At 51.8% G+C, this 136,193-nt stretch overlaps 9 protein-coding genes across 19 annotated transcripts in view; 6 read left to right on the top strand and 3 right to left on the bottom strand.

Moving 5' to 3' along the window:
- The first annotated feature begins 8,175 nt into the window (after positions 1–8,175).
- Positions 8,176–19,894, top strand: Phyhip (phytanoyl-CoA 2-hydroxylase interacting protein). Of its 4 annotated transcripts, none has more exons than XM_055609698.1 (5): positions 8,176–8,286; positions 12,902–13,086; positions 14,328–14,502; positions 16,535–16,652; positions 17,887–19,894. In XM_055609698.1, exons 2-5 carry the CDS (start codon positions 12,922–12,924, stop codon positions 18,419–18,421), a joined length of 993 nt encoding a protein of 330 aa, XP_055465673.1. In that variant the 5' UTR covers positions 8,176–8,286; positions 12,902–12,921; the 3' UTR covers positions 18,422–19,894. The 4 variants fall into 4 exon arrangements, with proteins under 4 accessions (XP_055465673.1, XP_055465672.1, XP_055465674.1 ...); XM_055609697.1 differs by lacking the exon at positions 8,176–8,286 and adding an exon at positions 8,801–8,974; XM_055609699.1 differs by lacking the exon at positions 8,176–8,286 and adding an exon at positions 10,003–10,042.
- A 5,906-nt stretch (positions 19,895–25,800) lies between these two features.
- Positions 25,801–69,788, bottom strand: Bmp1 (bone morphogenetic protein 1). Of its 3 annotated transcripts, XM_055609636.1 has the most exons (20): positions 69,045–69,465; positions 60,559–60,672; positions 57,615–57,779; positions 57,310–57,427; positions 56,838–57,016; positions 56,275–56,380; positions 54,080–54,204; positions 53,428–53,543; positions 45,122–45,224; positions 43,374–43,490; positions 42,992–43,137; positions 42,659–42,854; positions 41,758–41,883; positions 40,946–41,106; positions 40,437–40,617; positions 36,567–36,692; positions 30,938–31,065; positions 30,383–30,596; positions 28,798–29,048; positions 25,801–26,499 (listed from the first exon to the last, which is right to left on the bottom strand). In XM_055609636.1, exons 1-20 carry the CDS (start codon positions 69,214–69,216, stop codon positions 26,365–26,367), a joined length of 2,979 nt encoding a protein of 992 aa, XP_055465611.1. In that variant the 5' UTR covers positions 69,217–69,465; the 3' UTR covers positions 25,801–26,364. The 3 variants fall into 3 exon arrangements, with proteins under 3 accessions (XP_055465611.1, XP_055465612.1, XP_055465613.1); XM_055609637.1 differs by lacking the exons at positions 57,615–57,779; positions 60,559–60,672; positions 69,045–69,465 and having other exon boundaries at positions 56,838–57,053; positions 57,310–57,421; XM_055609638.1 differs by lacking the exons at positions 25,801–26,499; positions 28,798–29,048; positions 30,383–30,596; positions 30,938–31,065; positions 36,567–36,692 and adding an exon at positions 37,026–37,379 and having other exon boundaries at positions 69,045–69,788.
- A 401-nt stretch (positions 69,789–70,189) lies between these two features.
- Sftpc (surfactant protein C) lies at positions 70,190–73,906 on the bottom strand. Its single transcript, XM_055609862.1, has 7 exons — positions 73,868–73,906; positions 73,402–73,572; positions 71,865–72,023; positions 71,400–71,522; positions 71,067–71,177; positions 70,617–70,761; positions 70,190–70,307 (listed from the first exon to the last, which is right to left on the bottom strand). The coding sequence occupies exons 1-6, from the start codon at positions 73,904–73,906 to the stop codon at positions 70,627–70,629; spliced, it is 738 nt and encodes a 245-aa protein (XP_055465837.1). The 3' UTR covers positions 70,190–70,307; positions 70,617–70,626.
- A 5,666-nt stretch (positions 73,907–79,572) lies between these two features.
- Lgi3 (leucine rich repeat LGI family member 3) lies at positions 79,573–86,267 on the top strand. 2 transcript variants are annotated; one of them, XM_055609881.1, is made up of 8 exons: positions 79,573–80,006; positions 80,788–80,859; positions 81,459–81,530; positions 81,853–81,924; positions 82,020–82,091; positions 82,934–83,103; positions 83,243–83,407; positions 84,144–86,267. In XM_055609881.1, the coding sequence occupies exons 1-8, from the start codon at positions 79,801–79,803 to the stop codon at positions 84,959–84,961; spliced, it is 1,647 nt and encodes a 548-aa protein (XP_055465856.1). In that variant the 5' UTR covers positions 79,573–79,800; the 3' UTR covers positions 84,962–86,267. The 2 variants fall into 2 exon arrangements, with proteins under 2 accessions (XP_055465856.1, XP_055465857.1); XM_055609882.1 differs by lacking the exon at positions 79,573–80,006 and adding an exon at positions 80,411–80,589.
- Positions 86,268–92,985: 6,718 nt separating this feature from the next.
- Positions 92,986–96,718, top strand: Reep4 (receptor accessory protein 4). The gene is made up of 8 exons (XM_055609531.1): positions 92,986–93,479; positions 94,220–94,292; positions 94,700–94,776; positions 94,874–94,994; positions 95,399–95,512; positions 95,677–95,812; positions 95,943–96,097; positions 96,190–96,718. The coding sequence occupies exons 1-8, from the start codon at positions 93,448–93,450 to the stop codon at positions 96,253–96,255; spliced, it is 774 nt and encodes a 257-aa protein (XP_055465506.1). The 5' UTR covers positions 92,986–93,447; the 3' UTR covers positions 96,256–96,718.
- A 3,487-nt stretch (positions 96,719–100,205) lies between these two features.
- Hrurf (HR upstream open reading frame) lies at positions 100,206–102,854 on the top strand. The gene is made up of 2 exons (XM_055609919.1): positions 100,206–100,242; positions 102,374–102,854. Exon 2 carries the CDS (start codon positions 102,718–102,720, stop codon positions 102,820–102,822), a length of 105 nt encoding a protein of 34 aa, XP_055465894.1. The 5' UTR covers positions 100,206–100,242; positions 102,374–102,717; the 3' UTR covers positions 102,823–102,854.
- A 53-nt stretch (positions 102,855–102,907) lies between these two features.
- Positions 102,908–121,010, top strand: Hr (HR lysine demethylase and nuclear receptor corepressor). 2 transcript variants are annotated; one of them, XM_055609917.1, is made up of 19 exons: positions 102,908–102,969; positions 104,210–104,859; positions 105,627–106,416; positions 107,630–107,777; positions 107,871–108,058; positions 110,100–110,264; positions 111,567–111,656; positions 111,804–111,919; positions 113,750–113,834; positions 114,575–114,738; positions 114,857–115,093; positions 115,306–115,471; positions 115,676–115,745; positions 116,025–116,155; positions 116,299–116,418; positions 116,516–116,631; positions 118,905–119,069; positions 119,482–119,610; positions 119,810–121,010. In XM_055609917.1, the coding sequence occupies exons 2-19, from the start codon at positions 104,248–104,250 to the stop codon at positions 119,870–119,872; spliced, it is 3,555 nt and encodes a 1,184-aa protein (XP_055465892.1). In that variant the 5' UTR covers positions 102,908–102,969; positions 104,210–104,247; the 3' UTR covers positions 119,873–121,010. The 2 variants fall into 2 exon arrangements, with proteins under 2 accessions (XP_055465892.1, XP_055465893.1); XM_055609918.1 differs by having other exon boundaries at positions 113,753–113,834.
- Positions 121,011–125,442: 4,432 nt separating this feature from the next.
- On the top strand, positions 125,443–127,852 carry Nudt18 (nudix hydrolase 18). Its single transcript, XM_055609720.1, has 3 exons — positions 125,443–125,675; positions 126,471–126,684; positions 126,896–127,852. Exons 1-3 carry the CDS (start codon positions 125,514–125,516, stop codon positions 127,489–127,491), a joined length of 972 nt encoding a protein of 323 aa, XP_055465695.1. The 5' UTR covers positions 125,443–125,513; the 3' UTR covers positions 127,492–127,852.
- Positions 127,853–130,859: 3,007 nt separating this feature from the next.
- The window catches only part of Fhip2b (FHF complex subunit HOOK interacting protein 2B), a 15,052-nt gene continuing 9,718 nt past the window's right edge, over positions 130,860–136,193 (bottom strand). For 2 of the 4 annotated variants that reach the window (XM_055609841.1, XM_055609840.1), the window contains 11 exons: positions 135,962–136,158; positions 135,605–135,713; positions 135,308–135,384; positions 134,841–135,030; positions 134,078–134,223; positions 133,864–133,992; positions 133,652–133,742; positions 133,363–133,506; positions 132,892–133,032; positions 132,603–132,703; positions 130,860–132,443 (listed from right to left, as the gene is read on the bottom strand). In XM_055609841.1, coding sequence (XP_055465816.1) covers positions 132,305–132,443; positions 132,603–132,703; positions 132,892–133,032; positions 133,363–133,506; positions 133,652–133,742; positions 133,864–133,992; positions 134,078–134,223; positions 134,841–135,030; positions 135,308–135,384; positions 135,605–135,713; positions 135,962–136,158 — 1,464 coding nt within the window. In that variant the 3' untranslated portion in view covers positions 130,860–132,304. The remainder of the gene's footprint in view (positions 132,444–132,602; positions 132,704–132,891; positions 133,033–133,362; positions 133,507–133,651; positions 133,743–133,863; positions 133,993–134,077; positions 134,224–134,840; positions 135,031–135,307; positions 135,385–135,604; positions 135,714–135,961; positions 136,159–136,193) is intronic. The other 2 variants (XM_055609838.1, XM_055609839.1) reach the window with 2 other exon arrangements.

Here is a 136,193-nt window from a genome sequence, read left to right on the forward strand (position 1 = left end):
CTACATCTAGATTTCAGATTTTCCTGACATGGTTACAAAAGTGGCTCCATTCCCCCAGCCCCGTAGTGGGGATCAAAACCAGGTTTTGAGGGGTGCTAGGCAGAGTGTATCTCCAGCTCAATGTAAATCCCCTTGCAGTTCCTCTTCTCTCACAGACTCCCTTTTCACACCAGCATTTCTAGATTTTCCAGACTCTCACCACACATCCCCCACCCTTCTGGTGCAGCCCACCGTCACTTTTGGTGGCTCTTGTTTATTATAATCAGTTCCCGCCTGGATTCCCTTCCAGGTGAGTCTCCGAGATGTTGTCTCAACCGCACAAGTGACAGGTCCACATCAGGTCACGTGTGTGCTTACGCTTCCCAGCGGATGCCTATTTCAGAAGAACAGCTTTAGGGCTGCCTCCTTTGCCTCCTTTGCCTACCTTCTGGCTATCCAGTCACACATTCTTCGGCCTCTACTCCCACGAGTCCCTCACAGATTGTCCCAGCTACTCCAGGCCCACTCCTGCTTCAGGCTCCTTCCTGCATCTGCTGCTTTGAGTGTTCTTTTCCCTTAGAATGCTACACAGGTTCTTTTCTCCCTGGAGGTGGGCTCCTTATCCCCTAGTCACCTTCCCACAGAGGCCTTCTCTGCTGGCCTTTTTTAAATTTAATTTTTTTTTTTTTTTTTTTTTTTTTTTTTTTTGAGACAGGGATACTCTGTGTAGCCCTGGCTGTCCTGGAACTCACTCTCAGGCTGGCCTCTGTCTCCCTCCCCTGGCTTCTTCTACTTCCTGAGTAGAAGACACTATAGTGTCTGCTTGTTTGCGTGTCTGTCTTCTTCCTACCAGGAAACAAATCCTATGAGAAAGGGAATTTCTTGGCAGTGGGGTAGATGCTCACCTATTCCTCCTGCCTGAAACAGTGCCTGATATATAATGAGCACCCTTTTAAATGACCTTTTAAAATGAATGGACAAATTTCAGTCTGTGCTGAGACCAAAGAGCAAGTCTGGCTGTGGATTGAAATATAAAGGTGGGTTGTTGTTGTTTTTTTAAGATTTATTTATTATTTATAAATAAATTCTGCCTGCATTTATGCCTACACACCAGAACTCAGTATAGATGGTTATGCCACCATGTGGTTGCTGGGAATTGAACTCAGGATCTTTGGAAGAACTGCCAGTGTTCTTAACCATCTCTCCAGCCCCAAGGTGGGTTGTTTTAGAAGGCAAATTTAATCCCAAGGTCATTCATGTAAAAGCCTGAGGCGAGTGCAAGTGAGAAGCAGTTATTTTTATATTTTTTTCTCTCTGGCTTGCAATACTAGGATCAAACCTAAGACTTCATACATAATGCTAGGCAGGTGCTCTGCATTTAATTGGTGGTGGTAGAGTAAATTCCTAAATATATAGATACAATTTGCTTAGTCTGTATAATGTTACTTGTGCATATGTGTTTTCAAGGCTGACCATTTGTTTTGTTGTAGTTGTTAATTTGTTTGTTTTAAGACAGGGTCTTTTTTGTAACTCTGGCTGCCCTGGAACTCTCTATGTAGACCCGGCTAACCTCAAATTCAGAGATCCATCTGCCTCTGCTTCCCAAGTGTTGGGACGAAAGGTGTGCACCACCATGCCTGACCTTGATCATTTGGCATTAAATAAACAATTGGTGTGTTCTTCTGGGAGAGACAATTTCTTCCTCTCTCACCATTCCTTGGTTGCCTGAAGTCCTTTGCCTGGGGTTGAGGCATCATGGACTTTCCCCCTTCCATGTTAGAGTGTCTGTTGCTATCATTCTTGTTCGGGTCATGCTTAAACAGCCATATTGGTGAGACTTCATGGATGTAGCTCTCTGACTTTCCTAGGAAATACAATCCCACAGTAACCTCTCTGCAACACTGGCTCTTCCAGTCTTTCTGCCTCCTCTTCTGCAATGAATCCTGAGGCTAAGGTACAGGAATTGTGTTGTGAATATATCAACTGATATTGGGCTCCACAACTGTATTTTGGCCAGCTGTGGGTTTCTGAATGGTCCCCATCTATTAGAAAAAGAAATTATCTTGTTGAAGAGTCAGAACTACACTTATCTGTAGGCATTAAGATAAATAATAAGAATGTGGTTAGGGATTATGATGGCTTAGTAAATTGGTGGTTATAGGTTTTTCTCCGAGATCCATGACTTCACTAGCTCCAAATAACTGGCTGGGCATGATTTCCCTCTTGTTGAGCGGGCCTTAGGTCTAATTAGAGAGCTGTAGCTACCACCCAGGAATGGATGGCAACTGCCACACCCTTAGGGTTACTATTGTGCCATGCTGATCATTGTGTTTTATAGGTGTCAAAGCAGAGTAGGAGTGTTGGCTGCTCCCCTCCTTTGGAAGCTTGTATGGCCTTTGGGTACTGTGAAGGCTAGTCCTCAAAGAGGAGGCTTTCAGGACATATCCAGGTCCTCTGGGTCCTGTGTCCCAAGTGCATGGTGGCATCAGCAATAGGGACTTAGCTTTCCAGAGCATCTTAGTCAATGTTCTATTGCTGTGAAGAGACACCATGACCATGACAATTCTTAATAAAGGAGAGTGTTAATTGTGGCTGGCTTACAGTTCAGAGGTTTACACCATTACAGTCGTGTTAGGAAGCATGGCAGCAGACATGGTGTTGAAGAAGGAGCTGAGAGTTCTACATCCGGATCAGCAGACAGCAGGGAGAGAGATAACCACTAGGCCTGGCTTGAACTTTTGAAAACCTCAAAGCCCATCTCAGTGACAAACTTCCTCCAACAAGGCCACACCTACAGAAGCAGTGCCACTCTCTGGTGACAAAGCATTCAAATATAGGAGCCTGGGGGGGGGGTGTCATTCTTATTTAAACAATCATACAGAGGCAAGATTTGTTTTCAAGTTGCCCAGGTTAGCATCACACCTGTGATCTTCCAGCCTCATCCTCCTGAGTAGCTGTGTTACTAGGCTCAGCTCATTAATTTTCCTCATTAATTAGGAAAAGAGTGGCCATTGAGAGTTGCAGGATATCTAAATGCAGCTTCAGACGGTAGAGGTAAATAAGCAGTGGGGACTCGTGCACTGCTCATAAAGAGCCCTTGCCTCTCACGGTAAGCACAATTGAAGGAACACAGGGTTTTGTGGATGTGTATCCTTGGTTGGCTCACGGGCTCTCCGAATTCAGCTGACATAGAAAGGAAATACACGTGTACACGTTGATTTTATAAAGTGCATGAGCAGGCCTAAGACCGGAGTTGGTTATGTGTCTCGGCAGTTAAGACCACTTGCTGTTCTTGCAGAGGACCCAGGTTCAGTTCCCAGCACACACATGGTGGCTCCCGAACACCTGTAGGTATACATGTGGTGCACATACATGCATGCAGGCAAAACATCCATAAAATAAACATTTTTTAAAAGATGGGCTCTTTCTATAGTGTATCCAACTCTGTGTTTGCTATCCATCTCTCTTGTTTTATCTCAATCGCCAACCACCAAGACCATTTTGAAAAAGTCATATGTGTTAGTTATAATTTATAAATATTACAACATATATTTCTAACAAATAAGGACTTTAGCCAGGCAGTGGCAGTACATGCCTGTAATCCCAGTGCCCAGGCAGGAGGATCTCTGAGTTTGAGGCCAGCCTGGGCTACAGAGTGAATTCTAGGACAGCTAGGGCTGCACAAAGAAACCCTGTCTCCAACCATGTTGAATATAGTCTTTGCATTCAGATTTGAAATTGAATACTAGTTTTATAACTTTGGGGCTGGGCCTGCTTTCCATTAGCCTTTCAGTTGTGAGGTTGATGAATCAGCCTCTCAAGTCTTCTGCCTTCCGAATCACGTGTCTGGCACCGTAGTGGTGCTTAATAAGTGCCTTTGTTATTGTTGCAGTCTTGGCTTGGGTGTAACATTTAATGTGGAAACTTCCAACAATGTACACAGTAGAAAAAAAATAGCTCATTTGATCTCCAAGGACCCAGGCTTAATAGTAATTATTCACTCTTGTTTTATCTCGGTCGCCACCCACCAAGACCATTTTAAAACAAATCATATATATTATGTTATTAATTTATAAACATTACAATACATGTTTCTAAAGAATAAGGGCTTTAGCCAGGCAGTGGTGGCATATGCCTTTGATCCCAGGGAAGCAGAGGCAGGCAGATCAAGTTTGAGGTGAGCCTGGGCTACAGAATGAGTTCCAGGACAGCCAGGGCTACACAGAGAAACCCTTTCTCAAAAGAAAGAAAGAGAGAGAGAAAGAGAGAAAGAAAGAAAGAAAGAAAGAAAGAAAGAAAGAAAGAAAGAAAGAAAGAAAGAAAGAAAGAAAGAAAGAAAGGGTCCAGAGAGATTTCTCAGAGGTTGAGAGCACTAGCTGTTCTTCCAAAGGTCCGGAGTTCAATTCCCAGCATCCACAAGGTGGTTCATGACCATCTATAGTGAGATCTGGTGCCCTCTTCTGGTGCACAGGCACATGCAGGCTGTATAAACAATAAATAACTCTTCAATTTATAAATAATAAATAAATCCTTCAATTATCAAATAATTGGGTTGTTTTGTTTGGGTGCTATTTTTGTTTTGTTTGCTTTGGTTTGGTTCTGACTTTTTTTTTTTTTTTTAAGGGACCTCAGTCTGTAACCCAGGCTGGTCTGGAACTCAAGGTAATTCTTCTGTCTCAGTCTCCTAAGTGCTGGCGATGTGAGCCATCACAGCTGGCTGATCTTTTTTACAAAAAAAAAAAAAAAAAGTTTGTTAAAATCTGTATTTTGATAGTATACTTAAGCTTTCGTATTTCTTAAAAGTGCAATTAAGGCATGAGAAGAAATTTTGCTGTAAGCATGTTTACTGCAGTGTTGTTTAGAATGAGACGGAGAAAGAGAAATATCAAGTGAGGAGAGGACTGGTTCCAAAAGGGACCTGACAACTGGGTATAAAATAGAAACTTAGATATCATTTATCATAAATAAATGGGTATTGCTACTTCAGAAAAGCAGGTTATAATCCTTCTACTTTTGGTAATAAACCATGTGCACATATCACATACTTCATCTGAAAGGTGGGGAAACTAGCGATTTTCATTTCCTCTTAAGTTTTACAATAAAGTGCCCACATCTTTCTAAAGCGACCACATGTGGTTTCTGTAAGAAAAAAAAATTACTAAACTAACATTAGCTGGCTAGGCATGGTGACACATGTCTTAAATCCCAACACCCTGGAAGCAGAGGCAGGCCGATCTCTGTGAGGTCAAGGTCTATATAATGAGTTCTGGGCTCAGCCATGGCTTCATATTTAAATCCTGTCTAAAATAAGAAGAAGCCAAGCAAAACCAACATAACAATGCATCCATTTGGTTGTTTGATAGGTTTCCTATATTAGCTAGTTACACTTGGCTTGGCTTTGTTCTGACCATGAGTTTCCCTCCTGTTTTTGAGAGGAGTCCTTTGAGGCAAGAAGAGGCATGAGCCACAGAGGGCTGCGTCCTCACCTGCTCCTCTGGCTCACGGGCACACAGCTGCACAAAGGGTCATTCATTCGTGAGCCTACTACTCACCACCACCAAGGCTCATGATCTCAGGTAGACTTCAAGTGCCATCTTGAAAGGGTGAGAGGCCCTGATGGTTCAGGACTCTCTTCCTTTTACAGGAAGAGAAACAGAGCCATAGAGGCTCTTTCTTTTCCCCCTTGCCACCCTTCAGGTTGGCCTTAAGGGTTTTAGGCTAGACGGGTGAAACTGTCCCTCACTGGGCGGTGATGTCTCAGACCTCTTCTGAATTTCAACACCTCGATGTGGGTGTGCGAGGGGCAGGGCCTTGTGTTTGGCCAAAGGGATGCTTAATCCTGCCCGTGTGACACACCACTCCACTTTCTGTGGTACGAGATCTGACCAGACTCGCTCAGCTTCTCACGCCCATTTAGGGCAGGCCTGACTTCTTCTTGGTTTTGAGTCCTGTGGACTCTTCATTCTATCACTGTCACCTTCGCTGACGCTTCCTGACAATATCCACAGACACCCCCAAACCCTTGATGCTCAGTACATGCCTTCTGTGGTCCTCACGCCGGTGTCAAGTGGTATCTGCTGTTCCCCATCATCCCCTTTCCACCCCACCACCCCATTTGCCATCTCCTCTGCGGGTGCTGGCCTCTCTTCTTGCTCTGAATCTCTCTCTCTCTGTGTCCAGAACTTAGCTGGACACCATCTCTAAGCATTGACAGGATTGGTTCCGACATCTCCACAGATACCAAAACCAGAGGATGTTCAAGTACTTTACATTAAAAAAAAAAAAGCAAGGAATTTATATGCAACTTGTGTGCTTCCTCTGTAATTTACTTCTAACTAATGCAATCTAAATACTATGTGAGGTTTAAGAAGTAAAAATAAAGGTCTGTGTATGTTCAATACAAACACAATTAAATTAAATTTTATGTAGCTCAGGCTGGCCTCAAAGTCACAATGTAATTAAGGAAGATCTTGAATTTCTTGATCCCCCTCTGCATCTGCCTCACAAGGCATGGATTTCAAGGATGAATTGCCACTCCTGGAGTGAGCTTTGTGCATTCTGGGCAAATCCTCTACCAACTGATCAAAATCCCCATTGCCACAAATTCAATACAGAAAAAAAAAATAAATAAATAAAGGGTTTGTGGTTGTTGTTTGTTTGTTTTCAAGACAGTGTTTCTCTTTTTATCCCTGGCTGTCCAGGAACTCACCCTGTAGACTAGGCTGGCCTTGAACTCAGAGATCTGCCTGCCTCTTGCCTCCCAAGGGCTGGGATTACAGATGGGTACCACCACCAATCCATTGGAGGAAAAAAAAAAAAGTTTTAAATTTTATTTTAGTGTGTGTGTGTCTGTGTATGGGTGTTTTGCCTGCATGTATGTCAATGCACGTGTTGTGTGACAAAACTTTTCCTGGGAAGATAAAACACACACATCCACTTACCCCAGACAGGAAGCCCATGACAGACCAAAGTACGGAACCAATGAGTTTTATTGGGGTTACTTACAGCAACATGGGTGAGGGGTTCCTTAGAGTAGCAAAGATGCCTCAAAGACAGCTGCATCACAAAAGCCCACCACAACAGAAAGCACAGGTTGGAGAGTGCCCTTCACAGGTTCTTCTGTTGGTCTAAACCTCTAGGCAGGAGCTCATTTGGTTTCTGCTTTTTCCAGGTTTCAGAGTGCTTCGGGTTTGTCTGAGAATCTTTTTGGCAGCTCGGCCTCATTTCTCTGAGAGAGAATCTAAACTTGTATTATTTACTCTGGCAAAGCCGGCACCTAGTGAATCTGGTCAGTTTCAGGGACTTCCTGAATATGATTTGAGTTGTTTACCTTCCTGCTTAAGTAGCTTCTCTATAGGACGGAATGCTTTAGTCTTGGACGATACAGACCTAACAACCGCATGTAAACAGTGTCAGAAGAGGCCAGAAGAGAGCCGTGGGAGGCTCCTGGAACTGGAGTTACAGATGGTTGTGAGCTGGGACTAGAACTTGGATTCTTTGCAAATGCTCTTAACTTCTGAACCATCTCTCCAGTCCCTAAAAACATATTTTTGATCATTGGTTGTACCAGAAGATGCAGAAGGGCGGAGAGGCTCCTTACTCTCTAAATGTCTCTCCTACCCCTAGAAAACTGTAGGCTCTTTGCAGGGCAGATACTTCCATGGACAATGAGAAAGATAGCAACTCTGACTGGTTGACTGACATTTCTCAGGTGCCAAGCCCAGAGCTAAGTGACTTACATAATGATCTCATTCCATGATAACAATAAACCTGTATTATCACACTTCACAAGTGAGATAGAGTCGCTAGTCCCGGGTCAGGCAGCTAGAAAATCATGCAGCCGACATCGTTCCTATTCCCTTCGGACTACAAAACCTATGCTTTTCATCATCGTAGCAACTCTGGGTCACTGTTGCTTTGATCACATTTCCTTGAGTGTTCTTTTGGGGAGTCCCAGCCACCCTCAGTTTCTTGGTGATTAGACAAGCCTCCTGCTGATAGTCAACTCTGACTGCAGTCTCAGGGCTTTGATGGCCTCAAGCCTGGAAGGTGGTTAGGATGAGAACACTCAACGCTCTGTGTAGCCTTCCACCCCCCCACCCCCCACATTCTTGCCTTTGTACATCCCTCCCTATTTTACACCGCCTCTCTCCCACTCCCTTTCCTGGGGACACTTAAGCGCTAGAAGATTCTCCCCGGACACTCCAGACTATCCAAGGCTGCGGGGCTGGTTTCTCTTGGAAGAGTTGGTAAGAAAATGGAGCTGTGCGTCAGTGAAGGTCCCCTAGGAGACCACCTAGACTGAGGGTAAGGTCCCTCCGACCCCAGCTCAGCCGCTTCTTTGAGACCCTTCCCTTACCCAGCCTCCAGAACCCTTAAGCTCCACCCCTCTCCCCGCACCTTAAAGTTTGGGGGCTGAATTCAAGCCCGAGATTTCCAAGCAGGGGGTGTGTTGGACCGGCTTCCAGACGCATCTTGTCCTGGAAGGATGGGGGAAAGGTGGCAGAAGCCACAGCTGCTGCCTCCAAGGACATCTGTCTAGCTCCCCGGGGACCCTCTGCCCTTTCCCCCTCCCACAAGCCTGGACGAGCAGGGACCAAGCTTGCTTGTTATCACCTGACGCTGAGCAGCCACTGATCCCATTGGTGGAGCCAGATTCGGTCTGGCTCTCCCGTTCCTTCTCGATTTCTCTGTCTCTCTCCTCCACGCTGCTTTGATTTCGCTCCTGCCTCTCTTCTTGTGCGCTCACTCGCTGGGTTGCGAGAAACGTTGTTTTCTCGCCGGGGGCAGTAGCGTTAGCTGCAGAGCTAGACAAGCGCTGCCTGTGGGGCATGGAAGCAGCCTTCTCGGTAGCCCAGAGAGGAGCGAGCGAGCCCCGCTGCCTGTGACCCAGGCGACAGGCTGCTGTCCCCTGCCTGGGGAGCTCATTATCCACATAGAGGTCTCGCCCTTCCTGCTCTTCCAAGTATCCCTCTGCAGGGCCGGCTGAAGCCAGGTAAGTGCCCTTCTCCCCCCAAACCATCCTGCCTATCCTGGGAGGTTAAGAGCTGTGGCCACCAGGGTTCCTCAACTGTCCTGGCTGTCCACTTGGGTTGCCAGGCCTGGCGACCTTGTCCCCTTTCCCCTAAGTCCTTGGCGACGAGCTTAACAGCTGTATCTGGTCTCCCTGGTCTCCGGGGCGACATAGTTAGTTACCCCGTGACCATTCTGCGCAGTCTGCGATGCCAAAAAGGTTCAGCTGGGTGGGGGAGCTTTCCCTCTGGTTTGTCAGTAGCTTTTCAAATCGGGCTTTGGGGAAGGGGCCGGAGTGTGTAGAACGTGTCTGCACGGTTGGGAGGAGGCTGGAGGCTAGCTTGCGTAGATGGGTCTGTCTCCACGCAGTTAGGTTCCTTTGGGGCTTGTGACCGGGTTGTGGCATGTTTCAGAACATTTTTTCTCCGGGAGGTACATGTGTGCGGGGGCAGCAGCGTTCATCTGAGTAGCCCGTGGGTATATGTGGCAGGGGCCCCAAGAGGCAGTATTTTTAGGGGGTGGACATGTCACTTGTCCTGTGGGTGGGAGTACATGTTGAGGGTGTACTGTAGCAACCAGGCTGTTTCTAGGCGGGGAGGGGCAACTTCAGGGCAGGAGGAGGTGGGTAAGTGTAGGCGCAGACCTGCGTGTGGGCAGACTTGAGGAGATGTGCAGACCTGTTGACCAGTAAAGAATCGGGCTGACCCCGTGTTTTCAAAGTCTCTCTCTTGGAACCTACAAAGGCTCCATGGGGACTACCAGAATCCAGGCAACGATTGACGTGTGCTCAAATGTTCATGCGTGCACAGGCAGCCATGGGGGCTGCTTGCCTTCTTGGGAAAGGCAGCGTGCATATGCGTTGGTGCCCGTGGCTTCCTCTCTTCCCCCAAATATGGTCTGTGATGATGAGGAGGGGCACGTGTATGCGGGTATGTGTGAGCCTGTGGACATGAACATGTGTGGGTTGGCATGAAGGCAACAGCTTTCGAAGGGGAAATACCGGGGCATTCTTAGAACGTGCACGGCGGAGGGGAGTTAGATCTATGCGTGGGTGAGTATGGATGAGGATGTCTATGGAGGCTCATGCAGAGAGGTATGTGGGCACCCCTTGCGCATGTGTGTGTGGGTGCACGCCTGTCTGCGTGGGGGGGGGTGCATGCTTGCTTAGGGTGGATTCACATGGGAGTGTGGGTGTTCCTAGAGTGTTGCCTCAACCTGTCCCTCACAGACTGCCCTTCCCTAGGCATCTGGGTGGCTGACACCCACCCTTCGTCCGTGCTGGCTGGCTGCCCTTGCGGTGTCGGTTGCTCCCACTCTCCCAGACCTTAGGCTAGGGTGGGGAGCAGCTCTCCCAGAAAGGGAGACAAGAGGGGGGGTGAGCAAGCACCTGGCCTGGAGTCTCCGCCCACCACCGGGAGCTGCCCTGGCCTCTAGGAAGATTCAGGAGTGAGGAGGGAATGAAGGCAGGGACAGGTGTCTGGTAGGGGCAGGTATAGGCTGGGTCACGTGTGGGTGGAACCCGCTCAAGTCCTGCTCAAGTGGGAGTGTGTGTTCGTGTTCGTGGGTGCAAAAAGCTCCCTCAGAAGCTTCTTGTCAGTATCCAGGGTGTTGCTAAGTCTTGCTGCTCCACAGCTCTTCCCCGTATTATGGATGTTAATATTAGGATACCCTCTCCCGTTTGTCTCTTTTTAGAAAGCACCTGGTAGCATTCCCATGATTACTGACCATAGATTTCCTTTGGCCGGAGGGTGGGAAACCAAATACTGGACTTTGAGGAACACCTGGGCAGATAAGGCCGTCAGCCAAACCCTCACCCCTTCCCACACCTGCCACCCAGGCAGTCCACGGTTTTAATTTAGTGGTGCTAGGCACTGGAGCTGGCTTAATTGACAGAAAAATGTGGGTTGGATTTTCTGGGAGCTATAAATAAAAGTACCTGATTTTGCAGGCACAAGGTGCCCTCACCCTAGCTCCTAGGCAAGGGGAGGAAAGGAAAAGGAAAGAAGAGAGCAGAGAAGCGGGTGCCAGGAGATCTGCTGGGTGATGAGTCGGAAAGGAGAAGCCAAAATGACCCCCCCCCCGAGCCAGTCCACTCCCAGCTGTGTGTCTCCCCTAAGCTCCCAATTCCTGGGAGAACCGGGCTCTAGAGAAGACCAGCTAACCCTAGCCCAGTTACGCACCGTCAAGAGAAATAATGGCGTAGTCCTTTCAAGCCCAAAGGGCACCAAGTCAGGGTAGAGCTGAAGGAATGGGAGTAGGAGGCAGGGGGAAATTCAGTCTCTTGAAAAATCACTGATAGAAAGAAGAGAAAAATAAACAAGGGGAACATAGTCGGATATCATGTACACACTGCGCATGCACTCACATACAACCTTAGCGCATAATAGGAGCTCTGCCTCCAGAGAGTAAGTAATTTGCTGGCATGTGGCCTTGGACATGGCAGCATCCCCAACTTTGGTTTCCTGTCTGTAAAACAAAATAAGGAGAATAACAGTACCTATACACCGCCAGACTTGTGTGAGATGGCATTAGTTTGTGGTGGAGCCCAACAGATGTTGGTGCTGAAAGTAATTCTTTAAGCCAAGTGTGGTGGTGCACGCCTTTAATCCCAGCACGGGAGGCAGAGGCTGATCTCTGAGTTGGAGGCCAGCCTCGTCTACAGAGTTCCAGGACAGCTACACAGAGGAAACTTGCCTTAAAAAAAACCAAAAACAAACAAACAAACAAAAACCCCAAAAACCAAAAATGGTCAGGCAGTGGCACCCAGAGGCAGAAGTCTACAGATTGAATTTCAGGACAACCAGGGCTACACAGAGAAACCTTGTCTCAAACCTGATACCACACACCTCCTCAAAAAATATATATACCAAAAGCAATTGTTTTGTTTTGGTTTTTGTTGTTGTTTGTTTTGTTTTGTTTTCTTTTCAGGACAGGGTTTTTTGTTTTTTTTTTTTTTTTTTTTTTTTTTTTATAGCCTTGGCTGTCCTGGACTCGCTTTGTAGACCTGGCTGGTCTCAAACTCACAGAGAGACCCACCTGCCTCTGCCTCTGCCTCCGAGAGTGCTGAGATTACAGGCGTGTACCACTGAGCCCTGCCCGAAAACCCAATTCTTTTCTCGAAATGGGCACACATCTGTAATCTCAGCACTTGGGAGGCGGAGGCAAGAGGATAGTGAGTTTGAAGCCTGGGCTGCAAGCATTTTAGAAAAGAAGAGAAGAAAGACATAAAGGAAAGGAAAAAAGAAAAGTCGAATGAAATCCGTGAAAACAGAAACTGCATGTCAAAGTAATAGGCAGAAAGAGCTTAAAGCAGGCTGTGGCTCACCCCCCCCACCCCTCCCACAAACACAGCCATAGCATTTGTCCCTCTAGGCCTGCACAGCAGGGTCCCTCACTGCTTCAATCACTTCCAGGGAGGAGAGAGGCCTGAGACCCAGGGCTTTGGCACCTGTGGACTCTTGGCTGCCCCGACCTGCCACCTGCCTAAATCCTCAGGCACCATCCCCTCAGCAGGTGCTTCCGTCATTCCTCCTGCTCCCCATCCTCTCCACTCCCACCCTTTCTCTTTTCACGCCTGCTGGCTGAGGGCCCCTCCCTCCTCAGCTCCATCTGCTGCAAATCTGTCCCTCTGCCCAGTGTTTGCAGCATTCCCACTGCTTCTGCCACCTGTCAGGGACCGGCTGCTCTGTGGACCCTCTTAAGGAGAGCCAAGAGCTCCCTCCATCTCAACTTGGGTCCCTTCTATCCAGTCTAGTCCCCTTATGATCTTTTATGCCACATTTATGAGGCAGGGGCATTTGATGGGTATGTAAGACTCCACCCCACAAAGCATGATGGGAGCAGCACATTCCAGAAAGTTCTGTGATGGGAGGGAGGTGCTAATCTTTCCTCTGGCCCTCACTCCCCACAGGAGGCAAACCAGAGGGGAACATGGAGCTGCTGTCCACCCCCCACAGCATTGAGATCAACAATATCACCTGTGACTCTTTCCGTATCTCCTGGGCCATGGAAGACAGTGACCTGGAGAGGGTCACCCATTATTTCATTGACCTCAACAAGAAGGAAAACAAGAATTCCAACAAGTTCAAGCACCGGGTGAGTAAAAGATGTCCTGGTTCCGCTCTTCAACCCCTATTCTACAAGGAAGCAAATTGATGGACTCGCTAGACAGACAGGGAAGAGCCAGATACCTGGCCAAAATCCAGATTCTTCTCACGGGGTCATTCTGCCAAAGTGATCTGACCTTTCTGAGCCTCAGTGTCTTCCTTGATAAACATAGAATGATCACACCACCGTTTGTAGAGATGTTGAAAAGATTCCATGAGAGATGTTTTCATGCTGTTTGGTCCAATGCCTAGCTCAGTTCCAGTGCAGTTATTCCCTCCAAGGCTAGAACTTCAGACAAGAGCAGAGCACCTGGGTGGGTGAGTGGGGCAGAGCCCAAAACTTCACATGTCCAGATAATGTTCCAAAATCCCAATAAGGTCCAGGAGTAGTGGTTGGGCAGGCAACATAAACCCCCTTTAGTTGGGTATATGGTGCTATACACAATCCTAGATATTCTCTGCTCCCTCCCTGTCCACTAGTCTGTTTCCTTGGTGTAGAAAAGACACATAGGAAGGCTGTCTTCAGCGTGTCCTTTCCCCAGTTTAAAAGCCAAAAGCCAGCATAGGAGCAGGTAGGAGGAGACCTCTCATCTTCTCCAGCTGCATGCAGAGGCAGGAGAGAGTTCAGTGCGAAGGAGCTGGCTCAGTGACACCAGGGTGACAGCCTTGGTGTGGGCTCTCTCTCTCTCTCTCTCTCTCTCTCTCTCTCTCTCTGTGTGTGTGTGTGTGTCTCTCTCTCTGTATCTGGCTCCCCAGATCTGGGTGTCTTTTGGCAGGCCAGTTGCCACGGTGACGTGAATGTTCAACACCACCCCCTTGGCCCTCCCTCCAAAGAATAAGGCATATTTTTCTCTTCCTCCCTGGCTTCCCAGCATTTGCTGTTGCCGTGGAGACGGCACTGCAGTGTGCAGATTTCTCGAAGTCTCCCTCAAAAACGACGGTCTTGCCACCTTCAACTTTGGGGCTCTCCTCCCAAGTGGCCTTTCCCATTAGTTCTCAAGAAAAAGGGACATCGGGGAGGGGGGGTTTGAAGGAGGTTGCCCCACGGCACCGCTTGCTTCTCAGGGAAATGGTGGCTGGGACACGGAGCTGTTGAATCTCTGGAACTCTGACCCTCCTTGAGAGGAAGAGGAGAGGCGCTGGCGGGGAGTGGGAATTCTGGAATAATGCCAGGATTGGGTGTGACTCCAAGACTGATGCTTGGTTCTTCGTCTGTAACCCACTTCTCAGGATGTCCCCACCAAGCTCGTGGCCAAGGCAGTGCCTCTGCCCATGACAGTGAGAGGCCACTGGTTCCTGAGTCCCCGGACAGAATACAGTGTGGCTGTGCAGACAGCGGTGAAGCAGAGCGACGGGGAATACCTGGTGTCTGGCTGGAGTGAGACAGTGGAGTTCTGCACTGGGGGTGAGGCCCTGACGTTGTATTAATACCCTACAGGGACTCTTCATCCTAGCCCAGCATACTCAGAAACACCTGCTGCAATTGAGGTGCTATGTTTAGGCCAGATGGATGACACAGAGCGTGCCTAGACAGATATACTACCCATTGGCAATACCACCTGCATGAAGGGTTGGAACTACTTTTCTGGCTTGGGTCAAGGGAAAAATTATATACGTATATACTTTAAGAGATAATTTATTTTTGTTTATGGATACATGTGTCTCTGTGTGTGCACGCACACACACACACACATACGTTTGAGCGTCCTCGGATGCCAGAAGAGAGTGTTGGATTCCCTGGAGCTAGAGTTACAGGTGGTTGGGAGCTATCCCACACTGTGGTGGGAATTGGGCTCCAGTCCTCTGTAAGAACAGCAAGTGCTCCTAACTGCTAAGCTACCTCTTGAGCCTCGAGAATATAAATTTGTAATTACGGTAAATAGATGTAACATAAAACTGACCATCCGAACCATTTCTGTGAACAGAAGTCTTAAGGAGTTTTATGTTGTTATTGTGTGGCCAGAATGTCTACCCTTGGAGCCACCGCTTCTCATGTTCTCTCCTCTGGGCCGTGCCTACCTCTGTCCTTTCTGTCTTTATGTTCTTTGACTGTGTAAGATTGCTCATATGAGTGAAATCAAGTATTTGCCCTATGGCGGACAGGCTTATTTCTTTTACTAGACTATCGGTAATATACACAGAGGCTGTATCATTTGCCTGAATTTTCTTCCCACTTACAGTTAGGCAGTATTCCATTGTGTTGGATAGACTGTGTTTTGTTCATTATAGTCTACCGGTGGTCATTTGGTCAGACAACAATATTTGTTTGTCCTAAGTCTCCCCTCTCCCTGGAAAATGGCCCCCGTCTGACGATCTTGTAAGGCCTCTTAGGCAGAGCCTAACTCACAAATTCTAGCAAGAACAAATGCCACTTTGCGTATGCTTGTCACCAATAGCCAAGGAGCTGCCCCAAAATATTCTATCCCTTTGGTGTCCATGAGAGATCTGCTCCAGATTGCTCTCTGTCACAAGCAAGGGGCAGAGGACATTTCATGCCCTGGGGCCTCCAAGGCTGCTGACTCCATCTTCTGCCAAAATCTGTGCCCCTAGTCTCCTTGAGTTGCCACAGTTCTGCTAGAGAGGCTCTTTGCTCCTTGTAGGAGAGGTATCTGAGCCTGCCCCACCCTGCCTTACCCCACCCCATAGCACTGCATATGCAGTGGGTGTTTAATTAAAATTGGGGGATCTGAAAATGCTGTAGCTGGGTCTACCTTCTCTTTCCAGATACGAAGCACACGCAAATACAGTGGCTGCAATAAGCAAAGGGCACTGTCCTCCGATTTGTTCCAAGGCATTGTCTGAATCTGCCTCAACCCCTAAGACCCCAGGCCCAGCCTTGGGGGGCTAGGGGGAACAGTTTTCATGCCCTAGTATCAGCCTTTATTTCTCCCAGAGAGGCTCAAGTAGACAGCTAGTGCCTCAGCCCCTCTTCTACCTGGATAGTCACCGGAGGTCCAGGCTCTGTTCTTTGATTCATCATTAGCCCCCACTTATAATCACAGGTAGCCACCACACCACCAGTTGTGGGGCAGGCTCTCACCTCCTGGATTTGAAGGGCCCTCCCCAAAGTCCCTTGTATCCTCCCTCTCAAGTCATTATTTTTCCTACCAGCCCTTTTTTCACCTAAGGGTGTCCTGGGATGACAGTCTTGGAGCCCCTAGCATAACAGGAAGTCCTCCATCCTTTCTGGACTCAAAGGGCCCTGAGCCTCTTGGCAATGCTGACACAGAGTGAGGAGACCAGAAACCAAGCAGTTCTTTACGTTCTCAGCCAAGGCCAGCTGGCCTGTCCCCATCTGAGTCTAGGCTTTTTCAGAAGCTCCCCTGTAAATCCAGAGGAGGAGGCTGCTTGCGGGTGTGGGTGGGTGGTGCAGAGAGAAGGAAGTTCTGGTCTGCATCTGATCCCTCATTCACCTCACTCTGCCTGGACCCTTACAGACTATGCCAAGGAACACCTGGCTCAGCTTCAGGAGAAGGCTGAGCAGATCGCTGGCCGCATGCTCCGCTTCTCTGTGTTCTACCGCAACCATCACAAGGAGTACTTCCAGCATGCCAGGTAGGGCAAGACAGACTCGCTAGGACTTCTCCCTTCCCGGCTCTTCCTCCATTCCAGAATGCTGAGGCAAATGTATAGTTATAAGTTTGGGGCCAGCATGAGCTGGGTAACAAGGCCCTGTCTCAAAAGAAAAAAAAAAAAAAAGTACTGCTACTTTGAGATTGGGAATAAGGAAGGACCAAGGACATTGAAGTAGGGCTTCCTGGCAGAGGGCCCTGCTGGTAAGGCAAGCTTGGGTAATAAGTTTTGGGCATGACCCTGCCTTCTGGGACAGTTCCTTTATGGGGTCTATTATACACTATCAGTTATTTCTCTGTTTTTAGGACCCCCCAAGCACAGGGGAGGTGGCAAGAAGAAGGCAAAGTACAAGACTCCTGAGCACGGAAGGCTCTGGGGAATCTCAGTTTGCTAGCTTTTAAGTTGAGTGCTAAGGAATCTGAGGCTCCAGAGCGTTTTTGGGCAAATCTCTTAAGATACTGATGAGAATTGGGTACGAAGAAGCCAAAGGATGGAGCTTGGAGAGTCCATGGTCCAACCAGAGTAGCCCCAAACTTATTTGCCCATATGTACAATGTTTTCTTTTGAGAAGAGACAGGGTGGGGGTGGGGAGCGGGGCAGAGACAGACAGACAGACAGACCAGATCTAGTACTTCAGCCTCTTGGTGCCAAGGCACCAAGGCAAGTTACTTGTCTCTCAGGACAGCCAGGACCAGTCAAGAGTGAGGCTCCTGGACCAGGGCTTGTCCACCCTCCCCCATGCCTGCTGACACTGCTTTAAGCCCATGTCCTTCTAAGCTAGGTCAGGGCAATCTGCCACGGTTACTGTCTTTATCATTACTGGCAGCTAGGGTAGGGCGTTCCCCCCCTTTCCCCGAGAAAGCAGTAAAGAACTGGAGTCTTTGGTATTTGCAATCAAGAAGAGGCAACAGTCCTGTTTAGGCTCCTGTTTTATTTTTTAAGAATGAAAGAGCGATAAGGGACACCTACCTTGCCAGGCTCCTTATTAGGGGCTGGGACACATAGACTAAGTCAGTGGCTACTCTTATCTTCAGAGTCTGGTCAGGGAGACAGTGGGAAAGGACTTAATGCGTGCGACCAGTGGAGGCTGCAAGCTAATCGGAATGCCGGGAGTTGGGCTGGCTCACTCTTTTCTCAACTATATATTGCAGCCGAGCCCCAGTGAGCTAACCCGTGGCATTTTCCCTTCTCTTTGGCCTTCCTCCCTGGTGGGCAGGACCCACTGTGGGAATGTGCTGCAGCCTTACCTGAAGGACAACAGCGGTAGCCACGGCTCCCCGACCAGTGGCATGCTGCATGGTGTCTTCTTCAGCTGCAACACGGAGTTCAACACCGGCCAGCCTCCCCAGGACTCCCCTTACGGCCGCTGGCGCTTCCAGATCCCTGCCCAGCGCCTCTTCAACCCCAGCACCAACCTCTACTTTGCGGACTTTTACTGTATGTACACAGCCTACCACTATGCCATCCTGGTCCTGGCACCTAAAGGCTCCCTGGGGGACCGCTTCTGCCGTGACCGTCTGCCCCTCCTGGACATTGCCTGCAACAAGTTCCTGACCTGCAGTGTGGAGGATGGGGAGCTGATCTTCCGCCATGCTCAGGACCTCATCCTGGAGATCATCTACACGGAGCCCGTCGACCTGTCCCTAGGCACCCTGGGAGAGATCAGTGGGCACCAGCTCATGAGCCTGTCCACTGCTGATGCCAAGAAAGACCCCAGCTGCAAGACCTGCAACATCAGTGTGGGCCGCTAGGGACTCCTGGGGAGCCGGAGGGCTGGGGAGAGATGACAGAAGGATGGGGGAGACGTGTGGCTTAGGTTTGGGGAGCTGGCTTTCTCTCCCCTTCCCCTGCTCCCTCCACTCTGTCCATCTACGCCCTATGCCCCCATGTTGGAGATAACAGAAGGTGGTCCTCTTAAGTTAGCATGGTCCATTCCAGGTCCGGTGGACTCGGGGAGGGGAGTTCTCAGCAGGTGATAACTTCCTTTTCTGTTTCCCTCTTCTGTTTTTTGGCCTCAAACAGGCCTCCAGCTCCCAGAGTCCTCCCTGCCTCCTGGGCCAAAGCCCATGTGTAGCCTGGCCTCCGTGTAGATGCAGAAAGCTGTGGGGTACATCCTTCCTAGCCCCACCCACCCCACTCAGGGTCACCCCAGACAGCCCCCACCCTACTCAGCTAGGCCTGAGGGCCTTGACTCCTCCAGGCCAGGACCCTTCCTCTATAAATAACCCCCTGCATTGCTGTCTCACCCTGGCTGCTCCTTCCCTCCCAGAGCCCACTTCCCGCATGGGAGAACTGTCCATCCTTTCTGTCACTGTCACTGGCCCACTCGAGATGCCTTCCCACTCTCTCATTTTCTAGTTCGAAGGGCTCTGGTCTCTTGAGATTTTATTTTCTTCTCTCTGGGGATGATATACTCCTCAGCAAACCTTCTCCCTTGCTCAGAGAGCACCAGGGTCTGTAAAAGACAAAAAAACAACTGCTGGGGTCGAGGAGGGGGAAGGCGACCCCTGAGACCTGTTTCTCAGCCGGAAGTGGGCCACCTCATGTCTTGATGGGCCTGACAGAGCTAGAAAACTGAGTGTGACCCACAGAACCCTGGCATCCTGCCCGGCTGTGCACTTTGCTCGCTCACTCGCCCGCTCTACCTTGGAGTCATGACTGTTCTGTGCCGTGTGAGCCAAACAGTGGGCTCGCCATCACGCCACATCTTGCTCCAAATACCAGCCCTGTCTGTTCTCTGGGCTGATCCCTTGGGAAGTTCCCGATGAACTCCCCCACAGCTTCTCGTGTTTTCACCTTGTTCTCACCATTGTCTGGGTCAGGAGGGTGGTGAAGGTGGACTCCCTGCAACACGACAAGCAGGTAGAGAGAGAGAAATTCACAGTAACGTTCTCATAGCTGACAGATGACTCATGGGCAGCTGGATTTCTGTGAAGGACAGAGGAGCTGGCAGACCCACGGAGCCATAACCCCCGAGGGATGGGAAAATGGCTGGTTACCAGAGACAGGGCTTGTAGACAGTCAAGTACCTCGCTTGGGATGGACGAGGAGGTCTGGGATCCCGGGGAAATGTGTAGAGAAGAGGATTTGACCCTCCAAGGCCCTTCCCCTGTGCTGCTGGCATTGCTATTGGGCGTGGCCTACTGCCTACTCCTCTGTCCCTGGGTGGGGCACAATCCTCCTGTGCTGTGCTTGCCCTGTGCATCAATAAACCACCATGGCCCAAAGGCTCTGTCTGTCTTGGTCCATCTAAGCAGCTACAGTGAAATGCACAAACTTACAAATGCTCACGGCTCTCACCATTGAGAACTATTAACACTGAAGTATCTTAGGTTGTCTAGGGAGATGCTGCTTTCTGACACATAGATAAAACCTCCTCTGACTTCTTTCTGTGTGTGCCACACCTCCGCCAGGATGGATGGGGTGAATAAGTTTCCTGAGCCTTAATTTTTTTTTTTAATTTTATGTCAGTACATCATGTGCATGCCTGGTACTTAGCCAGAAGAAGTCACTGTGAGCCACCATGTAGGTGCTGAGATTTGAACCTGGGTCCTCTGGAAGAGTAGCCAGTGCCGTGAACCGCTGAGCCATCTCTCTATCTTCTTAAAAGCTAGGGTTTCTAGTCAGGTCTAGCCTCCAACTCCCTATGTGAGATGAACTACTGGGATTACAGACATGGACTGCCACACCTGGTTTACATGAAGCTGGGGATCGAACCCAGGGCTTTTTGCCTGCTAGACAAGCACTCTACTGAGCTGTATCTCAGCCCACCCCCCACCCTCTTTCATAAGGCTCCACCCCCTGTGAAAGGCAATGATTCCTAAGCCTATCATTGTGGGAGTTGAGTTTTGGCGTGGACTTTGGGTTTGGGGCATAGGCAGAAGTAGTGTCTCTGATTGAGGAGAGATGGATGGAGTGGCTGAGTTGCTCTGTCCGTCAGAGAGCTCACACGGAGATACCGCATGAAGCCACCTGGACATGCCCCTGTGGACGGCAGGGCTCAGAATACAAAAGCACAGCTTTACCTGTGCAAGAGACTTTGGAGAACATCTGGTCCCACCCTGTGCTTCAGAGATGTGGCACCGAGGTGTCTTGGGAAGCCTCTTTGGGATGTGTGCCTAAGATCCCTGGGCCCCTCGAGTCCTCCCTGCAGCCACAGCCTGCCATGGCACAGACCCAGATGCCACTGGATTTTCCTCTCCAAGAGCCCTGTGTCCCCTCCTCCCTGGCAGGACTCCTCACTTGCAGATCTGAGTCACCTCTGAGCCTATTATTATAGGCTTATTAAAATGGTTCTCAGCTGCAGTGAAAAATGTTCCAGAACTGTCAGAGGCACCTTACCAACACTGCCTGAGTCAGGGCCAGGTTTACATGTGTCACGGGGCATGGTCGCTTGGGATAAAGGGAAACTGAAGGGCAGTTCACCACCCCCGCTGAGAGCCTGCACAGGTAGCCCCTTCCACACAGGAGCTACGTCAGTCTGCATGGTCTGGTATTATGCCTGCCTCACGTGCCAGAAACCGAGGCACAACGTTTCAAGGCTGCGCGTGTCTATGCCAATTCAGAAACAGGAATCTTCCATTCAGCGCGCCCCGAGGCTGCCTCCTCTAGAGGGTGTCAGTCTATGTATGGGACAGCTAGACAGAGGCAGGACCGACCCATCTCCCACACAGTGGCTCTACCAAGCTAACAGACCAATTGCCTAGTTTCCGAATGACGCCAGGGGGGGCTGTAGAGTCACAAATTTCCCAGAGGCTTATTTTTAAAGGAGTGGGTAGCAATGAGCACAGAATTAAAGGGTGGGAAGTGACTGACTGGCTCTCAGTCCTCATTCTAGGGGACAAGGGTGGAGAACGGAAGTAAGCCTGCCTCTTTCTCCATCTGGATGGGCCTTCCCAGCACATGACCATCCTTGGACTGGAAGTACCTGTCAGAGAGACAAGTGTCACAGGTCTCATTACAGGCTGTGCTGCTGCTCTTTCATGCTTAGGGTCTAATCTGACCCAGAAGAGGAGATGTATACTACATACACATCATCCATAGAGGAGCACACAAACCTTCCCTTGGGCTGGCCTTGGAGGAAGCAGAGGAGGCCCACGGTGAGGTCCAAGGCAGACTGTAGCTGAAGGACCTGGGTTTGTTTGCAGTGCTGACTATAAAGGGAACTGAAGGCTAGGCTTGGGTTCCCACTGTACAGGCACAAATATGGAGACCTAGCCATTTCCCCCAAAAGCACACATGACCCCCACATTCTCCTCTGCACTGCTGTCCACCCAACCTCTCTACTTCCTTTCCCCCCTGGCTAGTATCTATACTCTCAGTCCTTGGTGGAAAAGAGTTTTGCCAGCTAGAGTGGAGATGGCAGAAGGTCAGTTCCAAGGGCTTCAGAATTTCCTCTGCCTTCTGTTTGTGGTCTCTGTCATGTTAGGAAAAGAGGTAGCTGAGGTCCCAAGGAAAGGGACAAAGAGGGACTGTACCCTGAAATGGAGAGAAGCCTGATTTAGGAAGCCGAGCTGAGGTGATTACCCATAAAAGTGTGGCCGCAGCATCTGGAGAAGATTAGAACCAGATGTTCCAGGATGGGGGCAGGGAGGGCGTCAGGCAGGAACCAGTTCTGGTTAGGAGGAGGCTGGGTTGGGGGGTACAGTGGGATAACTTGTGGAACTCTGGGGAGAACACCTGGCTGCCCTCTTCCCGCCAACTCCAAGGCAGGCGCTACTATTTTCACAAACAGGAGCAGCCAAACTTTTCACAGATTCCAAAATTCGCCTTGTGTGTAGAGACACTCAAGCACAGGGTGGGACTTGGTAAGCGCCCAGAAAGGCCACCAGCTGGCCAGAAATATGTCCTTGCTGCCCCACAGGCACCTCCTTGCTGGCAGAAACCAGTGTGTACCCTAAGGTGTGTTTTCAGACCAGGGATAGAGAGCAGGACAGGATGAGGAGCTATTTGGCAGAGAAAGCCTGATAATTAAGAACCTATTATTTGCCAGACACAGTGACAGGTTGCCTTCAGAGGTCATTTCCTTCCTTCTCCATAACCATGTCAGGTGTTCCCATCATTAGCGTGACAGTATGACACAACTGAGTCTCAGAGAGGTTAAGTGAGTCATTCAGGGTCACACAGACACCCGATGATAGAACCAGGGCTTGAAAATGTGTTGTTGGTTTTGGAGCTTGGGACCTCTCTGCTTCTGTGAAAAGGAAAGGAAAAGGAGGGGAGAAATGATAGTGAGAGGAAGAATTGGGGGCTCAACTTTTCTGGTTTGACAGCTGAGGCCATAGTGGGCTCTGGGTTCCTTATAAAGAATCTCAGGAGTTTCCAAAGCTGGGGCTATGTTCTGGTGGCGTTAGAGCCTGGATGTTGGGGTTTCTTGACTCTCTCTGACTGTAACAGGGGGGATCTGAAGGTCGGTGGTGGGTTTAGAGAGCAGACAGCCAGAGGTAGATGTCCTGGTCAGGGTCACTGACATAACCGCCCCTAGGTTGTGCTGACCTCTCTGCCAAGGTTTGAGATGTACTCCCAGACAGCACAGTAGGGAGGCTTTGTAGCTTGCTTCTCTCCTCCTGACTCTAGAACTGGAGATGAAGCAGAACTTCTCCTTCACCTTTCTGAGTATCAGGGATACTCAGCAAGATATGTTGTGTACTGTACTGGAGTTGACCTAGATTGGATTGCTAGGTGTTTAGGGGTGAGGGTAAGCTGGTCCTGGGGAGCACTGTGGTTTACTCAACTCTTAGGTCTTCTTTTTCTTTTCTTTCTTTTCAAAATAGGATTTTTCTGCATAGTCCAGGCTGTCCTAGAACTTGCTTTTTAAGACCAGGCTAATCTCGAACTCACAGAAATCCACCTACCTCTGCCTCCGGAGTGTTGGGATTACAGGCATGTGCCACCACTGCCTGGAGACTTACTCAACTCTTAAAAAAAAAAAAGTTTCTACATCCTTCAGTCAGCTTGGAGTAGCTCCCAACACCCTACGGAGAAGAGCCCTGCTCTACATCCTCCTGCTACTCTCCCACCATCTTCCTTTGCACCTACTTCACACACTTGTTTGGGAGCCCAAACTGTAGCTGTGGTTGGTCCTACACAAAAGCTAGATAGGTCTCCATGATGCTCTGCACCTTCTGTGGTTGACACAATGTCCCCTGTTCGTCACTCCCTGGAATTAAGATGCTATAGCTCCACTGGCAGTCTCTGATGGGTCCAGAAAAGGTCTGGAGGCTCACTGTGGAGTCCTCCAAGGAACACAAGTCTTCTTGGGTGATGGAATCTTAGGACAAGTGCTTGGGGAGGCTGCCTGGGTAGGTTATCTGCCTCTAGCTATGCTATTGTTGTTGTTCATGAGACCCACCCCCACCAGAATGGAAGAACAGGTGTGTATCAGCGGCTGGAAGCCTCTGGGTTGTGATCTTCTTGGCTCCTATGGACATATGCCTTGAGATCTGGGATCTTTTTCTTTCTTTTTTTATTTACTAATAATTATTATTATTAGTTACATTTTATTAACTCCGTATCCCAGCTGTATCCCGCTCCCTCATTCCCTCCCAATCCCACCCTCCTTTCCTCATCTCCTCCCTGCCCCTTTCCAAGTCCACTGATTGGGGAGGACCTCCTCCCCTTCCATCTGACCCTGTTTTATCAGGTATCTTCAGGACCGGCTACAAAGTCCTCTTCTGTGGCTTAGCAGGACTGCTCCTCTCTTGGGGGGGGGGGGGAGGTCAAAGAGCCTGCCATTGAGTTCCTGTCAGAAATAGTCCCTGTTCTCCTTACTATGGGAAACCAATTGGTTACTGAGTTACCACAGGCTTCATCCGAGCAGAGGTTCTAGGTTATATCTATACATGGTGAGATCTGGGATCTTATTCCTTTGGATTTCCCAAGAAGCTGTAAGGCTGGCAGGGAGAACTGCGACCACTGACTACATATTCTGCCACAGAAGAGTCAATGCCAAGTTGGTAGGTAACCAGAGGATACGGGGGATGGCAGGTGACTCCCATCATTCAGGAGCCCTTGAATTCTGGTGGTGGTCCTACAGGCTGTGAACACCCCTACCCCAGGAGGGGGTTAAGGATAAGTGATAGCACCTCTGGGTACCTCCTGTATGCATGCAGATCTCCAAAGCTTCATCTACAGTCATGTCTAGCAGGGATGGCTGCAGGCTGGCAGGGGAGCATTTGATGTTCCAGAAGGCCCTGGGTGCATTGCCTACTTTCTTTCCATCACAGCTTTCTGCATATAAGGCCTATCTGAGGTCTACCATGCTATATTGCTCCCTAGGGGAGGGTCCAGATGGCCTTGTAGAGTGCCTACATCTGCCACAGGGGGAATCTTGGGATTTTCAGGGAGACTCCTAGTTTCTCAGGGAGCCCTGCCTCAGGGCAAGCCACTGGCTTGCTCCAGCATCAGGGTCTAGATGGAACGGAGAGAGAAGCCTTACCCTACTTCCTTTCTCTGTGAGATGTAGGCAAAAATCCTAGGGGGAGCCTCTCAGAAAGGAGGGGGCAGGGCTCTCTTCTGGCTCCTCGAGGGCTCCACTCTGGGCCTCACTGCAACAGTGGGGGAGGAGGAGACTGGACAAGACAGCAGCCTTTGTCGCCTGGGGAGAGGGGCCCAAGCTGGAATGTTTACTCAGTAACTGCTGAACCATCCTGGCTTCCCTCTCCAAAAAGGGTAGAGGATCCCTGGCACTGGCATCTGTGGGCGGGTCAGCGATGGACCTGTCCTAGCTGATGAAGGTCTTCCACTTCTAGTGGGCTTGCCAGCCAGACAACTCTCACACCCCCTTTCCTCCCTCCCTGGACCAAGAGACAGAAAAGCCAGATGGACAAACATATCCTAAACCTCTTTTATATGCCTCCTCCCTCCCCCAGACAGCCTCTTTATAGAATGTTCTACTCCTGTTGTGTGGGAGGGCTATAAGCAGTGTGTGTGTGTATGTGTGTGTGTGTGTGTGTGTCCATCCACCCTAGTGCGAAATCACACCCTTAGGAGTCCTGGAACTTTGAGAGGGAGCGGCAGCCAGCAAAGCCAGGTGTTTTGGCTCCATACTGGCTTCAGACACCCAGCAAGCTGGCACATCTGGAAGAAACCGCCATGCCCCCGCATCGCAGACAGCATCTGGCACAGGATATTGGCTGTAACACTTTCTGTTTATTGGCTGGGGTGCCCTGGTGTGGCTGGTGAGCCATCGGGCCTGAGAAGCCCTGTCTTATTTATCCACTCCCTCCTCTTCAACTCCCCACCATGGCTCCAAGGGGATACCCAGGAAACATGGGAGTGGGGGGGCAAAACAAAACCAAATTGAGGCTGGAGAAGGGGCAGGGAATGTACGTTACAATGAAGATTAGGGCCACCGGCTATACACAATACAGTGTGTAGAGACGGCCGGGAAGGCGGTAGGGTCCTGCACAGAGACTGCCTTGCCTCAGGCAGGGCCCCAAAGAGGAATGGTCACTTCAAGTGTCTTGGTGAAAGCTCCGGTTCCCTGGCCCCTCTGATGGGAGGCTGTGGGGAACTGGCTTACAGGGAGTCCAGTTCCCCTACCTCCCGATGACACCTGGCCCACTGGCCCTGTAGGTCCTGGTGCCTGAGGGTGAGGGACAGTGTACCACCACCTGACTGTCACCCCCATTGTCCAGTCTGGGTGACCGAGGGAAGCAGGACTCCAGTTCCCGCTACCGTGCAGGGGCAGCGGTCACTTCCTGCTGTGGAGTGTGTCCTGGAACTTGGTGCTTGTGTACCGCAGGTGGAAGCCTTTCTTGGAGATGGTGTCATCAGAGTGGAACTTCACCAGGACAGAATCTCCGGCTGAGTACACTTCCTCAGGAGGCTGCCAAGGAGAAGGATGGGCATGAGGAGTTGGGATGGGGCTGGGGTTGCTGTCCTCCCTCCCTGAGGTCCTCTGTGTCTCAAGACTCCCTATGGAACAGGGTGGGGTGCCTCTAATCCCAGAACTCAAGAAGCAGAGCCAGAAGGAGAGCATTCTGGGCTCTCTAGTGAGAATGAGACCAGGTTGGGGGATATATATATATAATATATATATATATATATATATATATATATATATATATATATATATTTTTTTTTTTTTTTTTAAGAAAGAAAGATGGATGTAGGGCTGGAGGGATAATTCAGCAGTTAAGAGCACTTCCACTCTCTAGAGGACTTGAGTTCAGTTCCCACAATGAGTGGCTCACAACCACCTATAACTCCAGTTCCAGAGAATCTGATGCCCATGTCTAGTCTATTCAGGTACTGCACAAGCCCCCATTCCCCCCCCCCCACATACCCACAATTAAAAATAAAATATTTTTAAAATGAAGTAGAGCTTTATGCTACCAGGAACTTAAGGTAAAATCTGGGAGAGGGCAGCTTGTTTTAACGTCAGAGTCACAGCTGGGCAGGTGTAGTGACCTTTCCTGTTAGCACTTGAGAGGCAGAGGCTGAGGCAGATCTCTGCAAGTTCAAGATTAACCTGGTCTACATGGTAAGTAGACCAGGTTAATCTTGAACTCTCTCTCTCTCTCTGTGTTTGTGTGTGTGTGTGCAGAGGGTCAGAGGACAGCCTTGGGTATCATTCCTAAGATGCCATTTATTATTAATTCATTAGTGAGACAGGATCCCACTGGCCTGGAAATCGCCAAGTTGTGATTGGCCAGTGAGCCCCAGGAGTCTGTCTGTCTGTCTCTTTGGTGCTGGGATTACAAGTACATGCCACTCAGAGAGGAGGGAACAGCACTTCTCTGTCTACCAGGCTAGGCAGGGAGCCCAGATGTGGGCTCTGCAGTCCTCCATGTATTTCCGCTCTTCCCCTGGTTCTGGTTCTAGACCTAACTTTTGCTTGTATTTCAGACCCTGAAGAGCTGCCTCAAGCCAGGGGCCAGGGACTGAGGAAGCTAGGCAATGTGCCTTCTGAGGTGACTTTATGCCCTGGTCCTCCAATCATACGTAGAAGGAATCATTCCCGACAGACTTGAAGGCGTTTCCAACAACTGTGCCAAGATGGAGAAGCCCTGCCTGGGTTCCTCTCCCACATGCCCTCTGCCGGCCCCAGCCTGGGAATGTCCCTGGAAAAGCCCCTCCTGGAAACATTTCGTCTGTTGTATGACTTCAAGGAAGGGGCTGTGCAGGGAGAAAGCACTAGTCTGACGGCCAGGGATGCCAGAGAGGCTGGGAGGCAGGCTAGGGGCCTTTTCATAGCCTCTCCCCACTGGGCCCAGCCCCTGCTTCTCATGCTAGCTCAAGCCCCTGAAAGGAGGTTAGGCCAATTCTGGGGCTGGCAGCTGAGACTGCTCCAGGGAAGTTTAGCCTTTCCTGAGGTAGAGAGAGGAGAGAGAGGGGCGGGAGGCAGGGACTGCATTAGAAGTGGCAAGCCAGTGTGGCTGTATGTGAGGGAAAGCAGGACAGGAAAAAGACAGGGAGAAGAGGGCGAGGGGAAGGGAGGGAGGGAGGGAAAGAGAGAGAAATAATTGTATCTATGGGTTAGGCCCAGCCTTTCTTACAAGCCAGCCAAAGTGATTGTGCCAGTAGCTTGGGCAGGTCCTCTCTACGTCAGAAGCAACCCCTAGGGCCTACTTGGATAGCAGCAGCAAAGGCTTTAAGACACCGTGGCCTCTCACCAGGGGAAAGACAGAGGAAGAGATTAATAGTGTACATGGCCAGACCATTCTGGTGAGTGCAACAGCTGAGAGCCCCTATTTCTGGTTCTGGCCTTAACCCCTGACCCCTCAAGAAGTTCATCCCTGGGAAGTGGGGGTGGTGAGGTCAAGGGTTGAGTAGTTCAGGGAGAACTCTATCACCGCTACTTCCAGATATATGCAGTTCAGCAAGCCAGATCAAACTAGTCCCAAGGGGGCCTACGTCTGGGTGGAGCCCAGGCCAGGTTGTAGAAACTTTTACACTGCCTGGAAAGGAGCCTGGGTTCCTGGGGTAAGGATAACCCAAGGTATGACGGCCTCTGTGAGTGCCCCAGGTTTAGCAAATTAGCTTTTGAAGAGGGCCAGGCACATCCTTCCAGCTAACCTAGTACCCTAGGCCTCCAGGGATTCTAGCGACATCAGCTCTGTGTCTGGAGATCAGGGTGAGGGTTGGAAGGCAATGTGAGGTATGATGCGAGAAGGGTGCTCACCCCAGAGCCACAGTAGCGCCCCAGTCTGGGAGCTGTGCTGTCATAGCCATCAAAGAGTTCCATGTAGTCATAGCCACAGTCGGTCTCCTCCTCCACCTCGAAGGTCTGGAACACCAGCTCCACGCCGTAGCCCTCCTCAGCCACGATGACCCACTCGCAGTCCACCCCGCCGGGGTAGTTGTTATCACCAAATTGGGCGTGGGAATAAAGGTCTTTGGTCTTCACGTCTGCCCGCACTTGGCCCCCACACTCTGCAGGGGGACGGATGACAAGACTGACCTCCACTGATGAGAACGCCACATTAACTGTCCTGTGCAGCACTACCCAGAACCGCACAGACAGATTCCGGGTGCAGAGGCCAGGCGGCCAGTGATAGGTGGGATCTGGCCTAGCCTCAAGCAAATGTCCCGGCTGTGCCACCTCAGGAGGAGGCTACGGGGCGCTCAGGGGTGAAATCCTGAGTAAGAGGTAGCATGGAGCAGTGGTGTTGGGAAAGGTAAGGTTTCCCTGAGGAGGAACTGCTCCTGTGTTCTAGTTGAAGGCTGCCATGGGAGAGCATGGCCCAGCACCCCTCAGACTTTATAAACTTAGACAGAAAAGCTATACATTGGGTGTTTTCGTGTGTGAACTGATTTTTAAGGGTTGGCTCACGTTTAAACGAACAAACAAAAAAATCAACCAAACAAGAACAGATACACCTCACTTCTCCACTATGGATCAAACACTGACGTTTCCAGCCTCTGGTTGGAAATGGCATTCGAAGCACGGACATAGCAATTGCTCTACTCTGCGTGTCCCTGGCCTTCCTCCTAGACCCTAGGCTCAGTTTCTGTGAGAGAGGTGGGAAGGGAGCTTTGATGGAGGCAAAGGGAAGGGCGAGAGGCTGTGGACCTACCAGATCTGGGATGCCCAGGGCCCACCAGCAGACAAAAAATTCGATACTGATATCCTTGGCCTGGTTTCTGGCCTCCCAGGACCAGTCTCCAGCTTCCCTCTGCAGCTGGATGGTTCCCGCTGCTCTCTTCACACCAGTATCCCTGCTCTACTCAGATCAGATGACTTGTTGTCCACCTGTGTGGACCCTGAGCCCTGCCCCCCACCACCCAGAACGACTCCAACAACTCCCCAAAGTCAGCTTTTTTCTCCTCTCTTTTTTTCCCTAGTCATGTTTTGTCTTAGGCTGTAATCACCAATGCCTGGCTTATCTCTCTGCCTGACTATGAGTTCCTGGGGCAGGCAGGGTAAGGGCTGATTCACTGCCACTTGGTCAAATAAACAAATGCAGAGCAAGCTCTTTGGCGGCTGGGCGCTCCCTCGAAGCTCATTTTCTGAGCTGTACTTAGAACGATGCTCTCCTCGTTCCTAGGTTCCTTAACCATTTCTGACCTTCGAAATCCCTATGGTTTCTTCCACACCCTTCAGTGCTCACTCCAATACTCTGGTCCTCAGAACACAGCATTGGCCTTGGGGTTACTGGGCTCTGTTCTATGGACTTTCAAAGGCCCTTTGTAAACTCAAGGCTAGGGTTGGCATCCAGAGTCAGCAATGTACCCTGGGGCATCGCCTGGCCTATGGTCGGCCTCACCTGTGGAGTGGGATGCCTGGAAGCCTTTCCTCTGTACGGAGTTGTCTGAGTAGAAGCGCAAGAACATGCGGTTGCCTGTAGCCAGGATGGGCTCCGGCTTCTTGCTGCCACAGAAGCGGCCAAGGACTGGCGCCTTGGCATCACGCCCATCGAACACCTCCAGGTGGTCATAAGCGCACTCAGGCTGAGACTCTATATCCATCTCCATGAAGGTCTGAAGGATACAGGAAGGGAGTCCAGATTAGAAAGCTCTCTACACCTCTGAACCCCAGCTCATACACAATCCTCACCCTATCCCCACCCTGTGGTAGCAATCAGGGCTGTGGGATGATTGATGGTGAAGGAGGACTCAGGCATGGGCAGGGGCAGAGACATCTTCAAAATACATTCAGAAAGAGGGCTCCTTCTCAGGAAGACTTATTTCCGTATGGATGGGTAGGTCCTGAGGCTCAGCCAGGCCACCCCGTCTACAGACAACACCGTGGACTCACACAGGTCTTTGCAGATGGCATGGAGGAGCGGAGTGTCCGTACAGGGTGCCAGGTGGTATCTTACCAGCTTTACCCGATGCCCAGGGGTGCTGGAGATAGCCCACGTACACTCCTTCTTGCTGGGGTACTTGTCAGGCCAGTTGGGGCTGGTGATGGTGCCACTGGTGGATGTCACCTTGTGTTCACAGCCGGCTGTGGGATAGGAGCAATGAAGGGGGTCACCAGGGACCTACCACCCCAATGCCCCCTGTGAAGAAGGAGCTTCCCCTCCTGCCCACTCCTTTGCTCTCCCTCTTGCCCTCCATTTACAAAATGGACTGAAGACACACATCATTTCTTCTCCATTATCTATTTTAGGAGAAAATTTAATGACTTGGTTTCTAAAGAAGCCTTGGTTGGGACCCTAAGGGCAGAAGATGAGGCCCACTACTCTGTTGTGACTGTCTGTCTACACCTACCACTTCTGTACAGCTGTCACATTCTTTCTCCACTCTGCAACCTGGGGACCTTTGTGCACTGTGACTACGGACTCTTCCAGCAGCCTCCGTAGTCACCAGAGACTTTGGCACCTGACTACTCATCCCCAAACTCTACTCCCGCTGCCGCTACAGGTGACAGAAACAAACAAGTGAACGATCCCCCCACCCCCATCAAGGCCTCTGATTTCTGACCTTCTCAGTTCTTCTGGTTCTTCTCTCTCCTTACAACCTCCCTCTGGGTTTTCCAAGCATGTATTTTTTTTTTCCCCAGCATGCTTAGAGGTTCCCTAAGTATCCACAAGGGATTTGATCGAGAATCATAACTACCAAAATCCACAATGCTCAAGCCTCTTACATAAAATGGTGTAATATTTGTAGAGACCCTACACAAACGTTCTCATATTTGTGTTCTCTCTCCCTTAGCCCACCCCAGTGGTTTCATATAGTCCAGGATGTTTTTCAACTTCCAATCCCCCTGCCTCTATTTCCTAAATGCTGGGATTATTGGCATGTGCCTATCATGCCCAGTTTATATGGTTCTGGGAACTAAGCCTAGGGCATTGTATATGCCAGGCAAGAACTTTGAGCTATTTTTGTAGCCCACCCTGTAAGCTTTAAATCTTGGGGGTTTTTATATCATATTTAACAAAATGAAAGTAAACTTTTCCATTTGTTTGTTTATGTAGGGTCAGTCAGGGCTTGAACTCATAATCCTTTTGCCTCCTGAGCACTGGGATTACAGGTGTATACCCCCACATTCACACTACACTGTTTGAGAAATGATGACAAGAAAAACAAATCTGCTCAACATGAATACAGATGGACCCATTACGGGACTAACTGTATTTTCTGATGGAGGTTGGCTCAATTCAGATAATGAACTGACCAACTAGAGGTCTGTCTTTCTTCACAGTAGATCAGTTGGCTGCCCTCTGCAGCTGGGTTACATGGCTGATCACCAGAATGCTGATATACTACCTTAGACACCCCATTCAGCTGGGCCTGGTAAGTATATGCTGTAATTCCAGCTACAAGGGAGGCCAAGGCAGAAAAAAAAAAAAAAAAATCACAAAGTCAGCTAGCTATGGAGTCAGTCAAAGGCCAGACTGGGCAGTTTAGCAAGACTTTCCCTAAAATAAAAAGTGAAAAGAGATCTGGGAATGTGGCTCAGTGGCACACCACTCGCCCGGGATGTGTGAGGTCCTAAGTTCAACCCCCAATACAAACAAGAGGAGGACTCTAGAGAGATGGCTCCATCAATAAAGGGTTTGCCAGCCAGGTGGTGGTGGTGCACACCTTTAACCCCAACACTCGAGAGGCAGAGGCAGGCACAGGAGTTCAGGGCCAGCCTGATCTACAGAGTGAGTTTCAGGAGAGTCAGAGCTACATAGAGAAATCTTGTCTCAAAAAACAATAAATAAACAAACAAACAAATAAATAAATAAGCGTTTGCCATACAATGATGAATATAGAGTTCAATCACTAGTGCCCACATAAAAGCCAAGTGTGGTACCACACATTTAAAATCCCAGCACTGGTGAAACAGGAACAGGAGAATCCTTGGAACTTTCTGGCCTTCTAGTATAGCCCAATCACTGGGCCCCAGGCTCAGTGATAGACCCTTTCTCAAAAAAATATACTGGAGAATGATTGAGGGAGACTCCTGATGTCAACCTAGAGTTTCCACATGCAATCCTGCCCCCCCAACTTGAACACATATACAAACTAAATAAAAAAAAAAAAGGAAGCAGAACGTCATTTGTGGTATCCTGCCTCACCAGGGCCCCCACATCATTAGACCCTCATTACGCCTGTCCATCACCACCTCCAGATACCAGCGACTGCTCCAAACCTCCAGCCTTCTCCATCTATCAGTTACCTTCCCTCCCAGCAGCAGACCAGTCTGCCTCCCGAGTCCTGAAGAAACGAGGCCCTCAGATGTGAACCCTCCTTGTCTCTCCTTCTCTCCCATCCTGGGGCCTCTGAGAAAACGTAATGCCTCCCTGTGAAAACGGACTGTCCTTCTGGAGGCTGGTGTTCAACTTCAGCCAGTAGCAGGGAACACTTACACAAAGAGGATCAACCCATGGCCACTGTCTCCCAGTTCTGGAGCCCATGAGCTCCTGAAGTCACCCTCCCATGTCTCTGGAGGCCCTCCAGCCTTAGTTATCCCTCTTGCTTTTTCTTCCAAGCTGACCTCCCGAACATCTGGCTAGTGCCGCTTTCTCTCTACCTGAGTCTCCTCTTTCTATAGCAACCTGACTTCCACACAAGGCATAGCCTCCCAAGCAAAGCACACATTTAAAATTTATGCCCTTCCGCCGCCACAAGGCCAGGGGAAGGCTGGCCTGGACTCTGGTGTGAGAGCCTGTCCCAAAACAAAACAAAAGCCACTGCTCACTGGTCATGACCACACAGTAGCAGAACCCTTACAGACAAGTGTACGATCTAGACCTGAAGTGTTCCCTAAACGCTCAAGACATGAAGGCTTTGCCCCCAGTGCAGCAATATGGCTGTTGGAATGTCACTGGATCATGAGAGATCTGATCTCATTAGTGGATTAATTCACTGATGTGTTCCTAGCTGAACAGACTGTTGGAAGAGAAGGAGGGGTTGGAAGCGCGTGGAGATAAAGCCAAACTGGAGGAAGAACATCTTTCTAAGGATATGCTCTTGAAGGGTAGATAGATATCTTGTCCCTGGCTACTGCTGCCTCTCTGCCCCACGACCCACATCTGTATTGAACAGGAATTGTTCCAACATGAACTCTCTACACTGATTTTGGCCATGCCTGAAGTCCAAAGTGATGGAGCCAAATGACTCCAAAGTCATGGACCAAACCCTGCACCAGCCAAGATAAAAATTGCCCTCTTTTAAGCTGTTTTCTTCAGATTGCTTTTTTTTGGGGGGGTGTTATAGAAAGCAGTCAGTCAGTGTGTGGTGGGGTTGTCAAGGGAAAATAGAGAGGTAGACAGGCCACACCCTACAGCCATGGCTCACCTAACTCTCAAGTCCTCAAATCTCTGTGGTTGTCTCAAGCACCGCCTCTCTGTTGCTGTGTGCTGTTCCCATCATTCACTGCAGTTACTGATGGCCGCCCTGTTCACCCTACCTCCACATTGGCTTTCCTGCTCTGCCTCCCACACACCCCCACATCTCTTCTCAGGCTCGGAGCCATCTCTGTGCACATTCCCCCAAAGAACCCTAAACAGAATTAGATCCTCTGTGGGGACAGGGATGTGGACCGATCTGCCATCAGCCTACCTCCAAGGGATGGATCATGAATGCCTCTAAGCTCACCAGAAGGTGGACTGATGAGCAAGCCACCGTCCCTTTCCTTCTAAACTGCAGAAGTAGATTGTGGTTTAGAAAACCACAGGACTGGGTTCTGCTAGCTAAAGGCAGTGGGTGTTCTGTGAGTCAGAGGCTCCGGACCCGGGCACCCTCGTTAGTTGGTGGAAGCTCTCAGCTCCACACAGTTTTCACTGTCGGGTGCTTCGGTTCTCTTAATTCTTCTCGGCAGCTTCTTTATTTATAGTTAGGTTGTTCACTTAATGATAGCGAAGAATCACGTGTTAGGGACTAATCTCGGTTTGCAAAGTAACAGCAATACAGCTCAGCTCTCTGAAGAGCAGTGTTTTGTTTGTTTGTCACGTAGTGAATGAACAAACAACCTCAGAGCGGTTAAATGAATCACCCTAAGTCACGCAAACATTCAGTGGCAGAGACAGGTCTGTCAGGCTGCTGGGATTGCAAGTGCTCAAGCAGGCACAGGACACAGAATTAATGAGTCAGAACAGTGTTATATCTTGTCCAAAGAGGCACTGAATGCTTTGAGTGGTTGGGAGGGAAGATTCCTTTAAACACACTGAGCATCCCTTATCCAAAGTGCTTGGGAGACCAGAAGTGTTTGCAGGAAATGAGCTACAAGGATGGAACTCAAGCTTCAATTAAACTCATTCACATTCTGTATATACGCTATGAACATAGCCTGAAAGTTCTTTTTAAGTCTGTAAAATCTGGGGCTGGAGAGATGTCTCAGTGGTTAAGAACATACACTGCTCTGTCGCAGGGTCAAAGTTCGGTTCCCTGCATCTACATCAAGCTTCCAGCTTCAGGGGAAATCCAATGCCCTCTTCTGGCCTCCGCTGGTAACTGCATGCATGTGCACATGCACACAACCACAATTAAAAATGAAATACAATTTTAAAATTTATCATTATTACAGTGATGTGGAAACCAGAGAACGACCTGTGGAGCTGTTTCTCTGCTTCCACCTTTATGTAGGTTCTAGGGATGAACTCAGGCTGAGCCATCTTGTCAGTCCCTGAAGCTATTTTCCATATTCTCAGTGTGCCTGTGTTTTGACTACAACCAAGCACATGAGGTCAGGGTTAGAATTTCCTACTTGTAGCACCATGATGGTGTTCAAAAAGTTTCAGATTTTTAGAACATTCTGGATTTTGAGTATTCACATTAGGGGTGCTTATCATTTATATGCAGGGCTCTAGCGTCAGGAAAGTAGCAGCCCCACTCTGAGAGTCCCCAGGGTGAAAGTGTAGCCAATAATGGCACTGGACTCAACTGTGTTGCTGGGAATGCTCCACCACTTCCCAGCCCCCCTCTCTTTTAGGAATAAGCGTGATCTTCATTTTACAGCCCAGGCACAGATGAGTAAGCAGCCACCCAAGGGCACACAGTTACCCAAGTGATAGATCCATACCAGGACACCTAGCTTCACAGTCAGTGTTCTTAGCTGCTATCTTATCTGTTCTGTGTGTCAGAGGAAGCCATACCAGACAGAAAGGCTTGGATTCAGGAGTTTGGGAGGCTGCTTTTTTTCCCCTTTTAATTCAGGGTTCTCTGTGTAGCTCTAGCTGTCCTTGAACTCTAGAGATTTATCTACCTCTACCTACCAAGTGCTGGGATTAAAGGCCTGTGCCACAGGGCCCGGCTTAGATTCCGATTTTAAGAGCCCAGAAATAGACCTTCAGCATCTGTGGATTCTTCTCCTGATGTGGACAAGGGACGAGGACCTATGCCCGTGACATGGGTACCACAGTAAGGGAGGTGGCCCATGCACCAGGTGGAAGTACTAGCCTTCCCTTCCTCTGCACGGAGATACCTACATGAGGATGCCCCCTGGCAGTGTGAGGTGCCTTGGCAAGCTCTGGTCACCCTCTCCATCTCCCTCACCTTCTCCACGGGTCTTACCTTCCTTGCAGTCATGTTTGTTGTCGTGAAGGACGAAGCCACTGCGACACTGACACTCGTAGCTGCCAAACGTGTTCACACAGTCCTGCTGGCAGCCACCATTGTCCTTGGAACATTCATCCTTGTCTGTGAGGGCGCAAACAAGAGCAATGGGTCTGTACGGGCCGAGGTCTGGTCACCCCAGGGAAAGTGGGAGGCCTGGCAGGGCTTCCTCCTGTGGGAGGGAGTGCGCAGGAGGGCTGGGTGCTGAGTGCAAGGTCAGGGTGATGATGGAGTTCTGGACACTGCATCAGTGGAGCCAGCTGAGTGGGCCTCCACTCTGGGCAGAGAAGGTAGAAGTGGGCAGAAGTGGGCGGAGGGAGGGTTGCGGTCTGGAGATGACCAGCATGGGGACCTCTACCATTACCTGCTTACTGGACAGACGGACAAGTGGAAAAACAGACACAGGGACAAGCAGACTGCAAGAGAAAGGAGCAGGACGCAGGGGTCCCTCTTTTACTTCACAACAGGAAATGTCACAGACACCATCAAAGTGGGAGGGGGCAGGGAAGGTTCCCCTGTCTGCTGGAGGGGGCAGGGGGAGAGGAGAGCACCAGTTCTGTCCAGCCAAAGGAGGTGGCTGGAATGGCAGAGTGGAGGCAGGGAGTGGGTGGGCTCCATAGCCCCCAGCCCACTCCGTCCGAGGTGAGCTTCCTGAGTAATGAAGGGTCTGGGGGCCTGGCAGGCCTCATTGGGGGGTCCGGTTTCTTTTCTGCACTCGGAATTTGAGCTGGTGGGGGCGTCCCCGAGGGGGCTGCAGAGCTGGCCTCTTTTCTGAAATGAGAGAGAGAGAAGGAGAAAAGGGACCGAGGAGTGGGGGTGGAAGGCAGGAACAGGGGAGGGGAATGAATAAAAACTACACCCCAGGTCTCCGGACAGGTGGACAGGGCAGAGTTGGGGCAGGAGGGCAGGCAGACCCGCATGCAGGACGGCCATGTCACTACGGCTGGGTTAGCAGGAGGCACAGCAAGAGGGAACAAGACCGAGCTTGTGGCAGGGAGAAGGGCTGGAGGGATGGCACCCTCTGAGGCTTACACCCTGGGGAAGAGAAACTCAGAGTGGCTGGCAGAGGGGGGCAGTGGCATGGGCTTAGTAAGAGCTCCACTCACCCTCATTCTGACAGTTGCATACAGAGTGTGTGAGACGCAGACATGCACACCCACGAACACAACCAAAAACACAGCCCCGTGCACGGAAGAACTGTGTGTCTCTCTCATACACACACAAGCAGACATCTGTAGTCTACCACAAAGGCCCAGACACAAAGTCATAGTCACGCACACACTACCTACTCACCCATCTGTGTGGGGGTGAACACACAAGACCCACATGGCCTATTCAATATGTGTGTGCGTGGAAACATAGGCAGCTAGAAACACACAGGCGGCAGCAGACACATACAGGTAGACAGGAAAACCTGCATATGTGGAGACATGAGGACCCACTGTGGATAAGGAAAATATCCATGCAGAGATGCTCATGCCCATCATGTGAGCATTTACAGAGTTGCACGCACACACACACACACACACACACACACACACACGATCACAGGCCTGTGTGCCACCCTGTTGCTCTAAGCCTGTGGTGCCTGGCATAGAAGAGGGCACTTTGAATAACAGGTGTATGGACCCCAGTTACACCCAGAATTCCAGAGACGAACAACAGAGTGGAGAGATGGCTGCTGGCATGCCACTGACCAGACAAGTCTGTTCCTTCTCTAACTTGAGCAGAGGAGCCTGAGGGCTACAGGCCTGCCTCCTCGAAGGTCCTACTTCTACCCGTGCTCCGGTTGACTGGACCCGTCAAGAGTCCACAGGAGCATTCAGCTAAGAGGTAGAGTTGTCAAGCCCCTTCCCCGAGGCTCCTTCTCTGGATATTGGAGCCTGTCTGAGGAAGCTGTCGCTGCCCTCATCTGTGAGACATGTCCTGAGGTGTATGGGGTACCCCTCCCAGGACTCTGCTGGGAGTTCCAGGGGGCTCAGATCACGTAGTGAGCCATGGCTTCCCTAGCATGTTTGGACCCCCCCCAAGCCTTCTTCATAGTTGCTCCCCAAATACCTACTTCAGAGCCTGGAACCCAGGTGGGGTTAAAATAAAGATGTTAAGTCGATGAGTGGATGGGTGAGTGAGTGGCTGAAGAAATGAGTGTGGGAATGACAATTCTGTGGCTGGCTACCTGAACATCTGGGAGAGGACTCGGCACACCTTGAAGAGTAGACGACCCATTCTGTAACCGGAGAACATACTACAGGGGGGGTTGGAGCAGGGGAGGTGGCACAGACCCCAACAAGGAGATGGCACTCACCCTACAGTGCCCAAATGCCCCGGAGGTGCTGGGGTCAGACCGAAGGTCTTCAGGCTCTTGCTTCTCCTTCTTGTCTTAGGGTCTCTTCGATGGGTGTCCCAAAGCCACACAGTCCACACAGCCCCCTCCTGGGGGCCAGAGTCACATGCCCCAGGCCCTGAGGCTGAACTCTGATGCCCATCGATGAGGGTTCTCTGCAGGTTTCTTGTGCAAGGGGCAATGCATATATGTGTGTGTTGCATGTGTGCGCATGCGTGTATGCATATGTGTGAGCAGATGTACATGCACATATATGTCTTGTACAGTGTTGAGTATTATGCTGGGCATGAGGAGACAAGGCAGCAACTCCAGACAAGCATGAGTATTGCCCCTATCCTCTCCAAGACTGGACCAACAGAAGGGCAGAGACAGACAAGAGTAAGCAGGTAATGGTTTCTGTGAGAGGTCCACCCTGGCAGGTACTCTATCCCCTCAGGCTTCTGGAAAGCACCTTTTTTTTCTAAGTGGGCCTAGGGAAGGGCAGGCTTGGTGTTACACAGAGAGGGTCTCAGCAAGCAACGGGGCAGGGGCTGGGGGCAGTAGCTCAACGTTAAGCAGAGCAGGGCAGCTGGCAGTGCCAAGCAGGGAACCAGTGCACAGGGACAGGTGCATGGCATCCAGGTGGGACAGGCAAGGGTGCAGGGCAGCCACATAGGGGGCTGAAGGATGCAGGACCCTGGGTAAGGAGGGGAGAACGGGAGACAGCATGGACGAAGTCATGGGCTCCTGCTTCCTGTCCACCCTAGGTCCACCCCCACCAGGAGAAGTCGGGCTGAAGGTCCCTAACCCGCCCTTCCACAAGCCACCTGCTCCAGCTAGCCCACTAGCTTCCTGCTCTTTCCACACTCCACTGAAAAGTGTTCCCACCCTTCACTGTAGGGTCTGGGCCCTTTTGCTCCTGGCCTCATGGTAACCCGGGGGCCAAAGACTTAGGGATTCCTAAAGGAGGGGAGAGGTCTCCCAAGACCCCAGAGGTCCATCTTGGGAAGGTTGGGTTTGGACCACCCAGAGAGGGACTGCAAAAGGGTCAGATGAAGCTAAGGGGTGGATCAAGGAAGGCCTCCCATTGGCAGGGGAATGGGCAGCCTTGGTACTAAAGGGTGGAGGCGACTCCTCTTTTAGGAAGACCTGGCATGAACCCAGTGGGCCGGGTGGGGTCTGATTAGAAGTCCAGCTGCTGCCAGAAGAACTGCCCCACACAGTCCAAGGCAAACACTCCCCTCTTTCCTATCCCTGTGTTCTCATGCAACTGAACTCCCTGTCCCAGGACCTTCCCTTTCAGGCCTTGGCTTGCAGTCCTCCTCATTTCTGCACTTAAATGCTCTGCCCCTCCCTAGGCCTGGCACAACTAAGGTTTTAAGGGCTTCCCAATAGAGAGATTCAGATGCACTGGCGAGGCAGGGGGCTAGGTGACCAGGGAGGGCAGGGGAACCCCATTCTTTTGTGGGAGAGGCAGGGCTAGAGACCAGGGAACCCAGGGTTACCTGAGAAGAAGTGGGCCTTGAAGCCCTTTTTGGACACAGTATTGTCAGACTTGAACTCCACACGCATATTGTTGTATTGGGAAGTGATGACCTCTGGCTTCTCGGAGCCGCAGAACTTGCCATGCAGCTTAGAGTCAGCTGTGAGTCCGCTACGCACCTCCACGAAGTCGTACTTGCACACCTGCAGGAGAGCCCAGCTCCAGTTGCTTTCTCCACTCACTTCCTGGCAAACTATCAGGCTGATCATCAACTGCTGCTGTGTGCATGACGAAGCCCTAGGGCAGCTGGCCCCAAGCCCTTCCTCATTCTACAAGTGTCCATTTTTACCTGCAGGTGTTTCTTCACGGCCCCTCAAACCCTCCAGGCTTCCATCTATTGGGCACCCTCCTCTCTGTTCTCAGAACCTTTCTAATTCTTGCCCAACTGTAGAAAGCAGGCACTGAGCCAAGCACCTGCCCCCACCACCACCACCAGGCTTCCCTACCCACCTTGGCTCCTGAGGCACTTACGTCATTGCCCTCCGTCTCGAAGAAGTCAAATTGCAGGGAGATGCGGTACTGGGTGGGGGCCACCAGCTGCCAGATGCAGTTTTTGTTGGGAGGGTACTCTTTGGGCCAGCCGGGGCTGGTGATGGAGCCATTGAGCTTGGTGAGGAATCCGCCACAGGCAGCTGGAGGGACAAGGGAGTGGCGTCATCCATCAGGACTCCCCACTCCTGGTGGCCTGAAGCCTAGACTGGACAACAGTCTGAGGGGGTGGAGGCCTGTGGGTCCCACAATTCAGGGGCCATGGGACATATGGTAGGGTACTTTGAAGGCGAGCCCAAAGTTTAAGAGCAGGGGAAGCTACATGTATGGTCATTTCTAACACCTCTTCTGGAAACTGGGACAGGAATCTATTGGGAGGGGGACACAGAGGGGCCTGGAGCATGTGCATAGTGGGCAGTCCCGGGAGGGGACACGGAGGAGCTGTTCAAAGGCAGGAAGACCAGCCTGGCCTGCAGCTGCTTCCCTGAAGGGCTGTCACTAGCACATAGGTTGAGGCAGTCGGCAAACATGGCTTCTGAACTGTGGATCACCACCCTCTGGAGGGAGGTGACATCAATGACCAGGTCGAAATCAATATTAACAAAGGAGTCAGAATAAAACCCCCTAGTGACAGTGGGTATCACGCTCTGCCGATGATCTGGGGGCTGAGATGTAGGACAGCTTTCTCATCCGTGGCCGGGAGTGGTACTAGGGAACTTCTCCAGCTTGTCCTGGACTGAGACTGAGGGCACAGGAAAGAAACCGACAGCCCAGGGTCAGAGTGGAGCACTCACCCTCACATCGACGCTTGTCTGGGGCCAGCTCATACCCCGGGTCGCAGCTGCACTTGTAGCTGCCCAGGGTGTTCAGGCACCGCTGCTCACAGCCCCCTCGGTTGGGCCTTGAGCACTCATCCACCTCTACGGGAAAGAAAAAGGGTGTCACAAACCGCAGGCTGGACTTTGCTCCTTCCTCCGGCACTGTGCTTCAGTTTCAAGCCCAGAGTTTCAGGGTCCCTGTGAGCCCCCTCCCCCCATTGCAAGGGAGAGATTCAGCTGAAAGCCTCACTTGTCCGTTCAGCCCTTAGCTGAAGCCACAAGGATAGCCTACAAAACCTTCCTTCTGAGCAGTCAGGCTAGGGGCAGCTACCATCACCTCCTATGTACCAGTCCTGATGAAGTATGGTCATCTCATTTCTCCTTCATTCACTTCTTGAAACCCAGTATGGGGGCAGCTATTGTGTCCACTGTAGAGGTGAAGAATGGAGGCTTGGAAAATAGTTATCCCTAGACCAAACTGGTTCAAAAATATCATCTGTCTTGCTCTTTCAAAGCCTCCACAGTTCTGCTTTTCACAGGACTGACCTTTGCTAGTGTTTATCCACAATGTTTTGTTTGGTTTGGTTTGGTTTTTGTTTGTTTTGTTTTTTTGAGACAGGGTTTCTCTGTCTACCCCTGGCTATCCTGGACTCACTTTGTAGACCAGGCTGTCCTCGAACTCACAGAGATCCGCCTGTATCTGCCTCCCCGAGTGCTTGGATTACAGGCCTATGCCACCGCCTGGCACTATCCACAATGTTTTAATAGTGTCCCAACATTTGCATCTCTCTCATAGAGTCTTCACGTTGAATGAAGACTAGAGAGATAACGGACTGGGTATCCACAAAAGGAGAATTCGGGGCAGGGGAGGAAGCACCTTTGAAAAAGTTGACCGCAAAGCCAGCCTTGTTGATGGAGCCATCAGAGACAAACTTGAGCCAGAGCCGGCTAGATGTGCTTTTAATGTCGTCGGGCTTCTCGTAACCACAGTAACGCCCAATCAGGGTGCTGCTCTCGCTGTGCCCATCTCGGACTTCCAGGTAGTCGTAGGCACAACTGTCGTGACGCTCGATCTAGGAGTCAGGGGCTCTATCAGGGAAAGGAACTCTGGTTTCCAGGATCCCCGTCCCCAGAGCCTTCGGGGAGGTGGACTCTCCTGGAGACCAACAAAGGCATCGTAGGGCGCATGGCAGTTTCGGTGGCTAGCTACCTCAAAGGACTGGAACGTGAGGCCCACGTGGAAACCCTCAGACACCTGGATCCTCCAGATGCAGACCTTGTTGGGCCGGTAGTCGTCTGGGTAATTGGGCGACTGGATATGGCCATTATCCTTTTTCACATCACCACCGCAGATGGCTTTGTGGACACAGGATAATGGTGGTGGTAAGACAGAACACAGGAGGACGTGGTCAGCATACTCTGCCCTCCCTCCGTGCCCCTTCCCCGCTCTTCCAGCTCTTCCAACATACCCCACATTCCGTATTGCCCACCCTGCTGACCCTGCTGGAGGACCCACAGCAGAGACCCTGGAGGCAGCAGGAGGGAGTGGCTTAGGTGTGCCCAAGGGCCCCCTTCCCCTCCCTCACTAGTACCTTCATAGACGGCAAAGAAGCCTTTTCCAACCCAGTTGCTGCTGCTTCGGAATTCCACCCAGAGACGGCTGTCGGTGGAGACAATGGGTTCGGGGAGTTTGCCCCCACAGAACCTGCCTGCAGACAGTGGAGACAGATGACTCTTGAGTCTCCTTATAAGACCCAACTTCCCAGGAGGCTCAGGGCTCCAGGCTGTAGCCACCCTACTGTGCATATCTCTAAGATCACCAGAAGAGCCAGAAACCCCTTCAGAGACAGGGCCGGAGTTGAATGACATGGGTGTTTTCCTGATTTGGTTTTTTGATTATTTGGGGGTTGGGGTTGGGTTTTTTGTTTAGACAAGGTCTCACCATATAGCCCAGGCTAGCCTTGAACCAAAAGTTCAAGGCCTCAGCCTCCCCAGTGCTGAGATTATAGGCCTGAGAGACTGAACTACAGCATGGCTTTGTGCATGTGTAGCAAGCACTCTACCAGCCCTAGCCTTGAATTTTTGCTCTCAGCCTCCAAAGTCCTGGGTTTAAAGTTTTATTGACCTATTTATATGTTTATTTATTTTGGTTTTTCGAGACAGGGTTTTTCTCTGTGTAGCCATGGTTGTCCTGGAACTCACTCTGTGGACAAGACTGGCCTCGAACTCACAGATATCCGCCTGCTTTCCGAGTGTTGGGATTAAAGGCATGTGCCACCACTGCTCAGCATTATTGACCTTTTCACATAGCATGTTACTGCCAGGTATGGTGGTGCACAGTTTTAATCCCAGTACTTGGGAGGCAGAGGCGGTCGTATCTTTGCTAGTTCGAGGCCAGCCTGGTCTATAGAGTCCAGGACAGCCAGGTTACAAAGAGAAATTCAGTCTCAAAAAAAGAAAAAAAGAGCATGTTTCCATAATTACTTATCTTTATGAGATCTCCTGCAAACAAGCAAGAGGGAAACAGGCACAGTTTTCTCTGTATAGTGTTATAGCATGCTTCCACTGGGTCAGATGCAGAGGATGCCTTTGGAACCCCAAACACAATCCCTCAGGCTTAATGCAGAATGCAGATGTCCTCTTTGCTCTAATTCTATGGCTGCTGAGCCGCCTCTGTGCCAATGGTACTTTGTTTTTTTGTTGTTACATAGGGTCTTGCTATGTATCCCAGGCCATCCTCAAACTCTGGTTCCTTCTGCCTCGGCCTCCCCAGGGTTGAAAGTACAACATTACCATGCCTAGCTTTGTCCTTTGGCTTTGAGCACCCTTTCCCCCTCGCTTAATGCACGTGCACACATACACGCAAGTAGCGACCAAGCCTTGTGCAAACAGGCCACCGTTTCAGGCCTACAGCAGGGTGAATTAAGGGCCTGTCCTAGTAGGTTTAAAGCCAGGCCATATCATGAGCACCCAAGAGTTGGACCTTGTAGATCAAGGAAACCCCAGGGAGGGTGCGAGCCTGGAGCAGTGGGAGGGGGGAAGAACAGCCTGCCAGACATCTTTGTACATGCCTCCCGCGGTTCCCAACCCTCATAAAAAAAAGAGCATCTCCGCAGGTTAGCCCCGGAGCCAGGCAACGAGAACTGGAAGTCTGGATCACAGATAGGATTTGCCCGCTGTCCCAGCACTAGTCAGTGATGGGACTGGCTGGGATAAACTACACCAGAGCTTCGGCGGCTCATATCAGGATGTCGCCCCCACCTAGGGGATTGAGCCCCAGAGTGTTCCTGCAAAGAACCAGGGGTCTGAGGAGGCTGAGCAGCCGGCCAGTGCCCCTTACCTCGGAGGGGCGCCTTCCTCCAGAAGCCGTCACGCACCTCCACATAGTCATACCAGCACAGGCGGCTCCGGTAGAGGTCCATGGACGTGAAGTTCAGAATGATCTAGGGGAAGCAGTAAGGGATGGGGGAGGAGGTTACCTTGTTCCCACACCAGGCATATGTCCGCTGCCCGGCAAGAGTGAAGTTAACTGTTCCCGCACAGCCCTTGTCACCTGTCTATTGTTCCCATTACCAGACACCCACGAGAGAGCACGGCTTTCCCTGCCGGTTAAATAACCGGTCAGGTTTCCTCCATATAAATAATGATGTCCTGAGGAAAGAGGGCAGGGTCAGGAAGAGCCCAGGATAGTGTGAGGGTTCTCGGAGGAGGAGGGTCCTGAGATGGGAAAGAAGGGGCCAGGAAGGAGGTTGAGATACCAATCATGCAAAATCACTGGGCCCTGTCCTCGTGGAGTTTATGAGTGAAATTACATAAGTATGGCAGACTGTACAGAAAGAAGCAGAATCCAGCCCGAGGGCCTGGGTTTGAATCAGCCCCACATTTCCTGCTAAGTCCTAGGGTGAATCACGCAGCTTCCCTGATCCAGCGTCAGTCAGCTCTTGGGACAGACCCTGGCACATTCCCCAGAGACAGAAAGGGCCGTGCTGTCATGCTGACTTGACACCCGCCACAGCCTTTGGTAAGTCTCAAGGATCCATAACCAGAATCAAGAACTTCAGAAAAGATTTTACTTTAGAGCTGGGCATGGTAGCACACACCTTTAGTCCCAGGACTGGGGAGGCAGAAGCAGGAGGATCTCTGAGGCCAGCCTGGTCTACATATTTCTAAGACAGCCAGAACTTTAGAGAGATTATATATATATATAAAATTTATGTGTGTTTGTGTGCCTGAATATAGGTATGTGTACCACGTGCTTTGCAGGCTGCCTACAGAGGCCAGAAGAAGGGATGAGTCCCTCCAGCTAGAGTAACAGATGGTTGTGTCACGACATGGGGGTACTGACAACCGAACTTGGGTCTCTCAACTGCTGAGCTATCTCTTTAGCCCTGAGGCCAATGGATTTTTAAAAGGCAGGGCTTTCGCTAAAGGGAAATCCACTTGCTTGGAAATATCCAGGGGATCCCCAAGCACTGTGTGCTGTCAGAGTTCCAAAGGTTCCAGAGTCACGTTTGTTGTGACCTGTGGGATGTGTGGTGGACACTCGGCTAGTGGGCTTTCCTGCCAAAGAAGTGGAGAGAGAGATGATGACAGCAGAAGTTAGAATGAGAGAGCAGGGCTTTCCCTGCCGTGTCCTCTCACCCTGGGATAGAGCTATTGTGCTGGGTTAAATAACCGGCCAGATTTCCTCCATATAAATAATGGCAGGCACCGGCACCCAATGTCTGTATCCCTGTCAGCAGGTGTCTGGTCAAAGAACTGGTCCCTGGACACTCTCCTGAGCCAGCCAGCTCTGTCAGTGCTGGGTGTGGGTGGTTTTGTTTATTTATTTATTTAGTGGGGCATATGCACAGGCACATGGAAGTCAGAGGACAACTTTCAGGAGTCTGTTCTGTGGGTTCCAAGTATCAAACTCCAGATGACAGGCTCGGTGGCAAGTGATCTCGCCAGGCCTACTGAGTGATTTTAATCATCACCTAGCTAGTCCTCTTTCCTGGCCTCTTCGTTCCATCTCCTGTTCTAGTCTCTGTATCCCTCTGGGCCACACCCCAGCACACCATGCATGGTTAATTAATAAGCCATGCGCCCCTTCCATAAAGTCCACTCCTAGGACCCTGCTCTCATCTCAGCACTCTGTCTATCCAAGCTCATACTGCCAGTGGTTCTCACTGTGACCTTCAAGGTCTTGAGGCTACAGGTATTTCCATCACCCCTGCCTGCCCTCCTTAGTGCACAGTCCCACTTTTTTTTTTTTTTACTTTTTTCCTTTAAGTTTTATTTAATTGTAGTAATTTGAGATGTATCTGAATGAGACTGTATTTTTGAAAAGCAAATTACATATTGTGCTCGATTATTAGTCATTATTATGGAATGTTATTGCTATTATTACTAACATCAGCATTTTCAAAGAGTGGAGCTGCAAATCCACTCTAGCCATTTCCATAGAGCCTGATGCCAGGTATCACCTCGACCCTCCCCCACCACACCTCTCTTTGAAGGAAAAGTCCTCACTGTGAAGGACCTTTCCCTCCCCATCTCTGTTACCTCTTGCCTTGTCTCCCACCATCCCTCCCTACTAGCCCCCAGCCACATGGACCATGCTCACCCTCAAACACACCACGCCTATCTCAGAACCTTTGAGCTCAATGCTGGAGGCTCTCACCAGATGCCTGAAGGTGCCTCAACTTCCGACACGCCTACCACGAATGAAGGCTCCTCTGAAACCCACATAAATCACCCTCCTTCCTGCTGATCCCTCCACAGTGTGCACCGACATCTCCCTGCCCTCAGAGACTTGCTGATATATTCATTATCTGTTTCTCCTCCAACACAGAAATGCAAACCCAGGCAGGCAGAAATCTCCTTTGTCCCCTTCTGCCTGTAGCACTTAGTAAGTGCTTAATAATGCTCTCTCAAATACAATTTTGCTTTCAGGAATCTTCAGGCAGGCTTTGCCTAAATGTATAAAGATGGAAGTATAAATATGTCTAGTGAAACATTTTGAGTAATGAAAACTCAAAAAAAAAAAAAAAAAACCACCTTACAATCATCTGTCCTTCACTAGAGCCCTGCAAGGGGCTGTTGAAAAATTCCATGAAGAGAAATGAAGAGAGCCAGGTGGTGGTAGCCCATGCTTTTAGTCCCAGCACTTGGGAGGCCTCTGTGAATTTTATGAGTTTGAGGTGAACCTGGTCTACAGAGTTCCAAGACAGCCAGGGCTACATAGAGAAAACATGTCTTGATAAACCAGAGAGAGAGAGAGAGGGAGAGAGAGAGAGAGAGAGAGAGAGAGAGAGAGAGGCAGATGGGCAAGCAGCCATGAAAATAGATGAGGTAAGTCTATGCAAGCCAACTCAAGGCAAGGACAGGATCTACTGTTTAGTGCAAGGCAAGCTGCGGAAACCCATTATGTGACTGTGAGGTCCTTTTGGCTTTTACGTGTGCCACATAGACAGACGAATCAAAGCATTCCTCGTGCTTAGTCCCTGTTGAGACCTGGGATAGAGAAGATTAAGGAGAATATTCATTTTTTTAACATTGTGTTTATGGACGGTTCCAGCACTTTATATCATGCACATGTTATTTTTATATATCTAACAAATGACAAAAATATCCTTCTCGGAATGCCAGATGGAGGAAGGGATGCAGAAAGCTGAGGCGCAGCACCCTGACTCCCACGCTCACCCCCTCTGCCCCTCACACAGGCAGCCCCCTGGGCTGCCCAGCAGCTGGATTAAGAACAAACATCTGCTTTTCCTCACAAAGATGTACATGAGCTCCAAAGTCACCACACCCAGAGTGCAGAACCCCAGAAGGCCCACCCAAGACCTCCCAAGGGGCTGGACGGACGTTGGTCACCTGACTTGGGAGGAAGAGACCTATGTTGGTGGTCAGTAGCATCCTCAAGCGAGACACAGCCATGGCTATATTGAGACCAGACATGTCTAATTAAGAGCTGTACTGACTTCTGTCATGTGGATACAGCTGTGCCCTGATGGCAGGGCACTGCCCTTTGCCAGAGAAAATCTGGCCAGCTCTACAGTTTCCTGGCTGACGACTTAGGATGTTTAGCTCAGCTTCCTCAAGCCTCTGGATATTTGTCTACAGATTGGACGGGGTCCCAGTGGCTGCCCTGGAGACATGGGGGGGAATTAAATGAGGTACAGTGTAACCATCTGTGGAGCAGCAGTCCCCTCACACAAGGTGGGGGCTCTCAAGGAAGAAGCAACAAAAATACCTCCCTTCTGAGCTGTATGAGGCCACTAACCCCATCACTCCTTAGACCCGTCACTGGCTTCAAGGTGGCCTCACCCCACAATCTTATTAAACGCTGAATTCCTTGGTACCATTTCCCTTATCTGTGACTGGGTAATAGGACCTGCCTCACAGGGCGGAGGGGAGATGAGTAAAGCTTACATCATCAACTGCTGCAAGGTAGACAGAGAGTAAGCATGAATTTCACTTTTAGGATTCAATTTACTTACGTCTTTGTGGCACAGGGGATTGACTCCTGTGCCTTGCTCACGCTAGGCCCTGTCACTGAGCTGCACATTGCTAGCCCTTCTTGGGATTCTAGTCTTGTGTCACCAACTCTAAGCTTTTTAGGACATTTGGATTCGCACAGCGGTTCAGATCAGAATCCTGGAAGTAGGGAGAGACAGCAGGGCATCTGGGGAACTGACTAGTGCTTACCCATCTATCGGTTGGGAATACAGAGAAGACAACTGAAGCCAACCTTTGTTGAGATGTCTCTAGGGGCTATGTACTGCTCAAGCTCTTTCTGGATGAGTTCCTTCAATCCTCATATAAATCTACAAATCACTGGGCCCATTTTGCAGGTAGGAAAACAAAGGCACATATTGTTTCATTGTCTGGGATGCACTACCAAGTCCCAAGGCCAGCTGTTAACTACATAAGCGCTGACGGGCACTTGGTTTACCAGAAGGGACTCTTTCTCGAAGGCGACATAATCATGGCATGCCAAGATGGTCCTATCATTTGCACTTTGGGCCATAAACTAAGCACTAGACAGTGTCTGGAAAACACCCTCCGCGCAGCCAGATTTCATGTCAAAGTCCATCCACTCAGGCAGGTGCTTTACTCTTGACAAATCAGGCTTGGGAGTTACACAGTTCAGAACTCCCGGGGTCAACCTTGTCAGACTTACACATAATCTCCGTGCGCCTCACTTCCCTCCTCTACACAGTAGAGGTGGCAATGGCAAGCTTGAAGATGGCTATGGGCTTCAATAGACTATGTGTGTCATGTACCTGATTCACCGCTTGGAGCACCATTTCTCTAATAACAAATCCAGTGCCCAAGGTTACAGTTTTAAAGTGAGATATAGAACAAGAATTACAGGAAGTGGCCTGAAAGTACCAGCCTCCAGGGATCCTTTCAAGGTTCCTGTCCCCAGGGTGCCATCTTGGATATTTTTTTAAGGCAAGTTTTACAATGTATCTCTTGCTGTCCTGAAACTCACTATTCAGAGAGCCATCTGCCTCTGCCTACCTGTGATGAGGTTGAAGGGGTGTGTCATGGCGTTGGCCTGGAGTCACCATTTTTTTAAATAGATACATTTCTACAGCCATTCACTGGTGCATTTTTAATTTTATCTTGAATCTACTTCTTACCCTGGAGTTCTGAGCAGGATTCTAAAAAGGGATGAAGGTCTTTTGGAAATTATGGAGAGCTTACTGACCAGGGATGCTCCTGAACCAGCGCTCTGTAACTGCTAAAGAGACTAGAGCCAGCCAGCCCATCCAGTCAGAAACAACTGGGGAGAAAGCTGATCCAGGCCACATGATTCACTCTTGAGGACTGGGTCATGCTCCCGACCAGGAAAGGAAGCCATGTTGGACTTTGACTGTTCCTCAAGGACTGGGCTCTTTTGTGTACCTGCACGGCCTTTCACTAAGCACTTACAGCTTTGCTGAAGAACCCCAGAAAAAAAATGTTGAAATGCTGCAGTAGAGCCTCAGAACAGAACCGTATTATAATCATGGACCTGACTTTTTTAAGTTCACTTTCTCATAGCCAAAACAGGGACCATGTCGGCACCAAGACTATAATGTTGTCATGCTAATTCAAAAGCACAATCCAAGCTGGGGATTACAGCTCAGTAAAGCCTTTACCTAACTAACCCTGAGTTTGATTCCCATCATACACACATTACAAAAAAATAACACACAGATATCATCAAACACATGCTTGACAAATCATAAGCTCAATAACTGATAGTTATTATTGTTATTCATACTTGTGTATGAGATTTCCAAAGACTGGAGTTGTAGAGGCTCTTGGAAAGGCAGCGAGGACTCAGCCTATTTGAAATAGCAGAAAGGATCGCAATTTTGAAATGTGGAATGAGAAGAACAAGGGATGAGATCGCTTTTGAGGGAAGATGGCAGAATGCCAACCAAGGGAGCGATAACTGAATTCCCAAATTCTCAGTAAGAATCTGTCGAATGAAGGCATGATCTTCCAACTGCACAAACAAAGCCATGCACCGTTTGGAAAAGCTGCTGACCAGTCAGACAGAAGGGAGAATAAGGAGCTCCTCTCTGAGGTGACGTTTGTCTCTTAGGCTTTATAGATGACGTCAGAGGACAGTCAAACAACGTGTAGATGTGATCAGCGCATGTAATCTCAGTGGTTCTCAGCAGAAGCTGCCTCAAGTGCAAAGAAGAGTGAGTTTGTGTGCCTGCCTGCATGCAAGTGCATGTTGAAAGGCGGCTGGGAGCTGATTCTGGGAACTGCAAACCATAGAGTTGAACTTCAATCCGTAATTAAAAAGACGGTCTGCGGCTCCTTAGGAAAGAAGTGCTTGGGAGTGGATATCTGTGGGGGAGGGTATGGTGCTCTGAAACAAGGCCTGTTGACCGGCACATTTCTCTTCTTTCTAAAGGGACTCTCCTCAACTGCTGGGGCAATGGGTGTGATTTGGTAATGCATTCCAGCTCTACATTCATCACTGTGGGATAGGTTCCTATGCTAGGGGAAGGTGCCAGAGGTTTCAGAGGAGTGAAATCCCCATCAACAGCTGGTGGCCTGTGGCTAGGGATGATGTCATCAAAGCTGGTAAAAGCCTGTAACTTAGAGGGCTGATGGCAGTTTGGAGGGAGATCTTAGACCCACTTTGGCCTGGGTCCTTCTCAATATTCTGATTAATGCTCAGGACAGGGTCACAGATGACATACTTATCCAATGGGCAATGACTTGTAGCACCTGCTGAACAGTAGAACTCTTGATTCTAAACCCTCTTTGCAAGTGGTGTTGGGAGGCTCCATGAAAACAATGAACACTAAATTAAACACCCATTAAACACCACATTCCAATTATGGAAAAGAATGTAGCGGCTCACTCTTGGGAACAATAAAAATATGAAGGGCACAGAAGGTTCAGTGTTGGCTGAGAAATCCAGATCCATGTGACAAGCCCATGCCTGGGTCTTAAAAGTCATGACAGGGGCTGCTCTTGCAGAGGTTTCTGCTCTTGCAGAGGGCCTGAGTTTCGTTCCCAGCACCCTTATCAAACAGCCCACAACTGCCTGTAACTTCAGCTCCAGGAGAATCTGATGCCTCTGGTCTCCTTGGCCACCTGCACTCACAGGCTCATAGCTCCCCTCCCTCACATGCACATAATAAAATTGAAAAAGAATGGAGGAGAGTGTCCTTCCCTGATAGGGAAGCCTGTTTAGGAAACAGGAGATGAGTTAACGATGAACTGCTCTTGAGAAGCCCTGAAGGTTTTCAAGGAGTGAAAGCTCCTTATTTCCCTTTAAAGACTTTATAGCATTAAGAGTTGGGGAGAGAACAGAGCAGACTAGGAAGAGGAGTCCCCCAGCCCTCATTACCTCATGTATTCAAACAAGGCTAATCAACCACACAGTGCACTAGGCGAGCTCCAGAGTCCCTCATGCATTTGGTGTCTACTCTGCTTACCTGCCTATTCTGCAGGCAGGGAAGGAGCCCAGGGTCTCAGAACAGCAAGGAAGAAGAAGGGTGGGAAGGCCAGCTATGACCAGAAGCATCTTGCGGGCGGCCTTGTTCTTAACTGTACTCAGGACCACAGCTTGTGAGAACCGAGAAGGGCCCTTTGGGAATCCCTGACTCAAGCTCTGATGATACAGAGGACAGAGCCAAAGGCTGGGGCTGAGTGGCTCACCCAGGGCATCCCAGAAAAGGCTGGGACTAAACCCAGCCTTAGGAAGGGCTCCCATCCTACCCTAGTCCTTGTTAACTACATGACCTGGGAAAGTTACCTAATCAATCTTCCTATAACCCTGTTTCCTCCTCTGTAAAATGAAGACACAGGGTGGCCATAAAAATTAAAGGAGGAGCCACGTGACAAGCACTTTAAAAAGCAGCCTAGAAGAACTAAGCAATCACAATGAAACTAGACAGCAACCGTATATAGCAACACTATCTTCAGATTAGCTGCTCGTAGGGAAGGAGGGCTGGCAGAGCAAGGCTAGAACTGGTGGGAGCCCTCCTCATTACATACTTAATCCATTTATGCCAATGACCAGGCAGGTCACCCTTGTATCAGAAGTCCCTGGGCTGGGGCTCATGGAGGGTGATCTATCCCATTGCTGGGATCCCAGTAGAGAAAGGGAGACTCAGACAGGTGAGCTATCACAGTTACCTTTTCCCCGGGAGTGACAGAGATGCGCCATACACAGTGCATGTGGGCTGAGTAGCCATTGGGGTACTCAGGGGAGGAGAAGTTACCGGTGCTGTCTTGGAGGGTCTCACCACAAGCTGTCAAGGCAAAAAAAAAAAAAAAAAAAAAAAAAGGAGCTAGGCTGCTGACTGCAGGTGCCAGACTCTGGCTCACTCCTGAGCCTTGGAACCCTTAGAGAAGACAAGAGTGGCTGAAGAGAGGTGTTCTGTCCCTTTAAGATGTACCCCTCCTCCTTACATATAAACATAAACCATCCTACTTCTCTAGGCTAGCGCTGCCAGGGTAACCAGATGCCCTGTTGTCAAGGCAACATGGATTCCAGAGTTTAGGTCAAACTCTTTTGGTTGGCCTCGCCTACTCCTTACTGTCCAGGAGAGAGGCTAGTTGTACCCCCTTTCTGTCCCTATTCCTCCTCATTCTAGTCCCCCCTACCACTTACCAGCCTAGCCCCAGGTTGGTCCATAACCAGAATACTGTCCTTCCTTATTGTCCTTTCTTCCCTTCTTCTCTGAGACTTACAGCTGTGACTTTATAGGGGATCCTGGGCCCTGGCTTCTGTCTTCCTTGGACCCCACCCTCCATCCCTCTTGGTCTGTCCCTTCCTTGTTCCAACCTGGGCATTTGTAGAGCTTCCGGGCCTGAGCGATGTCCCCCTTGCTGAGTCTGGTCCTTTGGCCAATGGAAGGCTTCACCCCATTCACCTCATACTTGGGAACAATGGTGTCCAGGAAGATGCCCCTGAGGAAGACATGAGGAAACTAAGGGCATGAGTGTGCTGGAAGATGGGTGAAGAAGGGTGGTGTGTCCATCCACACCCACGAGCCATGACTCTGCCAGGGCCCAGACATTCCTCAGCAGGGTCAGCAAAGGGTGGAGACATCTCACCCTGTCATTAAGCTGCCCACTGACCAGTAGCCACCCTGTTCCGTGGCAGCTGGGGTGGGGGAGCCCCAGAAATGCTTTGAGAGATCAGGGACCCAATCCCTTATGCTCAAACTGGCTTCAACTCCCATTTGTCCTCTCTGTGACGCCACCCAGCTCCCACCTCTCCAGACCTCAAATGCTGATTGAGTCCCAATCAACTTCTCTCTTGACTTCCCAGGGTCAACCCATTACTCTCTAACATGGCAGTGATTGGAGCAAGGCCAAAGGGCAACCATCGTTCCCACAGTAGCCAGCCAGCTCCTAGGGCACAGTGCCCCTTTTTCCCAATTCCTTCCTGCTGATCTCTGCCTTTCCCTGAGGGAGGAGCAGAACAAAAAGGAGACAGCAGTTCTCCCCTGCCCAGGGTCCCTGACTCACATCCCGCTGGGAAGAGCCCAGCAGGGGGTGTGAGTATGATGGGAAGTAGAAGGACTGTCTGTGGGGGTGGAAGGCTGAATGAGTTCACTCCCTTCCCTGGTCTCCATTCCCAGGTCCTTAGCTTAGAGAAGAAAGGGGAGGGCCACCACCCAGATAGGGCCATGAGTGCAGAAAGGCCTGCCTGGGAAGAAGTGTGAGGAAAAGTGGGGGCATTCCTTCCAGTCTTGCCAGAGGATCTTCTGACATCAGGCCCTGGTTAAGGAGCTACCTTGTGAACTGACAATGGGGACCATTGCAGGGCAAAAGCCAAGCTTTGTGCAATGAGCCAGTCACAAAACAGACAAAACCAGCCTGTTGTGGTGGTGTATGCCTTTAATCCCAGCACTCTGGGAGGCAGAGGCAGGCAGATCTCTGTGAGTTCAAGGCCAGCCTGGTCTACATAGAGAGTGCAGGACAGCCAAGGCTACACAGAGAAACCCTGTCTCGGAAACAAACAAACAAACAAACCAACAAAGCCAGTCCTGCTCTGTAATCTCTGCTACTTGAGGGCCTGAAGGAAGAGAATCAATAGTTCAAATTCTGCAGATTAGTGGGACAGCTCCGTGAGCCAAGATACTTGCCACCAAGCCTGATGAAAAGAGTTTGATTCCCATGACCTGCATTGTGGGAGGAGAAAAATAACTCCTCCAAGTTGTCATCTTACTATCACAAAGTACAGTGTGGTGTGCGTTGCTCATATGCACACAAATTTAAGAGAGGAAAGAAAAGAATTTTAAATTCAAATCCTGCCTGGGTAACTCTGTTAATTTAAGGCCAGTCTGGGTAACTTAGTGAGACTCTCTTTCAGAAACAAAAAATAGGGGCTGGAAAGATGGCTTAGTGGTTAAGAGTATTGCCTGCTCTTCCAAAGAACCCGGGTTTGATTCCCAGCACTCACATGGCAGTTCACAACTCTCTGTAACTCCAGTTCCAGATAATCTGACAGACACACATGCAGGTAAAACACCAATGTTTAAAAAAATTTAACAGGACTGGGCATATAAGCCAGGGGCACAGCTGCCCGTGTCACAAGGCCCTGGGTTTCGAGTATTGCAAAACAAAAAGTTGGGGGCAGGAGGCAGACAACTAGAAAGAGGTGATCCCATCTGGCTACCAGTAGAAAAAGAAACTGCTCTGGTGGCAGAGGAGAAACAAACCTGGCTCCTTTGGGTTGGCACATATCGGAGACCCCACAGAGCGGGATCTGTGAACTCAGGTTTTCGGTCTTCTAGTCCACAAACCCTTGCACCACACAGCAATGGGCAGAGCCTGGGCCTGCCAGCTCTGCACTGATGGGAGAGACTACTGAGGCAGGCACAGCCATTAGCCCTTTTTATAGGGGCTCCAGACACCCACAAGACTACTACCCTTGTCTTTGGTGCCTGCTGGGGCAGGGCAGGACAGAGAGCAGAGGATGCCAGAAGGCAGGCTTGGGCTTCCCTGGGCAAGGCCTGGACCACGTCTCACCTGGAGAATGTGTTGCGGGCATAGTGCATGATACTGTCAAAGTCATAGGTCTCTCCCAAGGACTCTACTTCCTGAACCTCCATCTTCAGGAAGTTATACTCCTGCCCTGCAAAGACCGTGAGAAGAGTGGGGTGGGGTCGGGGGAGTGGCCTGTGTCCTCCCTGAACCTGTGAGGGGCTGCCTTATCTGAAGGTGTAAGAGAACTAGAGGGGAAAGGGGACAGAGACATCTATAGACGAGTTCTTCCCAGCAGAAAAGACAAGTTCTTCCAGGCAGAACTTGCTGAAGGAGACCACAAATGGGGGATGGGAGGAGGCAGGACAGAGAGAAGCAGAGAAATGATGGAGGAGAACAGAGCTAGCAAAGAACAGGAGACGGAGGACAGGTAAAGAAATAATAAGCCTGTGGGGATCTCCAAGGACAAGCTGGCTGCAGCCCAGCCTTCTCCCCAGGAGAGCTGGCTTCTGGCTACTCAACCTGACCCCTATGGTCCAGAACCTGTGCCAGACCCCCAAGCAGCTTCAGAAACCCTAGGATGGATGCAGCCCCTGGGGTGTGTGTACCTGGCTGTATGTTCTCGCGTACAATCGAGACATGGCGGTCCCGGTCGGGCCGCGTGTGCTCGTGCCAGAAGCCAATGACATGGCCCAGCTCATGGACCACGATGCCAAACTTGTCACAGTTCTTGCCGATGGAGATGGCCTGGGGGCCCCCACCTCGGCGACCCACGTAGGAGCAGCACCTGGAGGGCGGGGCCAGCTCAGGGGGGTGGTCCCGAGCTGGGGGAGTGCATCCACTCAGGGGCCGGGCCAGGCTGCTGGGGGGGGGGGGGGGGGCGGGGGTTCGGGGGGGGTGGAGATGGCCCTAAGCACCCAATGCGCAGGCTTTATGCCGGGGTCTGAGCCGTATCAATGGAAGATGCCCATAGCAGGGAGAGGGGACGGGCAGGCCCAGCTGAAAGCAGCAAGAGTGCCTAGGGCAGAACCTGCCTGGGGATCACCCCCAAGGGTATAGCGCCCAGGGGTCCCTGCTCACCCGCAGGGTCGATAGGTGAATACAATATAGCTGTCCTCATCCGTGCGCTCCAAGAAGGTGACACAGGTATGCTTCTCCCAGTGCCTCATGGCCTGCCGGAAGACTGCCCTCTGGCTGCCTGTGGAAGGATAAAAAGCCAGGCCGTCACAGTGTCAAGTGAGTGGGGGTTGGGGACACTTTCACCCCTGATCCAGTGTGGCAGCCAATCTGCAGGCAGGCTGCCTGGGCTAGGAGGGTGTGGACAGGCCAAAGGTAACCAGGCCAAGGCCAGGTGTAGGCTTGCTCACTCCCAGCAGCATGCTCACCAGTGAAATTCCCTCCGATAACAAAGGGGATGACCCCATCGGGCCACACGCGCTCTGGTCTGGACGTCGCCGCCCGCCTGCTCCGGGGCCTGCCTCTCCATCTGCCCCTGGTTTCCCTCCGTGACTGCCCGCTGGTGCTCTGACCACCCAGGGCAGATGAGTTCCCTGGAACCAGAAGAGGAAAGAGTCTGGCGGTAGCAAGTGAGTGGCCAGGAAGAGGAGGAGACGCAGAAAAATGAAACCCATTATTTGTAGATTCCGGATTTGCAAATTCGCCTACTTTGCTAAACATTTGTTTGCAGCTCTCAAATCAATACTGTCAGGTCACCCATAAACATGCCTAGGCAGTAAAATAATAATAAAAAAAAAAAAAGAAAAGAAAAGAAAACAATGTTGAGTGGTCCATTGTGTGCATATTCCCAGCCAAGGTCGAACAAGGTATTCCGTCTGCCTGTTTCACATCTCACACCATAAACAAATAACAATTTTTAGGTGAACCTAGTGCCACTTTTTTGGCTTTTTTTTTTTTTTTTTTTTTTTTTTTTTTTTTTTTTTTTAATTTGCTGCTTAAAATGGTTCCTAAGCAAAGTGTTCCTGTGCTGTCTTGTGTTCCCAAAGCAAGGAAGCTGGGCTGTGAGCCCAGCCTGGTGATGCGAACCTGTCATCCAGCTCCTGGGGAAGCTGAGGCAGGAGGATTATGACTTCAAGGCCAGCTCGAGGTCTACAGTGAGCTTAAAGCCAGCCTGGACGACTTAGGGGCTACCTAGAAGCAAAAAGGTAAAAATGGAGCTGGGCATATACCTTGGTGGTAAAATGCTCGCCTGGCACACTCAAGGCCCAGGTTCAGTCTCCATTATCACACACATGCACATACAAAACCAAATCAAAACAAAACAAAAGGTGGGATAAATCTTACCAAGAAATGCCCGCATTCAATCTATTTGTTCTGGCTGAAGTCAATGCTGCTTGCTAGCCATGAGTTCAGTATTAAGGAACCAACTTTACATTAAATAAGGTGTCTTTAAGTGAAACACACATAGGATATGGCCGGTTTGCAAAAATATGACCAAAGACTGCTCACACTTTTCTCCAAGAGCAGTGACTCAGTCATTGCTAAGTCATTCTTCATGGTGACTACGTAAAATAACTATATGGTTCTATAACAGCTGGGAGGCTGCACTCTAAGGAATCCGGAGCTGCCATGGATCTCAGGAATGGACTAGGACTTTGAGCTAAGATGAAAAGGCACTCCCTTCCCAGGAACTGTGGGGACTGTGGGATCTGAGGTTTGGAAGGTGTCCCTTTTTGTCGAAGAAGCCTCCATACCAGAGAAGAACACAGAGCTAGGCGCTTTCTCAGGGCTCCGGGGCCCTCATTCCCACTTGACCCAGCAGCTCTATGGCAAATGCCACAGTATCTGAATGAAAAGGAGACTAAGGCCAAAGTTTTACCCTGAATCACCTGGTGGCGGCAGCACCCTGATAAGACTTTCCCCTGCGCTATTCTTAACAGTTTTCACTGAGGTCCTGTAAGCTTCTCTTGTCAATAAGACACCAGAATAACCTTTGATGCCAACTGCCCTCTTGGATAGTTGGCTTCAAATCCCTAAATTGCTCACACCAGGATCATCCTTCCTGCAGGACAAGGAAGATGGCCTGGCACATCCAAATGTGCCCGGAATTGACCCTCAATAGAAATCCCTCACTTGAGGAATGGGAGAGTTCTGTAAGGGCTTTCTGAACCAGGATCCAGCACCATCCTGGTGATAGACAGCAGTAAGAAAGCTGGGAAAAGCCAAACCAGCCATTCTTTCTCCCCATCACTAACGCCACAGAGGTTGGTAGGTGCTTGGGAAACCAGGAAACAAAGAGCTTTGTGCCCAGCTCTGGGACCTGTAAACAAATCCTTTTTGCGTGGCATGGAAAGATACTAAGTGTACACACAGAACAAGAGAGCACCGTAAGTAAAGGTGAACAGTTGACTCTTGGAAACAGTTGGGGGGGGGGGCCTGAAGACGCTCCTGGGGAGGCTCCAGAGAATGCATAGAAACTTGCATGCTGGGACCAGGAAACCCAGGAGGGACTGTGATATTGGGTACAGCATCATGGAGTGAAAGACACAGGTCTGGAGTCGAGTTCCATCCAGCCTTGCCTCCTATACACCATGTGTATGATACTGGGCAAATCACTTTACCTTTGTGAAGATTAGCCTCAGCTTCTGGAAGACAGGAGTGGTCCTGAGAGTTACCCCTTGTCCTGGTTGGAATTTCTGTTAACTAGACACAAGCTAGGGTCATCTGGGACGAGGAATTCTTAGCTGAGAAAAATCTCTCAATGAGGCAAGTCTGTCAGGTATTGTCTTGATTGATGATTGATGTGGGAGGGGCCCATTTACTGTGGATAGTGCCACCCCTGGGTAAGCAGTCTTGGGGTATATAAGGAAGCAAACTGAGAGAGTCAGGAGGAGCAAGACAGTAAGCAGCACTCCTCCACGGCCTCTGCTTCTGTTCCCGCCTCCAGGTTCCTGCCTTGAGTTTCTGCCCTACGTTCCCTCAGTGATGGAGTCTGACCTGAGAGTTGTAAGCAGAAGTAAACCCCTTCTTCCCCAAGTCGCTTTTCCTCATAGTGTTTTATCACAGCAATAGAAACCCTAACTAAGACACTCTTGGAGACGGTTGAAGACAGTCAAGTAGGATAATACTTTTGAAAGTACTTTGTAAGCTGTATGCTTGAAAAATACTGCCAGCTGGCTCCCATGGGTGTCAACATTATTTCTTTTCTGGGGAAAGGATAAAGATATCCCAAGGAAGACAAGCCCCTGTGTTGGGTTCAAGTTTATGGCCTCTGTCCTGGGAGGGCTTAGCTGGAAATGGAGGTGGATGGTCTTGGTTCCCAAATCTGAAAGATGTTTCTGAGACACAGACAACCAGCCTGTCCCATCATACCTGAGGCGTTGATGGATGACCTTTGGGCTGTTTGCTGTCTGAGAGCTGCAGCTTGCTGTACCCGGAAAGCCTTCAAGTCCTCCTCATCTAGGGCAATGTCCCCAAGGAAGGCAGCTGGAGGAAAAAAAAGAAAAAAAAAAAAGAAGAAGAAGCATTCAGAGGCTGAGTTAATCCTCCTACCCTGGGCTGCACTCATTGTCCTTATAGCCCTGAGACAGTGGGTACACAGCCCTGACCCCTACAGCCATGCTATAATCCTCAAATGCCACCTGAGAAAGATAGAGAAGGAGAGCGACAGGTCAGCATCTAGCCTCTTTAGAGTTATACTTGCTGCTTACTTCAAGTGCCAGCAAGTGTGGAGGGTGATAATACATGCTTACAGCCACAGCTATTCAGACAGCTGAGGCAGAAGGAGCACAGGTCCGGGCTCTGGAGGCTAGCCAGAGTAACATAACAAGACCTACCCTGTCTCTTAGATAGTGAAATGGCTCAGCGAGTAAAAGTGCTTTTCTCCAAACCTGATGACCTGAGGAAGGAGAGAACAAGCTCCTGCAAGCTGTCCTCTGATCTACACGGAGAGAGAGAGAGACAGACCGAGGCAGAGAGACAGAGACAGACAGGGAGAATAAATAAAACTGTCAAATAGTTACATGAAGACAACTGTGTCACCCTTCCCAACATCTTCAGCAAATACTAACTGGTGCCTATTTTTGGCCAGTCATTAAGTCAGAGAGCAGCAAGGCAGAAGAGGTTCCTAGCCCTATGGAGCTAGCCCTTACAATACAAAGTTCACACAAATACTGACTCGGAGAAATCCACAGAGACAAAGTACTGACAGTGAGACACTTTGAAGCACAGGTGCTCTAGAGTCTAAGACCACATGAAGCTTCGTCCCCAAGGTGGCACTACTGGCAGGTTCTGTGCACCCTTGGGAAGCGGAGGCTTGTAGATACCTATGTCAGAAAGAGAGAGAGAGAGAGAGAGAGAGAGAGACCTGGCCCTTTCCTTATCCTAACTTTGCCAACTGCCAAATGTTCCCACCACAATCTGCTGCCTGTAAGAGGCTCCAGTACCACATTCTCCACTGTCTTGAACTGGAAACTCGGGAACTGTGAGCCCAAATAAACCTTTTCCCCAAGTCAGTCCTCTCAGGTGTTTTGTTACAGCGTCAGCAAGTTGACTAGAAAGCAGTCTGTTTGGGAGCCTGTGCTGAGCATGTGTTGCCGCACAGTAAATGCCATTTCAAGCAAATGGGGGAGGATTTCGAGCATTGTAAGATGTCTAATGTGCTCTCCTGGTCCAACAAGGCTTGGCATGGGTAAGCAAATCTGGGAGGCCCAGACTAACACCAGGAGGCTCCCAGCTAACAGGGAAAGGTGTAAGAGTTGTCGAACAAACCCTGAATTTCTGGGTCCTCCCTCTGGAGAGGAAAGGCCCAGGGGTGGGACAACGCCCCCACTCCTCCCCCCCCCATTTCTGGATCTGGGAAGAGAAGCTTGTGGGCTGAGCGACCTGTCTGCTTTCTGAGAAGTCTAGAGTGAGAAGAAGCCGAGGCGCAGCACTGCCCGTCCTGGAAGGAGCCCAGATGTGAGCTTCACGCTGGGCTGGGCTGGGCTAGGGGAGGCGGGAGGCCAAGCTGGAGGTGGAAGCGCGGAGGCTTCCCTGCAGCCTTGGTGACATCTGCTTCTCATCCCCGCAGAGTCAGCATTACACAAATTGTCTTAACCTTGAGGCCTTACACTCGGGTTCCTCCGCCCCGGTTGGCCCCACTGGGTGGATACACATACATTTGCTTTATCACACACACACACTTAGTCAGACGCAGGCGGCTGACGTCCCTGTGGGCATATGGTGACATCCAAACCCATGCTGCCTGTGCAGAGCCGTTGAGGTCAGAGACTACACCCCTCTACACGCAAGCAGCGCCCAGCACTGGATTGGGGTTAGAAAGAACAAACTGAATGAATGAATGAATGAATGAATGAATGAATAAAATATCGTGCCAGTTTTCTTCTGGTCTGCAAATACATGCCCAGTGACACATGCTCACTTAAGACACAGATCACCCAAATATGAGAGAGTGACCTTAGCAGTCGTTAAGCCAACCTTTTATTTAACAATCTAGAAAACTGAGGCCCAGAAGGAAACTGACTTAAGTTAGACTATACTAAGCCTCTGGAAGGACTGATTCATACTCAGGCTTAACCATTCCTAGTCCAGAGGATTTACTCAAGTTCATTACCTCTCAGGAACCCAAATTGTAAATAGGTATATGCAAAAATAGCCACACACTCAGACACACACACACAAAATACACACACAGTCACAGAGTTCTAAAGAAACACAAATACAAGCTCCAACACACACAAGCCAATGGCAAGCCCTGAACTCATTAAGCCAGTAATAGCAGCAGTAATGACACCTTATGTAAATGTCTGTTGAAATTTACCCAGCGCTTTCCAGTTCACAAAGTGTTCGCTCATTAATGAGTCCATTTAATCCCAGCCCACTCACAACATGCCCCGTAAGCCATATGACACCCCTAGGAGTGTCCCATTACAAACATTTGGAGGGGTAATCTCGAAGCTAGACTCCAGCCCCCTTCTTTGACTTCAGAAACCAGGACCCTGGGGCTAAAGAAGACGGCATGTCCAAGGTAACTAGTCAAGAGTCTGCTTTGGTGCTTGGAAAGCTTCTCTCGGGATGATACCCTCTGCCATCCAGGCTTAGTAACTGATGTTACGGTGACAGAAGCCTCTCAGTTGCGTGCAAAAGGGAGTGAGACAGGAGAGACTCCATCACAGGAACCTCTCACAAGGCTGGACACTTTGTGCTTTTTGCACATACACATGGCACCTCCAGGGTTCTACACCCATGGGCATTGCCAGGCACCCTCAGTCTCCCTACAGTGTTGATTCCAGGACCCCTACAGATAGCAAAATCTTGAGATGCTCAAGTCCACACATAAAATGGCACTGTGTTTGCATAGAACCTACCATACACTCCTATGTCCTCTCTCATTCTTTTTTTTTTTTTGAGACAGGGTCTTGTGCAGCCCACTCTAACTTCAAACTCCCTATGTAGCTAAAGGTGATCTTGAAGTTCTGATCCTCCTGCCTCTACTTCCCAAATTCTAGGACTACAGACATGAGCCACATCATACCGGCTTGAATTCAGAGCTTTATGCCTGCTAAGCAAGCATTCTACCAAACATCCTCACCTCTCCTGTAAACTTCAAATCCTCTCTAGATGGCTTATAATACTTAATATAATGTAAATGCTAGGTAGTTATTCCACTGTGATTCTTAGGAAAGTCTGCAGATGTTCTGTCTAGACCAATTTTCCACCCTACAGAAGGCAGTTGTGCCCATGGGGCTGGACTACCAGCAAAGAACGGGTCTTTGGAAGCAGAGACTGGTCTTTGAATCCAGGTTTGGCTCCCAGTAGATGACACATAAACTCTGAAACCTCAGTTTTCTCATATCTAAAAGAAAGCACACGCTAGACTGCATCTCGTAAGATTCCTGCAAGAAACAAGGATGAGCATACAAAGCGTCTAGCACCAAGCCTAGAGCGCGGTGCTCACCATACCATCCTGGAGACTCAAAGTCAGCTCCAAACCTTCCTTAGGCCTACCAGGTCCCTTGCAGTCACTCTTCATCTGAGCAAATCCATGGACAGAGATTACAGAACCACGTTGGCCTGGGAGTCAGGGCAGTGTGGGACCAGGGCAGGGCAAGTAGAAAGAACAGGGCTAGCTCCAGAGCTCAGCTGGATGCCCCTGTGGTGGAGATGTCATGGCTGAAGAATGCATGGGAACAGAATGGGGGCAGGGTAGGGTGGGAGGAGAGCCTACCGCCAGGAGCTGGGCTAACAGCTGGTCCATGTGGGATCCTAACCTGAAGAAGCTGTACAGTCTAGACGCAAGAGAGTTCAGGATGCTTTCCCCGCCCAGAGGAAGCCCCCGGATGGAGGTCGGGGTCAAAGTAGCAACTGTTTTCAACAGAGTATCAGAAGTTTTTGTTTTGCTCTCTGGCTGTCAAGCAGCCAGGAAGCACTTGAGGTGCTCTGCAGCCAGGCCCAGTGCTGGAGGGGAAAGATCACAGAGACACATCAATGTGCATGTGGACCTAGAAAGCAATCTTTGTCCCCCAGGTCAGCTTCTGAACTCCGAAGTCCCCTCCTCTTGGCATGGCCAGGTCTCACCTCCTGAGTGGAGCCTGACTGGCGTGTGATGTAGCCAGCCTGTGGAGGACAGGCATGTCTTTCCCTCAATGAATGCAGCCGTGAAGCCAGGGGAGGAAGTACTTATGGCCCCAGAGTACGAAAACGAATTTATTCCCGTGTCCAGTTATCGTTGGGCATTTGTGCTTGTGCTCACACAATCCAGACACACATAGGTGAACAGACCTACTATGAAGCAAAGACGCATATACAACTGATTCCCTGTGCAGGTTCCAGTGTGTTTCTTACATATAAGAAAAAGAAAACAAGGCAGAGGCAGGCGGATCTCTGTGAGTGGGAGGCCTGTCTGGTCTACAAAGAGAGTCCAGGGCAGCCAAGGCTACACAAGAGAAACCCTGTCTCAAAAAACCAAAAAAAGACAAAAAAGGAAAAGGAAAAGGAAACAGGGCTGGAGAGATGGCTCAAAGGTTAAGAGCACTGGCCGTTCTTTCAGAGTGATCTTAGTTCAATTCCCAGCACCCGTACGGCAGCTCACAACTGTCCATAATTCCACTTCCAGAAGATCTGGTACCTTCACATAGCCATACATACCAGCAAAACATTAATATACATAAAAATAAATAATCTTCTTTTAAAAAAAAAAAAGACAGAAAAAAAAAACCACCTTAAATCTGGACATAAAAACTGTTTAAAAAAAAAAAAGAAGAAGACATAAGCAGTACACTGCATTTCACAGTCCACACTCCTCAAAGGAGAAGGGCTCCTAGGAATGTACAGAGATGTGCGCATGTGTAGGAAGAAAGACAAACGGAGCCTCCATATACCTCCTGAGGAGATAGCCTGCTCCACCCCACCACTCCCACGGGCACCAGCCCCAGCCCCAGCCCCACACTAATGTTTTCCCAAATCACTTAGAATGGACTTCATAAGAATCCCTTCTTCCTGCCAGCTGCGGTGGCACAGGCTTTGATCCCAGCACTCAGGAGCAGAGGCAGGTAGATGGCTGTGAGTTCCAGGTCAGCGTGGTCTGCGAAGCAAGTTCCAGGCTGGCCATGAAAACGCAGTGAGACCCTGTCTCAAACCAAAAGAAGGGTCCCTTCTTCCTGAGGCATCTAACTGGTTCCCCTCCACAAGGGCCCGTGGAGGTGTGTTTTCCTCCACCCTTGGGGCACCTAAAAGTGAGGGTGACTAAGGCAGGAAACAGGGTCTTGTGTGAGAGGAGTGACTCACTCAGGGTGTCTGGAAGAGGGAATGTGGTCTGGTGAGAGATAAGATCATAGGCTTCCTCTGGACTCTACACCTGAGCCAGAACGTCCCAGGGGTGAGGGTGGTGAAAAGGACCTATAAGCGTTGTCCGCGTCTCCTTTTGCAGACACACTGGCTGCCAGCTGAGGTTTAAGTGAGAACCCTGTGTGTCAGTGTCAAGATGCTATGCTCGGAATCTCTGAATTCCTCTTCCCTGGCTCGGCGTTCAACACAAGAAACCAGGGCTTCCAGTAAATAACCTGAGAGCAGGCTTGGTAGAATCAGCCCTGAGCACACCCAAAAGTCCAGGCTGGCTTCTGGCCCAAAGGTTGAAGACCTTCCCCAGGACATCAAGGATCTTAATTTCCGTCCTTACTTTAACAGTAGCCTTAAGTGGATGTGGTAGCTCACCCCTGTAATCTTAGCATGTGGGAGGCTAAGGGCAGACGATGATGAGTTCAAGGCCAATTTTGTGAGACCCCCACCTACAAAAGCAAATAAATAAATCTAGCTCAAACACTAACTGAAGAGATAATTTTGAATGATGAGGCCTGCTATGTTTAGAATAAGTTGGGAGCTCTCGTTTAAGCTGGGGGAGTCAAAGGGCTTTCGTTGCTGGTCCCGTTAGAGAAGAAGAAGGAACATGAAGAAGAGGTCGTGGAGGAGGAGGAAAAAGGGGTGTGAGTACACCAGCCACTTCCAAAGGAAGTAGACACAGGCACCTGCCACAGGTGCCTCAGCATCTGGTGGTCAAGGCGATAGAGGGGCCAAGAAGCAATTCAGGCTGGAAGGGGCAACACAAAGAAAAGAGGTGGTGGGCCTGGAGCTTGGGGTGGGGGGGGGGGACAGCAGATTAGGCTCAGCAGAGGTGTATACACACTAGTGCAGTTTCCTCAGGGGTGGGACACAGGGCCTAAGCATCAGTCACACCCAAGGAGAAGGCCTGATCTGACACTGGAGCTTGGCCTTGACAGGCTCCAGGCCCTCTTCGCCACCTCAGGCCTGGCTGGGCTCCCCACCAGCCTCACTTCACCCTGGTAGAAGACTTTCTCCAGAGCTCTTGTTTGAAGCTCCAAGTCAGCCAGCCCCACCCTAGGATGAAATCTGAGACTGGGGATGGAGCCCTGAGCCTCTTGCTGTTCCCAAAAATCACTCCCATTTCCCCATTTTCGACAAGAGCATAGCTCCCTACTCGTTCTTTGAGGCTGTACTCCTGTCCCACCTCCTCCACAAAGCCTCCAACTCGGCAAACCTTCCCAGACCCCCTCTGATCACTTTGCTTTGCCCTCCCTATCACCAGGAATGAAGAGGTGATGAGGGACCCCGATTCTTCCTGGCTTATGCTGTGTAAAGTCATGTACTCTTGGATCCTTCTTGCTTAGGATGTGATCTCTTTAAGGACAGAGCTCTGTCTGGAAAGTCTCTGCATCTCCCACATCACCAAACCCAGCCCCGAGACAGATCAGGAAATATACATCACTAAAGGGATAGGAGACACAGAACAGGGTCAGGGAGATGCTAGCTTTTCCTAAAATCCAAGTCCATACCCTCTCAAAAAAGAAATGAATTAATAGCCAGAGGCATAGAGCATGGGGGTGGGGGGCGCAGACATTTATTTAGTGCTTACTGCATGCTAATGATAAGGGATTTAATATATTCTCAGATTTAGCTCTTACCACCACCTCTGTGAAGTGATGTATTGTCGGTCCCGTTTTACTAATGAGGAAACTGAAGTTCAGACACCATGCTTAGCTTTCCTGGTGGTTAATGAATCCTTCAGAGTCCATGCCCTGCTCATTCTTCCTCCTGCCCTCCTACCACACACAATGAAACTTCTAATGTCCTGATTTGCCCACAGCCCATCAGGCATGGAAGAGGAAAGACTGAAGAGTTTAGCTTGTCCTGATCACACTAAAATGGTCCCTATCCCACCCAAGGATGGATGCAGCAAGGAGAGTCCCTCGATCAAGCCCCCCTGTGGTCAGGACTAGAGCTGCCTGTCCCAAAATTCTGTGTCCACTTCCTTGGGTCCCATTCCCTGGCTCTAATTCTTCACAGACAGGCTGAAGTCAGAAGCAGGAAGTTGAGGAAAAGTTGTGACATCTTGTCCCCAATGTGTTCCAGGAAGCCTTTTCAGGGACATCAATCAGGCCAATGGCCTGAGTGCCTGGTCATCTGGTCACTCCAAGGGGATCAAAGCAGGAGGATCCCCATGAGCAAACATCTCTCTCTCTCTCTCTCTCTCTCTCTCTCTCTCTGCCCTGACCTTGACTAATTAACCTCAGCTGTCTGTGGGGTGAGAGGGCCGATGTTCAATATACGAGTTCTCTTTGTGTGGCTCATTTGCCATCCCAACTTGGCTCTGGCACAGCTCTCCTGGCACACAAGGGCACAGGTAAGCCCTCTCCTGGGCCAATTTCTCTGACGTTGACAGCTGTCTCTTGAGTGCCCCAAGAGCTGCTGCAGCTGGCCAGATTCATAGGATTGCCCACAAAGGAGTATTCCATGGAACACCCTGGAAAACGTTCTCCTTCCACTGGGCTCGGCAGCCGGGAAATCTATTCCTTCGGAGCTGCAGGCCTTCTGGGCATCCAACCAGACAGATGTGCAGCCCACTGGCAAACAGACAAGCAGGCAAACACCACTATTTCACAAAGCAGGAGGTATAGGGGAGAAGGGACACACACACACACACACACACACACACACACACACACACACACACCCAGTGGAGAAAAAAGCCTCCCTGCCAGCGAGATTCGTTGGGACCCAGGGAGCTTTCCCCAGGACTCCTCTGCGAAGGCAAGCGGCAGCCGCAGCAGTTTCCACAAACAGCAGCAAAACTTCAGTCCTAAAAGTCCCCCAAACTTCCCCCTCCCTTTCTCCCTCGGTCTTTTGTTCCCCCACTGCATTGCCAACCAAGCAGCTCCCAGCTTCCCACACTGGACTGTCCTCTCCCAACCCAAACCCCAACCCCTGGCCGGCCCGCAGCCTCGATCCCAGCCTGTCCAAGCCCGGCTTCCGTGCGCCCCTGGGGGAGCCGGGGGTTCGCTCACCCGCCTTGCAGGGGTCTTTGTAGTTAAGGAGCTCCGGGGCGTCTTCCTCGCCCAGGTCGTAGGTGTAGTCGGCCAAGTCCAGCGGCCGGCCGGCGCGCGGGAGCAGCAGCAGCAGCAGCAGCAGCAGCGGCAGCGACAGCGGCGGCAGCGGCGGGCGGGCCACGCCGGGCATGCTGGCGGGTGGCTGTGGCGGTCGCGCCCGGACGCGGGAGCGGGGCGACGGGGAACGGATCGCTGGAGAAGGAGGGGAGGCGCTCTCCCCCCGCAGCCACCTCTTCCCGTCCCGTTTCCTGTCTCCCGCCCCCCTCCCCGCTCGGCCCGGCTTGCTCCGGCCCTGGGCTCCGGCGTCCCCCAGCCCTCGGCTCGGTCGCTCCTTTTCTTTTCTCGCCGCCCTCCCACTCCCCACCCCCCCCTTTTAGGGAAATGAGCTCGCTGGAGGGCGGGTTTTCGCCCAGCTCAGCCCCCCTCGGGGCCGGGACCGTGCTCGGCCGGGCCGGGAAGCGCGCCAGCCGGGCGGGGAGGGCGAGAGCAGCGCCGCCCGCCCCGGAGGGGGATCCGCTGCCTGGGGCCGGGGCCGGGGAGGGGGCAAGGGCCCGGGATGCCCGGAGGCACCGCTCCGCCAGGGGCCCCCTAGTGGCTGCTGTCCTGCTCGGAGCAGAGCGCCTCCGGGCACGGGACACGCTGTCAGGTCGGTTTCTGTCTTTGAATCCTTGGACCAACGATCGTTCTCGACTCAGCCTGATACTCCGAAGTCTGTCTGTCTCAGACCTCCTCTCTCTCCTCTCTCGCTTCTCGCTGTCTCTCTGTCTGGCTGTCTCTCTGCTGTCTCTGTCTCTGTCCTTCCCTGCGGGCACACCGCTGGAGGGCGCCTAACACCCGTGTATGGAGCCCAGGTCCTGTCCCCCCCACCCCCATCCCCGCCTTTTGCCGGCTTCTCCACCACCTAGGGTAGGGACAAATCCCCATCACTCTTAGAAAGGATGTGGCAAAGCGCCCCAACTCCGCCAAACCTTCTCCTTCCCAGGACGGCTCCTGCTAGGAGCGGAACTGGGGAAAATGTGGAAGGAAAGAAGTGCCACTCTTTGTTTTTCAATCAGGCTGCTTTATTCTTTTGTGGCAGGAGCCCCCTGGCCCGTAGGGGACACCTCTCCTCCACGGACTTCTACCCTCTCCTGTCGGGTATGGGCAGGAGCAGCTTCCTGCTTGTCTGTCAAAGACTCTTGGCCGGGGGTCTTTCCTTTCCCTCTGCGTTTGCCACCGACCCTGTAAAGCAAAGAACCGATGTTTATCAGGTGAGGGAGGGGGCGATTGCTGCTGGTCTTTCCTGTCCCGAAGGAAGGAACAGGTCCCGTTTCCTACCGACCCTGTGACACAGAGCTTAGCATGTGAGGGAGGGTGACTGAGGAGTAGCCTGCTTGATTCCGACTTGCGTGCGCTGTGTCTGTGAACCTTTCACCCTCAGAGCTCCCCAGATCACTGACTCCAAGAGATCCCTAATAGATCCCCTGGCAAAGGAAGCAGCCCAAGACCTCCTGGTGTTGCTCAGGCACCCTGAAAGATACTGTTGCTCACCTGAAGCGTCCTAGATATAATATAGCGGCAGCTCTCCACACAAGGTGCTCACAGCAAGGCCTAGGAAAGCCACGTCCCTCCCGGAAGAACCAGCATCATGCCCTTCCTCCTGGCCCAGCCTGGAGGTGGGTGCTGAGGGCTTGGCCTGGAAAGAACACTACATTCAATCTCACCCGAAGTCCTTACTGTGGGACCCAAAGCTAGCTAGCCAGGCAAATTCTTGAGGCTCAGTATGGAGGGACTGGGCTGGAATCAGAAGCCCATGGGTGTTGTCTGGGCTCAGCCAAGGCCAGCTGAGAGCTGGTGGGAAGGAGCGACACAGGTGAGCATAGAAAGGAGAACACATTGGGCCCAGGAGAATCAACACTACATAGGTGGCCCTAGCCATCATTTCAAATATTCCCCAGCCCTTGGAGGGAGACAGCTTACTCCTTCCGCTCACACACCCACCTGGAAGTTCTGGGATTTTCTAGTGAAAGCCTCAAGGCTAGGGATGTTCTCTGGAGACATCTTCATGATATAGCAGCAGGTTCCCGGAGCTGGCTTATAGGCAGTCAGGAGCTAGAATGACACAGGAGGTCATTCGGGAAGGTCCCTTGCCTTACTCACTTCCCAACTCAGACATCTTTCTTTAGATTAGCCGTGGGAGTAACATTCCAGTCTGTGATTCAAGCCCCTGAGGGGAAGCAGCCAGGCACAGGATGGAGAAAGACCTCTGGAAAGGAGGGGGTACAGTGAAGGGAAGTTCCAGTAAAGTTGTGTTGGTCCCTCAAGCACGCTCACCCTCTGGAAGTCGTACACAACAATGCCACTGGAGCCAATGGAAAAGGTAGCAATGGTGTCCACGTGCTCACTCAGGGCTAGACGTTTCTGAGTTTCCGGTGCTCCAATGCTCATCTCGAGGACCTAGGGAAAGGGTGTCAGGGTGCTGCCTGGAATTCCTCTTTCTTCTCTCAGCATTTTGGTACCCGGAGCCCAGAGCATCTATCTACCCAGAGCCCTCTTTCCTTCTTCCCTGGGATCTGGGGAAGGCTAAACATAACAGGTGTTGGAGTGACTGCTGGTTATCACACTGTAGGCCAGGGCCTGGGAAGGAAACGTCTACGCTGGACTGCTACCCCATCTCTGTTTGTGCCACCCAACATATGCTGTAGCTGGTCCACTCCCTTCTCTCGAACAGCTGCCCATCTGCCCATCCCAGTCAGCCCTCTGTCTGACATGCCCTGTGGTTACTATTTGCCTGCTCACCATCTCGGTATGTTTCTGACTCATGTGAAGGCCCATGAGCAGGGCCCCTACAATCACCACCACAACAAGGACCACCACCACCACCACGATGAGCAGGCGCTTGAGATGCACGGGGCAGCAGGGGATGCGGAACTGGCTCCTGGGACCTGCTGAGTAATCCTGAGAAAGTGGGGAAAGCAGAGAAACAAGCAGGCAGGTGAGCGGATGTCCCTGTCCTCTCCCTGCACAAGCTGGCCACCCTCTAATGCCTGTTGAGGCTATGAATGTGCAACAAAGGACCGGTGAGTTCAGAGAAGGCTTTGGGGAAGGTGGCTGGACTCTTAACAAAACCATAGACACTTGGAAAGTTAGAAGCAAATTGTAGGTTTGGAACAATCCAAGAGAGCTGGTTACCAATCTCATCTTCCGCTTCCCCGCTTCCGTTTCTGAGCACCCCAGACATAGCCAAAGTTTTCGTACCCTCAAAGGATCCAGGTAGCACCACCTTCATGCTTTTACAGAGAGTCCCTTTTCCTTCCTTCCCATTCCAGTTTATGGGTCATCTTCTTATTTTTTACATTTACTTATTTGGTGTGTGTTTGTGTGTGTGTGCGTGTGTGGGCAAGCACGCATGCATAAGTTAGAAACAATCTCTCTCCTTCCATCATGTGAGTTCCAGGGATTAAACTCAGGCTTATCACATTTGGTGGCAAGTACTCCTACCTGCTGAGCCGTTCTTCTCCTTTTTTTTTTTTTAAAGACCCAGGCTGCTTTTCAACTCTTTATATATCTAAGCATTACCGAATGACTTCCAAACTGTGTGCACGCCCATACCTGGTTTGTGTGGTATGGGGGACTGAACCCAGGTCCCTGTGCTTGCAAGGCCCTCTACCCACCGATCTACATCCCAGCCCCACATGTCGCTTTCTCTGTGAGGCTTCCTATGGCCTCCCAATACTTGGTGGCTCTATCAGTATTCTTCACAGGCCTTTCTATGGACTCTTACGGTGGCTCTCAATTCCTTTCTACAGGAACTCATGGCTACCGTGCCTGCCTCTGTAAGGGACTCTTAATGATCATGATGTCTTCATTGTAACAGCCAACTCTAAGCTAGATGAGCATCTGAGTCTCAAAGAAGAAAAAAAGCCTATAGAGGATGGAGCAGGCAAATTTAGTACACTTATATACATACGTACGTATGTATGTATACAAACACATACACACACACACACACACACACACAACCACACTCACCGGTGGACTCTCCATCAAGACCTCCTTGCTACCCACATCCATTTTGTAGACTCTCTCTCCTCTCCTCATCTCTCTGGTGTGACCAGTGTCTTATATATCACCAGCGAGAGAGAAAGGACAGAGGTGAAGGACTAGATCTCCTGTCTGCCAGCCAAGTCCTTGGCTTTGAAGCTTGTTTGTTCCTGGCTTCTTAGAGGCTAGGCCCTGATAAGCCAGCTGCAAGAGCCCCCAAGGGCCCTTGGCCTAGGCACATGAATCCTCTTGGCCCAACAAGAGCAAACCTGGATGAGGTGAGCAAACTCACCCTCAGGCCACCTGCTCCTCTCTCCGTGGGTGTCTTTCTGGCATGTCTGCTTCTCCTGCTGGCATCTGCCTCTGCAGCCCTGTGGCTTCTCTTCTTCTGACAGGCCAAACTGTTCAAGCAGCAGCCAAGAATCTGGCCATCCCTTTCCACGAGATAATCTCCATTCAGGGACTGAGAAAGTGGTGCTTACTGAGAGGGGGTAGAAAGGTATCTAGTGGAAGGACAGGGCCTGGGGCAGGACCTGGGAGTCTGTTCTCGTGGCTTCCTAGATAGGCTCAGATCCCTCTTTACCTCCCCCCACACGTGTTGTCCCTAACGTCAGATTTGCCCCAGTCATTTTCCCAATTCTGGAAACTCTGTCCCCACTAATGGGAAACTCTTACCCATGGGTGATGAGTGCTTTTTCGTTCTTTGCTCTGGGTTTGTCTTTCTATTTAACTCTCTGATGGCTTATTCCATACCTTACTCTTGGCCTTCTAGTGCTGAGGATCAAATTTAGGGTCATGAGCTCGCTTGGGAGGTCCTCTACCACTGAGCCACATCCCCAGCCCTTGATACTTTCTTAAGCCAACATAACCTTGCACAGGACTGCATGTGATCCCAGCCACCTCTGCTCCTCTACTGCTCTATCTACCCTTCTGTCCTCCTTTTTCATAACTTCTAAATGAGCCCATGTAATTTGACCAAATCCCACCCACTTTCACGACCTCCTCTTTCTGCCTGCTCCTCACCTTCTCTCTTTTCCCAAATTCTCTTCTGTGCCTTGGGGTAATATGTCACATCTACCACTGACTTAGGATTGCCTGCGCCCTTTCAACTTGGGGTTGGATACATGCCCCCAACTCCCTTTTAAAGATCTATTTATTCTATTTATTTATCTATTTATTTATCTATCTATCTATCTATCTATTTATTTATTTATTTATTTATTTATTTTTATGTGTATGAGTATTTTGCCTGCATGTCTGTCCATGTGCCTTCTAAATGCCTGGTGCCCTTGGAGGTCAGAAAAGGAAGTTGGAGCCACTGAAACTGGAGTTACAGACAGGTGTGAGCTTCCATTCGGGTGCAGGATATCAAACCTGGATCCTCTGGAAGAGTAGCCAGTGCTCTTAATCATCGAGCTATCTCTCCAGCCCCTCCAGTTCCCTTTTAGTTGTTGACCAGCTGGTCTCCAAAAATCTTTGCACCTCTGAACCTTTACTAAGAGTAAGCCAGGTCCCAGCACTTCCCTGCAGTGACCTGACACTCTGTTCTCCTATACAGATGCCCCTTATTGTCTTCCAGGTTGTTTCCAGGACCCTTCATGGACATGCCAAATCCACAAGTGTGCAAGTCTCTTGTGCAAAACAGCCTAGAGAAGTCACATACCTATGCATCCTCTCACATACGCTTCAACGATTGCCTGTGAGTAACCAACAACTCTTTAACTTGACTTAACTCCCTCAATGGGAGGGAATCTGTACCTGGTATTGGAAACCTAGCTAACTACTCCGTGCTAGTGGAGTCATGGTTACTGGAGGAGAATCTACAACCACTAATTCACTAAACCAGCATAACCCCTAGCAGCAATCTATAAACATTTGTTCTTACACCCACAGATAAGTGTAGTTGCCGCCTCTCATCAAGGAAACCTCTCTCTGCAACAGAAACCATTATAGAAAACCACAACCAGTCAAAATTCAGAGTCGTGGAGCCCAGTCTCGATGGATACACATACAAAACACTTCACACCTAAAGCTCAGGGAACAGGAAAGGCTGGAGAGAGGCTCACAAGGGAGAATAAGAGGAGACAGAAAGACTGTAAGGACAAGAGAATCAGCATCAGGAATTCGCTGTGAGACCGTGTCTCCTAGTACTATCAGAAGCTTCACCCATGAAGTCTCACCCACATGACCACCCAAATGGGAGGAACAGCAACAAACACCCCAAACTGGATGGGGAAAAGCCCACAAGGCTTAAATCCTACACGGAGAGCTACAGGCAACTGGAGAGAGGTGGGCATGAGAAAGAGGACCTTCTCCAGGGGAAGAGCGTACCGATTGGTATTCCAGTTGCTGGATGGTCAGCCTTGAAAACATACATATGATATAAAAAAAAAAAAATTTAAAGAAAAAAGTTTTAAACTCTTCAAAAAGAATTGTGTTTGAGATTTATGCTTTGCCTTCATGTGTATTTGCGCACCACACGCAGGCAGGGCCCAGGGAGGCCCTGGAATGAGTCAGATCTGCTAGAGGTGAAGTTGAACTGCTGTAGTGGGGAATTGAACTCTGGTCCTCTGCAAAGAGCAACAAATGCTGCTGACCTCCGAGCAATTTCTCGGACCCTCGTTTTTTTATTTTAAGACAACCGTATCCCCCCGCCACCACCCCAGGTTGGCCTAAAACTGGTGGCAATTCTCCTGACGTAGCCTCCTGAGTGCAAGGTTACATGTGAGTGCCACCATGCTCAGCTCCATCTACCGTCGAATCTGTGAATGCCAAAGTTAGAGATACAGACAACCAGATGGACTTGGACTTTGAAATGTCACCCTGCTTTTTGGTCTATGCCTTGGGCTCCCTAGCCCCTTGCCTTTGATCATGAGCTGGGCCCCTTCTTCTCCAGCCCTGGCAGCCTTCCCTGTTCCCCAAGGATCCCCTCTCCAGCTGGAGGGCCTCCGTCTCAGGGCTGTGCAACAGCACGGTGGAGTCTGAGACGAGAGCTCCTGAGGTTTTTAGTGGAGGAGAGAAGGAAGGAAATGTTTGCTCCCACTGTCCTCCTCAGTCCTCTAAAGGCTCCCTTAAATATTTGCCTAAGCCTCCCATGGCTCAGCAAAGTGTCTTAGGATGAATGGAAGAAGTTGGGGGGAGGGAGGCGCTGGGGGAAGTAAAGGAGGGGGGAAAGTGACTGTCCTCTCCCCTTGGTTGTGTGCAGGTGACAGATGTAAAAGACAGCCTGCTTACACTGTCTACACTGCCCCTCTGCCCATCCCCCAGGCTCCCACTCCTACCCTGGGTTGTCCTGGAAACCTTGAGATTGATGGCTGACTCACACACACTGGGCCTAGGCCAGGTGGGCAGCTGGCCAGCAGGAGAGCCAAGAAGAACTACAGGCATCTCGGGGTCCCTGTGGGCATTTCGGGGGGCCGCAGTGTCCAGTTATGATACTTAATTCTGAACGGGAGCCACAGCTGGGGCTTGCTAGCATCACTGAGTGTGGGAAGAACACCTCTGTTCTCTCTCAGGTCTTCGGATTCTCCTGCAGGTTGCCCTTGGGCTGGGTTCTCATGGCATCATGACTTTAAAACAACAGCAACAACTTGTTTTTGTCTGTTTGGAGCCTGGGGAAAGCTGTTGTCAAGCTTCCTTCAGTGAATTTCAGATGTTTCTCAACACCTGGTAGGGGTCTTGGGTTCCCTGGAGAAGAAGGAAGAGGGGAAAAGAGGGAGTCAGTCGGGAAGGAGGGATGCTGTCTCTTCAGCTGGGCATACACATATCTCAACCTTGCTCCCAGACCAGCCCTGGGGTACAGCCTTCTTTAACTGCTCTCACTGGGACTGGCACTCACCTTAAAAGGCCAAGTCTAAGTGGCACCTGCTCTATGACATCTCCATCTTAGCCCCAGACTCTGAAATGCTGTCACTAACCACCTGCCTCCAATAGCTTACCTGCCGTTTGGCATATAGAATGTTAGCTGAAATCCATTATGAAAGGTGGGAAGAGGGTTTTCACCCTGTGTTCCCAAGTGGAAGGAAAGGAATACATTGAGTATGTTTTCTTTGTGCTTCTATGAACCTGTCACAGGGCAAGGCGCATGTGCACAGCCCATGTGTGATCATTTGCAACCACAACTCATGTTTGTGACCAAACATGAGGAGTCTCCTCCCACAAGTCCCTAATGCCTTCCTTTGGTACATGAGATCTGTGTTACCCCTTGAAGCTCTGGAGCCTGCAGGAAGTCCTGCTTTTCTAGACTTCACTGTGTTCGTCTCTGAAACCGGACTACCACCGCCCGGCTTCCCCTGCTCACAGAGCTGTCCTGACACTTCAGCGACGTCATGGACATGAAGGGCCAGTCGTCATTGTCAGGGGTCCCTCTCACTAGCTGAGTCTAGGATCCAGACTCCTCCCCCTTGTCTCCGGGTTGCCCTCTGTGACAGCTCACAGCGGCCACTATCCTTCCCCTGCTCCCAGCCCCTCAGCTGCGCAGCCCAGGACGAGATTCACTCTGCCCTTTGTGTGCTGGGCAGAGCCGTGCCAGGGACGAGTGGGGATGGCTGTCCAGCTGCCCCAGCCATCCTCCCTACCCCTCCTTGCTCGTCTTCCTCAAGCTGGCACACACAAGACAGCATGAGCAACTGGACCAGCAGAGGCTAGTGGGTGTCAAAAGGCAGAAGTGTCCCAGTCTGGAAGAAGGGGAACTTTAACTCAGAGCCGAGGTTCCCCTGCTGGCTGAAGCTGGGAACGATGGCTTTTCTTCTCCTTCTCCTTCTCCTTCTCCTTCTCCTTCTCCTTCTCCTTCTCCTTCTCCTTCAGTGGGGTTTCACTACCCAGACTAGCCTTGAACTCTTTATCATCTTGCGTCAGCCTCCCTCTAGAGAAGTGTTTCTTAACCTGTGGGTCAAGACCCTTTTAAGGGTCAAACAACCCTTTCACAGGGGTCGCATATCAGATAACTTGGATATCAGATATTTGTATTATGGTTCATAACAGTAGCAAAATTACAGTTATAATTGTAACTGTAATAAAAATAATTTTATGGTTGGGGGTCACCACACATGAACTGTATTAAAGGATTGCAGCGTTAGGAAGGTTGAGGACCACTGCTCTAGAGTGCTTGAATACAAATAGGTACCATCCCACCTGATTGGCGCACGCACCTCTTACTTTCTTTTGTGTTTGAGACAAGGTCTCGAGTACCCCAAGCTAGCCTCATACTTGATAGGCAGCTAAGGATAACCTTAAATTTCTGGTTCACTTACCTGGGCTCACAGTCATACATATACCTACCTTAAAAAAAAAAAAAAAAGGTGGGGCTGGAGATCAAATCATGATAATGGCAAACACTCTAACATCTCAGATACAGCCCCTAGCCACATGCTGGGGGCTGGAGCCCGGGGCCTTTTGAGGACTATACTAAACTGTATTCCCAGACCTCTACATCTTTAACATTATTTGTTTGTTTATTTGTTTGTTGAGGGAGGCATGGTCATGCCTTGGCGTGCATGTGGAGATCAGAGATAACTTTCACAACTTCGTTTTCTCCTTCCTCTATGTGGGTCCTAGGGATTGAACTCAGGTTGTCACCGTTGGTGGCAACCTGCCGAGCCATCTTGCCAACCCACACGCCTTTGCCTTTTTAAACAAAAATAGCTATAGAAAGAAGTGTTGCTGTTATATTTTTGCAAATCTCTTTAGTCTGAGATTTCATAAAAGACTCCCCATGTAGCTCTGGAAAATTCCAGAGTACTTTTGTGACAACATGGGAGTGAAAAAGACAAGCAATGTCCTTCTTAGGTAAAGTATGTTGACCTTGGAGACTCCACGGAAGGTTCTCAAGAAGCTTTGGTCTCTAGAGTTAGTTAACCTTTGAAGGATTGCTGTGAACTTGAAGTTGAGCTTTCGCGCCTGGGGCTACACTTTCCTTATCTGTAGATGGGAATTAGTGTCCCTTGCCTCCAAAAGGCCAGCCACTTAACCAGGCCAAGTCCACAGTAGAGATAGAGAGTTTGGCTGTTTTTCCCTTTCCGGTGGCCTCAGTTTCCTTGCAGATAAAACAAAGCCCTGAGCTGGAGCACATCCAAGGCGCTTCGATTCCATACTTCCCACCCGGGTAGGGCTACCTTTCCCTTTTCAGCTCCCAGGCACAAAAGCACGCTCTGTTCCTCAGCTGATGAAAACACGCTCGCTCCCTCAAGCTCCCGATCTTTCATGCCAACCTGGATGTACATGAGTCACCGGCGACATTCCCCTGATTTCTACGCCCCCTCACAACCAAGACATGCACACAGGTGCCCTTGCTGCACCGACAGGCCTGGAGAGCAGACACAGAGGCCGGTGGCCTGGTAGGGCACGCTGCGAACGGACGGGTGCAACCACTCCATCCTTTGGCTGCTCTCCCGCGGGCGCCGGGCCTGGGCCTCCCCGCTCCGCCCCCGCGCGCGCCCCCGCCGCCCGCGCCGCAGTCCGCGTCCACCAGCCCCGGCCGCCCGGTAGCTGCGGTCCCAGTTCAGCGCAGCGCTCCGGAGCCGAAAGGACTGCAGCCGGCGGCCCGAGGTCAGGAGGAATAGGTGGCGCCTAGAGAGCGGGTGGCCCGGAGCTGCCGGCAGCACGGAGGTGGAAGCTCTCGAGAGGGGCAGAGCAGCCTGCGAGGAGCAGCGGGGCGCCGGCAGGCTGGTGTAGGGGAGACCCTGCAGGAGGCATGGCCGGGCTACGAGCCAGATGGGGCCCTGGACGCGGGCTACTGGTGTTGTCCACGCTGGGTTTTTGCCTAATGCTGCAAGCCAGCGCCAAGAGGCCTCCTAAGACGCCCCCCTGCCCACCCAGCTGCTCCTGTACCAGGGACACCGCCTTCTGCGTGGACTCTAAGGCAGTGCCCAAGAACCTGCCTTCAGAGGTCATCTCCCTGTGAGTGTATACCTAGCCTTGGGGGTGGGGAAGGGAAGGAGGGCACAGAGAGCTCTAGAAGAGAGAAACCCTGCTCCTCTTTTCAGTGGATATAGGCCTCAGAACCGGGGATTCCAGGCCCCAGTCTGCAGGGAGCTCTGCAATTATACAGCAGCCATGGCTTAGGAAAACCAGAGTTCATGGCCAAGAATGAATCATCGCCATCAGCAGCGCAATGAGACCTACTGTGTGTGGGTTGGAGGGAGTGTCTACATGAGCATGCTGGCCCCTCCCTGTGAGGTCACAGGAAGGACAGAAAGCAGCAGGACTGATAGCAGCAGGGGGAGGGGTAACAAGCGAGACTGCCCTCCTGGTACCTTGGCACGGGCCAGCCTCCTGCCACCGGGTCGGCTGTTCTGCACACAGCTGGGCCAGCCTCACGTGCAGCAACTGGTCCGTGACCCCCACCCCTCTCCTGTGGGACTAGAGAGGCTGCCAAATCCCACATCTGGCTGCCCCATCCCTCAGCAGCAGCAACACACTGTGGGTGTTGGATAATGGCGATGGTGCTGGTAATGGAACCTGCTCTTGCCTGAGAGGGAAGGTGAGCCTGGGGCCACGGGTGCTTCCAGAGGCAGCAGAGGGAAAGAGTGATGAAAAGGGCACGGAGTTTAGGGAGTAGAGGACAGATGCAGGAGGGGATTAGGGCTGCTGAATACAGAAGCCACTGCCCTGTCCACCTCTGTGCCCAACACAGGCCCTTCAGACACTTACACAGTATTGACTCGTGTGTTCCCTGCAGGACCCTGGTGAACGCTGCCTTCTCAGAGATCCAGGATGGAGCCTTCTCCCACCTGCCGCTGTTACAGTTCTTGTACGGATGGCTTTGTGGAAGGGCGGGTGGGGACGTGGTAGAACCGGACAGATGCTGAGCTTGTGGGAGAGTGTGGAAAGGACATGCCGCAGAAGGTGGAGTGACAGGAGGGTCAGGAGTCCAGGCAGCAGGGAAACTGCATGCAGAGGCCAAGGATGTGGGCTGCAGAACACAGACTTGGCTTCTCTAGAGATTCCAGGGGAATTGGGTTGCAATGGCTTGCGCCAGCGCCAGAGACTGGACGCTCCAGGGAGGGCGTCTTCAGGGGTGGCTCCAGAGATTAGCCTCTGGGAGGCATTGTGGATAGCGGTCTGTGCAGGGCTAGCGTGGGTTGGCATGGGGGTGAGGAGTCTGTAGAAGAGGAGATGCCACAGAAGTGAGGCCAGCAGCCAGGTTGGCAGGACAACATTGTCTCCTGCCGAATTTAGGAGCAGACAGGGAGCTTGTGGCATGGAAATAAGTTCAAACCTGGTCTTACTGTCCAGGGGTCCTGAGGTCGGTAAGAAGGGTAGCCAGACCCTGAGGGAGCTCCGGGGTGGGCAGTGGGCATAGACAGCAGGCATACCTTGCAAGTTCTAATTCCTCCTTTGTCTCCCCAGGTTACTCAACTCCAACAAGTTCACGCTGATTGGAGACAATGCCTTCATGGGACTGTCACACCTGCAGTACCTGTGTGTGGGAGGGAAGGGTCAAGGGCAGGGTAGAAGGAGGGAGCAGGGGCCTAGCGGGCTGAGAGGGAAAATGCAGTGGGAAGGCTGGGAGTGGAACAGGAGGGAAGAGTCCTTGACTCCCCAGCTGTAGGAGCGGGCAGAAAGTCATTTCTCCCATGCCTCTGGCATCTTGCCTGTTACCCTATCACTACAGGTGTGAGGCTGCTGAAAGCCTGTCTCTAGGTCCTGTGCTATGGTCTGGTTTCAGACGTAAGGAAATCACTGCTGGGGGAAGGGTCTGGGACTCCAAGTAGCAACTAAGGCAAGTTCTTATTTTCTCCAGCTTCATAGAGAACAATGACATCTGGGCCCTCTCCAAGTTTACCTTTAGAGGACTCAGGTCCTTGACACATCTGTGAGTACCCGACACCTATACCGCATGGGACTGGAACCCCTGTATCCTCTGGATTTGGTCACGATCTTTAAGTAAGCCTGGGGTCTTTCTTGCAGCTCTCTGGCCAACAATAACCTGCAGACATTGCCAAGAGACATCTTTCGTCCCCTGGACATCCTGAGTGACTTGTAAGCCCTGAGTCCTGCCTCTTCCCACAAGGCCACAGAGGGCATTCCTCAGGAGGGAGTGAGAGGAGGTCGGAATTAGGGCAATCAGAGACTGGGAGGGTCGGGGTTTGAGGGCTTTCAGAAGGTGAGGTCAAGTTAGATAGAGTTGAGAGCCTTCCAAATTGGGGGTGCTTTGAGGCCGGCAGAGGCCTTTTCAAATGCACATTCAATGCGTAGCACAAACACCTGTGTTCTTAAAATGTATGGTTGGATTGAATTAACATTAAAGAACTCTAGCAGATCTGCAGCCATTTGCCATGATTTTATTCAAAAATAAAATAGGAGCCCCTGAATTCTTTCAAGGTTGGAGGAGTAGGGAAGTTACATAGACAGAGGGACAGGTTGCCCATTGCAAAAAAAAAAAAAAAAAAAAAAAAGGAAGCTGTTCAGGCCTGTAATCTCAGCTACCCAGGAGGCTGAAACAGGAGGATCACAAGCAGTAAAATTTTATCTCATGATTAAAAAGTAAAAACAAAAACTAGTGATACAGAGCACTTACCTAGAATATGCACGCTCCTGGGTTCCAACCCCCAGTGTTATAAAACTTCAAATTAAAAGTAAAAGAAAGAAAGAAGAAGAAAAAAAAAAAGCCAAAAGCCAAGGCACCTGGCCAGGTAGGTAAGCAAGCAGGGGCTTTCGCTCTACCAGCACACCTCTGACCACGCCTGTGTTGCGGGCGCCTGTGCCCAACCCATCTACAAAGCTACGAGTGGGCGGCTCACAGCAGCTTCTGAAGGCCAGGTGGGCTGGTGGGCAGAGCAGCTGAGGGTCTGCCCCTTCTGTGCCCCACCCTTACCATCCAGGGACCTCCGGGGTAACGCGCTGAACTGTGACTGCAAGGTGAAGTGGCTAGTGGAGTGGCTGGCCCACAGCAACACCACTGTGGCCCCCATCTACTGTGCCAGCCCTCCCCGATTCCAGGAGCACAAGGTGCAAGACTTGCCTCTTCGGGAATTTGACTGCGTCACCACCGGTAGGATGTACCTCCCTCTGGCTGAAGGCCACCCAGCTGGCCACACCTGGCGTCTATAGCCAGATCCCCACGACCACCCAGAGGATTGGTGTTTTGTTCTCTGGGCTTGATTCCACCCCCAGTCTTCTTGTCCCTGCAGATTTCGTCCTCTACCAGACACTGTCCTTCCCAGCAGTATCAGCCGAACCCTTCCTTTACTCCAGCGACCTCTATTTGGCTCTGGCCCAGCCCGGTGCCAGTGCGTGCACCATCCTGAAGTGGGACTATGTGGAAAGGCAGCTTCGAGACTATGATAGAATTCCAGGTACTTGCATGTAGCCTGCCTATGCTGGTTCTACCCGAGGGGGTGGGGGTAGGAGAGGTGATAGGAAGCTCTGTTGTTCAACTCCAGTCAATCCCTAAAGGAAGAAGGATGGATGAAGAAAGCCCTCTGCTTTGAAGAAGGCCAGTGTGTACAAAATAATAAATACAAAGTATATGCCTTTAATCCCTATGCTTGGGAGGCTCTGTGAGTTTAAGGTCAGCCAAGGCTACATAATACAGAGACTCCATCTCAAACAAACAAACAAACAAATAGATTCAAGACAGAGAGCTAAGGATGAAGCTCAGTTTGGTGGAGTGCTTGCTTAGCATGCACAAAGCTCAGCCTTAATGATGGTTCACACCTATAATCCCAGCATTTGGGAGGTGGAGGCAGGAATCTGGGGAACTCAAGACCGTATAGTGAGAACCTGTCTCAAAGAAAAGAATAAAACAAAGCAAAGCTTGCCGGGATATGGTGGCTCACATCTGTAATCCTGGCGCCTGGGATGCAGGCAAAGAAAAATCACTGCAAGTTCAAGACCAGCCTGGCTATCCAGGGCTTCCCTATCTCAACAAACAAACAAACAAAACAAAACAAAACAAATTATGCAGTCTGAGTCCTGCATTGGGGATGGAGTTCTGTAGCGGTCTGTTGTGGAGGGTGTTTGGAGGTTGATCTTCCATTTGGGTGTAGACTACCTGACACTGCCTAACCCCGTGTGCTTCTGTCCCGGCAGCCCCCTCAGCGGTGCACTGCAAGCCGATGGTGGTGGACGGCCAGCTCTATGTGGTCGTGGCCCAGCTGTTTGGCGGCTCATACATTTACCACTGGGACCCCAACACCACGCGTTTCACCAAGCTGCAGGACATCGACCCTCAACGCGTGCGCAAGCCCAATGACCTAGAAGCCTTCCGAGTCGACGGTGACTGGTTCTTCGCAGTGGCTGACAGCTCTAAGGCGGGCGCCACCAGCCTCTACCGCTGGCACCAGAATGGCTTCTATTCCCACCAGGCTCTGCATGCCTGGCACCGTGACACCGACCTGGAGTTTGTTGATGGCGAGGGCAAGCCTCGGCTGATTGTGTCTAGTAGCTCTCAGGCACCTGTCATCTATCAGTGGAGTCGTACTCAGAAACAGTTTGTGGCCCAGGGAGAGGTGACTCAGGTGCCCGATGCCCAGGCCGTGAAACACTTTCGAGCTGGCCGAGACAGCTACCTGTGCCTTAGTCGCTACATCGGTGACTCCAAGATCCTGCGCTGGGAGGGCACTCGTTTCTCGGAGGTGCAGGCCCTTCCCTCCCGAGGCTCTCTGGCCCTACAGCCCTTCCTGGTGGGTGGCCACCGCTACCTGGCACTGGGCAGTGACTTCTCCTTCACCCAGATCTACCAGTGGGATGAGGGGCGACAGAAGTTCGTACGGTTCCAGGAGCTGGCTGTGCAGGCCCCTCGGGCCTTCTGCTACATGCCTGCTGGAGATGCCCAGCTGCTCCTGGCTCCCAGTTTCAAGGGACAAACACTGGTATACCGACATGTTGTAGTTGATCTCAGTGCCTAGAGGGAGGTGAAGTCCTTTTGGTTCCTCAGGGTGGTGCTGTACGCGGGGCGGGGACCTCTGTGAGCAACTTGTGGCCCCGAGTAAAGTCACATGTGGCTAACCTGTATATGTAACCACACACACACACACACACACACACACACATATATACACACAGAAGTGGGCCTGGGCACATACCAGCCACTAGCCCATGGGAGCTATTCCCATCACAGTAATCGGCACGTACGTATGCGAGAGGCACCCAGTATCCCAGGTTCTCCTCTCTGTGTGTACCAGTGGCCCCCCACATCTGCAGTGACCCCGTGCTCTGCTTTCTCGCTAGTGTGTCTGGGTAACGCAATGGGTGCAGGCAGGGGTGAGCCATGGCCTTTTCTTCTCAGCTTAGCCTTCTGCCCTCTGGCCTTTCCTGCTCAGGGTGCCTGTGTGCCTGTTGGGCATCCACAGCTGTGCCCACACTTCCCAGTGTGCCTGCCCACGCCATGCCGCGCTCCTTCTGCATGCACCTGGGGACGCCGATGGAGACTTAGTCACGTAGTCCTGCATACCTGGCCACGCTCCTAGTTCCGTACGTGCACACGTCTGGGAGCGTGTACACGAGCAGGCTGGGTGCTGGGCGTACAGGTTTCCCTGTTATCACCTAGCCGCACCTTCTTGGAAGGTGCCTACAGCACCCTCACTCTCTCTGTTCACCCCAGTGTGCCCCCTTATGTGGCTAACAAGGATAATAACAGTAAGCATCACCATGGCCGCCTGGGGACAAAGCCACTTCATCCTGAAGCAATAATAACAACAGAGGCGATAGCAACTGGACTCCTTGCAGCGCCATGTACTTTTCTTCTCACTAGAGTTTTCTTCCATGACTCAATCCCAGCTCCCCTGGACAAAGGAGGAAAGGCTTTCTCTAGATAGTATTGCTTTTTCAAGCTCAGGCTCTCTCCTCTCTCATCCCATCTTTGGGATGTGGACCCCGAACTGTGATTGTCCCTTGGGTGGATGTAAAAACTGGCCAAGGCAAGAATCCCGAGAGAACCTGAGCTACTTGTGTGGGTGCCAGGAACATGCTGGGCGCCCTGGAAACCCTCCACTCTGTGGAGATGCTCTTAGAAGCATGGCTCAGTGGAGGCTAAAGATGGGTAGCAGGAGGGACGCCTAGGAACCAGGCCTCTGCTGCCCTCTGCTGTTCGCTTGGAACAGCAGCTCAGAAGCAGGAAATTGCCAGATTGAGAGGATTTCTTGTGGCCTGGGGCACCTGGGAGCAATGCTATGATTCCTTTGCTTCAAATAAAAAGTTCCACCCCCACCGCTAGCTCACAGCTGTCCTCAGGTGTTTTGTTAAGAGCAGAGCCAGCATGTGTCAGCTGTCCCTGCGACACACACAGACCACACCACCAGCTTCCCGGTCCTCTTCCTCTTGGCTCCTTTCCCTCAGAGCATTGGACGCCCTCAAGGTCAGCTGGCACTAGGGTCAGGAGTTCACGGTAATGCCACTCAGGTATGGGGCTGTGTGATGAGTCTCTTGCACCTGGGTCTGATTCACAGCCCATTGCTCCTTCCTGGAGATTACAGGCCTGGGACTTGCTGAGACCTAGGTCAGTCCCTTTGTGAGGATATCTTTACGCCACATGGCATAGATACGTTCAGCCTGCAACAGCCCTGTCTTTCTGTCATCCCCTCCCTGAGCTCCCCACTGAGCAAATGTCCACCATTGTCACCATCCCCTACCAAGGTGAGGCACCTTGGAGTCTTAGGTAATATCTTGGTACCTCTTCTCTGCATTTTATACAGCCACTAATTCATCATTCTTTATCTCTGGCCATTTCCCCTTGCCCCACTACAACCTTTATCCAAGCCTGTCCTCATTACTGTAGTCTCCAGGTCCCTCCTGCCAGCCTTCTTCTCAGATCCTTCCGGTCTGCCCTTCCTGAAACATCTCTCCATTATGTCATCTGCTACCCAGGAGCCTGCTTTGGCTCCCTGCTCTTCTAAAAACAAATCCATGGCTTTGTGCCTGACATCAAGCTCCTCAGGACCTGGTGCCAGCAGACCCAGCAACACCGGTCCCTCTCCTGCCTGCTTCCATTCTGTCCCTTTCTGAGGCTATAGTAAGAACCTATAACAAAAGGAGCTTGGGGAGGAGGTCATCAGACAGGGGCTAGGGCCAAAGCAGTGACGAGGGTCACTAGGGCGCATGAAGCATCTTAAGAACACGTAACACTGTGTTGCAAAACTGCCACGCTCAGCGTAGGACCTTTCTCCTTGTCTCTCCTCTTTACCTCCAGACTTGAACCAATGGGAACCCACTGCCATCTTATGTGAAAAGAAACAGGGGCAATGACATAACCTCAGGGGTGGGGTGCTGGAGTATGTACCCCACCCCCATACAAAAACAGACTCCTTCCCTTTTCCTGCTTCTCATTTGTCGTCCAAGGTTCCCCTCAGCTCTCACATGTCACATATGTGTCTGTCTTAGGGTTTCTACTGCAGTGAAGAGACACCATGACCCTGGCAAGTCTTTTTGTTTTTTCCCCCCCTGTAACTGTGGCATTGTTAGATGCAACAGGACTAGAACCCAATGGAATGTGCTGAAGTTAAAGGATACATTTTTTGCTTTTGTTTTTCGAGACAGGGTTTCTTTTGTAGCCTTGGCTTGTCTTAGATTCCCTTTGTAGAGCAGAGATCTGCCTGCCTCTGCCGCTCCAGGTGCCGGGTTTACAGGTGTGTGCCACCACACCCAGCTGACCACGGCAAGTCTTATAAAAGAAAGTATCTAACAGGGGCTGGCTTGCAGTTCAGAGGGTTAGTCCATTACCAGCATGGCAACACACAGGCAGACATGGTGCTGCAGAGGTAGCTGAGAGTTCTACATCCAGATCCACAGGCAGCAGGAAGAGACAATGACACTGGGCCTGCTTGGACCTTTGAAAACCTCAAAGCTCAACTTCAGTGACATACTTCCCCCAACAAGGCCACACCTCTTAGTCCTAGTAAGTATCAAATAGCGGCAATCCCGGACTAAGTATTCAAATACATGAGACGATTGAGGCCATTCCTATTCAAATCACCACCCTCGTTTGAGTTCCTATTCAAACAATGTCCACATCCGTCGCATATCCCTGATCTGTCACAAGGGAAAGAGCCCAGCTCTAAGAACTCCAGAACATGTATCAACACCATGCTCTGAACCCCACGGTCTGGACCGCACATGAGCAGGTGTCAGTTTGGTTACTTTGCTTGGTGTCACTTGACTTCCCTGACGCTCAAACCCTGCAAAGCAAATTAGTGAACCTACTAGGTAGAGTGGTGATTCAATTCACTTACTGAGGAAAAGCAGTGAATGGTATTCAGGCACTTTACTTTGCCTGTATGTGTCTCAGTCTCCTTATCTGCAAAATGGGTTTAATGGTGCCTAACCAACAGGGTCATGTATCGTTGGATAGACTAGTTCATGTCAGGCCCATGTCAGGCATCCCTCATGAGATTTAAGTGAGTTAAATACTGATCAATGAATGTCAGTCTCCTTGAAGACTATGCCTGGCTCATAATTATAAGCTGTGTTGGTTTCAGGATTGTATTTGAGATGGAGTGGCTCCAAGAAGGGGGTTTGTGAGAGCAAGAGAAAGGTACTCCTTGGTGACAAGTGCTCTCTGAAAGTGAGGGTCCCTCCACCATCTGCAGTCTCAGAGTTTCTGCCCCCCACCTCTTCATCTGCAGCTTCAGGCACCCAGCCCTCCCCACTGTCCCTGGCTGCAGCTCATGGTTTCTGCTCAAATCACATTCCTATGCTCTTGGCAAGGCAGGCATCTGTGAATCCTTTCTATCCCTCCCAGGTTTGCCTTTCTCCCTTTATTCCTTCCTTTTGAGATTGTCTCTTATAGCCCAGGCTGGCCTTAAACTCACTGTGCAGCCAAAGATAATTTTGAACTTCTGACTCTTGCCTCCAACTTCCCAAATGCTGAGATTTCATCTGTATGCCTCCACACCACTTTCATGTAGTGCTGGGTATTGAACGCAGGACTTTATATTTATCAGGCAAGCGCTACATACCAACTCAGCCACATCCCCGGCCATGCCCACTGAGGTTGCCAAGGGAAATGGCTTTAGTTTCCCAGACACCCTAGCCTTTTGTTGCCCAGTTGCAAGATAAACATTGCTCTTCGCAAGCCACTCCCTCTACTGAAGAGAGACATTCTCTCCATCAAACCTTGAATACCTAGCTTTCTGAGGCATGGTTGCCTGGTCACCTGCCTGAGGGGGGTCAGCCATGAGTCCATGGAGCTGCTTAGCAACTCAGGGTAACTGGATGACTGTGTCAACAGCTCAGAACCAAAGGCTTACAAGATCCAGGTTCCACTTACTCTGTCAAAGCCAAGGAGGGTGACACTTAGCTGCCAGCCTCCCACTGCTCTGTGAGGAGCCTGGCTCCCAGCATCAGACCTCTGACTTCTGTTCTTTAATTTTCCAAACACAGCCATCACAGCCAGGAGTCTCCATGGGGGAGACTGTCCCAGCTGGGAGAGGGCTGAGTGGCCACAGGCAAGTTCTTCCCAGCAAATGAAAACAGATTAAAGCCCTTTTCTTTCCTTCCTCCCTTCCTTCCTTTTTTCTTTCTTCCTATCTATCTATCTGTCTTTCCTTCCTTCCTTCCTTCTTCTTTTTTTTTTTTTTTTCTTTTAAGACAGGATTTTACCAGGTAGACTCCAGGCCACCCTTGCAATCAAATCCTCCTGCCTCAGCCTCCTAAATTCCTAGATTACAGGCAGGTGTCACCACACTCAGCTCAAAACAAGGCTTCAGTTGGCCTGGGGAGATGGCCTAATGGGCAAAGCGCCTGTTGCACAAACAAGGGTCTAAGTTCAGTTGGGTCCCATGCCTGTAAAAAGCCAGGCATGGAGGCACATTGGGTGGTCTAAGCACTAGAGGAGAGGAGACAGATCCTTGGGGCTTAACAGCTGACCAGTCTAACTGAAATGGTGAGCTCCGGGAACAACCAGAGACCTTATCAAGCTGAACATGGTGGCACACACCTTTAATCACAGCATTTTGGAGGCAGAGGCAGGAAGATCTCTTTGAGTTTGAGGCCAGCCTGGTCTACTAAGAGAGTTCCAGGACAGCCAGGGCTGTTACACGGAGAAACCCTATCTCAAAAAGCAAGCAAACAAACAAGAATTATATCTGAGGGGCCAGAGAGATGGCTCAGCAGTTAAGAGCACCACTGCCCACACAGAGGCTAACAGCCCTTGTAACTCCAGTTCAATATATAGTTTTATGGTTCTAGATCTATATATAGAGAGAGATCTAGAAGGTTGGAGATGTGGCTCAGTACAGTGCTTTCTCTAGCATGCATGAGGCTATAGGTTTGAGCCCTAGTATTGTATGAACCAAACATGGTGACATGTGCCTATAATGCCAGCATTTAGAAAGAAGCAGGAAGATCGGAAGTTTAAGGCCATGCCTAGACTACATAGGACCCTCTCTACTGAGAAAAAGCAAGATGGCTCTCAAGAAGGATGGTGTGTCTGGAACCTTCTTAATGGGAGCCTCAGGCCTTGGTGTTTCTTTTTCTGTAGAACAATGGGAGTGCGGGGGGGGGGGAGAATGGCAGTAGGAGCAAGGGAGCATGGTAAGGAGCAGGGGAGTTTCTCCTGTGGGCAGGTTTCATTGCTGGCTCCCACATCCAGCAATACCAATAAAATTGATGATAATAATTAAGACTGTATAATCACCATGTGTTTATTCCCAAGAAGCCTCCTTTCCCTGGCTCCCATCATTACCAATTCCATCCTCATAGATGGTGGGCGTTAACTGTGCTCTAATAAAAGGCAGTGACTGCCCGTGCTTCCACCCCCACAGCCCTGGGGTAGCTTGGCTTGCACCCTTACCTCAAGATGGGGGTTGGGGGTACTGATCTCCCTATTTTCAGAAAGAATAACTGAGACAGGAGGCGGATGTCACAAAGAAAGAAACACCATGTGAAAACAAAAACAGCAACAAAACCCCACAGTCTGTCTTCTTTGTAGCTTTTTCCCTTTGGGCAGTTACCTTTACTAAGGTAACTTCTTTAAGTCCGTGTCCCCCTTCCAGGGCCACTTGTAGCTGGCTGCTGCTGATTTCCTAAAAATATTGACCATGCCACATATTTAGGTACTGGCCAGCAATAAATACTGCTTGGTCACAGTGGGTCATTTCCTAAATGTTAAAAGAAGAGGAAGCAGAAGAGGAGGAGGAGGAGGAGGAGGAGGAGGAGGAGGAGGAGGAGGAGGAGGAAGAAGAAGAAGAAGAAGAAGAAGAAGAAGAAGAAGAAGAAGAAGAAGAAGGAGAAGAAGAAGAAGATGATGAAGAAGAAACAGCAGCAGCAGCAGTTGGGTGTGGTGATGGACATCTTTGGTCCCAGCACTCAGGGAAGCAGAGGCAGGCAGATGGCTGTGAGTTTGAGACCAGCCTGATCTACAAAGCAAATCCAGGACAGCCAAAGCTACACAGAGAAACCCTGTCTGAGGAAAACAAACAAACTTTGCAAAGATTAAGACCAGGGAGAAATCAGAGAAGCTTCTTGAAGTAGAGAGTTGACACAGAGGCCCACAGTTGGAGAACATGAAGAGAGTGAGCAACTTTGAAGCAGTCAGACCTAAATAGGATGTCTATGTCACAGCCCTCCCTTGAAGCCTCAGCAGGGGTCTCTGCAAAAGTAGAGACAGAAAAAAATTGTAAGAACTAGAAGGAAATGGTGTTTTCCAGATGCAATGGGCAGGTATACATACGAATTCACAGAGACTGTGACAGCACACACATGTCCTGAACAAACTCAAACCAGACAAAATCTCAGCACAGAGGAGAGGAAGTGGGCTCCAGGTCTCATCCCTACCCAAGAAGCTATTCGAAACTGCTATCTGCTGGGAGAAGGAATGTCATTGGGTATATCAACTACACTCCAAGGCAGGTCCCATGCTCAGGTTGGCCAACACAAATCAGACTCTATTGAAAAAAAAAAAAAAAGATTTTTTTTTTTCCCTGGACCTTTAGTCCTAGCACTTGGGAGGCAGAGGCAGGTGGATCTCTGAGTTCAAGGCCAGCCTGGTCTACAGATTGAGTTCCAGTACAGGGCTATACAAAGAAACCTTGTCTCGAAAAAATAAAAATAAAAAATAAAAACAAAAGAAAAGGCACAAGGTAATAATAACGATGATGCTAATACAATAATAATATACCCAAGTTTGTCAAATGTTTTATCTTTCCAGTCTGGCCAACCTTATAAGAAGAAACTTTAATAATCCCATCATTCCACACAACAACAACAAAAATGAACACAAAAGTACTGCACAAAACGTCCTGTTGATTTTAGAAGGCTCTGGAATATTTGTATCTGACTCAGACACAAGCTGAATTTCAAACTTGGGTAAATTTCAAGACATGGGTAAGCCCGGATCTTCCCTCAGTCTGTCGAGACACTGGAGTCAGACTGCTCAGGTATATAGATCTTGGGAAGCTGCTTTAGAGCGAAGCGGAGTCCTGAAGCCCACTGCTTCCTCCTTTCTCTCCTGGTCTGCTGGACTACTGGGACGCTGGGTCAGACCAGAACTTGCTTCCTCCCGGTCAAGCACTCATTTTATGCGCTATCCCATTTTACAGAGGGAGAAATGACAGAAAAGGACGTCGGGAAACTCCAACACAGAACACACCTGAGTCTTTTTTTCCTTTTTTCTTTTTCCCCATTCTGAACTTATTTTCTTTTGTTTGTCTGAGACAGTGTCGTGATATATCTGTACCTCAGCCTGGACTGGTAATTCTCCAGCCTCAGCCGCAGGGGTTCATGTGTGCGCCACCAAACCTAGCTAGGAGTCCGGGTTGTTTTTGTTTTGGTTGTGACTTTCCACCCGCTAACCTTTCAGATCTGATAGACTATTCGACCAGCGGTCCCCCCCTCCCCGGACGTGCGGAGCATCGCCGCTTTAAGAAACTGGCCGTTTGTGTCCCTGACCTCGTCACGTCCCTCTAAAGGTTTCATTGCGCCTGCGCCTCGAGCTTGAGCTCTGGGGTTGGGCAGGACCAGGTTCCGTGCAACTTTCAAGTGAGTTACAAACTCCGCCCCGGAGCCTGGTGCAGGTAGTCGAACGCTCTGGGACCCCGGCGGTCCTTGAGAGCGGAGATCCCTCCGGACCTGCCGCCCGGACCCAGGACTAACAGCGGCGCCCTCGACGGGCGGTTCTCCGCGGGACTGAGCCGCCAGCATTCGGCGGCGCGGGGCGGAGGAACGAGCCTGCCCGCCCGCCCTCCTACCTCGGTCCTAAGGCTGCTTCCTCTGCTTGGCCCTACGTCTGCCGGTTCCGGGTTCTCCAGGCTCCCCGCACCGTGGGGTTGGACTCAGGGGTAGTGGTCTCCGCCCACACCGAAGGACAGGTGTATCGCAGCACCATTCGGCCCCTTGCCCCAACTCCTGAGCGAGGGTCCCTCCGGTTGTCTCTTGGGGTCACCCCCCCAAGACTGTCAGGATGGTGTCCTGGATGATCTGTCGCCTGGTGGTGTGAGTATGGCCACCATGAGACACTGCGCCCTCCCCCCTCCCTTATCCCTGGGTGCCAGCCTGCCTTTGGGTGGAAACTGGGAAAGAAGAGAAATTTGGTAAAGAAAAGGATTTTCAGAACTCCATGACCCTTTCCCCAACACACACTTAACGGTCCTGGGGGTCTGAAGTGGGACCTGGTCACTGCGTGCCTTGTTTTCACAGTGCAGCCTTCAAGGCTGATGGGAGACCCTTCTGACATGAACACAGCAGACAGGTGCAGGCAGTGCTCAGGCCCTTTGCCACCCACAGCCCGGTGAGGTGATAGGCGCTGCTGTGCGCCTCCTCCCTTAGGAGCTGCCATGTGACCCACCACCCCAGCTCCGAGGTCTACCCCTCACTTTTGGATGTTCCAACACCTGTCTCAAACCGTCCCTCACTGCATCCTGCTGCCTCTGAGCCTGATTTCCTGTAGTGGGAGGGGACAGCCTGGTGTTCTCACCGACCTTGTTGTGTGTTCTCAGACTGTCCCTGTATCTATGGGCCACCAGTGCAGGCCTGGGCAGGCTTGGGATGTTTGTAAACAGCCGGGTGGGGAGGCAGCCTCCAGGGCTCTGACTCAGGCACCCTGAGTTGTGCAAGCCAAGCGGGAAAAACAGGGCCGGCCTTGCCATCTCGCACCCAGGTCAGGGGAAGCAGCCACCAAGGAGGGAGAGGGTGGGACATGGTGGCCCTCACGCTTCCTATGGCTGCTGTTCCAGGCTCGTATTTGGTATGCTGTATCCTGCATATGCTTCCTACAAAGCTGTGAAGAGCAAGAACATTCGAGAATACGTGAGTGCGAGGGGTTGGCGGGAGAGCCGAACCGCTGTGTGGTGAATAGACAGCCTTGAGGAATGGTCAGGGAGTAGATGGGAGGACTTGGTGAAGGAGGAAGGAGGAGGGCCCGGGCTGGCCTGTCAGACTCCAGGGGCTTGATGGTGGGGCAGATCTCGTGTAGGAGTCAAGTGGAGGGCCAACCCTTAGCATGCCCCTTGGAGGATCTTGTGGGTGGAGCGAGCATGCTGGGATGGCCACTGGAATGGAGAGCAGCTTCTCAGGAGCCCCTGTCTAAGAAGATGTGGGGAGATGCAATGCAGTGGGACTTGCTTTCAGGAATCCCTGGGTTGGGTTGGGCCAGCTGGGGGCGGGCGTTGGCAGCTAAGGCTCCCTGGCTGAGCTCTGTGTACTCTGACCCACAGGTCCGCTGGATGATGTACTGGATTGTCTTTGCGATCTTCATGGCAACAGAGACCTTCACAGACATCTTCATTTCCTGGTTTGGCATGAGGATTGGCAGGCCACGGGTTGGGAAGGCCCACCCACTCACTGCCTGGCACCTGCCTCACTCAAGCCCCTCCCCCTCGCTTCCACAGGTTCCCTTTTTATTATGAGATCAAGATGGCCTTCGTGCTGTGGCTGCTCTCACCTTACACCAAGGGGGCCAGCCTGCTTTACCGAAAGTTTGTCCACCCGTCCCTATCCCGCCATGAGAAGGTACCCCTGGGGAGATGGAGGAGGAGCACAGAAGGGTGTGTCTGTCAGAGAGAAAGCCCTGTATCTCAGGTTCAGGGAACTAGCCATGCCTGGGTCTTATTTCCTGTCCCACTGCAGTTTTGCTATGGGACTTCGGTGGGGTTGGCTTTCCTAGATAACACACATGAGTGACCTTTAAGGGTGTGCATGCCAGCAGGAAGTTGATGTGGGCATGGGAAAAAGGAAGGGACACTCGCTAAGGTGTGGAGTGGGTGTGCTCCTAGTTTTTGTTCGGAGCCTGTATCTGGCTCCTGGGTCCTAGGTAGACGTGGGGCTAGGTAGGGATTGTGACACCCAGTGGCTTCTTGAGGTCTGCAGAGAAGTGGCCCTTTTGTTGATGTGCGCTCTCCACCCTGGGTCTGCAGGAGATCGATGCATGCATCGTGCAGGCAAGGGAGCGCAGCTACGAGACCATGCTCAGTTTCGGGAAGCGGAGCCTCAACATCGCTGCCTCGGCTGCTGTGCAGGCTGCTACCAAGGTGCTCTGGGTCCGGTGTTCAGGGTGTCGGGCCCCACTCCCAGTACCTTTGAGGCAGACTGGTTCTGATTAGTGATTAGCTGAAGGCCCCCTTCCCTGCTGAAGCCCTTCCCCTGCAGGCCTCCTCTGCAGTTAATACGGTGCCTCTCCCCCCTCTCCTCCTAGAGTCAGGGTGCTCTAGCTGGAAGGCTCCGGAGCTTCTCCATGCAAGACCTGCGCTCTATTCCTGACACCCCTGCCCCCACCTACCAAGACCCCCTCTACTTGGAAGACCAGGTACCCCGACGAAGACCCCCAATTGGTAAGTGGAAAAGGGTCCCAAAGCAGACCTGGGAAGGTCTGAATCTCTGAGGGATAGGAGAAAGCTGGGAGTATCAGCTCTGGGTTTATGCAGATGTTCAGATTTGCCCTTGATGGCCCCTCTCCCACAGGGTACCGGCCAGGCGGCCTGCAAGACAGTGACACAGAGGATGGCTGTTGGTCAGACCATGAGATAGCCCCCCAGCCACCTGTCCGGCCACGAGAGAAGCCTCTGAGCCGCAGCCAGAGCCTTCGGGTGGTCAAGAGAAAGCCATTGGTGCGAGAGGTCAGTGTGTAGGAAGGACGGTGTGAGGGAGGTGGTGTGAGCTGCCATGCCCACACACACCACTCTTAATATATTGACTTCCTCTCCCCAAGGGCACTTCACGCTCCCTGAAGGTCCGAACCCGGAAGAAGACCATGCCCTCAGACATGGACAGCTAGAGCCTGCAGAATCAGGCCATCTTACCTCTGGAGCCATTAGGGGACTTTTTGCTGCTATACCAGCTGGCTGGGTCCTGCCCCTTCTGGCTTCTGCAGCTGCCTAAGGGGCACAGGGTGTGGCACCCTCCATGGGGATGCACCCATACTATACCAAAGCAGACCAGGCTCAGGGGCCTATTTATTGCCTTCCTCAGCCTTTTACCTTTCCAGAAATGGGACCGGAGCCCCACTAGTCCCTATAGATGAAATCAGAAGTTGGACCATTTGTGTTCATTCCTCCTTGTCCTTCAAAGTACTTGACAGCCTTTTCCAAGGCCTGGTGTGTGTATGTGTATGTGTATGTGTGTGTGTGTGTGTGTGTGTGTGTGTGTGTCCTTGCTGTGTGTTTCGTGTTGGTAAGTGAGGTCAGGCTTGTGAATGTTTTTATAAAATAAATACCAAACGGGGTTTGGCCTCCCCATGATTTGTCTCCTCCCTCCTCATCTATCATCTTGTATCTGACAACAGACTGCAGGCTCTGGCAAAAGGGTCTGGCAACTGTCAGGAAATCCCTGTGTACCAACAAACCGTCACAGCAGCTCATAGTTGTTCCTACGGACCCCTTCAGAATCAGGCTGGAGCCAGGTGTGGTGGTACAAGACTTTGAGTCCAACGTGGAGGGCAGGAGGATGTCTGTGAGTTCTAGTCCAGCATGGTTTACATAGCCAGTCCAGGACAGCCAGGACTGGAAAGACCCTGTCTGAAAAAACAGGAGTCACACTGGACTGGAAGAGGAGGACTCAGAGTCAGGAGTCAGTATGGGCCCTTACAGGAAGAGACAAAGGTATGAAAAAGGGTGTAGAAATTGCGCTGAGCAAACCTGGGAAGGCAGGTTAGTTCTTCCATGAATCTGAAGGGTCACATTTCTGTAAATTTTTCTGTAAACATTTGCCTACGATCAGGGTGAATTTGCACTCTAAGCCACAAGAGGGCAGCAGCTGCCTGGGGCCAGGCTGCCCCCACCTTCCAGGTCAGGGTGGGCGGTGCTCGGAGACTAGCCAAAGCCTCGCCCTGCTGGGGCCTGGCTGCTGATGGGGCAGGCCAAGGGAACCCGGCAGAGCCAATGATAGCCCTTCTCTGCTGCTCCTAGCTGATCCGTGGCCTGCTCCATCCACAGAGAGCCAGACTCTTGCCCTGGATTGGCTCTAATCCATCTTCTTTGATCCCTGGGTCATCTGTCCCTGATGCAGGGAGTCACATGGTGCCCAGAGGTGCTTCCTCCTCCCTCCCACCCCATCTGCCCTTCCTTCCCACTTCAGAGTAAAGAGTGATGGTTGGGGAAAAAAATATGGGCTGCTAAATTGGAGTGGCCTTTGAGGATTAACTCTTGGTAGGGATTATCTAGGTTTTATGGGAGGGAAGGCTCTTAATCTGTGAGGCTGATTTAGCCTCTCACGTTTTGGGGATTCAGCGGCTTCCCCTATGGCATTCCCTCTCATTGTGATGCTGATTTGCCACCTCATTAATTCACTCCAAAGATGTGTTGCTAGATACCGGAAGGGTAAGAAGACAAGGAAGTAGGTATTATTATTATAATCCCCATATCCCAAGCAGGCACATAAAGGGCAAGTGATTTGCCCAAGGTGGCCTAGCTAGTAAATGGCAGGATTGGGCTTTGGACCAGGCAGTCTGGCTCCAGAGTGGATGTTCTTAATCACTATTCAGTAAATGAGCTCCGTTCCTTGCCTAGGAGGCAGGGAGAAGGAGCCTGGCATGTACAGAATATTTGTTGCATGTCTGACCTTGTGCAGGGCATTTCACAGAGACGGTTTCCTTGAATGCTCTCAAATGGGCCTGCGTCCATGTCACAGGTGAAAAAGCTTTCTCCTTGAGAGTGGTACTGTCTGAGAGGTAGGCCAAATCACTCGGCCCTCCTTGGCAGAATTGTCGAAGCTGCTGTCCCCAGGCTCTGCAAAGTCCATGCCTGCACTTTACCGTCTCTGCTCTTTCTTCCCCCACGCCACTTTGTTCTCGAACCCTGACTCACACATCTCTTTCACAGTCCTCTGTGGGCATGCCTTTGCCTTGCCTAGCTCATCTAGCGTTCCTACCAGCGCTGCTCACGAAGGGACTTCTGTTTTCATCTTGAGTACATCACCTTTTTTTTTTTTCCGTTCCTCCTCTGTCATGACTTCAGAACCAGCCTTATTTTACTGTTGTATCCCAGCCCAGAATAAGTGGTTGGAGCAAGGTGAGGTATTTTTATAACTGTGTGATTTGCTGCTGAAATCCTGAGTATTGTCTGGCCTCTGTGCTCAGACATCACTCCCTCCTCTGGGAAGACTCTCTAACTGCCCAGCACCGGATTAGGAGTCATGGAGTCATTTGTCACCATGTCCATGTCTCCAAGCATGGCTCCTAGCCTCAGCCCAAGGCCTGACTCCTCAGAGGCCTGAAGGAGGATTGCTACTCAACTAGCACATACATCAAATGTCTTCGACCTCTTCAGGGTGGGAGTGAACTTGTTTCTGTGGCGTCTATGTCCTCTGTCACCTCAGTTCTACTAAATGGCTTTCCAAACATCAGTGTCTCTGATATGGCTAAATGAATGTCTGGCTAAGGTTATATGGCTACCAAGGCATCCTGAGGCCACAGAGGAAGAAGTGAGTAAAAGCCCAAGTTATAGGCATTTCTGGGCAAGTATAAATATGAGCTTGAGTCTTGGGGCAGTGGGCAGCAGCTGGACATCCCTCAGAGAACCTCTGCCTCTCTGAGAACCACCCAGACACCTACAGCCAGCACCATTCACCTCTGGAGGGTCCCTGGCCTACCACTAATCCTTGGCCTGGTATCTTAAAGGGAGGGGGCCATCAATTTTCTACTTGATACCAGTATGCCTGGCCTCCCTGGGTAGGAGCAAGGTTGGAAAAAACCTGACACCATCGAGGCCAGTCTGTAGCACATACCTTTGGTGGGTTCTGGTCCCATTCCCACTCCTCAGCCTTTGCTACCCTTCCTGGCCTATTACCATGGCAACTGGGCCTTCCTTCTCACATTCCTTTCTCTTTCTGCCTCACCTCCTGCCATCCTTTTATCCCTCTGCTTCTGGCTCCATCACCGTCCCTCTCAGCTGTGACCCTTTATTGTCCTAGTCACGTTCCCCTTTTCTGGCTTCCATGTCACAACACACAGGAACCCATGGCTGTATTTTTAGCTGCCACTCTCAGCAACATATTAAGTCTCTAGATTCCCCCCCCCCCAGCCCTGGCCCAGTCTGAGTTGAGGGGTCCTGGCAGGCATTGTCAGGGGGCTGGCTCCACTGGAGGGGGCTCAGGAGGGCAACTTCTCAGGTCCTGGTCTCCATTTCTCACCCAGCATCTGGAACTGGTACCCACTAAGGTGACCTTCACTGCAGATGGCTGGTGCCTAGAGTTGGGAGATCCTGGGGCAGAGCTGGCATTGCTGCACACACAGGTCCCAAACTCAGCCTGGAACACAATGGAGGCTGGATGGCACTGAGGGAGGGCTAGAGAGAAGGAGGGCTCCCGAAGAGGAATTAGGTCAAGGATGTGGGTGGGTGGGCAAGAGGAGAGGATAGCATCTACCACCGAGCTTCCTCCTGGCTCCAGCAGCATCTCCACACTTCCCTTCCCTCTCCCCTCCCCCTGGTCCTGGGAGATTTCTCCCGGTATCCCCCCTCCCCCACACCCCACACCCCAGGCATGGCCACAGGGGTGGGGGTGGGGTAGGGGAGGCCAGCCTCAGCTGTCTGAAGGATGGAGGGGCTGGGGAAGCAGGGCTAGGTGCCCAGACGGCCGCGTGTGTGGGAGGGGATGTCCTCAGATGCCCTCCACCCGGCAGTCCCCGCTCTGACGTGGGTGCCCCCCCTCTCCCCGCCCGGATTAGTGGCAGCTTGGCCTGACTCTCCGGGGCTCCTTCCCCCGCCCTGTCTGCTGCCCACCCCTGGGCAGGGGGCTGCTCTGCCTGAGGGGCACTGTGCTTGCCCAGGTAAGGGGCTCTGGGGTAGAGAAAGGGCAGCCGGCTGAGTGAGGCTGTGCCTGTCAGCACGAGTGTGGAGTGTGTGTATGTCAGCATGTGTGTCAGTGCATGAGGGGTCGGTGTGGGCTAGGGCCGGGCCCCTGTGGGTCTTCGGGTGCTAGTCAGTCTGCCAGGTCTTCGGTCTGTTTTTGTGACCACACACTGGGTGGCTCTCCCCCCTGTGTTTGTGTCTTTTGTGTGTCCTTAGCTCTGCTCCATCCTCAGGCATAGCACAGCCAGCTACAAGGACTCTGGCCTGTGGCAGAGGCTTCTAAGGCAAGGATGGGGAATGTGGTGGGATAGGGGTGGTACCTCTCCCCACCTTCATTTCCACTAACCCTAAGCATTCCAAAGACTGTCCCGAGAGCTCTGGTCTAGTCCAGGCAATATAATCTGACAAGTAGATATGGTCACTGGAGGGGTGGGGGTGGGGATGTGTTCAGCTCCCCTGAGACAGCCCCCAGGAGAAGACAGCCACAGGCCCCCAGGACTCTGGGTATCCCAAGCTTCCACTCCGACCTCTTCCAGCCCTCAAGCCACAGGACTCTCCCACAAGCCTCCGCTAAGGTAGGCCAGAGGACTTAGACTGGGACCACAGGCACACACCAACCCACTACCTTGTCCTGGAGTCAGGCCGGGCACTGGAGGCCCCGCTGGAGCCTTGGCGCTCCAGTCCCTGTTAGACCCACCTCATTCATCTCCCATAGCACACTAGGGTCAGGGAGTGGATAAGAAAAGGAGTATGAAAAACTCAGCCATGTAAACAACTCCCGCTAGCCCGCCCCACCACAGACTTGGTCTCTGTGTAGGCGAGGGGCTAGCAGGATCTCTGTCAACAAGGCCCAAGCCTGAGCGGTGGCAGCTGGTACAGACCTCCTCTCCAGAAAGTACCCAGTTTCAATGGTTGGTGACGGGCTTCTTGCCTTCACTCCTGTCTGTCGAGAGAAAGACCCTGGGCTCTTCACGGAAGCCCCTAATTCAGGGTTGGTGGTGTGACTTGGGATCAGGTTGTGGCCACCAAAATTCATCCCTCCCACAGCAATGGGGGAGTAGGTGGTGTTGCTCCTGGTGCAGACTGGGCTCGGGGAGGCAGAGGAGTAGAGGGGCAGGAGGTGGGTGCCTTCGGGGAAGGGAAGCACCCGTTGGGCGTGTGGGTTTCTGTGTGTGTCTGAATCTGTCTGTGTGTGTCTGAATCTGTCTGTTTGTGTGTGTGTGCTCTGGAACCACCCCCGCAGAAGAGCAGGGATGCTTCCTCGGGTGGAGGGTGCCCTGTTTGCCCATTTCCTCTCCTACTCGCTGTTCCCTCCCAGGAGCCACTCCCATGGGCTCCTCTTCAGGCTGGGCCTGGGAGCACCAGGAAAATTGGGGATGGGGCAGCTGAGCAGGCAACCCCAACTAGAGCCTGCGAGGGTTGTGCGCTTCTGGTCCCCTCGCCTCTGGACACTTAGATCAGGGAACAGACCAGACGGCAGGTCCTCCCAGATTCCAAAGCGTAGCACTTTATAGCATGCGTGCCCGAAGAGGGATGCTGGGAAGGGGCTTGGGCAGTACGCCATAAAGAGGGGCTTGGCCAGGTGAAGATGAAGAATGAGGTAAGGAAGACACCAGCCACTGGGGTGTGCCCAGAGCTGAAAAGGACAGGGATAGAGTGGTCCAGCAGGCACGGGCCTGCTGGCGTGGGTCGCAGCACCCATCACTGACCCGTGAGAACCCGACTGCCCCTGCCAGCTCTGGCACTGACCCCTCCCTGCCGCCCCTCCCTAGCACCCCGGGGGGCACCCCGCCTCATCCTGGCCCGGTCCGGCCCCTCCCGCCCTTTGCTCCAGTTCCCGGGCTTGGCACCTATAGTGGGGGTGCTGCCCGCCTGCCAGGCTCCGGGCCGGGCCCACGGGAGGGTGGGGCGGCTGGGAAGCTGGCACACTGCCCCAGGGGAGCCTCTCTCGGCAGGCGCCCGGGTGCCGCGGGGGGGAGGGGGAACAAAGGGCTCATTCTCCCCGTGCGCAGCCGGTGGCATCGCCGGGGCGTTGGCGGAAGCCCCCGGGGCTCAGAAGGGGGCAGGCCCAGGCGGGGCCGCCGAATCACGGGCTCCTGTTTCCCGCAGGGTGCTGGAGGAGGAAACCGGCGGAGCAGCTTCCCCACTCTCAGTTGCGCGTCTGGCGATGGCGATCAGAGGTCCTGCTGCGCTCTCCGCTGCGCTTTCCCTCCATTAGCCGCGCTACGCGGTGCTGCGCCCTCGCTGGTGCCTCTCTCCTGGCTCACGGGATCGGCCCCCCATTTCCAGGCACGACCCCCTTCCCCGGCCCTTCGGCCTTTCCCCCCACTCAGCCATCTCCGACCCGGGGCGCGCGTTCCCCCCGGCCCGGCTCCTTCTCTCCCTCCGGGGACACCCGCTCCCTAGCCCCGGTCCGACCCTCCCCAAAGCGCAGCACGGAGTCTCGGCGTCCCATGGCGCAACCTACAGCCTCGGCCCAGAAGCTGGTGCGGCCCATCCGCGCCGTGTGCCGCATCCTGCAAATCCCGGAGTCCGACCCCTCCAACCTGCGGCCCTAGAGCGCCCCCGAGACCCTGGGGGAAAGAGAGCGCGAGCGCGCTGAGCAGACAGCGGGAGAACGCCCCGAAGCCGGCCGATGGGGAGCGAGTGCCCAGCGCCGGCTAGCACGACCGCCGCCCACACCGCGCCCGGCCTGTGAAGCCCAGGTAAGCGCCGAGAGGCGGCGCGTTCTGGGGTAATTGTAATGGGGGGGGGGGGATTTCTGAGCTGATCCCAAGGTGCAGGCAAAGGAATGAAATCAGTGCCTCTAAGAACTGAACGTTGCATCTTAACGTGGGAAAGTTAGGATGCCCGACTGAGGGGGTTGGACCGCGCGCAAGCTGCAGCTCCACAAACTCCTGGAGCCTCCGCCAAGGCTCCTGTATATCCATCCCTCTTGGGGAGTCCTCCGGTCGGCGATGGGGACAGTTTCGGGAGGGTTCAGCTGTTCTAGTGCCACCTGTCATCCTGGTCCCTCGCATGCGTGTTCAATTTTCCCTCGCTTGCGTCTCTCTGGGGCCCAGCCTGCTTTCCCCGCCTCCTTCCCTCCCAACTCCGGGCTGCAGTTAGCAGTGGTGCCCTGGCACTGCCGTTGGGCTTGGGCAGCTCGACCCACTCTAGTCTAAAACCTTTTAATCCCTTCTCACATGCTGGTTTACTCCTCCCCTTGGGAGCTGAGATCCTAGCCCCCAGCAGTTGTCCTGGCACTCTTTGGAGATGCCAAGAAACTAGAGGCCATGAAGAGGCAGAGTCAGGAAGCCCAGGTGTAGGAGAGACACCAGCCAGCAGCCCTGGCTAGCTGCCCTGCCCAGCGACTCACGAGTCTGCCAGGCCTGAACATCCCCGTCTTGCAAGCCTGGTGGGGCCTGGAGATGGGAGTGGGCAAGCAGCACTCCCAAAAACACAGCCTGAAGTTTAGAAAGGGACCTTTGGGTCCCAAGCCCCACTTTTACATATGGGTACACTGAGGCCCAGAGGAGAGAATGATCCTGCTGAGCATCCGAATAGCAGGTGATAGAGTCAGGGCCAGGATCCTGCCTCCTTGTCCTCCCACCTGAGTGTCTTCTACTGAATTAATCTTCTGCACTCTTGCTCCCTGTTCGTTTCTAAGACTTGTAACCAGAGCCCTAGCTCCATAAAGGCAGAACCTTTCACCCTAGGACTGACAACCTCCTATTGAATTTTGACCTCTCAAATTCAGATAGGGGCCAGAAGTTAGGAAAAGGTATCAAACTCCTGCCATGAAGCAGAATTCTTTTGGCCGCATGTGGAAGGCTGTTCTGTGCCCTACTGTGGCCTGGCACTTGCTTTACTGGTTTGAGCCTCTTTGGTATTCCCAGGGTGGTGCCTGTGGTTAAGGTACGTGGGGCATGTGCCAAAAGTTCATGCCTTCTCCTTATGCTGCAGGATCCCCCCTGGGAGAGCCCCATGAGGGCAGGAGAGTGATGGAGAGTATGCCCAGCTTCCTGAAGGACACCCCAGCCTGGGAGAAGATAGCCCCCGAGAACGGCATTGTGGGACAGGAGCCCGGTACCCCACCACAGGATGGCTTGCGCCATGGGGCACTGTGCCTAGGAGAACCTGCTCCCTTTTGGAGGGGCGTCCTGAGCACTCCGGACTCCTGGCTCCCTCCTGGCTTCCCCCAAGGCCCCAAGGACACACTCTCGCTGGTGGAGGGTGAGGGTCCTCGGAATGGGGAAAGGAAGTCCAGCTGGCTGGGCAGCAAGGAAGGACTGCGCTGGAAGGAAGCAATGCTGGCCCATCCACTGGCCTTCTGTGGGCCAGCATGCCCACCTCGCTATGGCCCCCTGATACCTGAGCATAGTGGTGGTCATGCCAAGAGTGACCCTGTGGCCTTCCGGCCCTTGCACTGCCCTTTCCTGCTGGAGACCAAGATTCTAGAGCGAGCTCCTTTCTGGGTTCCCACCTGCTTGCCACCCTACCTAATGTCTAGTCTGCCCCCAGAGCGTCCATATGACTGGCCTTTGGCCCCAACTCCCTGGGCATACCCCGGGGGCCAGCCAAAAGTGCCCTCTGCCTTCAGCTTAGGCAGCAAGGTGAGTGGTGGAATAGAATGGTGCATAGGGTTCAGTTGTCCCTAACCCTGAGAACAACCCAAACACTGGGTAGCTCTATCTCCCTGGCCCTTCCCTTCCCTTCCCTGCCCTGCCCTTGGGCCTCCGCAGCCGTTGACTCATCCATAGTTCACTCAGGATCAGTCAGGCCTTCCTTAGAAACTCTGCCCATGGAATGTGTGGCCTTATCGTGGGGACAGAAAGTGTGGGTGAAATGTGCAGGCTTCATAGCCTGTTTCTGGGGCTCCTTCTGACAAGACACCCCCCATGCCTAGAACACGGTTTTGTGTGTGTGTGTGTGTGTGTGTGTGTGTTTAATGTTTAGAGATCAAAGATGGGCATCATAATGCATGCCTATAATTTTAGTACTCAGGAGGCTGAGGCAGAAGGCTTGTGAGCTCCATGCTAGTCTGGACTACATAGAAAGATCCTCTCTTCAGAACCAAGACAAACAAAAGGGCATGAGGATCAAAACACAGAATTTTCTAGTAGGCCCTGATGTCCTTTGGCTGTGCCAAGCATTAGCCTCTGGAAAGCCTGGGAGAAGATCAGGGTGTATATAGGGGAGGGGGAAAGGGTAGCAGGGGAGCCACTTGGGAAGGTACCACTTACCTGACAATCTGTGAGTTCACCAATGACTCCTTATAGCTCCATTTTATTTTTAATAACTTCTGTTGTTAGTCCTGTTTGTTTTTTTTAAATGCTGGGAACCTACATTGGCACTAGCTTAATCCTTTCTCCTCTTTTAGGGCTTTTACCACAAGGATCCGAACATTCTCAGGCCATCAAAGGAGCCCTCGGCAGCACCAGAGTCTGGGTTGTTGGGCTTAGCCCCTGGTGGGCATCTCCAGCGAGCCTGTGAGGCAGAAGTCCCCTCACTTCACCAGAGGGATGGGGAGACAGGAGCTGGCAGGCAGCAGAATCTTTGCCCACTTTTCTTGGGGTACCCAGACACTGTTCCTCGGACCCCATGGCCCTCTTGTCCCCCAGACCTAGTTCACACTCTTGGCAACATTTGGGCTGGCCCAGGAAGTAATAGCCTTGGGTACCAGCTGGGACCACCAGTCACGCCAAGGTGCCCATCTCCTGGGCCTTCCACCCCTCCTGGGGGCTGTTGCTCATCCCATCTACCTGCCAGAGAGGGGGATCTTGGCCCTTGTAGGAAATGCCTGGACAGCCCAGAGGGAGGCAGCAATGGGCCAGGTGAATCGAGTGAAGAAAGGAACAAGGCTGGCTCCAGGGCCTGTCCACCAAGCCATCACACCAAGCTGAAGAAGACCTGGCTCACACGTCACTCAGAGCAGTTTGAGTGCCCAGGTGGCTGTCCTGGGAAGGAAGAGAGCCCAGCTGCTGGGATCCGAGCGCTCAAGAGGGCAGGCAGTCCAGAGGTCCAGGGAGCAGCCAGGGGCCCAGCTCCCAAACGCCCATCCTACCCTTTCCCAGGCACTGGGAGGCAAAGGGCCAGGGCTTGGCAGGAGGTACCAGACACATCCACAGGCAGCAAGGTGGCGGAGGCAGAGCAACAAGAGGAGCAGAAAGGTAAGGGGGTGACGGGCTGGAGGTTCCCTGTGAAGAAGCGGCAACAGGGCCAGCCTTTACAAGGGACTGAAGTCCATAGGCCTTTGTGATAGATCGTGCTAAGATGGTGGGTCTCCTTCCTGAATCACTACAGTGCTCTGGCTCCTAGTGTTGTCCACCACAGCCTCCTTGACAGTAGCTTCCATCCCTGCCTCTCGGTGAGTTGTCGGCAACGCAATGGCGTGGTCCATGGTAGAAACACAGCTGCCTCCTGACATGCTGATCAGTAACTTGTGACCTGAAGAAAGCTACTGCACCTCTGAGGACCTTAGTTCTCTCATCTATGAAAATGGTCCCTCCCTTATGAAGGCAACAGGAAGGCTTAAACGGCTCATCAGGGCACTGAAGGACTCGTGGCACTTAGGAAATGCCATGGTTATTTGCACCACAAATCCTAGTTTAGGCATTGCCTCTCCTGAAGAACCACTGTCAGCCTCTTTTGGCCAGCTGGATCACGAAGACTCAATTTGGACTTTCGGCATGACAGCCTTATGGGTACACCATGGACTCTTCTGCTACACTGTGTCCTTTACAGAGGGTTCCAGCAATCCTGGAGCCAGACTGGTTTCTGCAGGATCACCTCACTCTCAGCCTCTTGGACCACTGGGCCCACAGAGGACTGTCTCTGTGACTTGGCTCCTAAAGCCCTTGCACCTGGCATGGGTCTGTCTGCACCTTTGCATGCCTCGGTCTGGGCTGGGAAGCTGTTGGCCCCTCTGCTGTCTTGGGTTACAGCACCTGTGTTCTGTGTTGAAACTCTGGCCTTCTCACTTTCCAGCGCCCTCCGTCCACCCATCCGTCCACGCTGGAATCATCTCCTTATGGTGTCACATAGCCACTGAGCCGTTAGCCAAACCTATGAGAAGTCTATACTGGCTGGATTCTACCACGTGTGCAAGGACCATTGCTCAGGCTTCCCAAAGCCCTGGGCTGAACATGCTAAACCACCCCCCTCAGCCTCCATTCCTTCCAGGAATATCTCCAGCTACTGCTCAGCCTCCTGTGTGAAATTTATACCTGCCTGGTCCTCTTCCGGGTTCTGAATTAATCCTTACAAGCCTGGGGACCAGGGCCTGAATTCGCTGCAAGCGGACAGAGTAGTTGCTAATTCAGGGCTTTGGCTAGCATAAGCCCTAGAAACTAAATTCCCTAAGCAGCTGTATTGTCTCCTCAGGACCCCAAGAAGGCAGGACTAGCCTCCAGGAATCCAGGCTTGTGGATACATCTTGCCAGGCTCACTTAGCGGGTATCACTCAGTGCCAAAGCTGTGCCCATGCAGCAGCTGGAGACATAGGAGTCCTGACCAGCCAGCAATCACATAGGTGAGTGCTGCCCCTGACAGTCAGAGTCAGCAACAGCCCCAACCCCTCTGATGGGCTCCCTCCTCAAACCCTTGTGTCTCATCTCCTCTCCAGGTTGCCCGTAGAACGGAAGCCGTTGGAGGAGGAGGATTCCTCTGCCAGCTATGAGGACGGAGGAGGGTCTGGTCCGGAAGCTCCCCTCAACAAGGGCCTGGCCAAGCACCTACTGAGTGGTTTGGGTGACCGGCTCTGCCGCCTGCTGCGGAGGGAGCGGGAGGCCCTTGCCTGGGCACAGCGTGAAGGTAAGCGGAGCTTCTGCATGTCTCTCCCAACCCACTTCTACCAGTGCTTCGGGGTCCCCAGGCCTGTTCAAGAGCGTTCCGCTCCCATCTATCCCCAACATGGACTCTTAATCAACCCTGAGGTTTTTGACCCCTGGGTGGGGGGGTCCTCCTGGGAAGTCTAAAAATTTAGACCAGTCCAGTTCTCTGGGCTTATGGTGGAAAGATAGCCAGTACAAGTGTCTCAATAGCCTGGGAGGTGAGAGGGCTCCAGAGAGGTGAAGGGCAAGGAGTGGTGAGGTCGTGGGCCTCAAAAGTCGACGGGATTCAGGCTGAGGGTAAAGAATCCCATTCAGCTGGGCCCTCAGGTCCAGGCCACCCCTCTGCAGCTCTTTTCTACCAAGTGTGGGCTTTGTAAAGCACGGCCCTGGACTCACACATTTTACTCCTTGCACTGGGATCACCGGAGTGAGAGGGCAGCCCCTACTTTGTTCAGTCATGAACCAGCTCCTGTAGGATCCTGCCACTCCCAGCCTGGATTCCTGACACACATACCACCCATCTTTCCCTTCCCGGATCGTAAAACTTGTCTGTCCTCCCCCCCCCCCCCCCCCCGGGGCAGCCTTGCCACTAGCTGTTTCTTCAGTTTGGAATGGCCTGATCATCCCTTTGTACCTGATGGATAAGAACTTACTCATCCTCTGAGGCCATCTGTGAAGTTTCCCAGCCACGTCACCCTCATCTTTCCATGCCCTTTTCAGCCAGGAGCCCTGTAGTCATCCCTGTGGCTGTGGGTTGTCTCCCCGAGTGGGATATGAACTCTGGGAGGGCAAGACCTACTCCCGAGAGACTGTTGAGACACCTGTGTCCACCTGAGACCTGATCAGGTGTCTCAAAAGTGTGCTCAGTGGGGCTCTTTCTACCTACCAACCATGGTTTAGTCTGAACCTTGGCTCTTAAAAAAAAAAAAAAAGAACAGAGAAGAAAAATCCAGCCAGGCATGGTGGTGCACGCCTGTAATGCCAGCACTCTGGGAGGCAGAGAGACAGGGGAATATCTGTGAGTTTGAGGCCAGCCTGGTCTATGGTGTGAGTCCAGGACAGCCAAGGCTACGCAGAGAAACCCTGTCTCGAAAAACTAAAAACTGAAAATTAAAAAATAAATTAAAACAAAACAAAACAAAACACCTCCATTTCTTCGGATAAGGGCGGGAGTAGCCTCTTACAGTTTCCTCTTCTAATCTACTAAGTCCCCTGGACTTAGAGGGAAGGCCACCTGAGTAGCTGCTCTGCCTTTCCATTTCTGGTAGCAGCAGGGCTTGTGGGGTGGGGAGGTGGATGGAAAAATGTGCTGGAAGTGGTGTGGATTAGTAATACAGGCACACTGGGGAAATCCCTGGGGCAAGGCTGGGGGTGGGGCCGGCCTAGGGAGCTGAGGCCACTGCTGCCCTAGAAGTGCATGCTAGACAGGATGGCTACTGCCAGACAAGTCTGTTGAGTAAAGTACGAGGAATGACCAAGGAGCACAGCTCCCTTCTTCCAGTGGCTCCAGGTAGAGATTGCTCCCTGCCTTGCCCATGCTGCTTCCTATATGTCGGTGGTTAAAAACCTTCCTAATGCTGTGACTCCAATACAGTTCCTCATGTTACGGTGACCCCTGACCATAGAATTATTTTTGTTGCTGCTTCGTAACTGTAGGTTTTTTTTTTGGGGGGGTTTGATGTTTGGTTGGTTGGTTGGTTGGTTTTGGTTTTTCAAGACAGGGTTTCTGTGTGTAACAGCTCTGCTATCCCAGAACTCTTTGTAAACCAGGCCAGTCTAGAACTCATAGAGATCTGCCTGCCTCTGCCTTGGCCATGCCATAACTGTATTTTGTTACTGTTGTGAATCGTAATGCAAATATATGATATGCAGGATATCTGATATGTGACTCCTGTGGAAGGGTCATTTAACCTCCCGGAGGGCTTATGACCCACAGGTTGAGAACCGCTGCTTTATGTGGTCTCCCCCAAGGGGGCTGCGTACTTCAGTCCCCTGACCCTGTTCTGTTCTGTGGTCTACAGGCCAGGGGCCAGCCATGACAGAGGACAGCCCAGGCATTCCCCACTGCTGCAGCCGTTGTCACCATGGACTCTTCAACACCCACTGGAGATGCTCTCACTGCAGTCACCGGCTATGCGTAGCCTGTGGTCGCATAGCTGGAGCTGGGAAGAGCAGGGAGAAGGCAGGTGAGGAAAACCAGATTTGCCTTTTTTTAGATTTGTATAATTTTATATGTATGTTTGCATGTGTGTATGTGTGCCTGCTGCTTGTGGAGGTCAGAAGGGTAGGAGTGGGGGTGTCAAAAACCATGAAACCGGAGTTATAGACAGTTGTGATCCGCCATGTGGAGGTTAGGAACTAACCTTGTGTCCTCTGCAAGAGGAGCAAGTGCTCTTAACTGCTGAGCCATCTCTTCAGCTCCCTTCTTTCCTGCTCTTGTAAGAAGTCAAATACCTGGGCACTTGGGAATATGAGTTTAGTCAATAAGGTGCTGGCCAAGCAGGCATGAGGACCTAAGTTCAGATCCCTAGCGCATACATAAAAGCTGGGCATGGCAGCCCTCTTGGGGATCAGAGACCTGCAGATTCCTGGAGCTTGTTGAACAGCTAGCCCAGCTGAATTAATGAAGTCCAGGTTCATTAAGAGATCTAGCCTCAAAAGATAAGTGGGAGGCATACACACAGGCCTGGGCATCCATGCACACACAGAATTCAGGCACCTTCTCTGTCCTTCTCACTTGGATCAGCTTTCACATCAACGATGGGCATAACTTTCTCCAGTATCCAGTGACCTGTCCAAGGTCCCAAAGCAAGTCAGTGTTGTCGCCAGGACATGAGACTCAAGTCCTCTGATTCAGTCGGAGCCTCTTCAAGGTTTTCAGCTTTCACTCCCTTGGCTCAACTCAGACATGGCTAAAAAAAAAAATTCTAGTATCAGATACATTCTTCCTTATGTGACCACCCTGGAATCCTCAATGAAAAGAAGTATTTATTGATTGATTGATTGATTGACTGATTGATCGATTTATTTATTTATTTACTTACTTATTTATTTATTTATTTATTTATTTATTTATTGGCATGTGCATGTATGTGGGGGGCATACACATATGCATGCATGCATCACAGCACATGTATGATGGTCGAAAGACATCTTTGGGGAATCAGTTTTCTCCTTCTACCATGTGGGTCTCAGGTCCTTGGGCTTGGTAGTGGCAGGTTGCCTCTACCTGCTGAGCCATGTCACAGCCCCCCACCCCCACCCCGACCTTAGGGTCTTGCAAAGCAGTGCAGCCTATGAAAAGCTCTCCATTCCAAAAAGCAAAGACTTCTACGGTGTTGTGTACATCCAAGCTTCTCAGCAAGCGCTTGCTTCGAGCGCTTGGTGAACTCCTGATTTAAATATCACGTATTTGGCCTTCTTCCTCGACTTTAACCTGTGGTTACCTTGCTTTCTGGACCTACAGCTCCTCTCTTCCTACCCCATAGGCTCCCGGGAGCAGCACACGGAGGAGTGTGCCCAGGAGGCTGGGCATGCTGCCTGTTCCCTGATTCTGACCCAGTTTGTCTCCAGCCAGGGTGAGCCATTGTGGAGGGGTGGGGCATGCAGTGGGTGGGGCCCGAGGGAGACAGTCATACTGTCTCGTTGTTCCTGACCCTGGTGACATGGCCTTCTGGTTGGTGAGGCCAGATTGCTCCATCTCCATCCTTCTTCTACACACCCAGCACTGGCAGAACTGAGCACTGTGATGCACCAAGTCTGGGCCAAGTTTGACATTCGGGGGCACTGTTTCTGCCAAGCTGATGCCCGTGTGTGGGCCCCTGGGGACGGGGGTCAGCAGGTAAGAACGCCGGCATGTGTTGAGTGAAAAGCACCCGCTGGTGGGCTCCTGCATTGAGCAGTGTGCATATATATGACTGACCCCCACGGGGGAGGGGAAGTTGGCCTTTCTCTGTGAGTGGGGATGAAGAGTGTCGTAGAGGCTGGTGGAACAAGCCATTTCCCATCTTCCCAGGAGGCAGGATCCTGACACTGACTTTAACATGTGCCTTTGCCCGCCATCCCCTACCACACGCCCCCTCTCCCTGCCTCACTTAGTCTTTTAGGTCAGCCCTTACTATTGCCACCCCAGCCATGGGGTACCGGTACTTTCTGGTTCAGTATCTGCCACCTTCTCAGTAGCCCTGGCACCTCAACACATGGCAGGAACTCGACCTGTGCTGTGAAAAAGGGGTTTTATGAATTTGTAAGTCTGTGCTAAAAGGTATTTACTTAAGAAAGAGTTAATGGTGGCCGTTTACATTTTTAACATTTGCTCATTTGTTATTTATTTTTATGGAGGGAGGAGCATGCCACATGCCATGCCACATATGTGGAGGTCACAGGACAAGTTGCGAGAATTGCTTCTTTTCTTTCCAGTGTGTGGGTTCCTGGGATTGAACTCAAGTTCCCAGGCATGCCAGGTGCGCTTAGCTGGTGAGCCATCTTGCTGAACCTATTAAGAGTATTTTTATGAGCTGGGCATGATGGCACATGTCTTGGGAGGTAGAGGCAAGAGAAATGGGAGCTTGAGACTAGCCTAGTCAACACAGGAAGATTGTCTCATAAAAACCAAGCACTGAGATGTAGCTCAGTGCCAGAGTGCTTTGCTCCCCCCAACCCCCTCCTTCCCTTTATCCCTCATCCCCCATCCTCCACCACCCGGGCATGGTTAAAGCCCTGGGTTCCATCCTCCCCATGGAAAAACAAAAGGTACATTTTATTGTCGTGTGAAGTCTGTTTAAAGATAAGACCTTTCAAGTTGGGCATGGTGGCGCAAGCCTTTGATCCCAGCACTCTGGGAGGCAGAGGCAGGCAGATCAGTGTGTGGTTGAGGCCTGCCTAGTCTACAAAAAGTGAGTCCAGGAGAGCCAAGGCTACACAGAGAAACCCTGTATTGAAAAAGCGAAGGGGGGCGGGGCGAGAAGATAAGGTCTTGCTAATAGCCCAGGCTACCTGAAAGTTGCAGTCCATCTGCCTTGACCTCCAGAGTGTGAGGATTACAGCTGGCTGAAAAGTACATTTTATATATCAGACACTGCCACATATCCATTGTATAAAATTAAGAAAATGTAGACAAGTAAAGTAAGAAAATAATGACCTCTTACATTGCTGTTAACATTCTGACTTTCCCCATTTATTTGTCTACGTATATATTTGTGCCTGTTTTAATAACACTGGTTAGATCATGCCCGGTGGAGAAGTACATGAGCAGTTTTGTTTCCTGTATTCATTCTTTATACTGTAACATTTCACTCACTTTCTCTCTCTCTCTCTCTCTCTTTTGTTGGTTTTTTGAACATTTCACTCTCTTGCAAACAACTTTAGGGCTTGTAAGAACACATTGTTGGAGCTAGAGAGATGGCTCTGTTGGTTAAGAGCACTAGTTGTCCTTCCAATAGGACCCAGGTTCAATTCCCAGCACCCACATGACAGCTCACAACTGTCTGTGACTCCGGTTCCAGGGCATCTAACACTCTCGCACAGACTTACATGCAGGCAAAACACCACTGCACATAAAATAAAAATAAAAACGAAAGGGAACACATTGTTTACTCTTGAACATTGAGTTCAGTTCTGTCATTTTTAAAACCTCTGCTTGGATTTGGGGGGTGGTGATGGATGGGTTTAGCAGAAGGAACCAACGGAGAAAACTCCCCCAGCTCCACAACCTACCTGCAATGGAGATTCCAATAGGACCAAGGACATCAAAGAAGGTGAGTGTTTGGCTCCCACCCTCCTTGGATTGGGCGTGTGGGAGCACAGTGGGGGAATCAAAGTCTCCAGGAGAAACTTAGCATAACTTTGGCAATCAGATCCCCCCCCCGCAACACATAGAACACAAATCGCCACCCCTCACCTCAGGACAGGTACCCTGACTACTCCCACCAGACTCTCCTATTACTTATTCATTCATTCATTCATTCATTCATTCATTCATTCATTCATTCACTCACTCACTCATTTATTGCATGTGTGTGAAGACATCAGGGAACCTCCTCTATCACTTCCTTCCTTAGTCCCTTGAGACAGGGTCTCTCTCTAAACCCGAAGCTAGGATGGCGGCCAGCACACCTCAGCCAACAATGCTCCCATCTCCATGCCACGCCCTCCCCAACCCAGGAGATGAGGTGCCAGGCATGATGATGATTTTGTGTGTGTGTGTGTGGGGGGGGGTATTGGAGATTTGAATGTAGATTTTCATGTGTACACAGGCATGCTGTGTATGCTTACCTGCCGAGTTGTCTCTCAGCACAAGACTCCCATTTGAAGCCACTTCAGTGGCTCTTCAGCTTCCCTCAAGAAGGCATTGACAGGATAACACCCAGACAGGGCAGAGTAAAGATGAGGTGCTGTTGAGGACAGAACAGGCTTGGCCAAGAGATGGGAGGACCTCTTTTGGAGATAAAGACTAAAGGCCAAGCAGAAAGTCGCTCACCATTTTCTTCTTTAACAGAGACCCCAGACTCCACTGAGACTACAGCGGAGGACCGTGCTGGCCGATCACCCCTTCCTTGCCCTTCTCTCTGTGAGCTGCTAGCCTCTACAGCTGTCAAACTCTGCCTGGGGCATGAGCGGATTCACATGGCCTTTGCCCCCGTCACCCCAGCTCTGCCTAGTGTGAGCAAGGGTTCAGAGGGAGGGTCAAGAGCCTGAGGACCAGAGGCTGGGGTATCCATCCCTATGTGGCTGAATGAGTCCTGAGCCTTCTTGCCCCTCCATCCTTGCCTCCCCACAGGATGACCGTATCACCAACATCCTGGATAGCATTATTGCGCAGGTAGTAGAACGGAAGATCCAGGAGAAAGCCCTGGGGCCAGGCCTTCGATCAGGGCCAGGCTTACGCAAGGGCCTGAGCCTGCCCCTGTCACCAGTACGAACCCGGCTTTCCCCTCCTGGGGCTTTGCTGTGGCTACAGGAGCCCAGGCCTAAGCATGGCTTTCACCTCTTCCAGGAACACTGGCGGCAGGGCCAGGTAAGCTGGCCCGTTCCTCCGTTCCCATGCTATGGCCTCCCCTGCTTCACAGGGTCCTGGTCCCCAGGCTCGGGAAACAGCCAAGGCTGATCTCTCCCCAACCCCTCCTCCACATCTTTTGGAGCTGTCACAACATGCCTCAGTCTGGCTGCTATGTGCTCCCCACGCCATTCTTGTTGTGTGTGTGTTTGTTTTCTTTTTCTTCCCTGCAGCCTGTATTAGTGTCAGGCATCCAGAAGACATTGAGAGTTAGCCTGTGGGGAATGGACGCTCTTGGGACACTTGGTGGCCAGGTGCAGACACTGACTGCCCTCGGGCCTCCCCAGCCCACAAGCCTGGACAGCACTGCATTCTGGGAGGGATTCTCTCACCCTGAGAGTAAGCATTCCTGACACTGGGTAGAGGGAGCTGGGAGCCTGACCTGAGGCATCACGTATCAAGAGAACCCTAGAGTAGCTCTGGAGGCAGCTAGCTGGGTACAAGGTAGCAACTGAACTTAGGTTTGGCTCCCACTGGGACAGGAAGGAGTCTCTGGGCCAAGAGGCAACACCTTGGGTCAATGACATCTATCTCTTCTCGTAGCACGTCCAAAGATAGATGAGGGCTCTGTCCTCCTGCTACACCGTACCCTGGGGGATAAGGACACTAGCAGGTATGTACAGTACCAAAGGCCAGCCCTATCTCCCAGCTGCTAGTAGTCCGCGCCTCTCTACCCATCACCCCTAATGTCCAGGCCCTCTAAAGGGGCTTAGAACGGAAGTCTAGCTAGAGCAGGGGTCGGAGGGTCACCCTTAGGGGAAGTGACAGAAGTTCCTGGGGGGATGGATTTTGCCTTCTGGATGTTATTATAGCAGTGGGAAGTTCTGACAGATCTCAGGGGTCCGAGCTGGACTTGATGTACATGATTCCCCCTTTCATCCACCATCCCTAGGGTGGAGAACCTTGCCTCCAGCCTTCCACTCCCAGAATACTGTGCCCACCAAGGGAAACTCAACCTGGCTTCCTACCTCCCCCTGGGCCTCACCCTGCATGCCCTGGAGCCCCAGCTCTGGGCGGCTTACGGTGAGTGCCCTTCCACCTCTGGCCACACCCTGCCTCTGCCTTACCTATCACCTTAGGGCACGTGTACATCTCTACCAAGGTTTGGGGCCTGAGAATATGTCTCTTACTTAATTCCCAACTGTCCTCACTCTACATCCACGCAGGTGTGAACCCACACCGTGGACACCTGGGGACCAAGAACTTATGTGTAGAGGTGTCTGACTTGATCAGTATCCTGGTGCATGCCGAGGCACAGCTGCCTTCCTGGTACCGAGCACAGAAAGGTAAGCCCTTGGCTGGAGATGCCTGCAAGTCAAGCTGTCAGGGATGATGTCTGCCTCCGCCCACCCTGGGCTCACTTGAGCCATCTTTCTCCTGCAGATTTCCTCTCAGGCCTGGATGGAGAAGGGCTTTGGTCTCCGGGTAGTCAGGCCAGCACTGTGTGGCACGTGTTCCGGGCCCAAGACGCCCAGCGCATCCGTCGCTTTCTCCAGATGGTGAGGAGGGAGGAGGGAGTCTAGAGCCCACCCCTTGTCCCTGGCCATCTCTGTGTGTGCTCCCATCTCCTGGGGTCTCGCTATCCACCCTTGCCCTGAAGGTGAGCTAGCCAGACTCAGGTAGAGAGGAGCAGAGAGCTCAGATTAGAAGTCTGATCCTCTGGTGGGGCTCGGAGAAGGAGAAGGTCAGAATCTAGTGAGAGGAGGCAATAACTGTAAAATGGGCTTTGTGTTAAGGGCCTTGGCACACTGTCTTAGTCAGTGGTGCCCTTCTCCTCTTCCTCACTCCTGAGCTAGGCAGGGACAGCTACTTTCCCATTTTATGGATGGGAAAATGGAAGCTTAGGGAGCCCTGGGAACTGAGTTTACACGTATGCCAACTCTAAGTTACTATGCTGTATTCCTCCTGGGAACAGGAAGTCTCCCCCACCTGGGCTCCAGAACTGAGAGACGGGGAAACAGCCTCTCCGTTTTTTTACAGTTCATGTTCTGAGGAGAAACCTCTAGGGGAGGCACTTGCTATGAAGGGGGCTGAGGGAGGGAGACAGGGGCATATACCTACCAGGCTAGGTAGCTAGTGGAAGAGGTCGGGAGAGAAGAAGGCAGAAAACTCCAGAACGACAGGGGAGATGGGAGGCTAGGGTTCGTAAAGATTACAGCAGGGTATAATAGTACTGTGACAGAGGATCATGAGCTTACGGCCAGCCCAAGCTACATAATGAGGCCTGGTCTCAGAAATAAATAAATGAGCCAGTTATGGTGGTATGTCCCTATAATTCCAGCAGCTGAGAGGTAGAAACAGGAGGATCATAAATTTAGGTCATCCTTGTCAGACAAGGTTAGTTTGAGGCTAGCCTGGGCTACATGAGAACCCTGTCTGAAACATCCCCTGGCTACCACCACCAAGAATAATACTACAAAGTAAAATAAAGAAATGGTTAAGGTGGGCCTGGTGGCTGCAAAGTCCAGATGAGTCCCAATTGTCCTAGAGAAAAGACTATGTACTTCGTAGCCACGTACGTGATAGACAGGCGTGGTGTCGCACTCCCGTGATCCCAGCACTCAGGGAGACCGAGGCAAGCGGATCTCTGTGAGTTCGAGGCCAGTCTGGACTACAAAGGGAGTCCAGGACAGCCAAGGCTACAGATGTAAACCCTGTCTAGGGGTGAGAGAGGACTATGTGACAACCTTGCTAAGATACGCACAAACATGCAAGTCTCGATATGGTGTCGTCCACCTCGCACTGCGCCCAGGCACACACATCTGCAGTTACATACCCAGATGCTGTGACATGCGTCTGGAGCTGACAAGGGTACCACCATCAACAGATGGCCTTGTCTGCTCTGGGTGTGGTTGGTTGCTGGCAATCCCATCTGGCCCAGTGGGGTGACTCATGGGGAGGTCTGAGGGGCGCTTTCTCCCTGGGTGGCCTGTTACTGCTGTAGCCCCAGGATGGGCTTGAATCTTTGGAACCAAGGAAACCTGGCATCCTCCTGGGACTCCTCTAGTGGATGCAGTTCACAAGCCTCCCAAGCCCAGCCAACCCCTGCCAGCGCCCTCTCAATCTAGGGACAATGGCTGAGGTCCTAGCTGAAGGGGGTGGGTTTAGCTGGTGGCCAGTCAGAGCATGGTGCTGGCGCTCACCTATTCAGGTGTGCCCTAGCCACTGGCCTTCACCTATCCCCCCCCCTCCCCGCCTGTCATTGACTCTACGCCTGTGCTGGTGACAGTCTCCATAGCTGGGCCTGCTGCAGGGGCCTCAGCCTGTCTACCCGATGTGAGTCAGAGCTTCTGTGTGGCCCCGCCTTGACTGGATCAAGGATCATCTCCCCTGCGCCCCCCCCACAAGGGGGAAAGCTACCAGTTTCTCCCCAGTTTAGCTTACAATGCAGGCTGTTTACAAAAACGTAAGAACTCCTTGTGAAAACAGTTATGAATGGGGCTTGTGCAGGACATCTTTCTGGGTTTTGGAGAAAGGGACGCTGAGAGAACAAGAGGTCAGGCTAGGGTCACGGAGGCTGTGAAAGGCACATCCCAGGAAAAGCAGTTTCAGATCCCTCCTCCCCAGCTTGAGCAGCCTTTAATCTCAGCTCCTTCCAGCCCAACCTGGACCTACCCCCATCCTTTACTCCCAACCCCTCTCTCCTACCTCTTCCCTTTCCCGTCTGCCCTTCAAGACTGCTTCGGCACCCTGATGCTCGAGGTTCTCCAAAGAGACCACACCGCTTCCTCTCTGAATCCCATGGGCATTCATTTCCCTTCTGTTCTTTAAGGTGTGCCCAGCTGGAGCAGGAACCTTGGAGCCTGGTGCCCCGGGCAGCTGCTACTTGGATGCAGGATTGCGACGTCGTCTAAGAGAGGAGTGGGGTGTGAGCTGCTGGACCCTGCTACAGGCTCCTGGAGAGGCAGTGCTGGTGCCTGCAGGGGCACCCCATCAGGTGCTTCCTTGGTGGGTGGGGCGTAGCAGAAGATCAGCCTGTCAGAAGTAGCAAGAACACCATATCAGAGTCACCGTGATAACACCAGCATTCTTTACCTGACAGAAAGCTAGGCAGGGCAGGAAGCCATGGAGATGGCAAGGCTGAGGGTCTTGAAGTCTTCAGAGCTATGTGAGGCTAGTCTTGGCCAACTCACTCAGCACGCCAGCATCCCTCAGGTCTTGTTTTGGCCACACCCTCTGGGATACCTGGTACAGTCACCAGGGCTACTGCTTTCTGAAAGTTGGAAGGGGAAGTGAACTTGTCAGCTTATTGGACTTACTGGGGCCGGGGGATCGGGGGGAGTATGGCTTGAGCCTCAACTCATCCTCTTGCCCTTGTCCCCCCTCTTCCCCTTCCCCCCATGGCACAGGTGCAGGGCCTGGTGAGCACAATCAGCGTCACTCAGCACTTTCTATCTCCTGAGACCTCTGCCCTCTCTGCTCAGCTGTGCCACCAGGGAGCCAGCCTGCCCCCTGACCACCGTATGCTTTATGCCCAGGTGAGTATGACACCTGATCAGCTCAGTTTGCTACTGCCCTAGTCTGCTCGGGGCACAGCCACAGCAGGCAGGACAGATCTGTTTAGGCAGAGTGGGCTGCTAGCCTGTCAGGGCCCTGTAAAGGTGTCCTTGAGGAGAGTGGGGAGTGAGGGTGGGGCTGGATCGTGATTGAAAACTGTGTTGTTTTCCTTTTTCCTAGATGGACCGGGCTGTGTTCCAAGCAGTGAAGGTGGCTGTGGGAACATTACAGGAAGCTAAATAGGGGGTCTTGGTGCCTAGAGGGGCAGTGGGCAGGAGCTCTGTCTGCACTTAATCTCAACAGGGAATGGTACTGGGGAACTCAGAGGGCGTGGTTCGTTCTACAGCTATCACTTTGGGCATAAGCAGGGAACCCTGTTCCTTGCCCTGGCCCTGGCCCTAAAGGGAACAACTATAGTGCCACTAAAGCTTACACCTGCTCCGCCATGGCTTCCCTCTCCATGGTATCAGGTTCATACCAGGGGTGAATGACTCCTTCCAACCCCCCTGCACTCCACTCCAGGGCATGAACCCCCTTCCTTGGGGAAGCTTGGGAATTGTTTTGGCTTAAGCAACACTCCCTTCTGCTGCCTCGTCCTGTGTTGTCCCTGGGTCCCCAGCTCTGCTACAGCTCACTACGATCCACACGAAGCCCTTCTGACTGTAGGTCTGCCGCACTGGGGGCCACAGAACTCTTCCCTTAGAAGAGCTGTGGAGTTGGGGAGGCGATCACCTCAGTGAGTGCCCCACACTGGCTGGAGGGAATGACATGGCCCTGTGTCTACCTCTCTCCTTCCCAGTCTCGATTCAAAGATTCAAATTGGTTGTTTGGTGACCGCTGCCAGCAGAGTCGGCCTTCCTCTGCTGGCCATGTGGCTGGGGAAGGAAGGCAAACACAGAAATCTGCTCCAGAGCCCGGGTCGGTGGACAGGATGAGCAGGGACTGGGGGCCTGGTGACAGAGACCTCAAATACCACTGCCAGATCTTTGGGAGGCCTGAACCCCTGGAGCTTTCTGGGGACTGAAGATACTCCTGACTGACATCTGGAAAGGCCAAGTTCTAGGGTGCCGCACTGAAAAGGCCTCCCCGGGTGGCATCAGCCTGTGGAGATTATAGAACCCCGTGCCTCTGTTCCCACCTATCCTGTGTGTTCTGACCTGGACGGACATCCAGGACAGCACTGCTCAACCCTCTTGGTGTCCAGGTCCCTGGGACAGAGCCTCACTGCCTCAGACAGCTGACCTTACCCCCAGGCCCTTCTGATAACGCTTTGCTTTCCTACCTCTTCCCCTGTGTATCTCAACCGCACAAATGCGCCAGCTCTTGTTATACTTAACAGTTCCTGCTGTGGTTTGGGGATTTTTTTTTTAATTAAATAAAAGTTTTTATTATAAATAGAACATCTGTTCAGAGTCTTCTAAGTAGAAGACTGCAAAGGCACCCGTGATCCCCTCTACCCAACCCAAGTGTTGCTAGATTGTGTTTCCTTCAGTGAATCTGGATTGTTTTCTTTTAAGACTGTGTTACAGCTAGGTGTGATGGAATACACCTGTAATAGCAGTGCCAGGTGAGATAGAGAGGCAAGAGAATCACAAGTTCAAGGCTAGCCTTGGCTGCATTGTGATTTTTGACACCAAGTTGGACTTCATGAGACCCCATCTTGAATAGAAAAGTTAGGCTTTTTCATTGAAGAGTTTAGTCATTCCCCCCCCCCTTTTTTTTCCTTTAGGATTAAAAATGGGGGGGGGCGATCTAAAGAACAGCCATAATTTACTGTGTTCTCTTTATTTCACTTAAACTGTCTCATTTAATCCCTGACACTCCTTTGAGGTACAGACGATCTATTTCCATTTTTACAGAAGAAATGGGCAGTTTGGGGCGAAGCAAGTCACCCAAGTTTGTGTGGCCATGTTAGTGGCGGGATGGGATTTGAACCAAGTTTGCTGACTCAAGACACCTCGTTTACATTCTAGTTTTAGTGTTTCATGGAGTTTAAAGACAAGCTTCTCTGTTTCTCCATCCTCCTCCTAAGAGATGACTCTGGCACTGAATGATATGTTCTCAGTCCTTTGCCTTCTATAGCCTTGTCCTGACATCACCCTGAACCAATACAGGACACTTCCGGGGACAGATGGAACACTGAACCTTGTTTATTTTGGTAGGATGGCAAGGGAAACTGGGGACTCGGTGCTCCCTGAACACCCCTCTCCCACATCACAGCTCCCTTGGGGGTGGATTTGTCTGGCCCTTAAAAACAGCAGCTGGACCAGTGTTCACTTGTTCTAGGGTTAGACCAAGAATAGAGCTAACCCGAACAGTACCTGACCCTGAGACACAGGCCGGGGCCCTTGGTTGGCACTGTTCCCAGCAGAGGCCCTTGGGGATCAATGGCTCCTTGTCAATCTTTGGCTCTAGTACATCTGTCTGACTCACATTGACACCAGCTAAAGAGTTGGAAGTGAGCTCAGGGGTGCATCTCCATCCATTGGCTGCTTTTTCCCTTTCCTAGTAAAAGTCTCCTACATAATTGTAATTATGTACATTTACAATTAAGTTACAAATATATATATACATGTATAGCACACAGCATAAGTTACAAATATATATATATATATATATATATATATATATATACATACATACATATGGCAGCACATAACTTTAATCTCAGCACTTGGGAGGTAGAAGCAGATCTCTTTAAGATCGAGGCCAGCCAGGGTTACATAGTGAGATCCTGTCTCTAAAAAACAAAACAAATATAGCACATAGAGCTTTCAGCTACCCTTGACCTAGCCCAGTGGGAATATCTTACACAAAATGGTGCTTTCATCACTACCAGTACCTTAATGTTACTGTACTCCTACCCAGGAAGCCACAGCTTCATTGGAATTTCACCTGCATTCCCACTGATACCCTCCTTGTGTCCCAGGGCCTAGAAATGCCTGTGTTGGGTCTACATTGTGTCTGTGACTCCCCCGAAGTCATTCAAGGAGCTAGAAGCACCAAGCCCCATCCTCCCAGTGCCTTTCTTATCCATCTCTTCTTTGGCAGGAGGCAGCATTTGCTACATGGTAAAGGACTCTAGCATCCCAGACATCCTTGCCTCATCCTGCCTGCCCAGCCTTGTCCCCATGTCCCTGGCTCTGCCAACACAGATCTCCCTGCTCACACATGTGCACAAACACACCCTAAGGTGGCCTGCTCCCACCGGTTCTGGGAGAGGCCATGCTTGTCCATGGCTGCCCACTCCAGGAGTTTTCTCTGCCTCAGAGGATGGAAGACACACTTCGAGGGGTCTGCCTCTGCCTTCCCCCCTGTCTCATGGTCCCCTCTCTGTCCAGGACTCACATGTCCCTGACCACTGCTCTTTTCCCCAGGGCCTCGAGAAATCCAACCTTTTCTGTTGCCTCCCAAAGCATTCTGGGAAGGACTATACCCCCTTCCAATGCCTTCTGTGGGTCCCATTCACAGTGTATAAAGGGCTTTTGGTGTTCTATTGCTTCGGTGTGGCTTATGACAACGCAATCAGGCCCTCCACATCAGAGGAGTGTTTTCCCATCCCCCACGATAATGGGGGAATGGAACTGCGGTTGTGGCAGCCTTTGCTCTTCCAGGCAGTTAGGCTGTCTGCTGTTTATCTTAGGACGTCTCTGCAGCTCTCCCAGCCTGCCCAGACATGACCTCACCTTCTCCCAAATCGTCCCTGGGAGGCAAAACGGAGTCTCTGACCAGTGCTGCCTCCACTTCACAGATGGGACAACTGAGGCACCGAGCGAGGAGAGATCTAAACAAAGAGGGAGGGGGAGAGGAGAGGAGAATAAGAGGAGGGGAAGGGGAAGGGAGGAGGGGAGAAGGGGGGAGAGAGTAAGGAAGAGGAAGGAAGGGGAGGAAAGGATTTTTTTTTTTTAAAGATTTAATGGATACGAGTACTCTAGTCTTTATGCACACCAGAATAGGGCATCAGATCCCATTACAGATGGTTGTGAGCCATCATATGGTTGCTAGGAATTGAACTCAGGACCTCTGGAGAGCAACCAGTGTTCTTAACCACTGAGCCATCTCTCCAGCCAGTGAGGAAAGGATTTTAACAAGTGGATCTGCACCCTGGGACCTGATCTTGCCTTTCTGCCAATGACTTCAGTTATTCAGAGGTGGAAGGTCTACAGTATCCTCAAGCCAGAGATGTTCAAGTGTCTCAAAATACTGTGGGCCACTTGGTAGGTAGGTCCCACCTCACATTGAGGGTGTCTCCAGGGAGTTTGCAATCAGCCAGCAGCAGCAGGGAGAAAGACTAGGAGACCAGTCCCGTGGGGCTGAGATCCAAAGAGCACAGAGGGTTTGTTTGTTTGTTTGTTTGTTTGTTAGTTTTGTGGTGCCGAATATTGAACCCAGGGCCTTGTGCATGGTAGGCAAAGACTCTACTGCTGAGCTACACTCCCCAGTTTTTTCGGGGGGGGGGGGGGGGGGGGGGGAGGGAAGATGTTCTATGAGCTGACCTTTGTGTAGCCACAAAGGCAGACGCTTTGAGATCCTACCTGGAGAATAGGTGGGCTGCCTGTGACCATGCTCAGATAGTCCACAGCTCCTCCCCAGGCCATCTTGGCTTCTCAACAACCACGGAGAAGGAGGGCTGTTACAGACCTACTGCCCAGATGAGGACATTGAGGCCACCCAGGGCACAGAGCAAGCCAGCCAGCAGTGGCTGGATGTCTGGCTGAAACTCCAGAGCTTTGTCAGCACCACCAAGCCACTGTCCCCCAAAGAAGGTACACAGAGCCAGCAGGAGGGAGGAGGAGGAAGGAGGAGGCTATGATGGGGTGAGGAGCCCAGACTTGGCCTGCTTTGTGGATTCCTCCCAGCTGGCCCTGCCTTCCTGTCCTGAGCGGAGGTTAAAGACGCTCAGAGGAGGAAAGGTCAGGCTGGGAGAGAAGCAGGAGCTGGCCAAAACAACCCACACCCTGTTCCCCATGGCCAGGCCCTGCACGCTGGCTAGGAGGGCACCACTTCTTAGGATGCAGTCTGCTGCACAAGCTACATGAGAAATGCATCCAGCACGGGAAATCTGATGAAGGCTGCATTGCTGATTCTGAACTCTTTTTTTCATCCCCCGGTCGCTTCCTCTCATCCCCAACCTTGTCCCACCTGGACCATACCAGGCCGGTCCCATCCCTCCTCTGAGCTCTGTCAATCACTTTTTTTTTTTCCCCCCAAAGCGATCCTTTAGCCTATGACCCGCCTATGACTTTTAAATTGCCTGTGTCCCTCGATCTATACAGATCGGAATCTACCACGCAACTTTATGTACCCCGACCACATGACGTTCGGAACATTTTAACGAAGTCATATAAAGTTATTAGGGGCCTATTCGTCTTGAGCGCTTCTCCGGCTTGTTTATGAGAAAAGCTGGACAGTGGGAGCAAACGGCGGAGCCGAGGCCTCCGTAATGTCATCAGAGGAGTGACGCCATCGACCCTGGTAGCGGTGTTGTTCAGCACCCTTCAGGCAGGATGACATCACCGTCGGAACCCGCGCGGACAAGTGCGTAGTGGGTGAATAAGCTAAGAGCCGGGCAGAGTGCGGAGTGAGCCGCCAGCGACTAAAACCGGGTAGAGGCGGGGACAGAGGGAGGATCCCCGGAGCCCCGCCCACTCGGTCACCGCCGGGAGCTGGCCAATCCGGGCAGGCCGCGGTGATGCGCAGCCTATCAGCGGTCAGATCTCCCCCGGAGGTTCCGCGTTAGCTTTGGCCCTCAAGGCAGGGGAGGGGGCGAGGGTGCAGCGGCCCCACCGCGGCTCAGGTCCCCGCCGTCTGCCTTCGGGGGGGAGGGGGCGTGGGGGAGGGGAGCCTGGCGTGTCCCCCGGCTGGCCACCTCCCCGGAGACCTTATGGCCATGGAAGGTCTGGCGGCGGCGCTGGCCACCGTGCTTGGGGGGAAGGGGTTGCTGGTGCAGAGCTGTGACTCGGAGCCGGCTGGCAAGCCGCTGTCGCCCGTGCGGCTACGGAAGAATGTCTGCTACGTGGTGCTGGCCGTGTTCCTCAACGAGCAGGTGAGCGTCCGGCCAGCCGGCCTTCCGGCTGGTCTCGGGACCGCGCCGCCAGCCCCAGTGGGAACAGGCAAGCCAACGGCCGCTACCTGTCCGTGGCGCTTCCCATGTGTTGCAAAGCACTCACACCAGCAGCTATGCTGAGAACGTCCTTATAGAGTCTGTAATACTGAGGGAGAGGCCTAGGCCCCGGGGCGGTTTGTCTCACCCACTAGACCTCGCCCCTACCGGGAGAGGCCTGTAGTACGTATGTCTCCTTCCTTACCAGGGGCAGTCTGGCACAGTGCCTGGCGCGCAGGGCCGTTTCCTAGACCCTCCGCGCCCCATGGGTAGTGATGGGGAGATTACATGACACACAGGCCTTCTGAGAGTTCTTCTGAGTGATTGTCTCCGTACAAGTTCATCATAATAACATCCTGGCCAAGTAGGGTTAGGTTGGTGTAGAGGTGGAGCCGAGAGTCAAAGCTTCAGACCCTAGATTGGGGACCTGACACAAGCCGGTTTAAAAGACCCATGGGAACAACAGCAACGCAGTGGCATAGATGAGTCAGAATAGGAGTGGTGGCAACCTTCAGGATGGGGCCTCCGTGGAGCAACGCCCAAAGACCTCAGCCCCTTCCTACCACAGAAATCCCTCTGCATCCAAAGTTGAGTTAGAGCAAAGAGGTGGCAGCCACGCCAGGGCCTGGCTCCTGAGGTTCCAGCATCCTGGAGGTGTCTTGTCTACCAAGAAGCCACCATCCAGGTAGGCCCCGGACTGGCTGGATAGGAGTGAAGATGGTCTTGCTTCCCTCTCAGGATGAGGTGTTGATGATCCAGGAGGCCAAAAGAGAGTGTCGGGGGGCATGGTACCTCCCGGCAGGGAGGATGGAGCCAGGGGAGACCATCGTGGAGGCCATGCAGCGGGAGGTGAAGGAGGAGGCTGGGCTGCTCTGTGAACCCGTCACACTCCTGTCTGTGGAGGAGAGGGGCACCGCCTGGATCCGCTTTGTATTCCTTGCTCGACCCACAGGTACAACCCACCTGGTGGCGTTCTGGCACCTTTCCCACGGTTTGTTCTCCTTGGTGGACCACACTGTGGCTCCTGCAAAGTGCCATTGACCTGTTACATGCTAAGAGCTTGGGGGTCTCCCCATGGGGTGATTGGGTGGCCATTTACTCTCTCAGACTCAACATTTCTCATACTGGCCCTCTCCCCGCCCCTGCCCCCGCACCTCCCCTAGGAGGAGTTCTGAAGACTTCCAAGGACGCTGATGCTGAGTCCCTACAGGCTGGCTGGTACCCACGGGTCTCCCTGCCCACTCCGCTTAGAGCCCATGATGTTCTGCAGCTGGTAGAGCTGGGTGCCAAATTCTGCCAACAAGCCATGCACCCTCTCATTCTGCCTCAAGAGTTTCCTTGCAGTGTGGTCTGCCAGCGGCTGGTGACCACCTTCACAACGGTGCAGTCGGTGTGGGTGTTGGTGGGCGCTGTGGGAACACCTCACCTGCCCATTACTGCCTGTGGCTTTACCCCTATGGAGCAAAGGGGTGGTATCAAGGTGGCCATCTTGAGGCTGCTACAGGAATGTCTGACTCTGCACAGCTTGGCAGTGGAGACCAAAGGGTTGCTTGGACTGCAACATCTAGGGAGAGACCACGTGGATGGTATCTGCCTGAATGTGCTGGTGACGGTGGCCTTTCGGAACCCAGAAATCCAAGATGAACCCCCAAAGATTCGGGGTGAGAACTACTTTTGGTGGAAGGTATTGGAGGAAGATTTACAAAAACAGCTTCTGAACAGAGTCCAGGCATCTTCTGTCATCCCCCTGAACAGATAGAGGTGCCAGCGTTGACCCATAGCTGAGTCGGAACCTCCCTCTGTGGCAGGGAGGAGGATAGCAACCAGAGATCTCATTGCACTGTGTACAGGTTCAGGGACCCCACATGGAGCTCTAAGGGAGGGTGCCTTGAATTCAGTGTCCAAAGGCTGGATTGTTCTGAGGGCACACAGTGCTTCTCTTAAAATGATGAGGAGCTTTATGAACCCTAAATGGCACCATTTTCTTTCTTCATCTGCTTTGGAAAAGGCCTCCTGTCAATCCTTCCAAGGCCTTAGGAATGTAGGGGGGATGGGACATGGGGGACACATCCCTCAGGGCAGAGCCCTCATTACTGAGTAAAAAGGTGTTGCTCAACTTGCCTTCTTGCCTAAATGTCTGTGTGGGGAGGGTATGGGGCTGTCCCACCCACAGCCCACCCACAGCCACCCAGGTCTTTCCTCACGGCGGCGTACACACTGATGTTCTGCAGGAGTGTAGGCCTCCTGGGGTAGACAGCCCTGCTCACTGAAGCCTCAAAACCCACCCAGGCTCTCCTTAGCTTTTCTGTCCTGCTGGGGTGGGTGTGGGGCTCTGAAGTGACCACACCTCTAATAAAAAAAAACACAGCTCAGACCTGTCCAGGTGTTGAGCAGTTTGGTCTGCTGAAATTTCGAACAAGAGCTGAGAATGACACCTCAGCCTCTCTGCCCAAGTTTCTTTCTCAGTGAACTTCCTGGGCTCTGACTCGTATCCTTGTGCTCCCTGGCTTTTTAGTTTTTGGTCAAGTCCTCTCCTCAGTTCACAAAGCCCAGGCTGGCCCTGAACTCTTATAATGTAGCTGGTGATGACTTTGAGTTTCTGCTCACCCTGCTTCTGCAGAACTCAAGTATTTTTATCAGCTGAGTTATCACTCCCAGGCCATAACAGGATTTTGTTTTCTTGAGACAGACTCCGCCCGCTTCGACCTGGCGGACCTCACTCAATTTTGTGGTGATCTTCCTGCCTCTGATTCTTGAGTCCTGGGAAGACAGATGTGCTCCAGCATGCCAACACCAGGCTGCTGCTGCTGCTTATTACAACTATTATTATTTAACGGACGCTTTGGGGCTGCAGAGGGGGCTCCGCTCAGCAGTTAAGAGCACGTGCTTCTCTTGCAGAGGACCTGAGTTTGGTTTCCAGGACCCACACCAAGTGGCCCCACCTGTAACTCCAGCTCCAGGCAACCCAACACCCTCTCTGGCCTCAGTGGCTACTGCACTTAAATGCACATCCCACACACAGACATGCATAGTTAAAAATAAAAATGTAAATAAGAGCCAGAAGCAGTGGGGCAAAGGCTTCATGTGTTGCTAATCGCCACATGTAGGGAAAGGATTTCTGCTTCTGAGCAGGGAAACACGCACCCTAGCATTGCTTTTCACAGAGAAGGATGCTATTTAGCCTGAGTAGCCAGGAGAAAAGTTTGCCGATCCTTTCCCTAGTGGCCCTGGCCTCTTTTGGTAACCATCTTGTCTGGACTCTAGAGAGAGAGAGAGAGAGGAATCCAAATGATATCTTCCAAATGATAAACCAAAGCTAGGTGTGGTGGCACTTGCCTTTTATCCCAACATTCCAGAGACAGGAGGTCTCTAAGAACTTGAGGCCAGCCTGGTCTACAAAACAAGTTCCTGGACAGCCAGGACTATATAGAGACTGTCTCAAGAAATGGAACAGAGTAACAGAGTCTTTCCCATTTTTTCATTTTTGTAGTGCCGTGGGTTGAACCCAGAACCTCACACATGTTAGGCAAGCAGGCTACCTAATGGTCCCAATGAGAACCAAAACCTTTGATTCAGCTCAGGAATCTTTCAGTTCCTGTACTCACAGAGAAGAGCACTAACATTCACTCCCACTATCTAGCCTGGTAGTTTTCAATCCTGGGTACACATCACTATCACCCAGAGAGTTCTCAGTTCTGTCCACTATACTAAGCTGCTGAAACTGGCTGGGTGCTGGCATTTTATTTGTGTGTGCACAGGCATGCACACGTGCAGAAGCCAGAGGAGAATGCTTGGAGTCCTGCTCTATTGCTTTCCACCTTATTCCCTTGAGACAGGGGTCTCCCACTGAAGCTGGAGCTAGACTGGCACCCAGCCGTCTCCTTTACCCACAACGCTAGGGATTCAGCTCTGTGTGCGGCCACAGCTCACTGGGCATTCAAACTCGTATCTTCATGAGCAGTTTCTCTCACCCACTGAGCCATCTCCCCAGCTTGGCACTGGTATCTCAAAAAGAAGCTTAGATTATTCTTAAAAGAATATTGTCTTTTAAGGTTTCCTTTTAAGTGTGTGTGTATGTGTGTGTACATGAGTGCAGGGACCCTCAGAGGCTAAAGGCATTAGATCCCCTGGAGATGGATTCACAAGCACATAAAAGCTGCCCACCATTGGTGCGGGGAGCCCAACTCCAATCCTCTGCAAGAGCAATGTGTGCTCTTAGCTATTAACCCACCTCTCAAGGTGAACCCAGCATTGGTGCTGGGACCCAAACTTAGAGCCTGACGAGGTGGTTCTAGAATGGACCACTGCAGGCCTGCTGAGGGCCTGCTTCTCTATTCTCTAGATTGCCCGACCTCCGGGTACTTTTGTGGACTCAGAATACCCATTCCCATACCCCACCCCCACCTTTTTTAAACAAAGCTGGGAGTTGAGCATCATGGTACACACCTGTAACTCCAGCACTCAGGAGGCTGAGGCCAAAGGATTACTATCCAGTTCAAAGCCAGCCTGAGTCTACAGCATGACCCTTTCTCAAAAAATCCAAACCACCAACCAAACATAAAGAGCAATGTTGAGGATTGAACACAGAGGCCTCACAAACGCTAAATAAGCAGATATGTGTGTGTTTTGTTTTTTGAGACAGGTTTTTTTTTGTAGCCCTGGGTGTCCTGGAACTCAGGAGATCTGCCTGCCTCTGCCTCCTGAGTGCTGGGATTAAGTGCAGGCGCCACAATTGCCCATCTAAGTTGGGGCTCTTATGTCTAAACTAGACCTTCAGATCCCCTCTCCAGACATCTATGGGCAAGTTTTCATCAGTCCCAGCTGTTATGAATGACAGGGTCACACAGCACACAGCAATGCACAGATGAGTCTACCATTCTGCCTGATGACTCCTGATGACTCTTGGTGACTTGAAGGCTGCGGGTGAATGGAACTGAAACAATGTTGCTCAGCCAAGAGTCAGTTCCTGCCCCGTGCTGAGGAGTATCAAGGTCGCCATGTCAGAACTCACACCTACCACCTCTCCTCCAGGGCTGGAAAAGGAATTGGGTTTGTCTTCCTTGGCATGAAAGATGGGCTCAAAGGGGCAGAAAAGCTCTGGGAAAAATAAAAGGAACAGTCAGAGTGTCCACACAGTCACACTGTTTATTGCTGTGATGTTGCGAAGACACCATGCAAATGCCAAAGTGCACTGAGTATTGCGTAGCCTCTCGAATATGTAAGAATGTACGAGCGTAGACCCTCTCCACCAAGATCTGCTCCTGGCCCCACACCAGCACCCGTGTGCATTGGCGAGAGCTCTCTCACACACACACACACAAACGCACAGACACACATACACGAACACACACAGACACGCACAGGAGTGCATGATGTTCTTTGGAGCAGCAGAGAAATCCTCCCCCGCTAGGAGGAATGCGGGAGAGGGAGAGGTCATGGAGTTTCCTCCTCTTTCATGTCACCTCCTGGCAACCCGTGCCCGGCTTCGAGAGGCGGCATGGGCAGGAAAAGGAAGCAAAAGGGGCTCTGGCCTGCTCCTCCTTGCCCAGGAGCGAAGCCAACAACTGCAGGCCTGTTGTGAGGTAATGCCTGGCGCCGCCCGTGTGCTCTTGCAGGTTGAGACAGATTCAGGCCGGGTGGGGTGGCAGCCCCAGCCATGGAGGACATAAGAAGAACAATACCAGAGCTATCTGCTTGTGTCTCAGCTCCTCCTCACTAGACTTCAGGGTCCAGAGTTGGGGTGCCCTGTCCCATCTGTACCTTGAGTTCCTGTGCTCCCCAGGATTGGATTCCACTGGGATGCCTGGGTGCTGGGCAGGACTCAGAGTGCAAGGCCCACCACCCCTGGTCAATGACCTCTCTGCCCAGGTGTTGTGGACTTGCCGGGGCGGGTTTAGAAGGCGCCAGAGAGGAACCAGCTGGAACTGGAGCCTGGCACCCAGCTCCAAGGCTCTCTCCTGCCCTGGCTGCAGCTGCGCCAAGGCTCTTGTTAGCAGCTGCCCCCGCCTGGGCGCGGAGCATGCTTTGGGCATCTGCCATGAGGCAGTTGGGAATTTTGCAACAGTCTCCAGGAAGGCAGAGCAGGAAGAGGGGGCTTCCCTCCGTCTCCTTCTCTGTCTCCCTCACTATAGTTCGCACCAAGCAAGCCATGAAGAAACTTGCCGAGTCTCAAGCAGCTTCCATGATACCTAACATGACAGACAGGGTTCTGGACCCAACTCTCTGGACTGCTTTCTTGCCAGCTTCAAAGGCAGCAGTTCATTTCCCTTGCCCCTGGAGGTCTCTCACATGTGGCCCTGGTCACAGTATAGCAGGGATAGTCACACAACACATGCAGGGCGGGGCCTAGGTGCTCACTGGCCATCTCGAAGTTGCTCCAAGAAGGCCCCAAGAATACCACTGCCTTAGAAGCCAGCACCTCCCTGAAACCTCAGCTCAGGTGATCAACAGGTGAGGTCTCCTGCAGCTGAAGTCCACAGCATGGAGGACAGAGTGGCAGCAGAGCCAGGCAGGAGGCCACTTGTGGGCAGAAATACAGGCAGGAGTCTTACCCCGCCCATCATGCTCCTGGCTCAGACTTGCCCTTCCGGGGGTGGAGAGCAGTTCAGGTAAGGACCATGTGGGGGAAACTTGACAAATGCAATGGCGGCCAGCTCCTTGCAGAATTCCTCAAGTACTACCACGCCCTGGAGTAGGGTCTGATGGTCCAGACTGTGGAGAGACAGTGGTGGGTGGTGGAAGATGGCATGACTGGGCATCAGCAGTGGGCTTATAGCATGACAGCCCATGTCCACAAGGCTTGATTTAGGATAGGGTCCTCAGTACTGCCTTCCCAACCCCACTGGGCATCCACTTCCCTTGGGTACTTACTGCTCTCCTGGAATCTGGCCCATCAGTTGCTTGCGCACCAGCAGCAGTTTACCAGGAAACTGGGGTACCCTCTGAATTCTCTGCATTAAGTCCCCGATCACCTAGAGTTCAGAGAGGACTAAGAGGAGACCTGGCCATGCCCCACAGCTGCCTCTGGCTCTACCATCCCATATGGAGGTGGGAGGATGGGATTGGAAAACCCGTGCTTTTCCCGACACTAATAAGGGTGATGACTCCATTCCCAACCCTTGCCCTGCTCTGTTCCTTCCTGTGGCGCCCTCATCCTTACCCTGACAAGCACAGAGAACAGACTCCTGCAGCCAGGGGCCAGGCTGATGTAGGGATCCAGGAGGTACTCATGAATATGGGGGTGGGGGAACAGGGCGAGCCGGGACAGGACTGAGGTCACTTGTAGGTTCAGGCTGTAAGGCTGTAGGGAACAGGATGGACAACACTGAGTGCTGGCAAGGGGTGGTGAGCATTTTTGCACTCCCCAAGCAAGGCGCCTGGCTGGTGTGAATGTGTGCGGGGGTGGGAGACTCACGTGATGTGTGTATGTCATGGATTCCCTGGGGCTGAGGGCCAGAGCATGTTAAGGCGTGTGGAGAACAGGCGAGACAAGGCTTCCCGCCTGGGGAAAGGTAAAGGGGCTGTGGAGCTAAGGAACTAAGAGAAGTCCACCCTGGTCAGCAACCACTACTCTCCCAAAAGGCAGCGAGGCCCGGCCTGGAGCTCTCCTAGGCACAGTCTTTGTGGCTACCTGATCCAAAATCCGGGCCATTCGGTCAAAGAGCACTTGGAGGAAGCGACCCTCAAAGAAATGCCTTTCAGGCTCATGAGAGTCCAAGGGCGCCGGGACCAGGGGCCAACCCCAGGGGGCCACACGGGAGCTGCATTCCTGGAACTGAAGCAAAGGGGAGAAAGAGTTGAAGGAACAGGCCCAGAAGGGCCTAATTGAGAGACCCAAAAAAACTAGCATGGGGTTGAGGCTGTAGCAGGGGGATAACAAAGGGCCTAGAAGAGGAGGGAGCCACAGGATTGTCACTCACCAGGCCGTAAGCATCGTGAACGTATGTGTCATATCCATTCTCCTCCAGGAAGGCTGATGTCTTGGCTTCCTCGGGGACCAGGCAAAGGAAGCTAAGAGACAGGGGCCTAGGTGTGGGGGCGCTCCCCTGGCTTTCCCCACTCTCTGCTGTTCACAGGGTCCCAAGGACAGAACATAATTCAGGTGGCTCCGGCTGCCTAACCTTCTCCCCACCTGTTAACGATCTCCGTCACTGCTGTTTTGCCATCCGAACTGGTGGCAGGAGCTGGGGGAGGCTTTGTGGAGGGCTGAAGGCCAGAGTCGAGGAAGCCATCGGTGAAGTAGGGGTCTTCCTCCAGATCCCTGCAGGCACCGATGAACAGATGGATGAGCGGGTGTGCTGAGTCCTGGGCAGCACTCTGCCTCCCTCCCTCTGTGCTTCACTTACAGGGTGTCCTCATAGCTCTCCGGCTCCGGTGAGCCCCGGGCTACATACAGGCGGCCCTCAAGGTTTTGCAGGACCAGACTGCGTATGACTTGCTCGTGAGGCTTCTGCAGCAGCTCCTCAAATAGGCGAAGCGTGGCAATGCTGATCTGCAGTGAAAGAGGGCAGCAGGGGTCCCTCCTGTCACCTTCCTGGCTTCTCTCTCTCCTCCCTTTGTCTTTTGGTTTTTCAAGACAGGGTTTCCCTATGTATCCCTGGCTGTCCTGGAACTTGCTCTGTAGACCAGGCTGGGCTCGAACTCAGAGAGATCTGCCTGCTTCTGCCTTCTGAGTACTGGGAATAAAGGCGTGCGCCACACCTCTTCCTGGCTTCTCAATGCCTGAGAACCAATGCCAGGAAAACTCCTCTAAGGTAGGGGTCACTGCCCTCTGTCATTGACTAAAGGAGGTGTTCATTTCTTATTTGATGTGCCATCTTGGGCAAACCCATCAACTTCTCTGTGCCAGTTTCTGTATTAGAAAAAATGGAACTACCTCACAGAGTGCTTGAGTCTCCAGAAAGCCAAATGAATAGAAGAGCAATTTGCAAAATATAAAGGAAATCATGACAAAGACAGCGTGGCTGCCAATCATACATTATGACTGCCTTCTTTGGCTTGAAGCCTGAGGCTGAGCTACCTGGGCCAGCTGAGGAAAGCAGGAGGGAACCCTCTGGAAGCCCTGTGGTGGCTGTGGAGCAAACTGGAATGCAGGCCCTCCTGCCTTACCTCGTCAGACAGATGGTCACAGTGCATGATGAGGTGTGCGCGCAGAGTTTGGGGGTTGTCCTCTGCGGCTGCAGGCTGCTGGTCGGTGCCCAGGAGGAAGGCCATGGCCTCCTGCAGCAGTGCAGGGGAGCGCAACTGCCGTAGCAAGGCTGTCAGCAGGGCGGTGGAGGTCAGGATACTCTGCTCAGACCTGTGGGGAGAGGGAGAGAGCAGGGGAGGGTTGGTGGGTGAACAGGGGTAGGAGTGTAGAACCTTTCCTGTTTTCCTCTCATTGTTGGCTAACCTCCCCATCCCTCATGAAGTCCTATAGTCATGGGTGGGAGGCTGTGCTCCAGCCCATGGGGCTTAGAGCCATGTGCACATCAGATCTGGGTAATATTAACAGGAGGTCCCTGGCCTTTGTTAGAGCAAGAGGCTTGGTAGGGTGGCCAGACACACCATGGACAGAGGACCAAAGAGACACTTACACATGCAGGAGCTGGGGCTGCAGAGTCTCCACAAACAGCTTCTCAGCCACGGCCTTCGCCAAGGCCTCCGCTACCACCTAGGAACCAAATGGCATGTCTCCTGTCTTTAAACCCCATCCCATTTTTTGCCTAAAAGATCACCCTGTCCTCACACAGCCCCCAAATATGTCAGAGGGGCCTGGCTAACCAGAGCCAACCTGGCATATGGCTCCAAGTCACCATGCATCAGCTCCACTCCATCACTGAGACACCTGGCGGAGCTAGGAGAGGACCCTGGTCACACCTGCCGCTGCTCACCGTGTGTGCCTCTGTGATAAGGTGGTCACAGTAATCAAACCAGCCTAGGAAGGCAGCCAGAGCCTCCTTGCCAGGGAAAGAGGCCTCATCAGACGGGGCACTGGGTAACCTAAGAGAAAGGGAAACAGGAAGATGAGCAAAAAGCTTCAGGGCCTTACTGAAGGGTATCTGAGAGGTCGCCACTCCATCTCGAACCTCTGTTGCCGTGGTGGTCAGATTGCAGAAGGGATGCTGAGCTGGGAGGGGCCCTGGGGACTGGTTCTCCCCCCAGCAAGAAGGTAGCTAGCAAGGCTGCCTGGTCTATGTAGCTAGCAGCCCCTAAAGATATTTCTCAGTCTCCCCAAGCCAGGAACCCACCTCCAGCTGATGCCCTCTAAAGTGGCAATGTCTGCCGGGTCGAGGCAGGCAGGCATGGACCGGTACAGTTGACAGAGGTGCTCAGCTATCACCGCACAACAGGAGGTGCTTTGTGTCAGGTACGTGGCAGCTGCTGGCGAGGCCACACTGACTAGCAGCAGTATGTTCTCCTGCGCCTTCAGGGCCACCCGACTCTTCTAGGGGATGGGGAGATGATGTCTGAGACAAGAGC

This window comes from Psammomys obesus, unplaced genomic scaffold, assembly GCF_907164565.1.
Source record: "Psammomys obesus unplaced genomic scaffold, mPsaObe1.curated_primary_1811, whole genome shotgun sequence".
In the NCBI taxonomy this organism is placed as follows: Eukaryota; Metazoa; Chordata; class Mammalia; order Rodentia; family Muridae; genus Psammomys; species Psammomys obesus.

Bases quoted from the DNA above. Each gene is read 5' to 3' on its own strand.
- Phyhip (XM_055609696.1), top strand. The intron at 14,503-16,534 runs GTGAGGCCCTGA...GGACCCTTACAG, and splicing joins AGTGGAGTTCTGCACTGGGG to ACTATGCCAAGGAACACCTG. The intron at 16,653-17,886 runs GTAGGGCAAGAC...CCTGGTGGGCAG, and splicing joins GAGTACTTCCAGCATGCCAG to GACCCACTGTGGGAATGTGC.
- Bmp1 (XM_055609636.1), bottom strand. From the start codon at position 69,216: ATGCCCGGCGTGGCCCGCCCGCCGCTGCCGCCGCTGTCGCTGCCGCTG. The intron at 57,017-57,309 runs GTGAGCAGGGAC...CCCGCCCTCCAG, and splicing joins TTCACCTATCGACCCTGCGG to GTGCTGCTCCTACGTGGGTC. The intron at 26,500-28,797 runs GTGAGCACCCTT...TCTCCTTGGCAG, and splicing joins GGCGCTACTGTGGCTCTGGG to CCTCCTGAGGAAGTGTACTC.
- Sftpc (XM_055609862.1), bottom strand. From the start codon at position 73,906: ATGACCCTAAATTTGATCCTCAGCACTAGAAGGCCAAGA. The intron at 73,573-73,867 runs GTAAGGTATGGA...CCACTTTCTCAG, and splicing joins TCAGCACTAGAAGGCCAAGA to TCCCTGAATGGAGATTATCT. The intron at 72,024-73,401 runs GTGAGTTTGCTC...CCACTTTCTCAG, and splicing joins GAGGAGCAGGTGGCCTGAGG to GATTACTCAGCAGGTCCCAG.
- Lgi3 (XM_055609881.1), top strand. From the start codon at position 79,801: ATGGCCGGGCTACGAGCCAGATGGGGCCCTGGACGCGGGCTACTGGTG. The intron at 80,007-80,787 runs GTGAGTGTATAC...TGTTCCCTGCAG, and splicing joins CCTTCAGAGGTCATCTCCCT to GACCCTGGTGAACGCTGCCT. The intron at 82,092-82,933 runs GTAAGCCCTGAG...CTTACCATCCAG, and splicing joins CTGGACATCCTGAGTGACTT to GGACCTCCGGGGTAACGCGC.
- Reep4 (XM_055609531.1), top strand. From the start codon at position 93,448: ATGGTGTCCTGGATGATCTGTCGCCTGGTGGT. The intron at 93,480-94,219 runs GTGAGTATGGCC...CTGCTGTTCCAG, and splicing joins ATGATCTGTCGCCTGGTGGT to GCTCGTATTTGGTATGCTGT. The intron at 94,995-95,398 runs GTACCCCTGGGG...CTGGGTCTGCAG, and splicing joins CCCTATCCCGCCATGAGAAG to GAGATCGATGCATGCATCGT.
- Hrurf (XM_055609919.1), top strand. From the start codon at position 102,718: ATGGCGCAACCTACAGCCTCGGCCCAGAAGCTGGTGCGGCCCATCCGC.
- Hr (XM_055609917.1), top strand. From the start codon at position 104,248: ATGGAGAGTATGCCCAGCTTCCTGAAGGACACCCCAGCCTGGGAGAAG. The intron at 106,417-107,629 runs GTAAGGGGGTGA...TTGTCTCCTCAG, and splicing joins GCAACAAGAGGAGCAGAAAG to GACCCCAAGAAGGCAGGACT. The intron at 119,070-119,481 runs GTGCTTCCTTGG...CCCATGGCACAG, and splicing joins CTGCAGGGGCACCCCATCAG to GTGCAGGGCCTGGTGAGCAC.
- Nudt18 (XM_055609720.1), top strand. From the start codon at position 125,514: ATGGCCATGGAAGGTCTGGCGGCGGCGCTGGCCACCGTGCTTGGGGGG. The intron at 125,676-126,470 runs GTGAGCGTCCGG...CTTCCCTCTCAG, and splicing joins CCGTGTTCCTCAACGAGCAG to GATGAGGTGTTGATGATCCA. The intron at 126,685-126,895 runs GTACAACCCACC...CACCTCCCCTAG, and splicing joins ATTCCTTGCTCGACCCACAG to GAGGAGTTCTGAAGACTTCC.